This window comes from Manis javanica, chromosome 6 (assembly GCF_040802235.1).
Source record: "Manis javanica isolate MJ-LG chromosome 6, MJ_LKY, whole genome shotgun sequence".
NCBI lineage: Eukaryota > Metazoa > Chordata > Mammalia > Pholidota > Manidae > Manis > Manis javanica.
In genome coordinates, this window is record NC_133161.1 from 145,527,931 (window position 1) to 145,649,826 (window position 121,896).

General features: G+C 51.8%; 3 protein-coding genes and 1 long non-coding RNA gene across 27 annotated transcripts; 3 read left to right on the forward strand and 1 right to left on the reverse strand.

Moving 5' to 3' along the window:
* Positions 1–28,494: 28,494 nt before the first annotated feature.
* TMPRSS13 (transmembrane serine protease 13) lies at positions 28,495–63,062 on the forward strand. Of its 8 annotated transcripts, none has more exons than XR_012132716.1 (14): positions 28,495–28,651; positions 37,480–37,714; positions 38,743–38,928; positions 41,504–41,626; positions 42,982–43,111; positions 44,943–45,035; positions 45,998–46,041; positions 49,126–49,288; positions 50,119–50,291; positions 52,891–52,989; positions 54,097–54,239; positions 54,386–54,538; positions 55,144–57,152; positions 57,717–63,062. XR_012132716.1 is itself a non-coding variant. In XM_073239715.1 (13 exons), exons 1-13 carry the CDS (start codon positions 28,634–28,636, stop codon positions 55,177–55,179), a joined length of 1,596 nt encoding a protein of 531 aa, XP_073095816.1. In that variant the 5' UTR covers positions 28,495–28,633; the 3' UTR covers positions 55,180–63,062. The 8 variants fall into 8 exon arrangements, 6 of the variants coding, with proteins under 6 accessions (XP_073095816.1, XP_073095817.1, XP_036848587.2 ...); XR_012132717.1 differs by having other exon boundaries at positions 60,639–63,062; XM_073239715.1 differs by having other exon boundaries at positions 55,144–63,062.
* A 10,300-nt stretch (positions 63,063–73,362) lies between these two features.
* Positions 73,363–104,978, forward strand: FXYD6 (FXYD domain containing ion transport regulator 6). Of its 8 annotated transcripts, none has more exons than XM_073239719.1 (8): positions 73,363–73,520; positions 99,703–99,765; positions 100,378–100,416; positions 100,533–100,607; positions 100,859–100,895; positions 101,635–101,684; positions 102,224–102,274; positions 103,751–104,978. In XM_073239719.1, exons 2-7 carry the CDS (start codon positions 99,708–99,710, stop codon positions 102,250–102,252), a joined length of 288 nt encoding a protein of 95 aa, XP_073095820.1. In that variant the 5' UTR covers positions 73,363–73,520; positions 99,703–99,707; the 3' UTR covers positions 102,253–102,274; positions 103,751–104,978. The 8 variants fall into 8 exon arrangements, 6 of the variants coding, with proteins under 6 accessions (XP_073095820.1, XP_036848598.2, XP_073095821.1 ...); XM_036992703.2 differs by lacking the exon at positions 73,363–73,520 and adding an exon at positions 74,164–74,321; XR_005054282.2 differs by lacking the exon at positions 73,363–73,520 and adding an exon at positions 74,187–74,321 and having other exon boundaries at positions 102,224–102,328.
* On the reverse strand, positions 81,782–88,688 carry LOC108402777 (uncharacterized). Its single transcript, XR_001854533.3, has 3 exons — positions 86,806–88,688; positions 86,060–86,117; positions 81,782–82,028 (listed from the first exon to the last, which is right to left on the reverse strand). It is a non-coding gene; the product is annotated as an uncharacterized lncRNA (long non-coding RNA).
* Positions 104,979–109,635: 4,657 nt separating the features above from the next.
* On the forward strand, positions 109,636–120,498 carry FXYD2 (FXYD domain containing ion transport regulator 2). Of its 10 annotated transcripts, XR_012132724.1 has the most exons (11): positions 109,636–110,034; positions 110,732–110,775; positions 111,041–111,107; positions 112,106–112,170; positions 113,525–113,647; positions 118,056–118,094; positions 118,275–118,349; positions 119,187–119,348; positions 119,730–119,763; positions 119,932–119,962; positions 120,176–120,498. XR_012132724.1 is itself a non-coding variant. In XM_036992695.2 (6 exons), exons 1-5 carry the CDS (start codon positions 113,629–113,631, stop codon positions 119,954–119,956), a joined length of 192 nt encoding a protein of 63 aa, XP_036848590.2. In that variant the 5' UTR covers positions 113,227–113,628; the 3' UTR covers positions 119,957–119,962; positions 120,176–120,498. The 10 variants fall into 10 exon arrangements, 3 of the variants coding, with proteins under 3 accessions (XP_036848590.2, XP_017524947.3, XP_036848592.2); XR_012132720.1 differs by lacking the exon at positions 111,041–111,107 and having other exon boundaries at positions 112,106–113,647; XR_012132722.1 differs by lacking the exon at positions 111,041–111,107 and having other exon boundaries at positions 110,736–110,775; positions 112,106–113,647.
* The last annotated feature ends 1,398 nt before the right edge of the window (positions 120,499–121,896 follow it).

The following is a 121,896-nucleotide window of genomic DNA, read 5'->3' on the forward strand; positions in this document are numbered from 1 at the left end:
CTGGCAGCCCTCAGAGAGCTGTCTGACAGGGGGCAGAACCCTGAGGTGGGATGTTTCCTCTCCTAGGAGGCCAGCTGTAGTTCTGACGGCTATATGCCTGATCCCAATTGGTTCCCAGGGCACATGCCCGCAAGCGGTTCCTGCCCCCGTGCCCCACGCCGGGCACAGAGCTCCCGGAGATGGCAGGCGGAGTGAGGAGATGTGCGGCCTGGAAGGGTGGGCCATCTGCACTTCCTTCCGCCGCCTCCTCCCTCCTTCTGCAGAGTATTTACCAGTGTTTTCAGAGAACCGCCCTGAGGACCACTAGCCATTCCAGTCCCCCTGAGGGACGCCCGACTTGTGGAGCCCTGTTTGACCAACAGTTTCCATCTCCCCTTCACTGATCGGCCGCTGTTACCACGTGTTTCTACTTAACCTTTGCAACGGCAGTGGTAGTTTCCCCCCGACTCATCCAAGGTAGGATCGGACAACTTGCCAACTCACTGTCCTGTGTTCGGCAAATAACTTCACACATCCAGGCCTCCATTTCTACGGCCAAGTGAGGATATAAGACCTTCCTTGCCATCCTTCCAGGGCTTTTGTAAAAGTCAAACGAGATTCTGCCCTAAGTCCTGTTTCTCACCCCTTTGGGGTGCCTGTTGTGAGGCCTAGGGGTGGGGGTGAGGCGCAAATCTGGAGTGTTGCGTGGCTGAGCGCCCTAACATTGGTGAGCCTTACTGTTCAGCGGTACCCACAATCCTCCTCCAGGGGCTGTGGCGGGGGCAGGTGGGCTAACTGCCCAGAAACCGTCTTGTTTGGTTTCTTTTCCAACCATAGCGGCTTCTGAGACTTGAGCTCCCTCTCTGCTCTCTCACCTTTTAGCATCTGGGTGGGGGATTTTGTTCCAAGTGTGAAATAGGCCTTGAGATGTCTCAGGTCTTCCTAGGTGTGTGAGGGGCTGTTTTTGTCCTTTGGTGAGGAGGCTGCTTTCTGTGTTAGCAGCGCATTTGACTGTGGCCCCTCATACCCTGGGGCTGCCCTGAGGGCCAGAGTCTCTCCACCTGCGCCTGAGAGTTCACAGGAAATCGTGGACCTGGATCTGGGGTAGGCTCTGCGGCAAGCCAACCTCAGTGCCCAGACAGCACACAGCCAGGCCCAGCAGGCCAGGAGGGATAGGGAACCAGGGAGACTGTCTGAGAAATGTGTGCAGGGGAGGATGCAGAGCCAGGCTCACCTAACAGCACAAAACCTGGGTGGACAGAGAATACATGGACATTCACTCCGAGTTTTAGGCTCTGGTGTGTCCAGCACATGCAGGAATCCAGTGGGGTTCATGGACAGAGAAACTCTGTGAGTGTCCGTTTGCTTATCCATGAAATAGGTTTAGTAATACTCATTGCACAAGGTGATTGCAAGGATTAAATAAGACGCAAAAAGGTGTCTAGCATATTGCACGGTACACAGTAAGTGTCCAACAAATGTTAGATAAGGGAAGATCCAGTTCAGGTAATGGTGGAAAAACTTGTATTGGAAAAACCCTCTGGCTGATAAGAGTGATAAACTCTGAATAAAATATGAAAAATCCCAGCTGGGAAGGAGAGACACATCTCATGTAGAAAAATTCTAAATCGTTTCTGTGAATAGTCTACCCTCACTGGGAATGGTAGGGGGGCATCACTCCAGCTCCTTACATGTGAGCTGCACACAGTGACTTCCTGCTAAAGTGGACAGTGTGGAAAAGGGCAGGGGTGGGGTGTTGAGGCGGGGACTAACTTTACAGTGGAAAAAACCGACAAACCCTGACTTAGCCAGGTGGTCAAGGTCAACAGCAGGGATTAGGCACATCAGAAGTATCTACCCTCGGTGTGATGGGATGAGAATGGCACTTAATTTTGTGGTCTTCCTCCCCAAAGCCCACAATCCCAGTGGACCCCCGAGGAAGACATCAAACAAATACCAATAGAGAGGAACTCTTCAAGGCACCTGCCCAGTCCTCCTCCACACTGTCAAGGTCGAAAGAACAAGGGAAGTTGGAGAAACTGTTGTAGCCAAGAGGGGCTTAAGGGGACGTGAATGACAGCTAATGTAATCTGGCACCGTGGATGGGATCCTGGAACAGAAAAGGGACCTTAAGTAAATACTAAGGAAATATGAATGAATATTGACTTTGATTCATTAATTGTAACCAACTGTTCTCATATTAATAACAGGAGAAACCGGGTGTGGGTATATGGGGGCTCTCTGTACTATTCTCAATTTTTTGGGTAAATCTAAAACCTAAGAAATGAATGTTAAGAATATATCTATGTAAAAAATGTATATATATGTATACAGATCATCTAATCTATGAAAACAATCATGAAAATGTGTCAACAATTGAATCTGTGTGAAATATACATAGTTCTTTGTATTATTTTTGCAACACAGCTGAAAGCTTGAAATCATTTTTTTTGAAGTTATATAATCCGTAAAAAAAAAAACAAAAAACAGAAAAAACCCCCAAACCCAACCATTTTGAAGATACTAGACAGCAAGCAAAGCGGGCAGAATCTAGAGGGTCATGTTTTTCAAAAGGAGGAAGGAAAACTAGGAAAGGTCCCTAAGAGCTCGGTCCAGTTCACGGTGGCACCCAGGGCACTAGAGTTCAACATAACAGTGACTCTTGGCTGAGAACTGAGCCAGGGGTCAAGGTTTAGGCTGCCAGAGAAGCTGGAAATTGAGAAGGAAATGCATGGAGAAGAACGGAGCTGCAGACTAGGGGGCCCCCAGCTGCCTACAAACACCCCTTAAATTTTACCTGACTTCTGTGCTGTGCATGCAGAGCCCAGGGAATCCAGCAGACAGTTGGAAGCAGAGATTCACAGTTCCTTAACGGGGGGCCAGAGCACTCCAATTTTCCATTTCTTCTTCTCTTAGTTTTGCTAAATGAGGGTTTTGTGTTTGTGTGTTTTGTTTTGTTTGAGGAATTTATTAATTTCATCCCAATTGTCAAAACTGTTCAAATAAAATTGCTCAAAATATAGCTTCAATATTTATATATTGTCTATAGATTTGTGGTTAAAAAAGTAAACCTTTTTCATTCATTCCTGATATTAATAATCCATGCTTTCTTTTTTTATCAGTCTTATTTCTTCTTTTTTTATTAGTTCTAGGGGTTTATCAAATTAATCTTTTTAAAGAGCCAACTTTTGGCTTTGTAGATATATATAATTTAAATCATTTTTTATTGAGGTATAATTGATTTACAACATTATATTAGTTTCAGTCATACGACATAATGTTTCAACATATATATTGCAAATAATCCCCAATATTTAAGTCTAGTTACCATTTGTCACATAGTTATAGAAATTTTTTTTCTTGTGGTGAGAACTTTTAAGATATTTTTTATTCTGTATTTTCTATATATGAACTTCTACTCATATTTATTATATCATTTATTCTACTTCAGGTTTGATTTTCTTTAAAAAAATCATCTTGGCATGGCAGCTTAGATCATTAATATTCAGTCTTTCTTATTTAAGGTTATAAATTTCCCTTTAGGTATTGTTTTAGCCACATCCCATAAGCTCAGTATGTCTTATCATTTGGTTAAAAATATTATTTTAAAATTTCATTATGATTCTTTTGGCCCTTGGATTGCCTAGAAGTATATTATTTGCTTCCCTGGCAGTTGAAGATTTTCCAATGATCTCTTTTTTTATTGATTTGTAGCGTATACTCTGAATGACTTCAGTTTTAAAAACTGGGGTATAATTGACACAACTGTGTAAGTTTAAAGTATTCAATGAACACCAAAGAATACAAACACCAGATAATCTATATCACATCCATGATGTTCTCTGACCAAATGCAATGAACATAGTAGAAACAATCACCAAACATTTGGAAATGTAAAAACCATAAAACTAGAGGACTAGTGGTTCAAAGGGTGAATCATATGAGCGTTGATTTAGTACATTTGTATATTGCAGTATGATTGCCACCTTAGCCAACCTCCATCACTTCACATCATTATCATTTCTTTCCTGTGGTGAGAACACTTAAGACTATGTCTCAGGCAGCTTTGAAGTTTATGATACCATATTGCTGGTGATAATCACTATCCTGTGCAATAAATCTCCAGGACTCATTTATCTGCCAATTGCAACTTTGTACCCTTGAACATTCCCCCATAACTATTTCAAGTTCTGAAATTTATCGAGGGTTAATTTACAGCCCAGTCTGTGGTTAATTTTGGTGTTGGATGGTATTGCAAATGGTTTCAATAGAAAAACAGATAATTGGAAAATCTTCAATTGCCAAGGATGCGAATGAGGTACTTCTAAATAATCCAAGGGCCAAAACAAATCATAATGAAAATTAAATATAATATTTTTAACAAGTGACAGACATTGGTAAATGGTAACTTTCAATTTCTGATTATTTGTTGCTAATAAAGAAATACAATTGATTTTTGTATATGGGTTTTGCAACCTGTTACCTTGCTAAACTCACTTGTTCTAGTAGCTTTTTTTGTAAATTTCTTTAGGTTTTCTACATAGATGATAAATGTTGCCTGAGAAAACAACTTAACTTTTTCCTATCCACCCCGGATATTCTTGGTTTCTTTTTCTTCCCTGAGTGTCCTGGCTAGAACCTCCAGTAAAATGCTGGAGCAATGGTGAGAGGGGACATCCTTGTACTGTTCCTGTTCTTAGGGGACACGATCAGTCTTTTTAAGTAGGATGATAGCTGCAGGCATTTTGTGAATACTGTTTATGAGGTTGAAGTTCTCTTCCGTTTCTGGTTTTATCTGGAATGGATGTTAAATTTTGTCGAGTGCTTTTTCTGCTTCTACTGAGATGTTCATATGATTTCCTTTTTCTGTGTGTGAATGTGAATTACATGGGACGGTTTCTAGATGTTGATTCAATCCTGAAGCCCTCAGATAAACCTCACTTTGTCATGATGTATTTATTATCTTTTTAATATATTGTTGGATTCAATTTGCTAAAATTTTGTTGAAAATTTTTGTCTCTATGTTCACAGGGATTTTGGCCATTAGTTTCCTTTTTTTAAAAAAAATGTCTTTATCTGGTTTTAGTATCAGAGTAATACTGGCTCATAAAATGATTTGGGAAGTGTTCCCTTCTCTTCAATTATTTTGGAAGAATTTGTTGTATCAAATTGGTATTATTTCTTCCTTAAAGGTTTGGTAAAATTTACCAGTGAAGCCATCTGGGTCTGAGATTTCTTTGTGGGAAGGTTTTTCACTACAATTTCAAATCATTGAATAGATAAAGGGCTATTCAGATTGTTTGAGTTAGCCATGGTAATTTGTGTTTTTCAAGGAGAATTTCATCCAAGTTTCCTAATTTTTTGGCAGAGTTGTTCTTAATACTGTATTATTGTCTTTTTAATATTTGTAGAACTCACTGAATGATGTCACTTTGCTCTTTCCTGTTACTGGTAATTCGTGCTTTGTTCCTTTTTTTATCTGGATCAAACTGGCTGCAGGTTAATTAATTGTACTGCTATTCTCACGGAATGAGATTTTGGTGTCATTGATTCTATTTTTTTGTTTTGTTTTGCTTTTTTATTTCATTAATTTCCACTTTGATCCTTTTTCTGTTTACTTTGTGTGAAATTTTCTCTTTTGAGTTTCTTAAGGTGGAAGCTTAAGCAAGCTTCAGGTTGAAGATATTTACTTGACACTTCTTTCCTAGCAGAGGCATTTGGTGCTGTAAGGTTCCCCTTCCATGCTGCTTAGCCACATCCCATAAATTCTGCTAATGCTGTGTTTTCATTTTCATTCAGTTCAAAATACTTTCTAATTTCCCCCTTGAATTTATTCTTTGTCCATGGGTTATTTAGAAGTGTAAGATTCAGATTCTTGACATTGGAGAATTTTCCAGATATCTTTCTGGTATTAATTTCTCATTTAATTCCACTATGGTTGGAGAACATACTTAATATGACTTGGATTCTTTGGCTTTTATTTAGACTTGTTTTGTGGCCCAGAATATTGTCTACCGTGGTACATATTCTGTGTGCACTTGGGAAGAAGGGCTGTTCTGCTGTTGCTAGGTGGAATGTTCTATAAATGTCAACGAGATCAGGTTGATAGTGCTGTATCCTTATTGACCTTCTACCTATGTATTCTATCACTTATTGAGAGAGGGGTGTTGAAATCTCTGCCTGGAATTATCGATTTGTCTATTCTCCTTGCAGTTCAATCAGTTCTTACTTTGTGTGTTTTAAAGGTGCATAAATGTTGACAATTGTTATGTCCTCTTGATTAATTGATTCCTTTACCATGAGATGGCTTTCTCTATCTCTGATAATATTTTTTGCTTTGAAAGCTACTTTGTCAATAGTAACAGAGCAACTCCAGTTTTCTTTTCACTGGTGCTAACATGGTCTATCTTTTCCTGTCTTTTTACTTTTAACCTATATGTATCTTTATATTTACAGTGTATTTCTTGTAGGCAACCTATAGTTGGGCCTTGCTTTTTTAACCAATCTTATAATTTCTGCCTTTTAGTAGGGGGTATTTAAGAAATTTACATCTAAAGTGATTGATTATTGGTGTATTCAGGTTTGAATCTGTCATCTCGCTATTTTTCTTTTTTTTTTTTTTTTTTCTCTATTCCACTTTTCCTTTTTTTTGGTCACATTTTGGGTTGAGTATTTTAAAATCTCCTTTTTTGTTGTTCTAGGTGGGATGGTAAATATAGTCCCTGTTACTCTATCTTGGCCAGAAATGGAAGGCCTCAATTTCATTTTTGAAGAACATTTTTGCCGATTATAGAATTCTAGATGGGCAGTCACTTTCTATAGCATTTTAAAGATATCATTCCATTGTCTTTTGGTTTTTATTATTTCTGTTTAAAAGTGCATTAGTTTGCTAAGGCTGCCATAATAGAATACCAATAATAAAATAAAAGCCTGGGTAACTTAAACAACAGAAATTTATTTTTGCATAATTCTGGAGGCTGAAGTCCAAGATCAAGGTGTCATCAAGGTCAGTGTCTTCTGAGGTGTCCTTCTTTGGCTTGAGAAAGCCGTCTTCCCTCTGTGTGTTCACATAGTCTCCCTTCTGTACCTGTCTGTGTCCAAGTCTCTTCTTACAAGGACACCAGTCACCTTGGATCAGGACCCATAATGATAAAAATGATCTCATTTTAATTTAATTGCCTCTTCAATGTCCATCACTTTCTGAGGTACTGGGATTAGGACTTGAACATATGAATTTGGTGCGCAGGGCACAATTCCACCTATAACAAAAAGTCAGCTTTTAGTCTTTTTCCTTTTAAGATTGTGTGTCTTTTTTCCTGGCTTCTTTCAAGTTTATCTTCAGCAGTTTTACTATGATGTACCTAGATATGCTTTTCTTGGTATATATCCTGTTTGGGGTTTGTACTTCTTAAGAATTCTGCTCATTCTCTCAGATGCTCACCATTTATTCAGAATTGCTGAGTCCACTGTCAGCGTCATCCGCAGGCCCCATTCTCTGGATTTTGCGTGCCTGGTTCCCTGTAGCTGGCCCTTGACTCTCTCATTTTGAAGGTTCACCCCTTTCCAAGTACCCCCAGGACAGGCCTAACAGACCCTAGCATTTGGGAGTGCTCCTATCTCCCAAACAATGGGATTTTGCATTATCTTGTATTTAAAATTAAAAAATACTTTTTCTTCAATACAAAGCAGTTATATTAATTAAAGAAAACTTGGAGGCACTGAAAGTTTTACAGAGAAAAATAAATTACCCATTGTCCCATGATATAACTACTGCTGCTAATATATTAATGTATTTTTCCCTTGTTTTTTCTAAATGTTTTCTATCTTTCAGTTTTATTGAGCTATAATTGACATGCAGCACCATGTAAGTTTAAAGTATACAACACAATGATTTCACTTACATATATTGCAAAGTGTTTACCACAGTAAGTTTAGTTGACATCCATTATCACATGTAGATACAACAAAGAAAAAAGAAAAATTATTTTTCCTTGTGCTGAGAACTTTTAAGATCTACTCTCTTATCAGTTTTTAAATATACCATACAGCAGTGTTAAAACTACAGGCATTATGTTGTACTTTTTATCCCCACTAATTTATCTTACAACTAGAAGTTTGTATCTTTGACCACCTTCATCCAATTCCCCCCTCACCCCACTCCATGCCTCTTTTTTATTTGGCTTTTATATTTCATTATATATACATATGTATACATATGACACATATATGTGTGACTATATGTATATATACATCTATATATAATATCCTTGTAATATGTATATGTATATGATACATATGTGTATCAAATGTGATATGATACATATATCATATATATTTCCCCATATTATCAAATAATGGCTAGCATTTACTGAGCATTTAGTAAGTGTTGAGCATTGTATTAATGTTTTTTTTCATTAATTATCTTGCTTAATCTCACAACAATACTATGATGTAAAAGCTGTCATTATCCTCACTTATAGACAGGAAGTTAAGGCTGAGAAAGGTTAAACAACTTGTCTGTGAATTGGAGGAGTTGGTATTTCCAACCCAGGTCCATTTGAGTTCAGAATACAGGCTTTTAACCACTAATTTATGCCATATAATTTTAAAAGTTGTGATATAATTACATACTGTAGCATCCACAGATCTTAGGTGTATAATTTGGTGAGTTGACAAATGTATATACATGTAACCACAGTCATTTATAATGGCTGCATAATTCTCCTCTGAGTCTTATTTGAACTTTTCACCCACTAAGTACGAAGATAACCACCAGTGCTGCCCCCGGCCTGTCCTCCACCCCAGGCTGCCTGAACACCCGCCCCCAGCCTGTTCCCAGTCTAGCAACTAAAGGGTGCCTGGCACAGCAAGGGCTTTCAGACCTTTATTTGTACTGGTTGTTTGATATTTTGAATATTATTTCTGGAAACACCATTATCTACCTAGACAATGCCTCACTTACAGATTTCTAGAAGTGAAATTATTAGGTTAAAAGGCATGCAATTTTTTTTTTTACAGCTTTTGACATATCATTTTTGTGAGTAGTGTTCCTCTTTTTAAGATCATTTTCTTAGAGGAAATTTGAAGAACTGGGATTATTAGTGCATAAATGTACTAAAGATCCTTGATGTCCATTAAAACAGGGTTTTGGCCCCCGACCGGGTCCTCATTCCCTGTCTCACTTAGTGGGTTTAAGTTTTACTGAAGACCAGCTTTACTTGGGACACCAACTGAGCATTATGACCATGTCCTTTCTATGGCGAATCACAGGGAGGGGACAACTGGTTCTCAGTAGTACACTCCCCAGCTTTTGGATGGGTAGCAAATTATCATCTGGGGAAAAGAAGGATATTCATATTCCTGGGCAGCCAAGCTGTCTCTTGTTTTATCTTCTCTTGGGGAGCTGCTGCCTGCCTCCTGCAGCATGTGGAGTGCACCTTGCAGTCAGGCAGCGGCTCCAAACCACCCTTGTGCTTCAGAAGCGAGCGCAGAGCCTGACATGTGTTGGTTACCAATAAATAGCTGTTGAATAAGTCAAATGAACACTTACTATGCAGGAGGTGCTGCTGTAAGTTTGTTCATATACATTATCTAATTTAACGGCCATAGCAGTCCTGAGAGATTGGCTTCATTATCCCTATTTTACAGATAAGTAAATTGAGACTCAAAGAGGGAAGAAACTTGCCTGAACTCACCCAGCTATTAAGTTGCAAAGTCAAGATTTGACTCCAGACATAGTATTTCTTTCCATTACTTGTGGAATGTGATCTGTCAGTCACACCATTTTAAAAAACAGTGAATGGTGCTGTCTGTGCTTGGGTCAAAGGCAGGCACTGAGCTTCAAAGGAGAGGACTGTGGGGCAAGCACTCAGGGGCTGGGGGCTCTCTCTCCTTTCTCAGGCTCATTCTCACTGTCACTACCTCTAGCTTGGTCCATTGTGTCTGTAGAAGCCATGGCTGCAAAGAGAATTATCACCCTTACACTGCAGGATTTCTCCAAGAATGGGCTACAGCCATCAAATCAGAATCCCCCACAGCAAAGACAAAAATGCAGGTTCCCAGAATCCCCAGAGCTGTTAAGTCAGACTTTCAAAGGGTCGAACCCAGCGGGATCTACATTTTAACAGTTACACCAGGGGATTCTCTTAAGCACACTTGGAAGTTTGAGAACCACTGCCTTAGAAGGAAAGGTCCACGGCCAGAGCTGCAGGCCTTAGCAGGGGGTGTGTGACCATGGACAGGTGTTCTCTGCTCATATTTGGGTCACCGAGGTGCACTGGGACTGTCCAGCATGACTGAGAGAGGGCCCTGGGCCTATCCCATGTGGTGGTGCCACATCTCTGACGCACGTAGCTGCTCTGTGCTGTGATGTAACCAAATCAGTCATCCCATCTTAACTGACATTTAAGTGAAAGCAAGATGTCATGCTAATCACCAATAAGACTGCCACTGGGCAAGGAGCAGAGCCATGTTGCCTTGAAGCATGAGTCTATTTCTTTGCTTATCTTCAGGTTCATAGGAATGTCCTCTGACCTTCACTTTTCTTCTGGGGCCAGAGATTTCAAGGGCAGAAAAAGGCGATAGAGTGGGGAGTGAGGGGAGGATGAGAGAGGCCCTTTCTAACTTATCAAGAGAGGAACTAGGTGGGGCCCCATGTTTTATCAAGAAGATACTGAACTAAAAATGTCACCTCTGATTGTTTGGGGTGAAAAAGATCCTGGTGGTTAACTGACTAATTTTTCCTCCAATGTTTTTGTATTTTCAGATTTCCTTCAATAAACATGGAACAATAATACCTACCCTTACGTTGCCATATGGCAGACACTGTTCTGAGCACTTACCTGAAGTCCCTCATTTCATAGGTACAACCACCCTATATGGAAGTACTATTCTAATCCCCTTTTACAGGTGAGTAAACTGAGGCACAGAGATGGTAAGTAAGAGGCAGTGGTGGGGTCCAACCCAGGCAGTCTGACTTCAGAGGCTGTGTGCTCAGCCTCTATGCTGTAGTGTATAGTATGTTCCTGATGTAAAATGATGAGTGTTAAAAAAAATACTTTGACACATAATTATTCAGACTACTGCCCATGTGCTGTCCGCTTCTGGGGGTGAAGCAATAACACCAGCATTTACCATGTGCTTATTTGGGACGAACTGGTGCAATTTTTATAACATCCTGGAGCTGCACTGCGCTACTCCCCGCACGTGGCCACTGAGCACCTGAAATCTGGTTAGTCTGAATCGAGATGTGCTGTATTTATGAAACGCATGCTGGATTTCAAAGACTTCATGTTTTAAAAAAGAATATAAAATATCTCTTTAATTTTTAAAAATTGATTACAGGCTAAAATGATAATCTTTTGGACTTGGATATCTTGGGTTATATAAAAGACATTATTAAGGTCAATTTCATCTGTTCCTTTTTACTCTATAGTGTGGATACTAAGTTTTTTAAAGTTACGTATATGCAACTTGCATTTGTGGCTCGTGATATAGTTCTGTTGGACGGGGCTGGTCTAGAAGGTAGCTGTCTCCATTGCCTGCGAGGGTCATCGAGCTAGGAAGGGGAGGAGGCAAGACTGACATCTGGACCTCAGGTGGCACCTGGCCACCCTGTTTCCCCTTTTGCCCTCCTAACGTTTTTAATCCACGCCGGTCAGATCAGGTTTCATGCAGGAAACAAGTAGGGCACCAGTAGTTCCATATAGACTCTGAACCCCAAACATGCTGTCTGTGGGCACGCTGGGCGGCTGTTATGTGGGACGCGTGTGTAAGGTACCACTGCCCTTGCTAGGCGCTGTGCAAAGCGACAGCCATGGTGACAGCTGACATTTGCGGAGAACTCACCATTTGCCAGTCACTGCGCTAGGCATTTCATGCTCCTCACCTCGTTAAATCCTCACACCAACCCCATGAGATTATTGTTATTAGCCCCGATTTACAGATGAAGTAACTGAGGCTTGGCAAGGTTAAATCCACTGCCCAGGGTACCCAGTGTGTGATACAGCTGGGATTCCATCTTGACTTTGCCCAAATTTTTTGTAAGCCAGAGTTTTGCTGTTAAACCTGCCTTGCCACCCTTAGACTAGGTGGGGAGACCATGTACATACTCAGGGAACCCTGCAGGGTAGAAAGTGACAGATGATCTAGCACAAGGCCAGAGGGAAGGGGACAGGAGCCCCATGGATTAGCACCCGGCGACAGGGGACATGAGAGGCTAAACTCGCAAATCAGCACATCCCAGGTCACATAGAGACCTGCTGGCTTCAAGCTGCAGAAAGACTCAACCCCACCCTGGTCAGTGTGCCCACGTTAGCAGTGTGGAATCCAGGTAACCTGGACTGAGGAGCAGAGCTCGTGGGTTGTGTGTATTTGGTACTAGAACCTTTGCAGAAGGGGCTGGGTTGGCCAGGCCTGGGGTGAGGCAGGCTCTGTCAAAGGCTGAAGAGCCTGTCATGCTTATTCCCCTGTGGGGATTCCCTCCAAATTGAAGGGGCCGTTGGTTTTCTGAGGGGTTGCTTCTGGGAGAGAATTCATTTCTAAGCTTGACTGTGTGACACTGGGTTTCTTTATGGTATATTAGTGAATGCAGCTTTGGAGAACTCGCTGGTCTGCCCTGGTGGTGTCTGGGCTCTTCCCTTTGGCTTTGTCCTTGTGGAAGTCAGACTAGCTCAAGATCTGGATCCTTCTAGAAGCTGCTTCCAGTAGCCGTTCCCAGGGGCCCCTGCAGTAGCCCTTGGTAACTGTGGGTAACTGCTCTTCCTAGCCCACCTGCCAGAAAGGATATCAGAGACCCCAAAGCTTTGATGGATTTGTGGTTTCTGTTCCCTTTCTTCCTCTGGCTTTTCCAGGGTGTATTGCAATAGCGTCTGTGAATAACGGGGAGAGTTCTTGCTTGTTGTTTCATTTGGGGTCCATCTGCTTCAAAAATTAAAAATCTAGTTGCTTTGCTTTCTTTGTTTTTTAATGCAAATCATCTTTCCAGGATGTCACCATCTCAGAGAATTTGCAAAATCTAGGTTCTGGGTTTTACAGGCTGAGAAACAGACCCCTGACTGAAGTCAAATCATCAAAACGATGTCATGTTGGTCAGCAAGCTGCTTTCCCTGGTGACGTCTTCTACATCACTCAACTTTAGCTCTAGTGACATTTTAGTTTAGACAATTCCTTGTTGTGAGAAGGACCGTCCCATGTAATGTAGGTTGTTTAGTGGCATCCGGGCCTTTGTGCACTTGATGCCAGGAGCAGCTCCCATCCCCCACCAGCTGTGATAACCAAAGGTGCTCTAGGGGTTGAGGTTTAAACAGACCAACTGCTCTGGGGGGATTCAGGAGAGTGAGGGGCTGCTGTGTCCACATGTCCCAGAATGCTGGGTGTGCGGGCAGGAGCAGCATTGCGTTTTAAACTCATTCATATACATCATATACAGAGCGCGGTTCAGGCTCGGGGGTAGAGTCAGACCTGAACTCAGACCCTGCCTTTCCCACTTACCCGTTATGTAATCTGTGGCAACTTGCTTAACCTCTCCTAGCCTGAGTTTCCTCATCTACGATGTGGAAATAACCGGTCCCTGGTTGCAAAGAAGAAATGAGCTATTGGATGTAAGGGTCTTACAAAGTCACTCAATAGACATTGGGAATTGTATCCTAACAATGAGCCCCAGCCCCCTGCTCCTTGGGATGCAGCCGTGATGAGCCTGGTGTGGTCTGAAGCTCTGCCAAGTGGAATTTCCAGGGGGACCTGTGAGCTCACACTTGCTGTGTCTTCAGACTTCTCTGTTCGGACATGCGTTGGCTGTTCTGCTCCGTGGTTGGCAATCTCAGTTCTTCCTTTGATTTCCACCAAAACCAAAACAGATACAAAAAGTAAAAAAATCCCTTACATAGAACATTTGTGAGTGTGATGAGTTTACTGAAAACGAGGAGCCGCGCTGGGAACTGCAGCCGCACTGTCCATTGCATGTACAGTTGAACTCCACTGGTATTTCTGGCCTTCAGTGTTATCTTGGTTGCTTGAGGGTCTCTTTTGGGTACTTCTCCGCAAAGGTGAAGCCATCTCTCTGTCTCCTTCCCCCCACGTCCCTCGCTGTCCACTCTTCCCCTCCCTCTGTCTCCTCCCTGTTCGGTCCTGGCTTACACCCCACCTTCTTGGAGAAGCCACCCCTGACACCATTCTGTGCAGGCGCCTCCCTTCTTCCCCACCAGCCGTCCCCTATCGCTTCAGTTCACTCCATTTTCTTCACAACACGTATTACTGCACAAGTCATCCACTTACGAGGATCCCAGTTGTTTATCACCCGTCTCCCTCAGCTAGAGGGTCAGCTTCACAGGGACAGGGCCCTGTCTGCCTGTCCACACAGCTCTCTCATCCAGAACTAACCTGAGTTGTGAACATGGGTTCTGACACCAGCAGAACAAAGAAGCAGATCTTCAGGTAATACTTGGAAACATAAGCCCCCCCGTAATCCCTGGGGGTGTGGGGAGTGACCATAGATCCCCCCACCTTATGGGCTGGGAAGCCCAGGATAACCCCAAACTATTGAATCTTTTAGGGGCATCTAAGAAGCTAGGATACAGGTGACATTTTCCCCTAAGAGGTGCTCAGGGCCAAGGCCACACAGGAGGAGTCCAGGAGGTGGGCTTGGAAGATGGTTGGTTCTGTGTTTCGGAGAATTTGGGACCTTGGGGTCCTGGTTTCCCTCGGTTTCCAGGACCCAGGCTGGCCAGTGTGGTGAAGGAGACGGAGTGAGCAGAGAGGAGAGACCTTTCCTGGAGGCTGTCACCAGGTGGCGCCCTAAGCCATGTACTGGAAGGCTAAGTGTGCAAAGCGGAAGGTCGTTCTCTAGGCCTCTTCTCAGAAAATGACTTGACTGGGTGACCTCATCAGTTGGGTGTTCTTCATTAGGTTCAGTGGGGTGAATCCCAGGGGGGACTGTATCACATTCTGTCTCAGGTGATGGGTGCAGTTGAGGGTGGTCTTGACTCACTCAGTGATTCTACAGTTATCAACATTTTCTAATGACTGCCTCTAAGGCACAAGGCCTTGCACCCGGTCCAGTGGGACATTGCAATCACTTCCTCAGACACCCCTGTCCTGTTCCCTTTTGAGGGGGCAGAGGAGTGGAAGGTGGGAGTGAGGGCCATGGACTGGCATCTGAGCTTGGAAAAAGAGGGGTGTGGGTGATGCCGTGGAGGACCCCCAGTGCCACCCATGCTTCTATCTTATACTCTCCCTACTCTGAAATTGGGGCACCACTTATGAACTCTACCCCATCACTGGCATCTATTACAGACTGACCTATAATCTGACAAGCTTCTTCTAAGTACATATCTAATCTCTCAAACCAGCCAAATGGCAAAATGTGCTAGGACAGGAATTGGCTCTTCTTCAACATTACTATCTCCCCGACCCCCACCCAGCATTCAGCACCATGACTAGAACTTAGGGATGTTCAAGAAGGAGCTGGTGATGATGATAAATCCAAGGGTCATCTGCAGTGAGGTATAGGAACGTGATGAAGGCCCTGCCTGGCAAGCCTTGCACGTCACAGATATTAAAAAAGATGTCAAAGGCCACTGAGTCAGGGAGGTGCAGGGACTGGACATTAGGGTGATCGGCAGCTCTGCTTTCAGAAGCAGCCACGTCTCAGGAAGCAGGTAGCAGAGGGAGGCCTCCAGCACAACCCTCATTATCATTCATTTCAGAGGAATATGGATGACATTTATCAGGGCTGTGGGCCCCGCTAGGCAAGGACTTGGCACTTAGCTCTGAAAGGTTTGCAATCTCCTAGTGAACATAAGGATACAAATCGGTGTTATGCCCTGGGCACAGTAAGAGGTGCTGACAGTCATTCCGCATGCATGAGCGCTTCTATGTACCAGGTGCAGTGCTGGGCACCGAGAGGCAGGAATGAGCCGAGGCAGAGATGGTCCTGTCCTTGCCGAATTTAAAATCTTGACAGACATCAATCAAACGATTGCACACATTTAAAATTACTACTGCGATAAGTGCTACAGAGGAGAGGTACACAGTGGCATGAGAGCTTGTCCTAGGAGAATGCAGCCAGGAAAGCAGCCCCGGGTTCACCCAGCAGAGGCAGGAAGCTCCACAACACGTCTGAAGATGGCTAGATGTGGCCTCTGCTCACGCCACCTGCTTCCACACAGACTTCTGTCACCTCAGAGACTGATGGACTGACTGCTTTGTATTTGAATCTGGGGGATGTCAGCTCCTGAGGGGCAGCTAGAAATAACAGCTCTATCACATTATGGGTTTGATCAAACAGCAAGACACGCAGCTGTTGTCCAGGATCCACTGATCACCTATCCTATCATTTCAAGTGGAAAGATGGGTGATGAATATTTTAGTTAGGGTGACCAACTCATCCTGACTTACCCAGGACTTTCCCAATTTTGGCCCTAAAAGCCCCATGCACTGGGACTGTCCTGGTTTTAGAACCAAAAGTCCTGCATGCTGGGAACCCCCTGAGTCCCGGGCAAACTGGGGCAGTCGCTCAGCGGAGCTCTAGTCTCTGCCTGACTCTGCGTCTCAGCTTCCTCATCTGTCAGATGAAGCTGCGCTAGAATAGGGCTTCCTGGGGCTGGCTGCTACTTGGGGTGACCAATGCCCAGGCTTCACTTCCAAAGAATTGGCTGGGGGGAAACCCGGATATCTGCTGTGAGGCCAGGATTGAGAACTGCTGCTCCAGATAACCTGAGATCCTTTCTGTGCTCTGATTCCCATGGGTGATGAGTTAGGTATACCTGGACCCATTAATTAATTTATCCCCAAGCTTCAAGTGCTGGCCCGTGTTGCCACTTGTTCTTATTGTAACCACAGAATGTTCTCTTCTCTCTCCCTCTTGGCCACTCTCTTTTTCTACTTCTGACTTACCTGGGCTCCTGATGCTGTTTAACGGTAAGCTGACCATATGAGCCAGCAATTTGACTCCTAGATATTTCCTCAAAAGAAATTAAAACATCCATATAAAGGTGCACATGAACATTCATAGTAGATGTATTCATAATAGCCCCAAAGTTAAGGCGGCACAAATGTCGGCCCACAGGTGAAGGGGCAAAGTGAATTGTGGCATATCCAGGCGGTGTGGCACCACTGGCAGTGAAAAAGGAACAAACTTGCTGTATGCCAGTGTGGGTTCACTTCAGGGGCACGGTGCCAAGCAAGAAGAGCCACACGCCAAGGAGGACACACTCGTATTTGTGCATATGACGTGCTGAAAAGGCACAGAAGATGGATCTGTGGCTGCCAGGTGCTGGGGTGTGGACAGAGGATTACCTGAGAAAAGTCATGAGAGAAACCTCTCGGGAGATGGAAATGTGGTCTGTTTTGATTGCAGTGGTGGCTATACAACTACAGTTACTTGTCAAGCTCATCAAACTTCACGCTTTGGAAAGGTGAAGTTTATTGCATATAAATTATACTTCACTAAATCTGATTTAGAAAATAAGAACCAGGTCATGTGAATACCCTCCAGTACTCAAAGAACCCAATGGCCTTCCATTGCACTAGGAGTAAAATTCAGCCCCTGCCTGTGGTCTGCAGGGCCCAGGACGGCTCTGTCCTTGCTCATTCCAGTCCCCCAGGGCTGCTCTCTTTTCTGTTCCTCAGGCGTATTGAGCTGGTCCTTCTGCCTAGAACACCGCCACCAGTTCTTTGCCTGGCTGACTCTTCCTCAGTATCCAAGGCTTTTCCCTTGCTGGTCCACCCAAAACAACCCCCCACTCTGCTCCGTGTCATCACCTTTCTTTCCACTGCTGTGTGAAAAGATTTTGCTCACTTCCTATCTTCCTTATTCGAACTTGAGCTCTATGAGGACAGGAACCTCATCTGTTTTGTTCAGTAGAATTTGTCCTGATTTTTCCACCAGATCTGTTGAGAGTCCCCAGCACCCAGCCTAGGCCTGGTACCTAGGAAGCCCTCGAAATTATTTATGGAAATTTCCTATAAAAGTTATACATAGAGTTATCATATGACTCTGCAATTCCACTCTTGGGTATAAACCCGAGAGAATCCGAAACATACATCCACACAGAAACTTGTATATAAATTTTCTTAGCAACACTATTCATAATAGCCAAAAAGTGGAATAAACCAAAAGCTTGTCAACTGATGAACAGATAAATAAAATATGGTATAACCATACAATGGACTATTATTCCACCATGAAAAGAAAGAAGTATACATATAGACTACAGCATGAATGAACCTTGCAAGTATTGTGAGTGGAAAAAGCCAGTCACAAAAGGCCACACACCATCTGATTCCACTTACATGAAGTGTCCAGAATAGATGAATCTATCAAGACAGAAAGTTGATTGGCTTTGGCTAGGGATGGGAAACTGGGGAGAAAGGAGAGTGCGGCTAATAAACAGGGTGTTTCTTTCTGGGGTGGTGAATATGCTCTGAAACGGATGGTGGTGATGGTTGCGTAACTGTGAATATACCGAAAACCATTTAATTGTATACTTTAAGTAGCTGAGTTGTATTGGATGCGACTTCCAACTCAATAAAGCTGTTACATTTCTTTGTGCGCGGAATACAGGAATGAATCTGCTCCTTCTGATCACCTCCTGGGTCTTAGAAAAGACACAGCAGGCAAGATGCACCCCATGAGCTGGTCACTGGGCCTGTGTGTCTGGACTGGACTCCACTCTGGAAATGCATGATTGCTGCAGGCAACTCTGACCATCTGTGCACACCTCCCATCCCCCTCTGGAATCCCACCCCCAGGAAACCCCCGTGGTTGCTACGGGAGACCTCCTGAAGTGGGTGTCCTGGAGGACTGGAGAGGGTCCTGGCTAGGAGGGGCTCCAGGTGATTCTCTCTGCAGCTCTCCTCAGTTAGAGTGAAGTGCTCTGTTAGTCAGGTGGCCTCTGTCACCACGCCCAGGGTAATCACCCCTGTAGCCCCTCTGTATGTGTCATCTGCACACGTGCATAATTAACCTGGACTTGGGGATGATGACTGGGGCCCATTGCTCCACACCAGCCTTGGTCCCAGTGCAGACTGGGAGAACTGGTTCTTCCAGACACTTGGGATGAGTGGAAAGCCAGGGATCCCAGCACTGAGAGAGGAGGTGTGAGGTTCAGGAGGGCTCACTGGTCTTCCTCACTCCTCACCCCAAAACAGCAGCCCAGAGCAGGCGGGGCCATGGTGCTTCCAGCAGGGGCTGAGGCCGCCTGGCTGGGCAGCCCTGGGGCAGTCCTGGGGCTGTGTCCTTGCTACGTCAGGGCCTGGGGTTTGGGCTGCAGCCAAAGAAGCCCTGGGCTGCCTCCAGGCTCTGAGCTGCGGGCGGAGGCCTGGGAGGAAAGGCCATGGGCCAGGAGCAGGTCTTTAGAATCTGGACCTCTCAAGGTCTCTGAAGCAAGATGTCAGGGTCATCCTGGAAAAAGAATTTTAAGTGACTGACTCAGAAAAGAGGTTCTGAGGTTCCTTTCAGTTCTGACATTCTGTGAGTCTGATTCACACCCAGCAGCTCTGTGCAATGGCTCCACACACATCACCCCTGTTCGTGCTCACAGCCCTGTGAGGTGTACCCTCGTCACCGGAATTCTTCTTTGTGATGGGAGATCAGTGGCAGCAATTTACTTATTAAGCAACTCCTGAGTAACACATAGTAGGGAATCAGTAAAGACTTGTTGACTGACTGACTGACTGCTCAGATTTGCGTGAGACATTGTGTGGCGACACAAACATATCGACTGATTAGTGAGTGCTGATTGGGTGCCTATTATGCACAGAGTATCAGCCAGTCTTGGAAGGGAGACGAGACTTCCTTGGACTGTCAAGTGTTGGCAGTTAATTCAGATAAAAGTAACAAAGGCCAAATTGAATGAAATACATTGAATAATAAGAAATATACATATACATTTTTTTCTTTGCTCCTAGTTCCTGACATAGAGCTCCCGAAACCCTTGTAAGGCGGGGAGCTAGGAGCATCTTTTGTTCTAATATTTGCCATGACCCTTCTTCCTGACACATGTTCCTAAAACCCTTGGCATTTCCAGGTGACAGCATTTTATTCTAATGAGCCGACTCTGGGTGGGCTCCTGAATGGCTCTCGGATGGGGGCTGGTCACCAGGAAAACCAATCCATGATTAGATGCTTGGAACTTTCAGCCCCACCCCCAGTTCTCTAGAGAGGGAATAGGGGCTGGACGTACAGTTAGCAATCGATCATGCCTACATGAGAAAGCCTCCATAAAAACCCCAATAGTGTGCGGTTCAGGAGCTTCCAGGTCGTGAACACATCCGCAGACCGGGAGGGTGACGCACCTGAACTCTATGGGGACAGAAGCTCCTGCACTTAGAACCCTCCCGGGCCTCTCCCTGTTTGTCTCTTTATCTGGCTGTCCATCTTTGTCCTTTATCATATCCTCTAATAAACTGGTAAATATGTTTCCTTGAATTCTGTGATCTCAGCAAATAATTGAATCCAAGGGGGAAGAGGTCCTGGGACCCTGATTTGCAGCCAAGTTGGACAGAAGGCAACCTGGGGACCTACTATGTGTGAAAGGCATCTGAAGTGGGGTGGGGGCAGTCTTGTGGGACTGAGCCCTTAACCTGTGGGATCTGAAGCTGTTTCTAGGTAGACGGTGTCAGAATTGAGTTAAATTGTAGGACACTCATCTGCTGTCCCAGAGTTGCTTGGTATAGGGGAAAAAATCCATGCATCTAGTCTTGGAAGGGTGAAACTGTGTGAGAGCAGAGGAGAAACAAGGAAGGGCACTGAATTTTTCCCAACATATACATCTAAATCCAGCTAGAGAGCGGTCAGTGGACAATGTTTGTTTTATGCTTTCTAAATATGGTGAAAAGGTCCTATATCCAAGGCTATTGAAAAAATTATGATTGAGAGAAAAGTATGATGGCATGCACTATTGTTTTATTTAGTGTGATCTCATTTAATTCTTGTAACACCATGGAACAGTAATGGGATATCATAACTCATTGTCTCTCTTTCATAGATGAGGAAACAGATTCTGATAGTAAACTTGTAAGTAATGTAACCAGAATTCCCAACTAGGGTGTTGTTTTATTTTTTTGACCATAGTCTACTTTCTTAACCATTATGCTATGTTTGCCTTATAGGTCAGGAGCTAGCTTAAAACAGCAAAACAACCCTAGAGAAAATTAGAAACTTTTTTATACCAAGAATTGTCAAGTAATGAATGCTCTTCAAGAAGCTCTGGGTGGATGGGCCTTATTTAAAACTTCATGAATTCTCTGCAAGACAGACTGACCATTATTACTGTTTCTACCTCTGAATTGATGTTGATTTGGGAGACTGTAGGGCAGGACAGAGAGTAGTATTACAAGCAGTTTCAGAAGTTAAGCAGGTTTGGATTCAAACCCCATTTCCAGCACTTACTAGTTTTGTGGCCTTAGGCAAATGGCTTGTCCCTTTTACCCTTGATTGCTTCAATTAACAGAGACACTGAGCATAAAGAGCGTTCAGTACCCATCAGCTCTTTTATTGGCAATAAAGCCTTTAGGTGAGGAGGTCGAGGACAGAGGGGAGGGAGGCCCCTCACTTGAGGACAGACACGATGTTGGGCTGTCCCTGCCCTATTTTAGTGGCTTAAGTACCTGGACTCCAATAGGTGTAAGCAACTGCAGATGTATAAAAATTAAGATTTTGGGGGCTGGTGAGTGGGCTTTGGAAGGGAACACTTCTCACAAAATGATCCATGCGCTAGACTTTGGGTCCTGGACCAGAGCCTGACTCAGGAAGGGACCTGGGAGTTATTATACGTAGTCTGGGATGCAGCCTACTACTGGGTGGTCCAAAGGTGGTCACCGTCCAAAAGGCCAATGGAATCTGGGTGTTTTGAGGGATGACTTGGAAATCAACTGGAAACCTACAATCTGGAAGGCTGAACCGAGTTCTGACGTGTGACAAGTGGGTACATCTGAGAGCTCAGAAGCGTTGGGACCAATTGTAGGAAGACCTGTTTGTATGGAGTGTTAGGCATATGGTACCAAAGCCCGGTGCCCTTCCGGTACTTCAGTTTCCCAGGAGCCAGCTCAGGCCTCCCTGATCTCTGAGGGGCAGGCGGCTCAGACCTTATCTTTGCTGGATCATAGTTGGGAGAAGTGAAGTGACGGCCAAGGTGCTACTTCCGGGAAGTGCTCAAGTCATGGGTCAAGACGCACTGTCCCCAGGAACTGCTGCAGGTTGGAAATAGAGACAGGTTCTAGGGGAGTACTCATATCTTCATGAATATTGTGTTGATCCTAGGTTTTAAAGGCCTTTGAGGCAATTTGGGGTGGACCACTGGAGTTGTGAAGTGCACAGCGTTGGGGGCACTTGCCTTGGGCCCAGGCTCAGCCAAATCACTAGTCCTGGGACTCTGAAGCTGGGCTTTCCTGAGGCTGCGACCTGTCCTGCCTACCATGAAGGGTTGTCCCAAGGGCTAGATGAGATAAACAAAGAGAAAGTGCTTTGCACAAGTGATCATTCAAACTCTTAATATCCACGTGCATGGAGACAAATCATATTTGTCCTAAACTGGGAAGTCTTTTGAGGGCTGAAAAAGCAGAAAGGCTCGTGTTTTCTTTCCAAATCTGCATACCCTCTAGGAGAATGAGAATCACGTAGTTAGTTGCATGCTCACATGTCTGAGGTGTCTCATGTTAACCAGATTTAAAGTCTGGATAACTTTGTATCTTTCTTAAGAATTCACATTTGAAAAGCGAGAAATTAAAAAAGCGTAACATGTTCTTTCCACCAAGCAAACAATAGAAACATCTGTCTTTTGTTGACAGTTGGCAAAACACAACATGACTAATGTGCGGACCTGCAGTGGTTCACCTTCAGTGACTTCACACTTCTCATCTGCTTTGATAAAAACATATCTGAAGCAGCTGAAAAAATGGAGCTGGGAAAGGCCTTGCATCAAAATAAAGGATTTCTTGTGCAACACTCTGTGTTGTAAAGGACGTAGATAAAGAGTCTAACAAGAATGTACAAATTGAACATTCTAAATCTTATTATCAAGACAGCATATTGATACTCAAGAAAAAATTTCAATGCAGTGACCCACTGTGCCTCTATGACAGCTGACACTGTCACGGAACGAACACAGATGTGGAGGGAAAAAAGTGTGGATTCGAGCATTAGTTCATCCTTTATGAGCTGTTGACACTGCGAAGTTTATTTCTTTGAGTCTTTGCTTCCTTGCTACAAAATAGGAGAGTAAGAATAACCCCATGCAATTCTGCGCTGAGGACAAAGTGAAATAATATACCAGCCAATGCTCTGTAAATGTGCATTATTATTTCCCAGTGTTTTTATTTTTAACCCTGAAAAAATATATATATACAGTTTCATAATTTTTATCTTCAGCACACGGCACTCCTTTGTGCTTCCTCTCTGCTTCCAGACCATACTTCTATTCCTGTCTTTCTGAGCAACCTTTGGGGGAGCCCCAACAGAAGCCCAGTCCCCAGTCTTAGCCCAGGGCTTTCACCACCAAGCCAGCAAGCAGCTAAGCGCCCTTCTTTTAGGGTTTTGGGTTCAAAGCACATATCTTAGTGCCCTGCACACCTGCTCAAAGCACCATTTGTTGTTCAACCGAACTTGGAAATTATATCATAATGGCTACCGTTTATTGGTGGGTATTGGTCTTGCGCTAAATATTTTATACAAATGATTACATTGAGTGGACATAAATACACCTTTCGTGAGGGGCCATTTTCCTTGAAGCAGGTTCGGCAACAGTAACTTGGCCAGGGACGCACAGGCAGTGCTCGGCAGAGCTGTAATTCCAAACCTGTCTGATCTCAAAGTCCATCCTACAAACCGCTCAGCACTCAGGGCTCCGAATGCTCCTCCCAGGCCCCTCAACCGCCCGGTGACCACCCCAGACTGCCAGGCTGTCCTGCTGCCCATCTTTCTAGATCCTTATGGCATTTCACCTCCTCCAGAAAGCGTCGGATGGATCAGAGGGGAGTAAAGACGTTCCGGTCTGAACGTGGGAGTCTCATGGCCACAGAGGAAGCTTCTAGTGCATCCTTGCATGGGGAATATTTGACTCCAGCTGTACTCAGGGGGGACCCATGTTTGCTCCGCTGGGCTTAAGCCCCACCTGTCCGTCAGCATTGCTGGTCTGACCACAACTGACTTCAGTTCTGTGGGAAAACTAACAGTGGTCCGATGGCTATTTCCAGTGACAACTGCCTGGCATCATCTGGGGAAGGAGCAGTGTAAACATGGGCGTGGGGCCCCAGCCCTGTGCCCACTCTTCCGCAGGGCTTTGTGTTGGAGGAAAACCAGAGTTCGTGAAGGGACTTGGAATTGTCTCTCAGCAGGAGCGCGTGAAGGAGCAGGACGTGCTCAGGTGGGAAGTGCAGACTCGCCGGGTCTCCGAATGGTCGCACTGTGGCGTGAGGAGGGCTGTCGTGGGGAAGTGGGACTTGACTTTCGCAGTGCGTCCCCACGGAGGGGGCTGGGAACTGCGGAGAAGTGAGTGTGGGCCAACACCAGGAGGAACAGCTGTGTCAAATCCTTCTTGGAAACAGGTGGCACCGTGACAGTCAGGACTGTCCCCAGCTGGTGTTCTTTTTCCACTCCCTGGAGCCACCTGGCACTGCTGGGCGGCTAGGTAGGGTGTCACAGAGGGTCCAGTCCACCGGAGAGGACTTGGCTGCCCTGGCCTGGGAGGTCCTGGAAGGCAGAACCGGGCATCCTCACTGTCACCACCCACTGCCCACTGAGCAAGGGGTGGGGGCCGTACTGAGGGTGCCAGGAGTTCTGCCAGGCTTCCCACTATTTATCCCATCTACTCACGGATTTTTGATGATGCAGTGGAAATAGTGATGATTATAGGGAGAAGAGCTGGGCTTTGCCTCTCTCTGACCCCTGCTGGTCCTGAACAAGACAGTAAGGGTCAGGCAAGCCCCTGGCTCCTGGGTTTGGGGTTCTAGATGCTGAGACACGGACCTGCTGGGGGTCACCAGGCTGTCCTCTGGCCCGCCTTCAGGGTTTCACCCATGTGTTCTTTCTGGTTCTCTCTCCTGGATGTACCTGTCTGTCCTGCCCCTCTCATCCCCACCACCCAGCCAAGAGGCCCCATATCTGCTGGAAAAAGGGGGCCTCAGAGTTACCCCCCCCCAATAGGGTCTCTTGAAAGACTTCCTTAGTGTTGGTTGAGCGGCCAGCCGGGGACCCGGGGCTCTGTTTAGTCCCATGGGCTGTTTTCTCTTGGCTCAAAGAGAAGCATAACCCACCCCCACCTGGTCTCCCTCACAATGTCCAGACCCCCCTTGCAGAGCACCAGGGGTGGGTCCAGGGCAGCGGCCCAGCTGGTCTGGGCTCAGGAGCACCAGGCATGGGGGTGGGAGCAGGGCACGGGCTTCCGGCAGGGAAGGGGTCCTGCTCAGGGGGTCTCCCCTTGAGGGGAGGCTCGGTGTCCCCCTGCTGCCCTGCCCGGCCTCTGTGGTCTGTGTCCTGGCCCCCCTCAGGAAGCCCCTCTGACGTGCTCTGAGTGACGGAGAGCTTGGAAATAGGGCGCACGGTAGGGAAGAGGGCTTGGGTCCCCATGAGGAGTGGAGCTGCTGAAGGAGGACTTAGGAAGGAGGGGCACAAATCACAAGGGGGCAGGTCGGCTCAGAGCCCTGTTTCCTGACTGTCACTCCAGGGAGGAGCTGCCAGGGGGTGGGTAGTAGCAGCTGGAACAACGAAGAAAGTGCAGAGCTGGGAGTTGAGCCTCAAAACAGTGCTGAGATTTCTGTCACTTCTCACTCATCCGGCTGTCCTGAAAGGCCCATGCTTGTTTACATGGCTGACGTATTCTTTCTGTAAAACTCCCTCCAGCCCAGATGAAAATGACTGGGAAGTAGGAAATGAAGGGGCCTGGTAGCTGACCTGGGGCCCCCACTCAGGGGGAGGCGAAAGGTGGGGCAAGTGGGCTGCTGGGTATCTGCGCTGCTGCTAGCTGCCGAGTGGAGGGCAGAGGTGGGCACAGGAGCTGGAGGGAGGGGGGCAAAGGAAAGGGGGCCACGGATGGTGCAGACAGGTGTCTCCTTCCTTCCCAGGGGACAGCAAAGGACAGAGCCAGGCAGGGTTCAGGTGCAGAGAGCAAGGGCAGGGGCAGTCCTCCAAGGCCAGTTCTGCTGGGGGGAGAGTCCAGGGCCACCCCAATCACTTCCCCTCTAGAAATAAGAAAACTACCAGCAAAGAAGTTATGCCTCAGTGTTCCCCCGGCCCCAAGCCCCAGCGCATATGCTGCGTGATGCCAGGGTGCCAGCCTTTCAGCATCTCTGGGGCCTGGCGCTGAGCAAGCAGTCCTACTGAACTGAACTGATGGCTGGGGGTGGCAGGGGGTGCACAGGTCAGGTGGCTTGGTCAGAAAGGCCTCTGGGACAGGCCAACTGGCATCTCTGATGGAAACCAGAGGAACAGAGCAAGAAATAAACCCGACATTTATCCAGGGCCTGCCCAGCCGGGCACATTCTCTGGTCTGCTGTATCATCACCGTTTTCCAGAGGGTGAATCTGAAGGCTTCCAAGCTCACACAGCTGGCCTTTACCTTGGGAGCGGGGTTCACGCCCTTCCCCCAAGTAGCCCAGAACCCCTAGCCTGAGCTCTTCACGGAGGTCGGTGGGTTGTTCAGAGAACAAGGCAGAAGTAACCCTGGGAGGCCAGCAGTTTCTTGTGGGACGCAGGAGATCTCAGGTCTGGCCTAAGGACGCCAAGGCTCAGTGACAGCCATACTGCTCCCTGGTGGCCCAAGTGGGGGCCGAGGAGGAGCTGAGAACCCAATTTGGCACCTCCTCAACAGGACGACGGCCTGGGAGTGGTCAGGCGGCAGCTGAAGGGGCAGGAAGGGATGTGGCCTGTGGCCAAGTTCTGCTTGCTTGGAGAACCAGGAAAGTAACACTGGACAATAACCCAAGATGGGAGGTCCTTGGGGACCCTGCCTGGGCCCTCCAGAAATTCTCTCTGCTGCCCTTCTGCCTCTGGCTTAGATTTCCCTCAAGACTCCCTGAACTGGAGCTGACAGTTTCCGTTCTGAGCTAAATGGCCATTTCTCACCTGTAGATGGAAGGATCGTAGTCACTGCCTGTAAGTCTTTGCTCAAATGTCACCCCGGTGAGGCGCTCCCTGACACCATGTCCCACAGTGCCCCTCTGCCTCCTCACCCTCTAGATCCCCTCCTCCCTTGCTGTAATTTTCTCTCTGGAGAAAAATCTTTCCCCTCACTTTCTATGCACTGTGTTCCAATATACTAATGCTCTAGAACACCGCCTCTGAGGTACTGATCCATATGTATGTTGAATATACCATCTCTCCATCATCATTAGTTATCTGCTTGCTTCTGTGCGCCCCACCTCCACTCCAAACGCTAGTGCCGCAGAGCAGGGCTCTTTGCCTTTGTGTCCCCTGTGTCCCCAGCATCTAGAACAGCACCGGGCTCAGGAGGAGCCCTCAATAAATATTTGTGGGATGAATGGGGGAGGGATGGGTGAATGGGATTGTTGTCAGGAGTCAACACATTACTGTACATGAGGTATTCAGTGCGATACCCAGCCTCTTTATTAAAGAGGCGATACCTGGCCTCTTTATTATCTCCGCTGCTGGTGTTTGTTAGATTCCTCGGCCTCTCGGCCTCTCTTCCTCCATCTGTAAAATGGGAAGTTGAATCCTGCATAGTCTCTGAGTTTCCTTCAGTCTCTAACTAGACTGCGGCACTACGATCTTCAAGCCCCCACAGGCTCAGCCAGGCAAGTGCCTCCGGAAGCTCCCCTGAAGCTCCCTTTGTGCCTAGCAGCTGCAGCTCTGCAGGGCCAGGAGGTGCTAAGCCCCCCTTCAGTTGTGGCTGTTACTCTATTTCTTTTGACTCCCAGAATGAGCATGGGCTTAGCCTGGGCCTGTGAGTCAGCCCACTATTTCTCGGAATCGTTTCCATTCAAATGGTTGTTTTATTATAATTGGCTTTGATGTGTTGTTTCATAACATTTTACTGTTTTCAATAGAGGCAATTAATTATGTGTGCAATTAGAGGTCTTTTGATTTTAATTTCTTTTTTAAGAGTTTTCATAGAAATATGCAAAGCTCAGGAAACAAAATTGCCCGGCCATGTGGACTGACTGGCGATTTGGACACGTGGTGCCTGGAGATGAAGGTTCGCCCTGCCTTGCCCTGAGTGGGACTCTGGTCCCTGGCCTTGGGCATGCCCTGTGGGGGCAGGGTCATACCTCAGAGTGCTTGGGAGCACCTGGGAGCGCCTGTTTTAGGGGCTCAGGTGGGCAGGACTAAAACTGTCTTCACAGGGCCTGGGCTCTTTCTCTCAGCACCCCCCTCTGAGAGGCATTCTAGAACCCCTGGTTTCCACACACTGACTGCAGAGCCAATGTCAGGAGCAAGGTAGTTTCACACTGGAGTATTTGGTATTCGCTGAGTAACTGGGATGGCCTCGGAGGAGGGGCGAGGGACAGGTCTGGCTAGTTCTGCGTGTTGTTTATGCTGAGGATTACCTGACACGTCCCAACCCGCTTCCCCGCCCCATCTGCTGGGGGCTGGCCCTCAGCCCTCCTGCCCTCTTTTCCCTGCATGCCCGGGCAGCCGGGGGCCAACATGGATCTTTCTGTCCGCATCAGCTGAGCCTGGAAACCTTACCCTTTGGAGGCAATGGAAAGGGAGATGCGGGTGAGTGTCATTAGCCTTGTTCCAGAACCTTCCAGGCTGAGGAAGCGGGGACAGGGCTGGGAGATAGGTGGGGCACTGCTACCTCTGTGCCTCAGGTTTGGGGGAAATTGAATGTACCTTTTCTAGTTTGAAGCTACCTGGGATCGAGATGGCTTGGCTTCCTTTTATCATGGTTCCTGGGAGACACCCCTGGGGGGAGAAGCTGATTGAATTTGGGGTTCGGTCAAGAAGCATCACAGGGCTGTGTGGCTGAACCCTGGGCTCCTGCTCTGTGGTCTGTGAGCACCCCAGCCAGGACATCTATGCTGTTTGATCATCATTGTTGCTGGTTTGTGACCCACAGAACCGTAGCATTCTAACTGGGCTCCGAGGTGATCTCGGCCAACCCCACCACCAGACTCCTACACCTTCCCAGAAAATGTGACTTCCTGTGTGCATTTAAGATCTTCAGGGGGATTTTTCCATCTCCCCGGGTCACTTATGTTCAGGCTTACTGGTCTTCATGCTTGGAAAGTGCTTTCTTATGTTTAGCCATAATTCCTCCTGCCACAACTCAGGTTCCTTTCCTCTTCTTCTGTTCTTGGGGGTGATGGCAGCTAGAATATTCTCTCTGGAAAGTCAGTTATATACACATAAAGGCTTCCAAAGAGTTTATTCACCTATACCTCAGCTTTCTTCTCTTGAGGGACATTCCCCTTGGGCTCTAACTTCTCCCAAGGTCTTGTTTTCTGCTCCTCTCTACCTTCTTTTGTCCTTTACTGATACGGTAGAATCGGGGACTCCAGGAGGGATGGGCAGCACTGAGTTTGAGAAGGATCAGCTTAGCCTACGATCTGGCTTATAATTAGCTTGTGGTCCATTCTGAACCCCAGATATGTTTCTGCAACTTCTACCATCATCTCTCCTACTGTTCCTCTAGTCCCACCTTGCCTTTCTTTTCAGGATCCCCCCCTGCCCTCTGGCTGGTCCCCTTGGTGCATGTCTCCACCTCACCAAGGGCATTTGGCCCTAGGCCTCTGGAGCTTACGGGACTCTCTGGGGAGCAGTAGGGTGATGCAAAGGGCAGATCGGAGATTTGTCTGGGCCTGGGGAAGGTAACCCACAGTCACAGCCATTGGGCATGTTCCTTGGTAAATTTCTGCAAGCCTGAGCTTGATGGTCCCTAAACACAAAGGGTGAGAAGGGCTGAGCTACCTGCAGGCTGCTGGGGCCAGCCCCTGGGGCCGGGTGACAGTGGTGTTATCTGCCTAGAAGCTCCTCTCTCCAGTCAGGGACCCACATGGAAAGTCACTGGAGGGGAGTAGGGTGGAGAACAAGCTTATCATCATTCATGTAAGTGTCACATGGTGGTAGGTGCCATGTTCATTCATCTGCAGCAGAGTTCTTAAGACGGGCCAACTTGAAGAGGTGCAGACTGGGAGAAATGGGTTGCCTAAGGCCACGCCTTCAGGGCCTCGCTGCTGAGGGATGCCCTGTGCCTGCTTGTCCCCCAGCTCCGTGAAGTAAGGAGCACGGTGTTAGCCAGTGGACTTGGCTTGATGAAGCTCCTGTGTGTGTGAGCTGGTTGGATCTTCAGGGGGTCTTGGAAAGGGGGTGGAGAAGGACCATCGCTTCTCTGTATTAAAAGAGAAGCTGCATGACGTGGTGGACAGAACACTGACCGCGTTCCAGGTCAGCTATGACTCTGGGCAAATCAGTTGACCTTTTTATACCCTAGTTTCCTAATCTGTAAAATGAATAAAAATAGTACTTACTTCTAGGAGTCTTAGAATAGTGTTTTTCACATACAAGGCTCTATTAGAATAGCATCTGGCATAGACAGATAGAGATGAGAGAGGGGGAGCTCCTCATAGGGTGCTAGGATTTACTGTCACCGCAGCAGCAGCATCTAGGATTTAGTCCTGATGCCACTAAAAATTTGGACAAATACTCTCTCCTTTCAGTGCCTTGGTTTTCTGCTTTCCAAAGAAGAGGGTTGGACAGATTGCTCTTCCTGTGTCCATGGCAGGCTCTGCAATTATATTGAATGGATTGTGGGCATGCTATGCTAGATTTAAGCATTTGTTCTTGAAAAATAGTATGTATTTTGTGTTTTTTTCAAAAGGTGTCACATTCTCAATGCTTAAACAAGTGCAATGGTTATTAAAGAAAGACTTAAGTAGACCCACTGATAAAGGATCCTCTGTAGAGTGAGTGGCCTTCTTAAAGTTGAAGCAGGTTCTTAATCAGCCCAAGACCACAGATGCTGTGGACTTGAGAATGGCTGGAGGTGCCAGGGCTGGTCCCAGAGGGACTGGGCAGGTTCGCAGATGGCAGACCAGTAGGCTCAGGTCACTCTGCCATCCCCAGACCCCACAGGCAGGCATCCCCAGGACCCCTGGCACCTGCCCTTTGCCCCTGCAGGCTCTGCTGCCCTCCCCTGAGACCTTTGTGTTTCATGTTGTCATTGCTGCTGGGCAACCTTCTTGGCCCATCCTGCCCAGCCTCCCCCTGCAATGACCCTGTGACTTGGCAAATGGGAGTGTGGATGTGTGGGAGTGTGTGTACGGGGCTCCAGGCTGGGATGCTGGGCGGGAAGGCCAAATGATGTAACAATAATCACTTAGCTTAAGTGTCTTGTTTTGGCAAAGCAGCTTCCTCTTGGCGCAGCACCAGCAGAGTAGACTGTACCCGTGGAGAGGGCAGGGTGTGCGGGGAGGTGCGAGGGAAGCTGGCAGAGGGAACCCAGGGCTTTGTCGAGTGAGTGGGGTCTTGCCATTCCTACAGGGCAGTGATACCCAGGACTGTGCAGGGAGCCCCACGGTGTACCATCCTGGAACCCTGTCACCACCCCAGCATTGGCAGAAAGGGGACATGGGGAGAAACCAAGGCAGCAAGTTCCTGGCCGATCACATATTTGCTTGGCAATAGTGGGTGCTCGATATTCTTTAAACTATTTGATGAGTGAATGAATGAACACAGAGGTATTTTGATTCTGGTCTAATGGGGATCCCTGAGGCTTTTTCACAGGTATAGGAGGCACCTTAAACTAGAAAGAACTTTAGTGCTCACCCAGGCCAGTAATTTTCAAGTTCTTTGGAGGAGCAGCCCCTTTTGTTCAAGTGAAACCTCAGGTGAAGCCTACTGTACACAACTGCAGAGTGAATATCCTCTGTTTGAAGTGGGATAAAGGACTCAGCCCTCTTCCTACTAAACTGGTCCCTGAAGCATCTCCAGGGAACCTCACGTGCTCTGTGGAACCCTGCTTGAAAACAGCTGATTGTCCAACCCCTTCATTTCATAGATGAAAGTGCTGAGACCCAGAGAGGGGTGTGACTGTCCCTGAGGTCACCCTCCTGGTTAGAGCAGAAGCCAGACTCCCCTGTGCCTGGGGCAAGGGAGGCCTTGGCGGTGACATGCCCAGCCTGCCCCTGGGTGGGGGCTTTAGGAAGGGCGGGGCAGGGAGGCCCTTCAGCTTGGGCCGGCTTTGACAGGCCCCGACAGACCTGCCCTCGGGCCGTGAAAAGGGGTTGCTGGCAGGCTGAAGAGCCTCTGGCCTGCAGGAAGGTCGTGGAGAGGCTGGGGTCATTGCCCTGGAGGTGCTCCTTTGAGTTCCATTCCTGGCTCTTCTGCTCACTGGCAAAGGGTAGGAGCTGGCTGGTGGGCCTGGGCTCTGCCCCTTGTAACTTGAGACCTTGGGCAAGAAGTCCCCTCTGGTCCCTCTTCCCACCTGCTCAGGGCACGTGCTCTGAGGTGAGTTCAGGTTTCCGGGAGGGAGGCTGGATCTCGGCAGTTGCCCTCCAAGAACTGAGGAAAGGAAATGAGTTGCAGCTGTAGTGGGCTGGCCAGCGGGAGGAACCTCACAGGTGCCGTGGGCTGGACATCGGGAAGAGCCTCACAGGGGTCATGGGCTGGCCAGCGGGAGGAACCTCACAGGTGCAGTGGGCTGGACATCGGGAAGAGCCTCACAGGGGTCATGGGCTGGCCAGCGGGAGGAACCTCACAGGGGTCATGGGCTGGACATCGGGAGGAACCTCACAGGGGTCATGGGCTGGACATCGGGAGGAACCTCACAGGGGTCATGGGCTGGACATCGGGAGGAACCTCACAGGGGTCATGGGCTGGACATCGGGAGGAACCTCACAGGTGCAGTGGGCTGGACATCGGGAGGAACCTCACAGGGGTCATGGGCTGGCCAGCGGGAGGAACCTCACAGGTGCAGTGGGCTGGACATCGGGAAGAGCCTCACAGGGGTCATGGGGGCTGGAACCTCACAGGGGTCATCGGGAGGAACCTCACAGGGGTCATGGGCTGGACATCAGTGGGCTGGACATCGGGAAGAGCCTCACAGGGGTCATGGGCTGGCCAGCGGGAGGAACCTCACACCTGGACATCGGGAGGAACCTCATGGGCTGGACATCGGGAGGAACCTCACAGGGGTCATGGGCTGGACATCGGGAGGAACCTCACAGGGGTCATGGGCTGGACATCGGGAGGAACCTCACAGGTGCAGTGGGCTGGACATCGGGAGGAACCTCACAGGTGCAGTGGGCTGGACATCGGGAGGAACCTCACAGGTGCAGTGGGCTGGACATTGGGAAGAGCCTCACAGGGGTCATGGGCTGGACATCGGGAGGAACCTCACAGGTGCCGTGGGCTGGACATCGGGAGGAACCTCACAGGTGCAGTGGGCTGGACATCGGGAGGAACCTCACAGGTGCAGTGGGCTGGACATTGGGAAGAGCCTCACAGGGGTCATGGGCTGGCCAGCGGGAGGAACCTCACAGGTGCAGTGGGCTGCAGTGGGCTGGACATCGGGAAGAGCCTCACAGGGGTCATGGGCTGGCCAGCGGGAGGAACCTCACAGGTTCCTCCGGCCCTCCCTCCCAGCCTGCCGGGGCTTGCAGTTTCCCACAGGGCAGCCCTCCTTTGGGACTCAGGGTCCCAGTCTCTTCTCTTGCCATGTTCTGTGGGGCCCCAAGCTCTGCCTGCTTCCCCCTCTCACCCTCCTGAGGCCAGGGCCCCCAGGGCCTCTGGTTCTTTCTGGACATTGCCCTTTCTACCCCCTGCCCCCATCCCCTCCATCTGCACTCCCCATACTTCCCAGCCTTGGGAAGGCCTTATACTGGGCCAGGAGGCTCACAGTCAGCAATCTTAAAAGTCTGGCTAGGGACTACCCTCCTGAGAATCAAAGGAAATAATGGGTGTGGAAGTTCTTTGGCAAAACTGTAAGCCCCAGAGAAATGAAGGAAGTCCCCAGGGACGCTGGCGGTGCTGCTGGTCCAGACTGCTTGCTCTTAGGAGGCCTGCTTAGGATCCAGGCCCTGTCACTGGCCAGAGAGAGGAATTTGGGCCTGTGCATAACCTCCCTGGACCTCAGTTTCAAAAACCTATAAAAGAGGATGGGGTCCCTAATGGGCTATTGCCTTTATTGTGGTGTGACACACTTTTGCAGACTGGGATTTCCTGCTGCCTCTGTGTTCATCTGGGGGACGGAGGCAAGACGAATCCCATTTTACACGTGTGGAGACAGACTCTGAAGTGCTGACTTACTTGCCCAAGGTAACCCAGCTAGGAATGGATGCAGTCATATTTGACCACGAATTTTTCTATTTTGAGCTCAGCATCTTTACCAATTGAACACCCACCCACCATCACAGACAATGTTCACTAAGTCCTTACTTTACATACAGCATCTATCACTATGATGCTGTGAAGCAAGGTGATGGGCTCGCCTTACAGAAAAGGAAGCCAAGGAGTCAGGAGGCTACGTCCCTTGCTCAGAGTCACCAGCTGGCTGAGAGGGTCCTTGAAAGCTGTGATGCTCCAATGTACCAGGCTCTACCTGGTCCTGGCAGGCCACACAGCCTAACCATGACTCCCACAGAAAGTTCCACAAGTCTGAGATGCTGACAGGACCCCCAGGCCCCACTCCAGGGGCTCCCAGCCCTATAAGGCCTCAGGTCCCTGTTCTTAGGCCATGTCACCCAAGCAGAGCCTGTGCCCATGGCCAGAAGACTGTGCCAGGCGGTTCTTGCTGCTGTCTTGCGAAGGCAGGGGACTCAGTGCACAGAGACTTAGGGTTGAATCCTGATTATGAGATTCTGGGCAAGCTGAGCCTGAGCCTCAGTTTTCCCATCAGTATAATGAGGCTTCTAAAAATATCAACCTTTCAAGGATGGAGTGAGGATCTCACAAAGCTCTGGGCGTGGAAGTTTATTGCAAACTCTAAAGTACCACACATGGTGTGGTCTTATCATTTATTGTATCGAGTTACAGGAATTGTCTCCAAGGTTGGGGAAAACTTACAGTACGAGCCTAACAGGGAGGGAGGCCTGGCAGGCCGTGGGAGGTGCCACTGTGCCAGGGTCCCCAGCAGGTGCCAAGGCTCAGGCCACCACTAGTGGGAAACACAGGGCTCTCTCTATGCGGCCTGGGCTTGTCCCTCTCATTGAAGGTCCAGCCCCCTCCTTCCTCTCTCATCATCTTACGTCTCCAGGCTGTGAAATCTCAGAAATCTCAGCACAGTTGGCACTGTGTGTGCAGTGCACAGGGAACAGGAATGCCTGCTTCCTGCCCAGCTCCTGTGCCCTCTTTTATCTCATCAAATCCTCAGGTTATGAGTTCCTGGTCTGCAGACTGACCCAAAGAGAAAGGGAAGTTACATGGCTTGCCCAAGGGCATACTGCCAGATCCAGGATGGGACCCACAGATCTACGATAGGGACCCACACATCTAGGGTAGGGACCCACAGGTCTAGGATAGGGACCCACAGGTCTAGGATAGGGACCCACAGGACTAGGATAGGGACCCATGTCTGCCCAGCTCCCAAGCCAGGGCTGCCTCCTGACGCTGTCGCCTGAGGCTTTCTCTCTACTTCCACACATCCTCACCACCTCTCCTTGCTCCAAACCCAGTTGTGTTCCCCTTGAAGCTTCCAGGGGTGAATCTGTCCTTGTTGTAAGGAAATCTAGTCTCCAGTCGATGGGCGTGAGAGGGAAACCGGAGCTCTAGTTCACCTGTGTCAGCTGCCATTCGGGTTCCAAAACACAAGAGTGACCCTGCTTAGCTGGCTGGGCTTCAGGCCTCTGTGCATTTATCTACATCCATTAATTAGCCCCAGTAACTCCTGGGATAGTCGCTCCTGGTCCCTGCCTCTGGCAAGCTGAGTGTGGCCAGGGAGTCGAGGTTCCTCTTTGAATTCATCCCACAGCCTCCAGAAAAAGGAGGAAGTAACCAAATCAATTACCTCCGACTCTTAGACTAAGGGGTTAAAAAATAAAAATAAAAACAAACAAAAGACAAAACGCCTCCTGGTAGGGATGTTGGTGTTGACTTGGGCCAGATGTTCTAATGAGGACGACTTATTAACTGGTCTGTTTGCTAATAATGTCAAATGGCTTTAAGCACAGCAGTAGTGGGGGATGGAAAGAGAGGTGCCACAAGTCCAGGTCCTGTCTCCACACAGCCCTGCCAACCTTCCCCCCACACCCGCCTGGGGCCCTGAACGTGGGTTCCTTCCCTGACTATTCCCGCAGCTCCCCGGCTGCCCTCTGAGCAGCTGGCCAGTGCTCAGCAGAAATTAAGATGAGGGCAGGATGTGGCCCCTGGGCCAAATCAATTGCCAGCAGCCTCTGCTTCTCTGGGGATTTCTAGAGGGGCTTGAGAGGCAGAGAGGATGTGAGAGAGGGCGGAGGGAGTTCTGGAAGGGGCTGCGGGGAGGTGGGAAGAGGATGGATCTGGTGACGGGGGCTGGGGTCCTGCACACCAGAGCTCAGCAGCCAGCGGAAGCTGTGAAGCACTTCTCGCTGCCGGAGCGCCCACCAGCTCCTCCCCAGATGCAGAGCACCCCAAAGGCTTCACTCTGGACAGGAACAGAACCTTTGATCCCCCAAGGCCGGCTGTGCAACATCCTGGGCATCCCTCCTCAGAGCGGCAGCAAGGCCTCATGGCTGAGCATGGCCCCCGGGGCCCCACCTTCTGCGCCCGCATCCTGGCTCTGCTGTCTCCAGCTAGGAGGGCTTGATCAAGTTGCTTAGTCTCACTGTGCAAAATGGGGATCATAAGACTTCCTACCTCATGGGGCTGTTCTAAGCATTAAGGGAGAAAACACATGTACAGCTCTTAGAGCGTAAGTCCTCTATCACGCACTTCAAAGTACTGAATTGTGTGAATAAATCCCTCCCCTGATGCTGAGCAGGTTAAGGATCCTGCCAGAGTGGAGGGCTGTACCCAAGCCTGCACCTTCTGCATCTCGCCTCTCTGGTTGCCTTGATGTACTGGTGTGTGTGTGAGTGTGTGAGCTGCAGTTCCTGAGAACCGGGGTACACAAGGCAGGCTGGCTTCCTTTGGCAGCGTTTTTCACACTTTTTGATGACAGTGTAGAGTAAGAATGATGTTTTATCATCTAACACACATACATAAAAGAAAAAGGCAGGGATGTGGGGGCTTGGAGGCAAAGAGGGCAGAAAGGGTGGTTACTGCCCCCACAGGGAGCCCCACCTCTTTGAGCGACCCTCAGAGTGAGGGTGCAATGCAGCGGCCTCCTCAGAGGGTCCCTAGAGCTGTGCAGCCAACGCAGTGACCCCCGAGCCCCGGGCAGATGGCCTGCCTCTGCCGGTCCCTGCGATGGGGAGAAACCGTGGAGAGCTGGGGTCAGCAGCCTCCTTGCATTTTCCCTCCATCCCTGGACACTCTCTTCCCAGATGCCTCTCTGGCCAGGGGACCTGCACAGCCCCGAGCCGCTTGCCCTGGAGCACGTGTCTCCTAGCTCAGCAGGGCTGACAGCTGGGTGGGCTGGCAGGGGAGCAGCCTGAGAGATCTGAGAGATGCCCTGCACTCCGTTTCAGAATGCTTCCCCGGCAAGGACGTCACCAGCCCGGGCATCTCCAGCCCGGGCAACCCCAGGCTGGGCGTCCCCTTCCAGGTCAGCATCCGGCAGGTCACTGTCTGCCAGGTCAGCCTCCACAGCATCCTCGCCAACGAGAGTGTACCTGGTTAGAGCAACACCAGTGGGGGCCGTACCCATCCGCGCATCTCCTGCCAGGACAGTGCCAGCCACCAGGGCCACCAGGGAGACCCCAGGTAAGGGGGTGCTGCAGGGAGGTCAAGAGAAGCAGAGAAGCAGCCCATGCGCAGGCAGGAAATCTCAGAGTTGGCACACGGCAACTCTCCTACACCTTGGATGATGGCACATGGGAAGGAGGGGGCATGGGGGCGGGCAGTGTGGGGCCTGGAGAGGTGGGGGCAGAAAGGAACCATTACATGTAAACATGCAGGACATTACATGCAAGACCATGTGAAAATGGGACAAATGGGGCTGGGGGCGGGGCGGCGGGGAACCAGGAAGAACAAAGCAGGTGTAACTTCGAGGCTGCACAGTCTGGGTCAGAGTGCAGAATTTGAGGGCAAGAGCTCCCGGTTCAAGACTAGGGCTCTTCCCTTGCGTTGCCCTGTGGCTCTGCCAGGAAAGTTAGGGTCTGCACCAAAGCAGGGTCCTGACCTGGGCCTGTTGTGGATGGAGGAGAAAAGGGAGCGATCCTGACCTGGTGGGCACACCCCAGCCCCAGCTTTCCAACCTGGCTTATACGACTCAGCTCCTGGGGAGTTTGAGATGCCACGGGCCTTGGGCACTGGCTCTGCCCTTAAAGGAACAGTATTTTTGCCCACTCAGCTTTGCCCTCCTCCTGTCCTAGACTTCAGACTGTCCCCATCACCACCATACAAACAGGCCTGGAGGAACACCCCAGACGTGGGGCCGTCTCACAGCCTCGCCTCACAAGAGCTGCTGAGGTGCTTGGCTGCGGTGGCCTTTGGAATCAGACATGCTTCCTGTGAATCCCTGCTCTGCCCCTCACTAGCCAAGTAACCTTGAGCAAGTTATTTAACTTTCATGAGCCTCAGTTTCCCCATCTATAAAATGGGCATATTGATGCCTAGCTCACACAAAATAATGCCCAGGTTGCTGCGAGCATTAAATAAGACAGCATGTGCCAAAGCCTGGCTGGCCCTTGGTAGATGCTCAGTAAAGGGGAACTGCAGGTATCAAGGGGTAGGGGTGGGGTGGTTGGGGTCTGGAGTGGAGAGGTCCTAACGGGGCCCTGGGGGGCCAGCCTTGTTTCCTTCTCCCTGCTCCACGGCGCCGGACCCCTCTCCAACAGCCTCTCCCTCCCCTGCTACTGCCCCGCTCCTAGGACTCAGCTTGCCCAAGCTCACCTGGCAGGAGGGCCGGAAGCGGCTGCCACTCATCGGATGTGTGCTTCTCCTGATCGCTCTGGTGGTGTCGCTCATAATTCTCTGTGAGTTTAACAGAGGGAGCGGGGGCTCTGGGAGTTGGGGGGGCATGGGGTCTGGGGCTGAGGGACATAGTAGGGGCTGGGCAGGGGGTACACACACTCACTGGCTGCCATACCCACAGAGGGACACTCCTGCAAATGGCCTTGGACCACGGCACCCCCGGGGCCCTCTGAGGTGGCTGGGTTGAGGGTGTGGGAAGTGGGAGGGCCTGGGCTGGGCTCCCATCTGTGTCATTCACTGTGTAATTTCCTTGGGCAAGTTAGTGAACCCCTCTGAGCTCAGTGTTTGCGTCTTCAAATGGGATGAAATTCATTCATTCATTCACCTTACTACCTGCCTGAAAAGATCTCATAAAGACTTCACTGGGTTCTGAGGAATGAATAAGAGAATGGCACAATGCTTGCCACAAAATCCCACTCTAAAAATGCTAATGATCTGTTAAAAAATCTTAAAATCCCTGATTAGAAAAAGTCAGGCGTTTTCCATCAATGGGAGAAAGTGGTCAGGGATTCAGTCCCCCACAATTTCACCCCCTCTTTGGAAAAGATACTCAGGACATGTCCCAGGGTTCTCTGCTGGGGGTCCACTGTGAGCCCAGCATAGTGGGAAGCCTTAGGAGGGAATGAAAGGGGAGCCACCCCATTCCTGGGGAGAGTGGTCTCGTGGGGGACCCAGCTGGGAATAATTAAGGCTGAATGTGACGTCAGGGACAAGGTGACAGCTCTGTGGGCTCGAGTGGCAGAAAACAGCTCGGGGAGACCACGGAGCCCGATAAGGGCCTAGATGGCAGTGCATCCTGGACAGGGCATCTGAGCAGGGGGAGCAGCTCCAGGAAATGTGGGGGCAGATGGCCGAGGTCGGCCTGCGGAGGGGAGGGGCCTGCTTCACCAGAGAGGAGAATGTTCATCTGGGGCCCTGGGAGACATCTGGTTAGTAGGTCGCCAGGCTGAGGGGTAAGGCTCTGTGAAAGAGGCAGCATGGTGGGTGAAGGGAGGGGCGGACAGCTCTGGGGAAAGGCCTGGCCTGCAGGGCTGTTTGAGGGAGAGAATTGTGCAGGAGGAGGTGGCATGCTGGTGGAGGCCACAGCTTTAGTACCAGCCAGGCCTCCCATAGCCCCCAGCTCTGCCACTTACCAGCCATGTGAGCCCAGCAATTTCCTTAACTCCCCGAGCCTCAGTTTCCCCTCCTGCCCACAAGGTGACGGCATCTCTGTCATGATGCATGTAAAGGCCCCCACGCTGTGCCTGCCCCATGACTTCCATGTGAACCTCCTGCCAAGCCTCACTGCCCTGCTCTCCTTCCTGTCCCCACACAGGGCGTCAGCCCTGGGGGGCACCCTGGCGGCCCCCTGGAAGAGCAGTAAGAAGTAGCCCATGGAGGGGAGAGGTGGCATCCAGGCAGGCTCCCCAAGTGGAGTTACAGCTCCAGCGTTTCCCGGAGGCCCCTGACTCTAGACCTCCCGGGGCCAGGGAGGCAGCTGGATTTGTGTCGGTCACTGAGCAACTCCGCGGGGCCAAGGGGGTCGGGAATAGAGCCCCAGCCTCTCTGACCCGCTGTCCGGAGCTCTGTCCACTACTTGTCAGGGTGGCCCCTCGACAGGTGGCTTCTTGAGCACTCTGAGAGGGACTGCCAGGTTCCCAGGAGTGCCCAGGGCCTGGGAGGGGGAGACCAGGGCACAGACAGGAGGAGCAAGTCCAGGAGACCAGGCGGGACTGGCGTCTAGACCTGGGGAGCAGACACCCCTGGGTGACCTTCACCTTTGGTGACCGAGAGCACGGTAGGGCCAGCAGAAGAAGTGGGGGGCCAGGGCTGAGGAGGAGAGGAGGGTGGGGTTTAGAACCTGGGTTTGTTGGGCATCCACGGGGAGGTGTCTCCAGGCAGGGGGGTGACAGTCCCAGCTGGGAGAGGGATTGGCGTTCTGGGCAGCAGGAGGCACAGCGCTGGTCTTCACATCTGGTCTGTACAGCTTGTGCATTTGGGACGCAGCCATCCGGAGCTGCTCTTTGAGTGGGGACACATTTAAAGCATAAAGCCAAGAATTCGGCAAGAGCTGAGCATAGGGGACATCCCTTGTCCAGGGGAGAGGGAAGAAGAAGAAAATCCAGGAGCTGCTGAGGCTGGAAGGACAGCCTGTGAGGACAGGACGTGCAGTTCTAGCGAGTGCTTGACAGCAGAAAGAAGTTTCCCTGCTAAGGCCCACAGAGCACCGAGATGAAGGGGCACCAGCGGGGCTCTGAGAAGGGGGCCCTGGGATGCTGGAGGAGGTGCTTTCTCTGGCCACCACCTGGGCCAGCCTGGGGGCACGGGAGCCCCAAAGTAGTGCCCACTCCCACAGCATCCTCTCTCACTTTCTCCCATCTGGATGGCTGCTTGAGACTGCCTGGTGCTGCCCTGCTTGCAGGAGCTTTCTGGAGCATTCCTGAGCAGCCTTTCTTTCCCTACAGATGGGGGACAAGAGCCCCAGAGGCCAAGAGGGATTGCAGGTCGGTGGTTCAGAACCCCCAGGACCTGGGGCTTCTTAGTGTCTCAGGGCTCTGGGGCTGGCACTGACCCAGCTGTCTGTTCCATTTCTTCCAGTCTATTTCTGGAGGGGCCATACAGGGATCAAGTACAAGGAGCCGGTGGAGAGCTGCCCCAGGCACGCTGTGCGTTGTGACGGGGTGGTGGACTGTAAACTGAAGAGCGACGAGCTGGGCTGTGGTAAGGGCTGGGCAGGGGTGAGGGCTGGGCAGGGATGAGGGCTGGGCAGGGGTGAGGGCTGGGCTGTGGTGAGGGCTGGGCAGGGGTGAGGGCTGGGCTGTGGTGAGGGCTGGGCAGGGGTGAGGGTTGGGCTGTGGTAAGTGCTGGATAGGGGTGAGGGCTGCGCAGCGGTGAGGGCTGGGCAGGGGTGAGGCCTGTGCAGGGGTGAGGGTTGTGCAGGGGTGAGGGCTGTGCTGGGGTGAGGACTGGGCAGGGGTGAGGGCTGGGCAGGGGTGAGGGCTGGGCTGTGGTAAGGGCTGGGCAGGGGTGAGGGCTGCGCAGGGGTGAGGGCTGGGCAGGGGCGAGGCCTGTGCAGGGGTGAGGGTTGTGCACGGGTGAGGGCTGGGCAGTGGTGAGAGCTGGCAGGGGTGAGGGCTGGGCAGGTGTGTGCATGCACTTGTGTACTGTGACGACTGTGTGCTCTGCTGACTGCAAATCGCATAGCAGCTCAAATGGGAGGCCATGGACAGATAACTGGAGGATCAGGGTTCTAGTTGCAGCAGACCTGTGTTTGAAACCGGCCTTTGAGTGCTGTGTGACTTCGGCTAGTCACTTACCTTTTCTGGCCTTCAGTTTCATTATTTGTAAAATGAGTGGATTGGACAAGATTAGTGGCTCTCAAATAAACTCCAGTGACTCCCATCTATCAGACTGAGCCAAGCAGCGCTGCTCTGTGTGGGTGTATGTGTGGAGTCTACAGTCCTGCCCACCTGTCCCTCCTCTTTGCCCAGCAAGGGACCTTTGACTTGCCACCCCTATGGTTTCATGAGGGTCAGCTTGTAAACAGCTGATCTTGATGGGCACAAAGATCTCTTTGAAGGGTCTCTGGTCCTCAGTGGCTACGTACAGCCCTGGTGGGTGTCTGGGCACAGGTCCTATTTATTCCACGCATGGGTAACATGTGTCCTTGCCGAGGACTGTCCCTCTGTGATAGAGCCTGCCCAGTGAGCATTCCGTCAGATCGCAGCCCCGCTCCCCTTGTCAGTGGCTTGTTTGGGCAGGTCTCTGTCTTTTTGGGGGTGATGGCTCCAGGCGGTGCTCACCCCTTCTCCCAGCAATGGCCCCCTGGGTCCTGCTGCACAGAGAGCTGTATGCCCTGCCTCCGCCCCATCCCTTGGCTCTGCCCTTACAGAGCATCTTGGGCTTCTGAGCACTGGCTGGTCATTATCACCTACTGGGTCAAACTCCTGGGCATGTCCCAGGCCTCAGAGAGGAGCCTCCAGACAGAAGCATCTCGAGCCTTACCTGGTCATTCCTCAAGAACCTGGGGCTTCCTGAGAGCTGAGGACCTGCCCTAATCTCTCCTTGCCCTGCAGTGAGGTTTGACTGGGACAAGTCTCTGCTTAGCGTCTACTCTGGATCCTCCCAGCAGTGGCTTCCTGTTTGCAGCGACAGCTGGAACAGCTCCTACTCAGAGAACACCTGCCGGCAGCTGGGTTTCAAGAGGTGAGTCTGTCCCCAGAGTCCTGGCTGCAGGCAGGCCTAGGGCTCTTTGCACGGGCATCTCAGGCTCATCACGGGAGCCTCATGTTAAAAATGCTCTTGGGGACCAGGGCTGAGGTCACTGGCATAAGACACCCTTGAGTTATTCAAAGGGACAGTGGCCCTGGGAGCCCAAGTCTGGGGACAGGCTGTTGCCATGAGGCCAAAATCATTACTTGTAGATCTGCAAGAGGACCCCACTGCTGTACGGGTCTGTTCATCAAAGCACCCTGATGCCCACTGTCACATTCAAGTGGCAGCAGCCCTGTGAGTGGGAAGGCATTGGGCAGGTCCAGATTTCCGCTCACATCTGGAAACTAGAAGCTTAGGCTGTGGAGACCCTTCAGTGGGGCTCGGAGCTGCAGCGGCTGTGGTTTGGGCTGGAAAGCATCAGGCAGGAAAAGAGGTGGTTGGTGGCTGTGGCCAGACAGAGACGTAAGAATCTTTGGCTCCAAAGTTTTTGAATAAAAAGCCGCTGCTGCTGCTGCTGGGTGGAGCGGGAAGTAGGGTTTCAACAATCACCTTCCATTTGGAAGAGTGTCTGATGTGCAGTCACAGAGGCGTCTCATCCGCCCTCTTGGTCTGAGTTTTCAAACCAAGTGGTTTTGGGGTCCACCAATGTGTGTCAGATTGTGGGGAGAAGGGTCTAGGATGCCGCTGTGGGATTTCTGCACAAAACCAGGGCTTGTGGGTAGGACTTAGAACCAGTTCTCTGTCCCGTCCCCACCTTCCCCCCCTCCCCGCCATCCTGGACCTCAGCTTCGACCTGTGAAAGGGAATCTGGGTGATGTCGTTGGAAGATGACACACGCCTCTGGTCACTGAGCTATGTGACTTTATGTAAACTGAACCTCCCTTGGGCTTCCACCGTAGATGGTGGCACTTATTCAAAGAACATTCGCTTAGCTTTTAATATGCGCCAGAAACTATGTGGCACCTGGCCAAGATCCTGCCGTTGGCGAACCTCTGCCATGGTGTGGGTGAGAAAGGCTTAGATGGATAACGACAGTGCAGTGCGATGCAGAGAGGACCTGTGCGCAGCACTGCGGGCCCGCGGAGAGGCCACCGACTGCGCCTGGAGGGGAGCAGAGAACGGAGGAGCCCCATGTGGAAAGGCACGCTCACCAAGGGTGCTGCATGTTCCAGAAGTGCACGGAAGTGCCATGCAGATCGTGGTCCATGAATCGCCCGCATCAGAATCACCTGGGGTGCTTGTTACAATGCACCCCCAAATCAGACTCTCTGGGCTTAGGATTTGGGACTAACAAACATCCCGAGGTGATCCTCACGCACATGGGGTCTGAGATCTAGCAAGCGAGTAGAAGTTTCTCAGACTTTAATGTGCAGACCGGTAACATGGGGATCTTTCAAGTAGAGAGTCTGGCTCAGCAGGTCCCGGGTGATATTGCTGCTGCTGGTCCATGGATCACAGTTTGGACAGAAAAGGGATAAGTCAGTGTTTTTCAAACGAGAGAGTGCATCAGAGCCACCCGGATTCTGCTGAAACACAAAAAGGGGGCTCCTGATGCAGCAGGTCTGGGGCAGAGCCCAAGAGTTTGCATTTCTTACAGATTCCCAGGTGGTACTCATGCTCCCAGACCACTTTGGAAACTACTGGGTTGGTGCATAGGGTTGGTGGGGGGCAGGGGCGGGATATGTGGGTGGGCTCTGAGCCTCCTGCCTTAACTGCCTCTGGCCTCTGTCGGCAGGGCTGGCCGGGACTCCGATGCCGGAGGGGGCCCGGTGGGGGGGGGCCCCGCCTCCAGAGCTCACTCTTCACCTCTCCTCCCTTGCAGTGCGTACAGGACCACCGAAGTGGCCCACAGCGGTTTCGCCAGCAGTTTCTCTATCTCCAAGTACAACTCCAGCATCCAAGAAAGCCTCCACAGGTATGGCGGGGTGGCTCTATCTGTGGGCCGGGGAACGAGGGGCTGCTTGAGTCAGGGAGCCCCCCTCCTTCGGCCTCTCTGGGGCCCAGCCTCCAGGAGGCCGTCGTGAATGTCAGGAGCATCTCAGAAACAGTCCTCATTTCCCACCCATCTCCTGACTTAAAGGTTCCTCTTGAAGCTTCCTGCAGAGAATACATCGAGGTCAGGGGTACCGCCAAGAGTTTACGTGGTTGTCAGAGACAATGAATAAAGCTTGGAACCACCAGCCAGGTGTTTGGACAGAAAGCTGCCACAGAGCATAGGCTTGGGATGGGCAGGGGTGAACATCCCTGCGGCCGGGAGTGGGGAGGGGGCGCAGCAGCAGGGGGAGAGCCAGGTGCACGTGGTCAGGGCCCCGAGGCCCATCTGGGAAGCATGGCTCCTCCTAGGCCTCGCCATCTGTCATCTTTGCACTGCAGCTCTGCCTTTGTCCCAACCCCACTGAGGGGGAGCTTGGGGGTGCCCGACCAGCTAGCAGGGTTCACCTTGGGGAGAGGGGAGAAGAAGAGGTGGGGAGGGAAAGGAAGTGGATCAGCTGCATCTGGGTGCCTGCTCTGGGCTAGGTGGTTTGCGTGCTACTTTGTTGGCGGGGCGTGGGGAGCTGTCAGAGGAGTGGTAGGCCACCTGTTCAGCTGTGGAAGGATGCTGAGACAATGAAGTCATGAGTTCAAAGAATGCGGATGCAGTCAATGTGTGCAATCACAGGAAAACTGGAGGGTGGGGAGAAGGGTGGGCATGGTTTGCACTGAGCCATCACCATTCCTGGAGAAAGCACTAGAAGGGTCCATCCTACTGGGAGGGAGGGAATCTCCATCTTCTTAGGCAAAGGGGATGGGATAGGAACTCAGCAGGAGTCAATCAGGAAAGGCTTCCAGGAGGAGGTAGCTAATGTGCCCTTGTCCCATTTTCTGTGTCCTGTACAGGTCTGAATGCCCTTCCCAGCGGTATGTCTCTCTTCAGTGTTCCCGTAAGAAGATACTCTTCCTCCTGGATTGTGGCCTGTGTGGGGTGGGAATCAGGGGGCTGTGGGGTGGGACCCCTCTGGGGGAGGCAACCAGCCAGGAAGTGGGGCTTAACCAGCAGGCCTGCTTCAGGGCCAGAGTCCCTATAAGGCACTGGGAGAGTCTCAGGGTAGCATTTCCGCTTTTCCAGACTCTGCTCAGCCCAGCAGCCTTGCTCATACCCAGAAAGCTCCATTCAAGTCTCCTGGGTTCTGGACAGGGGCCAGAGCACTGGGAGAGCGAGTCTGGGCCAGCTGAAAGCCTCCACATTAATAGACGCGGAACTAAATCAGAGCCAACATTTACTGAGCACATCTACACACAAGGCACTGTGCCTATCTCTTTATAAACATGATTTAATTATCACAAGGCAGGTGTCACTATTGTCCACTTACTGAAAAGATACTGAAGTGCTTGCTTGGCTTGATGTCAGACTGCTAGTAGGTGAGGAGCTGGCCTTTGACCTCAGGTCTGACCCCAAGCCCAAGCTGTTCACAGGTCCCCGAGCACTGTGCTCTCAGTGACGACAGGCAGGGCTGCCCCTCTGGGCGGGCTGGCACAGTGCCACAGGCGAGGTGCCCACCCCTCAGACCCCACTGGCTCTCCACTCTCTCCTCCTTCTCAGGAAAAAGCACACAGGTCTGAACAAACTCCAAGGGCTGCCCTCCATGTCCGTGTTTCAGGGGGATGACTCACTCCAGAACATGGGAAGTGTTCCCTTAGGGAGCAGGGTTCCCGACAGCACTAAATGGCCCACTGGGGAGCCATGGGGCACAAACCCACACACATGTCATGGGATGTTTATGTCTCCTTTGTTTTGAAATAACAGAGATCCCCATCACATGCCTGTCAATTCAAGGTCATTTAGACTTGGTCTGCTTTCCTGAGCTCCAGGTGGCAGCTGTGGTATCACTGTCAGGACCTTGATGCCTGACCCAGTGCCCAAGGCATCAGGCACTCAGTAAGCACTTGTTGAATTAATGAAAGAATGAATGAATGGGCTCTGCCTGGGATCAAACTTCCCACTAGATGATCCCAGAAAGCTCACCCACCAGGTGGGAGCTCGGCCTTGGTAGGAACAGCTGTGTTGCATCAGACTAAGTGAGCAAAGCTGCGTCAAGGTGCGGGCAGGTGCCCTCAGGCTGGGGCTGCCTGGGCCTGCCTGTAACCCCGGGGAGCAGAATGGCAGCCCTGAAGAAGGCTGAGTTCATAGCTTGCGGGAGTCCAGCTCCAGCCTAGGGGTGGGATGCCCGAAGGTGCAGGATGGAGTCGGCGCATGGAGAGACAGGACTCGGAGTCAGATGGAGGTGATCTCTCGACAAAGTGCTGATGACAGCTTTATTTATACTATTTTGCACAAGGATATGATTATTTTTTATTATTTTGATGATTAACTAGAATACACAGTTGGTTAATAAGTATAGGCAAGCTTTTTTCTTTCTTTTACTTTCTAATCTATTTATGGTTGGTCAAGCGTTAGACAGGTGATTGTTTTTCTGTTCTTTGACTAAAACTTTTCTCATTAACATGTACTCTATTGTGTTTTACGTTTCTATGCAACACAGTTTCTAAGAAGTGCATGTGACCGTAGGAGCATGCAGTATGTAGCAGCGACTGTGGAGTCTATCAGCTCAGGGTGAAATACAGGTCACCTAGTGCCACAGTTAGCTAGGATTCTTTCCCACAAAAATTTTCTTAGAGGCTTTAATAAATTTATAATCAATCTAAAATCATAAACTCATATCTTTACTTTATACCCCTTTATAGGGCACAGTAGGCAGCAAACTAAATTTCCCTTTCTTATCTACATATCTCTCTTCTGTGTGGATACCAAAATCTCTTTGACATATGCTGCACAGCTCTCCATGGCTCCACTACTGCAGGGACTAAACAAGTTCTTACATGGTGAACAATGCAAGGGCATTCATATCAGAGAAACTGTTTCTGTTTTAACTACAAACTTTAAACTATAAACAATCATGTCAAATATAATGTATGATTATTCATTTGATTTTTATATTTTCTATGTGAATCTAATAAAATGTTAATGTAGTAGGTAAATGCAAGATATAGAAAGCATGATTTAGAACTGTAAGAAGGCAGGTGTAGATGATCAGGTTTGTGCCAACAGACTAGGTCTTAATCTAAGCTGAACAAGGGCAACAAAACATCCACAGGTGTAGAAGATTTCTCTCAAAACTGGGGGGGTGAGGTTCTGAGCCTCACCTCTGTCGGCCCCCTTTTTCTCACCTGATGGCCCCCCTGCAACTGTGCCTGTCTTAGGTTGTTCCTCCCTTGAGGAATCTTACCCGTCTCTGGCTAACCAGCCAGCTTACGGGGCCAGACAGGGAGATGTAAAGCTGGTGAGAGAGAAGTAATATTCTTTGAAAAGGTTAGTTTTTCACTTCTTTGCAGATTTATGCTCCATGGCTTCTATGCCCAGCACTTGTTTTGAGGTATCTTTACTTCCTGGAAAATCATGGTGCTTGGTAATTTCACGTATGAGGCACAAATTCTAGTAAAGGGCTGTGATTAGGAAAGAAGAAAAACAAACTATAGAAGTAGTAGAGGAAAGAAAACATGAGATGATTAAGTGTCAACAGGGTTATTCTATTCAATATTCTTTCATAACTTGATTTCTAGAAAACTATCACTAGTTTCACTAGCATAAACAAGGGGGGCATTCTCAGTGGAAATGGGGTGGTCAATGTTTGACTAACTAACAGCAGGTTTCAGTACTTTATGCTAAGATCACCATTTGGCCCCTGCATGTTCTATTCTTCAGGAGCGCTGTCCTGAAAAGCTTTTGGGAAGTTTATGTTCTCATCTTTTCTGTGCTGCTTAGCAAAAGTTAGCTTAGTCTTTGGCAACAATGCAAGTAAAAACAAAGCCAATAGTATAATGGAAAATAACAAAATCAAGGTGGGTAATAGAGGGAGCCAACTGCGAAGACCCCTGATTTGTGGGGGTCTTCTTCCAGTCCGTGTTTTGCTACACAGCTTGAGTAGCATGGCTCCCAGCAATAGCTCGTCTCTTCTGCTCCTCCCCAGACTGCGGACTGAGGGCCGCGACCGGGCGGATCGTGGGAGGGGTGCTGGCCCCAGAGAACACGTGGCCCTGGCAAGTCAGTCTGCACTACGGCACCACCCACATCTGCGGGGGCACGCTGATCGCCGCCCAGTGGGTGCTCACTGCTGCCCACTGCTTCTTTGTGTAAGTGCCTGAGGGGGCCACCCCTCCAGGGCTCACTGTGCAGGGCCGATGGCAGAGGGACATCTCTTTCCAAGGAGGAGGGCTCCGCCTGTGGGCCTGGCCTGGGCACACTGGTGTGGCCAGCGTCATGGTCTGCAGTTGGTATTTGGCCCTGGGAGAGTGAGTTGGGGGTATTTGTTCTGATGGATGCCCAGAATGAGAAAATACTGCTGATGGTGCCCCGGGAGGTTGAGGCGGCAGGAAGAAGGGTTTGGGGGTCTGCCCCTGAGGAACAGGATGGCATAAAGAGGCTTTGGGTTCTGCTGTGACTGGAACTTAGAGAAGAGGAACTGAGAAATCAGGAATGCTGTCCCAGGCATGGAGGGACAGGGGCCATGGGGAGGCAGTGCAGTCAGCTCCTGAGGGTCACCAGCCAGGCTTGTCCCTTTGAGCTGGTGGACAGAAAAGGGCTCTAGAGACGAGGCCTCAGCTTCTCCAGCAATGAGTCTTCAGTGGGTAGCCCTGTCCTGTCTGCAGCTCTGTTTCTGCTGAGGATACTACTACTGAGATGTGGCCTGCCCTCCTTATTTGATTCTTGGTGGTGTGCAGAGGAGACGGAGCAGTGAATACTCACACAGATCTCACTCGTCCCCTCGTTATTATCATAAGGTGCAGAGCGGCCATTTCAGAATGGCTTTTTGGAGGTAGAGGATTGTTTTAGAGCCCTGGGCAAAGATAGGGGGCTCCCTGCAGTGGTCATGGTGTCCATCCTCCCGCCTGCACGCTGGTGCCCCCAGCCGCAGCATCTGTGTGTGGCACACATGGCCAGGGGGCTCTCGTGGCTCTTGCAGGACCCGGGAGAAGATCTTGGAGGGCTGGAAGGTATATGCAGGCACCAACAACTTGCACCAGCTGCCGGAGGCGACCTCCATCTCCCAGATCATCATCAACGGCAACTATACTGACGACGAGGATGACTACGACATCGCCCTCATGCGGCTCTCCAAGCCCCTGGCCTTATCTGGTGAGTGAAGCAACCCCTGTCCCCCACCCAGCTCATCCTGGCGGCCCTCGCGGCTGGCCAGCCCTGCCCTTGCCAGCATCCGTCAACCCATCTTAGGGTCCTGTTGACCCACCTCAGGGTCCCCAAGCTTCAGCCTGGTGGAAATCAGACTCTTAGGGTCCATTTAATAGAACACCTCTATTTTATAATTGGGGAGATGGAGGCCCAGGGGCTGGAAATAAGTTTGCCCTGAATGATACCATCTCGCATTGCCAACTGGTGACACACCAAGGCTTGGATGCTGGTCTTAATCAATATAAATAAATGGAACTGCCTCACTGGTATGTACAGAGCGCCCAACGGGAGCCAGACACTGTGGCAGGCATTCACTTCCATGATTTCATGTACTCCTCACGACCAGTCCTGTGGAGCAGGTACTGTTATTAGCTTCATTTTACATTTGAGGAGATGGAGCTTTAGAGAGAGATAGTTACCCAGGTCATGAAGTGGTAAGTGGCAGCTCCAGGACCGGCGCCAGGTCGGCCCAGCTCCCAAGCAGTGTTCCTCCCACATGGCTCTTTGCTGGCAAACTGCTGACTCCACAGCTGAGACCCTACCGAGCACACAGCCAACTCAGGCCCGGAGGTTGCAGCCCAGGACGGAAGGAGGCACTGCTGAAGTTTTCAGGAGCAGATCAAAGAAGGCTTCATCCATTCGTTCATTCACTGACGGGTTCATTTACGGAATACTTACTGTGTGTCCGCTCTGCCGCCAGCTCTGCAGCTGTCACTGCAAACAGAACAAAACGGGGACACACACAGCCAGCCAGTAGAGACCAGCGATGCGATGTTGGGGGCAGCAGGTGGAGTCGTGGTGGCACAGACTGGGCACCTGATCAGTCTTGGCAGGCGAGGGAGGCTTCCCTGAGGGAGCAGACCCGGATTTCCGGAAGCCTTGGAGGGCGCCTTGGTGGGTCCAGCCTTTCTCGCGCCCTGAGCCTGTGAGCTCGCCTTTCCTGGCACAGTCGTTAGGGAGAAAGGTCCTGAATCAGAGCAGTTAGCTCACCTGAGTGGTGTGAGGTGGAGGAAACAGGCCGGGCTCGGTTGGGAGGGGCCGGCCCGGAGCCACGCCCACCAGCTGGAGCCACGCCCACCAGCCGGAGACACCCCCGCCCTCCCCCTCATGCACACATGAAAGGGGGCAGTCAGTTTTCAGGACAGAACAGACCTTCCCAGCTTCGTAAAACCCAGACGCCATTTGCTAGGCATCCAGATCTCACCCACCCACCCAAACCCCCCTTAATATTATTTGGAATTCCAAGTCAAATTACATAATTTGTAAAACAGATGAAAGTTATTATAATGTTGTATATGCTTTTTCAGACTATGGCAGCCCCTCTCCAGATTCTGAGAGGCCCAGTGCAGGAAGCATACCTCTAGTCTGAGAATCACAGGCTCAGATTTATGTGGTCCTGTGGTCGGATCATGTGCCCTGGTTTTTGGTTTAGAAATCAGAGCAGATCTTCTTTAACTCGTTTGTCTGGCCAAGGACTTTGAAGCCACAGTGCTATCTGTGAAAACTCAGTCATGCAGGCCCCCAAATGAGTGGAACATGTAATAGTGTTACATGTTTTAAGATTCTGGGTCTCAAAAATGAGCACAAACTATTTTAAGAAATCATGTTTTGCATTTTATGTTAATAGCTGGTGCCATCCCTTCCTTTCTTATTTTGTTTACTTTCTAGCAGACAAATACATTAGACATCAAAGCTTAATTGATAGGAGAAAAATTTAATATGCATTCTCTCTCCCTCTGTTTCTCCCTGTCTCCTTCCCTCCCTTCTTTCCTTCCTCCTTTCTCCCCCGCCTCTCTCCCCCTCCCCTCCCTCCTGTATTTGCTGAGTACCTTCTATGTGCCAGGCACTACTCCAGGTGCAGGAAGCTGCAGTCAGTGTAACAAACAATTGAGAACACTGCAAACATTCCATCAACTAATGTTTTCCTCTTGCAAATTGGACTAGGGTGGTGAATGCCCTGGTCCATCTGGGGACACCAGCCCTCAGAGAGAGCTTATGAAGTGACATACAACAGCACCTTCCAATGTTTCTGAGTATTGCCACAAGTGAGTAGGGTTTCATGGTCTGTGCCTCTAGGGACGTGCTCTTCCCACTTGGGGAGGTTGTCTCACCCTGGAGGGAGAGTCTCCAGTGGTGGCCAGACAGGAGGTGCCCTCCCCAGCCCACTGAGGCAGCAGGGCAATAGTACCTGGGATTAGCCTGCTTCTCTCCTTTCTTTGATGAAGACTGGCATGGAGGCCAGCAAGCATGGGAGAGGCCTGCAGCCACACTATCAGCTTGGCACAGGGGAGCTTCTGTGGCATATGCATCTGCTTTGGTGGCACCCTCTGAAATCTGGGGACTCTAGCAGCAACGTGAATGACGGAGGGTCCAGATAAAGTGCTTAAGTTCCTGGCCTGGTCAGTTCAAGGCCCTGAAAGATTCAGAATCACTCTGGGATCAAGGAGGGCAGACCTATGACATTGAAATTCTTGTCTCTCCTACCCACCCACCAATCGGAACCTCCAGCTTGTCCCTTCATTGATGTCTTAAAGTCTTGTTGCAGCGCACGTCCACCCTGCCTGCCTCCCCATGCACGGACAGACCTTCAACCTCAATGAGACCTGCTGGATCACAGGCTTTGGCAAGACCAACGAGGCAGACGGTGAGGGGCAGAGATGCTAGACCGTGGGTCTGCGTGTGTGGGCGGGGGGGTGCATGGAGATGAGGGTTTGGGTGTATAGATTCCTGGGCCTGGGGGTGAATGTGTGTGTAGATTCACCTGTGTAGGTGTCGAGGCAGCCTGTGTGGCAGTGCCCTCCAGCCAACACCACCTGGAAAACCCCTGCCGTTGAACAAGCTGGTGTTCACTGCACTGAGGGGTACACACACACGGAGAACTATGGAGCATCTCGATAAGAGGGTGTTAGACAGGACTTATGGGAGTTGGGTGGTCTGGGGGGCTCAGAGGTGGAGCATTTCTCCAGTTTGGATGCTTTCAGAAAGCAGGCAATCCTATGATTGGGGGTCTCCACAACCTCATCTAGGGGTTAAGAAAGGACTGAATCTAAAGCCGTTGCTGGTGAAGCAGCAGCAGTCACTCATGCTGGCCGAGCGGAGGCGACGGCTGGTGTTCCTGTGGTTTGCACAGTGCCCTACCCTGTTTTCATCCGTGCTTAAATAAGGTGCTGAAGGGGGCTCACTTGGCCTCACTTCTTCACCGTCGCAGAGCGGCCTGGCCCCATGCTGGTCTTGGAGGGTTGTTCATGTTCAGCAGGAGCGCGTGCCCCCGGCTGGCCTAGCTGCTATCAGGCCCCCTGCAGGCGTCAGCTCAGTGTGGTGGTGCGGTGGCTGGCCTGGGAGCAGCCTTGCTCTGACCTTGGCTGCATAGCCGACTAACTGTGTGACTGTGGGCAAGTCACTTCAGTTTCTCCCTCTGCGAGTGGGTTAATTACACCTCTTCAGGACAAAGTCACTGAATACAAATGAAACGATGTACTTGATGGAGCTTTGGTCACAGAGGAGCATGGTGCAACATGTCGGAGGGTCGATAGGCTGTGGTTTGTCTGTGTACATGTATGTCTCCATCACACATAGGGAGTGGTGCCTGGCACAAGGGTGTGTGTGCCCGGGAGGCCACCCACGGGAATAGTGCTCTCCACTCCCGGGAGGCTGTGAGTCTGGGTCTCGGGGCGGACAGCTGGAAGGCCACAGAGCTGGCCAGAGCCTCACTCCCTCCCTGTCCTCTCTCCTGGACTGTGCCTCTCTGAAGAGAGGACATCCCCCTTCCTCCGGGAGGTGCAGGTCAGCCTCATCGACTTCAGGAAGTGCAATGACTACTTGGTCTATGACAGTTACCTCACCCCGCGGATGATGTGTGCTGGAGATCTCCGGGGGGGCAGAGACTCCTGCCAGGTGAGCTGCTTCTCAGTGGGGGTTGGGGACCCCAGGGCAGTGGCAGAAGGCTGGGGTATTGGGATTAGAGGGAGAATCAGGTGCCACCGATTCCTGCTTAAGGGCCACCTCTCCCGCCCCACTAATGTGCCTGCTTTGGCCTGTAGGGGGACAGTGGGGGGCCCCTGGTCTGCGAGCAGAACAACCGCTGGTACCTGGCTGGGGTCACCAGCTGGGGCACGGGCTGTGGCCAGAGAAACAAGCCTGGGGTGTACACCAAAGTGGCAGAACTCCTGCCCTGGATTTACAGCAAGATGGAGGTGAGAGCCCAGTGTGGGCATGGGACCGAGCAGGCCGGGGGCACCGAGGTGGGGTGCCTGGGAGAGGGCCCAGGCCTTCCGCAGGGTCTTGGCAGAGGTCCCCTCATCCCTCAGGTTTGGGGGTGTGCAGAAGTGCAGAAGAGCGGGACAGAGCCGGGAGCAGCCATCACGCCAACCCCGGCTGCCTATTTCCTTTTCCTTCCTCAGAACAGGGCTCAGGGGGCTGGGGAAGGGTGGTCCTAGGCCAGTGCAGCCCCAGCACCAAGGCCATTCCCTGGCGATGGCCAAGGCATGGGTTCACACGGGCGTGTGTAGGCGGCCTCTCCTCCTGGGCAGGAAGTTGGTCTCCTGGCATCTGGAAATCGGGAACTGGAGACTCAGCCCCACACCTGCTGACCCAGTCAGCCCCTCCCTTCCCCGGGCCTGACGTCTTAGCCCTCAGGCAGAAACGCTGTGCCCACCCTTCCCTTCCTGTTGGGTGCAGGCAGAGCAGAGGAGAGAGCTCAGACGGGACACGGAGGGGCTGCAGAAACCCTGTCTAGTGCGTCTCCCAAAACCTGCTTCCATCTTTTTCCCTCCGCTGTCCCCTTGTCTCTGTGGGGCAGTGCCAGGTGACAGCCAGCCTGAGTGTTAAGCTCTGATGTTCCCAGCCTGCCTCACCCTGTCTGCCCTGTTCTCGTCCTCAGAGTGAGGTGCGTTTCCGGAAATCCTAAGCCGCCTCCCTGCTCCAGCTCACGGCACTGGCTGCCATACAGACTCTGACCACAGGGACTGGGCCGCTGGGACATCATCTGGGCTAACGGCCACCAGGCACCTTCGTTACTCCCACCTCTGCTGTCTGCTGCCTCTGTGAATACACACTGTGTGTGTGTGTGTCTGCATGTGTGTGTGTGTGTGTGCATGCGTGTCTGTGCACGTGTGTGTGTGCGTGAGCGTGTGTTGCTGCTCTCCCAGTGTCTTCAGAAACCAGGAGAACTGTCAACTCATCCCAAACCCCAGGCTGGACATCACCTGGAGATAACAGGCTGGGTACCGTGGAGGTTCCTACAGGCACGGCCATAATGGCTGGAGGAGGTGGAGCCCAAACAGAGCTCAGGGAAGGGCCTGGAAGGTCCCATCAAGAAGTCTTGCTCCTCTGACCTGGACTCAGAGATTAGCCCAGATGGAGCAGCCCCCAGCGACCCAGGGGACACACTGTCGCAGGACGGAGAATGGGTGCCGTGGGGTGCCTGGACTGTCTGTAGTGGGAAGATGCCCCCCTTGGCGTTGCAAGCATCCTGCCCCCTCCCGCTGGTGCCCTGGATGGCGGTGCTGGCCGAGCCATGGCTGTCCAGGCCAAACACTGGGAACAGGGCTCACTGTTCTTGACTGGCCACAGGCTGTTGGGGCAGATTTATTTTAGTTTAGTTTTATATTTAAGAGATGGCAGTGGATGTATTTCTAAAGAATCTCCAAAACTTCCGGGAGCCCTCAGAGCTAGCAGCAAGCACCCCAAGAATTCTGGGAGATTCATGGGAGTCGCCCCTCTCCAGAGGCTGGCGGAATGTTTCTGGCCTTGACGGACTGGATGAAGGGGCCCCTCTGAGATACTCAGGGATGCAAATCCTCATTTGGGCTGGTGAGCAGCTCTGACATGCACAGAGCCACACCTGCGGCGGCATCCAAGCAAGGGCTGCCACCAGGGCATGAAGAAAAGGGCAGGCCCCCCGGAGCCGGGGGAACAGGCGCCTCCCACACCCGGTGCTGTACTGGGACTTCGGAGTTTCTTCTCAGCTTCCTCTGCCTTTCGATTTTTGAGTAGTTCCAGAAGCGGCACTGACATGAAGGCTGCGTGGAGAGCAGGCTGACATTGTGCCCAGGCCCTACAAAAGCCCTCCGAAGGATCTGAGTTGCCCTACCCCTGCAAGCCTTCAGTGCACCCGGCCTTTGTGCCAACGGAAGGCCCGGGTGTTCCCCAGCCTCCCCCCTGGAGCACCTGTCTCTTGCCCATTCCCCTCCCTCTGCACGGACCCGCCTGCTGGCACTATGCCTCCCAGAGGCAGGGTCCCTGCAGATCAGCCTGGCCTGGCTCAGGCTGGCAGTGGTGTGGGGAGGCACTGGTCTGGAAGAGCAGGCTGGGGTTGCCTAGCATGGCTGGGCAGAGTCTGAGGGGCTAGTGACATGTGACCGAGGCTGAGGGCTTGGGGAGGGCAACATCCAGGTCTCCAACAGCCCCCGGCAATGGCCCTCAGCAATAAAAGTTGTGTGACCTGAAAATTTTGTCATTGGCTGTTACACTGGCACCCTAGGTAGAAAACTGAGATGGTCGCTCAGGGACCCAGACAGCCTCCGTGTGGGCCTCAGCTTTGGGCTCTGCTCGTTTAATTACGTGTTCACTTGTTTATTCATTCGCCCGCCATATCAGTGCCCACTCTGTGCCGGGTGCCTATGCCAGGCCCAAGGGCTGCAAAGCCCACAGCAGGGTCCTGAGGAGCTCGTGCCCCAGCGTGCTGGAAGCTGTGGCTGAGCGTGGACACCGGGCTTGGAGCACAGATGAAGAAGCCACCAGGTGTACCCAGGGAGGTCAGAGAAGCCTGCACGGTGGACATGGTTTGAAGTGCGTCTTTAGAAGCAGGTGAGCCTTCACAACACAGACAGGCGTGGGGAGGGACCCTTGAGCGCCTCCTTTTCCCTTTTTCCCTCCTTCTCTTTCTCCACCTCTGCCTTTACCAGCTCAGTAAGAGACCTGTTCACAAGAAACTCTCACTGCTTACCTGACTCAACTATTTCCAAAAGAATTGATGGGTGGTCTCACTGGCTTCTTCTGAAAGATCTGCACCTTCCTGCTCTGGCTGTGGGTTTCCCGCATTGACTGTACTGACCTCCACCATCCATATCCCACTGATGAAAGCCCAGCACCTCGCAGTACCCACTCTGGCCACAAGCACAGAATTCTCCAGGCCTGCCTCCATGGCCCTGGCCTTTGAGCACCTCAGGGTTGTTTGCTTTGGTCTCCGTCTCGATGCAGGGGAGTCCTTTCTCCATTTTTTTTCTTGCTCCATCTGAACGGGAAGCTGTGGGGGCAGATGCCAAGCTTACTGTGTTAGCAGTGGGGGTAACACAGCTCCTCGAATGGATCCCACAACTCCTGTAATACCAGTGGCTTAATCCATCCACATTTGTTTTTTGTCCATCTCAGTGTCCAAGGAGGATGTCGGGTCAGTGGGAAGCTTCCTTCCACATTACTTTTGAGGGACTCAGACTCTTCCTGCCTGGTGACTTTGTCATCGACTCTGGTTGGGAGAGAGAGGAAAGAAAACATGGAGAAGGCACATCCCTTCTTGAACGTTCTGGCAAGGAACCGATACATGTCATTCTCACTCATATCGTATGGGTGTCAGCGTGTCACCAGCACCGCCTGGATGAAGTGGGGCTGGGAAGTGCAGTCCTCGGTTGGGGCTTGTGCAAGAGCGAGCACGCATTCTAGACGACCTGCTACCCCTGCCCACGGGAGGAAGTGGGTCTTAGTCCGTAAGCCAGGCCTTGCAGCCCAGTTAGGTTTTAGGCCACATCTGTTGTTTTTCCTTAGAAACCAGAACTTCTTCCTGTGTCAGTCCTCCCAGGGCAGGGTGGAGGTATGTGGGTCAGGGGAGAGAGAAGGTAGAGAAAAGACAGTGTCAGGGTAGGAAAAGAAAAACACATTCCTTCGGCCTGGGACATCTATACAGTTGTGTAACAATTGTGGAAGGTGGGTGATGGCGCTTCCCAAAGTAGTGTAAAATCTCCAGGAAGCGGGTGGGTGGATGATATGTGTGTGTGTGTGTGTGTGTGTGTGTGTGCGCGCGCGCGCGCGTGTACCCGCGCGCGCTCCCGGGGCAGGGTGTTTCTGCTGACATTGTCCTGTGCTCCCTGGGTCCTAGGCATCTCCAGGTACCAGCCGAAGTCTGGCTTTGACAACTCTGTTGTCTCCTGAGTGTCCCTGGGGAAGGAGGCGGTGGCCAAGCAACTGTGTTGGAGGGCGGTGGGGACAGATGATGGCTCTTTGGAGAGGGAGCCAGCTCCAGCCTAGCTGCCCATCCAGCTGCCTCTGGGATTTGGTTAGATTCCCGGGGGCTATTGTTTCGCTGATGTCCGGATGCAATTGGGAGATGCACGCAGAGAGCTCCTCATAATGATCACAGTAATGGGACCAAGAGCCAGCATTTGCTGAATGTTGGCCACGTGCCAGATGCTGTGCTAACCATCTGACGTGTGTTAGCTCCTGTAAGTGTGCAGTAGGCATTGTTAATACCCCTGTTTTACAGATGAGGAAACAAAGGCCAAACTATACAACTACCAAGTGGCTGAGTCAGACTTTGAATCCAAGTTGTCTGATTTTAGAAGCTGCTTTTCAAAACAAGGTGGAGTCCTCTTGGCTGCAGCCTTTTAGGACCCACGCCACCTGGCTCTGTGTGTCTTTCCTTGCATTTGCCACGGGCCTCTGCTCTGGGACGGGCAGGGTGGGACGATTCCCCAGAGAAGCCTGGGTACCCACCTCAGAGGGTCACATGACCAGAGACTCCGCTTGCAGTTCCCAGAATCTGGGACAAGTGCATCATGAGTGGAGGGGGCCTCCCACACCTCCTGTACCCCCACCCCAATTGGATGGTTTCTGGGATGCCCTCCCATGCCGTGACAAGCTGCTGCCCCAGGACACCTCCATGTCTCCTCTGGGCGTAGGTGGCTCTGAGAGGCACATGCCACTCATTCCCTGCCTCCTCTGCACTGACCCAGGCTTACCGATCCTTGGAAACCTGCCACCCAGGCAGCGATCTTACCATGGGTCTACCCAGCCAAACAGGGAGAACCGTAGGCAGCCCGGGCTGTCCAAGCAGGAGGTTTCATTAGATGAGTCCTCTGAGCAGGCGAGGGCGTGGCCTGGCCATTGGTCCCCCACAGCTGTGCTCCTGCCCCTGGGACATGGGAGCTGGCTGTAACAGGATGCCCCCTCTGTCCCTGCCCTGAGTCTCAGGGGAAGTTCTCCACTTTTTACAGAAGGGAGCATGGCATTTTCTTGGAATGTTTCCTCCTAATTATACTGCGTGGTAGTGGAGAGAGCACTAAAGTTGGAGCCCAAGTACTGGCAGTGCAGATTCCAGCTGCACCACCTACTTAGCTATGTGATGTTGGGCAAGCCAGCCTCTCTGTTTCCTCATATGTGAAATGGGTGTATCTGTCCCACACGTGGCAGGATAAAGGGGAGGCCACATGGAAACAAGCAGGGCAAAGTGATTAGCTATTGTGCTCTCTCAACAAGTGTTGAATTTGCAGCAGAAGAGCCAGGTCCTTCACTTCCATACCCCTCGCCAGACAAAGGAGAAAGGAGGGGGACATCTGGGGACATCTTCAGGTCTTAGAAAATGTGCCATTTCTTTGTGTAAACCTTCCTCTAACTTACGGTCATGGGGTGACGTCCGTGAGGGGTCACCACACCTGAGGCAGATGCGCGTCCCCCTCTGTTGGTCATGGAGCTCCACCGAGGTGAGCTTACCCTGCTCTCTCTAGTCACTGATGGGACCAGGGCGGCTACCTGTCCCTGGCCCTGCTCTGGTGGCATCTGACTGCTTAGCCATGGAGCTGACAGCTCAGGGCTGTGAGGGGGCACACGTGTTCGGACCCCACACGGACTCTCCTCCATCTACAGCCGTCCAGCTCCTGCCCCACCGTGTCAGTGAACTGCGTGTTGCCAAATCTGATGTGGATGTTTTAGTCCTCACCTTCTGGAACACTCTGCAGCATTTCACTGTCAAGTGCTCACTACTTTGTGAAACTGCCACGCCTTCTGTGACCTCAAGCTCTCCTAGGTCCCCTTCTGGCCCTTTGGCCGCCCCTTTTGTCTTCCACAAGCTCCTTAATGCTGTCCCCAGGAGACCACCCTTAGCTCTCTTCTCATGGCAAATGCTCACCCAGCGCCATCTCAGCCATTCTGGGCTTCCAAGTCACATCTATGGAGCCAGCAGGCGTTTGTCCCATGTCACTCAGCTACGAGAAATGCTGCTGTTCTTTTTAAAAGTGGATTAAAATCTGACTTTGAACTGCTGCAGCTTGGCTGGAAAATGTCCCTTTTCATGTTCTCCCCTAGGATGCTACGCCCCAGGGAAGTCTGCCCGCTGCTCTCCAGGCTGGGTGCTCGGTCTGTGGCCCTCCTGGCACCGCTCAGAGGATTTTACAGGTGCAGGAGTACCACGGATTTGCTGCTGTCTGTGCCCCCGGTCTCAGGAATCCCACTCTCCCTGGGTCAGGCCCAGGTTGCTCGTTTCTCTTCAGCCCCAAAGCCCTTTTTGCAGACAGTTCAGGCCCGTCTCTCCTACAAACGTTGCACAAGAGAGGCCTAGACATTCTATTCTCCTTTGCGTCAAAGCCATCCCTTCCTGATGAGATCATAGCAGAAAACATTTCCGTAATTGTGTATTGATTTTCAACTCACCTAAGTTTTCACTCCTTTAGGGTAAATCACTATAGGTGGTACTGGTGGGTCATACAGTAATTGTATGTTTAAGTTTACAAGAAACTGCCAGGCTGTTTTCAGAGGGGCTGTACCATTTTGCATCCCCACCTTATATATAAGAGTTCCAGTTGCTCCACATTCTCACCACTAATTGGTACTGCCAGTATTTTTTATCATAGCCATTCTAATAGATGTATAATGGTAGCTCATTGTGGTTTTACTTTGCATTTCTCTAAAGATTAATGATGTTGAGCATCTTTTCATGTGCCATTTGCCGTTTGTATTTCCTCTTCAGTGAGGTGTGTCTGTTCAGGTCCTACCCCTGCTTCTTTGTTGGGTTGTTTGTTTCTTATTGTTGAATTTTGAGAATTCTTTATATATTCTAAATATTAGTCTTGGTTGGAAATGTGATCTGTAACTATTTCTTCCCCAGGCAACTTGTCTGTTCATTCTCTTAATTGGGTTCTGTAGAACAAAATTTTTTTATTTGGTGAATTTCAATTTATCATTTTTTTTTCTTTTTGAATTGTGCTAAGAACTCTGCCAAACCCAAGCTTGTAAAAATTTTCTCTTAGCAGTTTTATTGTTTTATGTTTTACATTTAGATGTGAGATCTATTTGAGCTAACTTTGGATACCGTTGAGGTCAGATTGAGGTTCCTTGTTTGTTTACAGAATGGATGTCCAGTTGTTCCAGTGCTGAAAAGACTGTACTTTCCCCATCCAATTGCCATTGCATTTTGTCAAAAACCAGTTGAGCATATTTGTGGGTTATATTTCTAGACTCTATCCTGCTCCATGGATCTATGTGTCTATCCTTTCACCAGTGCCACCCTGTCTTAATTACTGTAGCTTCACAGTATGTTTAAAAGTTGGCTAGGGTAAATCCTCCAAAAAATTTTTTTTCAAAATTACTTTGACTTTTTCATTCCTTACATTCCCATATATGTTTTAGAATCAGCTTGTCTATAGTCTAAGGAATCCTGTTGGAATTTTTATTGAGATTGCAATCAATTGATAATCCACTTGGAGAGAATTGACATATTAACTACTGAGTCTTCTAAACCGTGACCATGTTATGTCTCTCCATTTATTTAGGTTTTCTTTGATTTTTTTCACCTAAGTTTTATAGTTTTCAGCATACAGATCCTATGCCTATTTCATTACATTTATAGCTAAGTATTTAATTACATGGTAACAAATGATATTAAAATAACTGTATTTTTCAAGACAAAAATTAAGGAGAAGAGTGACATTGTTTCACAGTCTTGCAAATTTCTTTAATATCTGGCCTAAAAAATAGCTGGTTTCTCTTACTTGCTTCAGTACTCCATCTGTCGAGATATGTTGTTTTGGTTGAAATACATGAGAAAATTCAATCTCACACAGATACAGAATTGCAAAGTGGAGTATTTTAATAGCTTTTTCAGAAAATTATGGGTATTTTTCTTTGATACTATACTCAAACTTGACAAGTAGCAGTTTCTTGAGGGCTGGTTGCAATGTGGAATCTGAAATCTGTCAGTGTACTTGCTTACATTAAAATCTCTTAGTCTATGGTGCACTATTTTACCCAGGCCTAATTTTATAACATCGTGCATTGGTCATTGGAAAATACTGGTTTTGAGTTATGAGCATCTCCTGATATTGACAGACTTCATTAGATAATGTGAAAAACAATATGTATTAATATCACCACTGGTCTCATCAGAGAAGTCTGTAAGGGTTGGCAAGCTATCAAGCTCGCAGACCCGAATTTTCCAAAATTCGAATGTTCGATTGAAAGTTCAAGTTCTATCATTAGCTACAAATATTGTCAGATCTCTTCCTGGAGGTTGCCTTTTTGAGAAAATGACTCAAGTCTGAATAATCATAGTTTGTCAGTCTTCATTCATGTAACAGTGGTGTTTCATGAGAAAAGTGGCTGGTTCAGCTCATAGCTCAAAAATGCCAGCGCTTCTCCTTAAGACCATCTTAGAATGTGGGTGTGCAGCAGAAGTGCTTTATGTATATACTCCCCATTTTTTTCACACTGAATATTAAAAAGACATGTACTGAGGATTGAGGTTGAATAAAATCAGTAAGTTTTAATAATTAATAATTGCTGCTGCTCATCAGGGAGGTTCCCAAGCAAACGTGGCAAGTATGTGGTGGTGAGGGATGCAATGACAGCACGCGCACTTTGGTGCCACTGCCGTGATTCGTGTAAGGAGCCAGCAATCTTGCCCTATTGGTGCAGGTGTCAACGTGGTGGCCAAGGCAAATGGCCCGTAATATCACTGGGACAACAGTTTTGACCCTGCTGATCCCCTGAAGATGTCTCAGGCACCCCCAGGGGTCTTTAGACTGCACCTCAGACCACACTCAAGACGAAAGAGGGCAATCTGCACATACTGATTTAGGAGACTTAGTCCCTGGAAATTCTATTGAAATTTTATCCCTCACTGCCCACTCTCAGGAAAAGGTGAGCAGCCCCTCATTCGGAGAGGGCCCGGCTAGTTAGCTTTCTGTGGTTATGCTGGGTCTTGCTGAAGCAGAGAGATGTTAACCTAATTGGTGTGTAAGGATGGGCTGAGTGGGTGGGAGAGTCACTGGGAATTTGCATTTCTTTTACTTCCGGGGCCTGATGCATCCCAGGCCAGTGCTCTAACCTAGTTAGAACACTTGCCTCATTCTGCTCTGATGGGAGAGTATGGCTAATGCCCTCAAGGTCAGCAATGACGTGGGTGGGGTCTGCTTCCTGAATCAGGACTCCATCAGGTTCTCTGATAATCCCTCTGGACGAACAGGTGCTCCAAATTCAGTTGAAGTCCCCAATTGGCACAAGCACGTAGCAGTACTAAGGACTGTGTTAAGTGCTGGGAGCAGGGCTGAAGGCGGAGGTGGAGGACACATACCTGTAATTTATCATAGTGTCCTGTCCTCGGATCTTTCCACCCTGGTTTTTTTTTTTAAACATCATTGTTTTTGTAATTTTGTAATTTAGCTCTCACTATAGGAACATGTTTAAAAAATCCAAACAATTCTGAAAACTATCCAAATAATATAAAGGGAACTGTTAATTGGGGCCAAGTATCATGCTATAAACTCTCCACATGATCACATACTTCATCTCATTTACTTTCCCAACAAAATTATGAAGTAGACACTATTGCAAAGAAGAAAGCAAAAATCACTTTTAATACCACTATCCAGAAGTAAATATTAACAAGTTTATATCTCATGTTGCATGCTCAGTGGGGACCATCCTGCAGGAGACCCCGCAGCCATGCCCACACCTGAGCTTTCCTGCTTTTCTGCCTCCTTTTATGGCTCTCCCTCCTTTATTTTTCTTCCTGAGGCGGGAGGCGCATGGTTTGAAGGATGCAAAGAAGACTGGAGAGGCTGGAGCCCAAAGAGTAAGGGGAGAGCGGGGCCCGAGGCTGCCGCAAACAAAGAGGACCTTGTCTGAACGTGTACCTGCATTTGAGCACGTGTGGACATCCAGGTGCTGTTGGCGGTGCATCACGGCACTCCTGCCCAGCTCCCTGCTCTCCAGTGTGGTCCCCTGGCCAGAGGCATAAGCATCCTCCAGGGCAAGGCCCAGCCATATGTGCTTTAACCCCTGGTGACAGCGATTTGCACTTAAGTTTGAGAACCAGTTCTAGAAGTCGCGTTTGTCTGAACACGCCTGTACTGGCTCCGGCTAGGCTTTGGGATATTCGACTGCAGATTGCAGTTTCCATCTAAGCATCCTCCTGGCAGGAAGCTCACTCTCTCTTTCTTGCTGTTGTCTTCTCAGGGCACATCACAAATGATGGTGATGGGAGCCGGATATGCCTCCAGCCGAGCCCCTATTTCTTACCGGTCCCTGAGTAGAGCAGCCACAAGGCACCCTTCTTTTATCACAGACAGAGAAATCAAATCTCAACAGCACAGAACACAGGAAGTTCACAACGAGCTAGCAAGAGAAATGGCTTGTCTAGAGTGGAAAAATACCTTCTGAACTTCCCCTAAACAGAGGGTTCAGGACAAAGAGAAGTTTCCTGCCTGTCCCTGGCTAATTGCTCCAGGTGTACAGAGAGAGACAAAGAGGGCAGCAGGGCCTCTGCCCTACACAGGACAGGGGTTGGGTGCAGCTGGTGGCTGTAAGAGAGGGTTCTTGTATCACAGGATCATGCATGGGGGTGCCCTGTGGAGTATGATCTCCTCATGGGAAGAAAGGGCCAGAAATGCAGGACACTGAGAGCCATGAGCCACGGTCACACAAGCAGAACCCCAAACAAGTACTCACTTTGCACCCAGATTTGAGTCCTGGTTCTGCCACTTACCAACTGAGAGACTTTGGGAAAGGTGCTTCACTCTTTCAAGCTCAGTTTCCTTGTCTCTAAAATGGGGATAATAATAGGATCTGCATCACAGGGCTGCAGTGTGGATGAAGGAGGGGACACACGGTAACTCACTTGTGCAGTGCCAGCATACGGTAAACGACCAGTTCAGGCTGGCCGCTGCATTTGAGTTACATCCTTGACGCCTCTCCTGGCCAGAGAGAGGCTTCTCTGCATGCACCAAGACTTTTTGTCACGGTGGTCTGCTACAGGGTGGAGTTCACCCTAAGGAAGGTCACAGGAACGGGGGGCTAAGGAATACCAGCACTCACGCCTGCTGTGTTGGCAGGTATGCAACATGCCTAGTTCCGTGCCTGGCACATGGGAGGCATATACCAGGGGTCAGTTAAAGATGAAGTCCTTTACCCACGTGGCTGTCCAGGCTCATTCTGCCACCCTCTCAGTGTCTTCCAGAGGAACCTGTCCTTTAGCATGGGAACTGCAAACAGCATTACTAATGTCTGCTGAGCAAGAATTATCAGCCAAGCAAATAAAAAGCTAGCCAACCTCACAAGCCCACAGCCTCACTGATTTAATTACCGGCTGGTCTTCTCCCAGGCCTGGCCAGCTTCTTACCAGCCCTGTGGGAAGTCTGTGTTTCAGGCCCTCCCACCTGGGCACCTGCCAGCCCTGTCCTCCCTCTGCTGGTGGAGGAACCAGATAAGAAAAGCAGGCCCTAGATGGAAACCTAGAAACTGCTGTTTCTTCCCAGCAGGACTTCCCGAACCTGCCAAGTAGATGAGCCTGCCCCTCCCACACATCTCATTCCAGCTCAGCTGCAGCTCCTCTCCCACCACAATGTCCATTCTCCTCCTTCAAAGGCCAACTCTTCCAGGAAGACATTCCAGATTAATTTCACCTCGTACTCTGAAATTTCTTTTATCTTGGGTGCTTTAGTATTTTCACCTTAATTGGGACACACACAACCAGCATCACAAGTATATAGTTTAGTTAATATTTTTAAATATTTTCCATGGCCTTCAGAAAGTCTGTGTTTTCTGGATCCTCAGGACATGGAAATCTTGAGAGATACACAGGGGAAGGGAAAGAGGACAAGACCAGTTCTCAGGAAACCTCACTCGGGACCCGATGTGACTGTGGGTCAGTCGCTTCCCCTCTCCGGGCCTTGGGCTTCCAATCGGCAGAATGTTCTCTGAGGTCTCGTGCAACTCAAATATTCCGAGGCTGTTTCCCTGGACTCTCATCACTGCGTCTGGTTCAGGGTTCTGCACACACAAACCTCACATGCCCTGGTTCCTCCAAGACTCAGCTTTCCTGGGGATGGGGACATGCAGGGTGGCTTCCGACCTCTCTCCACATGGTCTCTCTCTGTCCCCAGCAGGGTAGTTGGACTTATGAGAGAGCAGGCTTCCAAGAGGCGGTATCCCACCCATCTAAGGCAGAAGTTGCAGATCTCTTAAGGCCCAGTCTAGAAAGTTCTGCCTCTTTCTATTGCTCTTAATAAGTCACACAGCCATCCCACATTGAAGGGAGAGGGAACAGACTCCACTGCTCAGTGGGAGGAGAGGCTGAGTTTCACTGCGAAGACCCCGTGGACTGGGAGATATTGCTGAGGCCTGTTTGGAAAGACAATTTACCGTAATTTCAAAAGCAGGCTCCAGATGAGTCTACCGTGAGCCCTGTCCCAGGGAGCCTGCTTTCCATCTCTCTCTTCTCCTTCCTGTCAGACAGGGCGCAGCCTCAGACAGCCTCTCTGCACAGATACGGGGCCTAACTGTTGATGTTGGCTTCTCTGTCCTTTGCATCCAGCAGATATTGATAATCCGCCAATTATCAAGTGGGATGGCAGGAGAGAGTTAAAAACAGAGACCAGACACCCTTCCTATCTTCAAGTTTCTTACCATCTAGAAGTAAACACATAGTTTCTGTGGGCTAAGTCATTGTATCCCTTCTGATTCTGAAGAAGAAATTTCTGAGTTAAACTTAAGAAGACAACTGTGGATTCTCTTTTAAACAATGTGCTGGGAAGGAGTTGTATTCCAAGGGCTACATAAATGTTTAATATTCAAGTGAATGGCCAGAATAGTAAGTGTTCTGTGCCCATTATCTCCCACCAGCCACATCTAAATTTCCGTCCAGGGCCAGAAAATTGAAAATCAATAGAGATAACGCTTTAAATGGTGGACATCAACAAGGCCACTGCTCTGAGAGGCAATTACATGAGCAGCAGCATCCAAGAGAGAACAGAATTATAGGGCGGTTGAGAGGGATGGGGCAGCCAAAGACCCAAGAGAGATGATGCCTCTGAGACCACAAGGGTCAGCTGACCAGCCCAGGGTCCCTCTAGGATGCCCATTGTCATCAGAGATGAGCCCCTTCCCAAAACAGGCCAGGCACAGCCCCAGGGTGCCGGGCGTCTGGCTGCTGCTGTGCCTGCCTTGGGAGGACCCTGGTTTGTCTACAGGCACCGAGTTTGCCCTGTAGGGAAGTTCCTCTCCCTTCACAGTCCTTAGTCTGCAGGTTCCATGACTCCTTATAAAGAAGCGTAACAATCCATCAGCCCCAAATCATTTTTATTGTTTTCCTCAACTCTAGCTTGGGCTGTGGAGTGGTGCTGGGAGCGGAAGATACAAAAGAATAAGCAGATTCAAATCAGTCTTAGTTGCCCAGCAAACACGATAGGGCTGGTGGGTTATTGCCTGGTTGCAAAGCTGGTCTATAGACTGGCTGGTTCCTTTTGGCTCTTCATGGCTCAAAAACTCAGCTACAGCCTTTATGCTGAGCCTGGATCTGGTGGGTTGAAAGTATATGATAAACAGGTGCCTCTTCCCAGAAATGCTGGCTCCAGACACTCAGGGAGGGCTGGGGAGTTTAGACGTCTGCTTATGCTAACAGGCTGTCAGCTTCCCCATGCAGAGGGAAAGCAGAAACATGAAGCTATTCTGGTCTTGTCTAGGGAGACATTATGTATTGAATTTCCAACATCAAGTCATCGTCAAAGGGCAACATTGCTCGCTTTACCCCCGTTTACATTCCTTGGAAAACAAAGGGGTGCCTATTTGCAGAGGAGAAGCGGTCATGTGTTCCACTTTGGATAACCAGCAACTCTGGAAGATGTGTGCTCATAATTAGAGATCAGCATCTTGAGGTGATGTTTCACACTGAAGACACAAGTTTAAGTTAATCAGGCAGCAACTGGTTCTCCAGACCAACGGGATTGGGTGGATTTTTCACTTAGGAAGAAATCACATCCGTGCTTTGGCGCGCCTTGTTTCCTGACATATGTTGTGGTTTTCCTATGAAAACACAGGGTGAAGTTTTATTTCAGGCTTCCCCCTCTCTGACTGCTTCTGCTTTCTTCTCTTCCCCCGAATCAAGATCCTGATAGAAAGGTAACCAAAGAAAGGGACCGGCAGGACCCACTCCAAGAAGAGAGGTGCTGGCATATGTCAGGAGCATGCTAATGGGGCTGTAAGCGGCAGGTGGAGGTGTCCTAAGGGTGCAAGGCTTGTGCTGAATTTCTGCTTTCTCATGATGAAAGGCTCTTTTCCCAGCTGTTCCACCCCTTGTGTCAGGATTGTGTTGGCTGCATGGAGCAGAAAACCAGCTATATTTATGTAATAGGAGCTGAATATTCTCATCTAACATGTGAAACTGAATAAAGGAAACCTCATTTTAAATAGAGTTGGGAGGCCAGGATGGGGATCTCTCACACCCTACCCAGTCATCATCAAATGCAGACCCCAACAGGAAGAAGAAAGGTTTTCTCCTAGCCTGGCAACAGCCCAGCCAATGAGAAACAGCCACAACTCAGCCAATGAGAAACTGTCATTATCCTGAACTCTCACCTTCCTCCATTGGAATTTCATCCAATGCAGCCTTTCCCAATTTCCTTTTTCTCTGCAAAATAAGGGTCCTCTCTGGACTTCCCTGTGCCTTTCCGTAGTTTGCTTGTCCCAAATTGTAATTCTTTGCTGTTCCAAAATAAAGTCATTTTTACTGGTAAAATAACTGGTTGCTTATTTTAAGGTCAGCAAACAAGAATGCTTGAATGAAGTCATTCAGATCTTGTTCAGGGCTCTTCCTGGCTTCCTGCCCTGCCCTCCTTAGTTGCAGACTTCTTTCTTCATGGTTGCAAGATGGCTGCTTTACCTCCAGACATCACATGCATTTTTCTGACAAAAAAAGGAGGAGGAGGAAGAAGAGGGAGAAGAGAAGGGAGAGGGAGGAGGGGGAGAAGGAAGAGAAGGAGGAAGACAGAGGAGAAGAGAGCAAAGGGACAAGTCCCACAGTGTTGCGTCTTTCTTAGAATTCTTACTCAGGATAATTCTGTTCTCATCTTCTTGGCTACCGCTGGGTCATGTGGGCATCCCTAGTGGCAAAGGAGTCTGGGGAATAAGTACTTTAAATTGAGCCCAGTGCAGGTCAGTTAGGACAAAGTTCTGATAAGGGGCAAGATGAGTGTGGGTCTGGTCTAGGGAACCAGCGGTGTCTGCCGTCCTACCTAGTGCCTGCAGCTCCACGTGTGAGGGAAGTCCTGCTTTTCAACCCCCACGTCAGTGTCACGGTTCCCTGCTCCTCCTCGGTACGCAGTCTGGTCAAGAGCCGGTGAGGCTCACTACCCATCTCTCCTCTGCCTGTGGCCTCAACAGCACCAGGCACTTCATCCTTCCATCTTGGAAAGACAGAACAAAACAATCGCATTTCACAGGGATGGCTGGGGCCCAGCATACCAGCACCCAGGGAGCCCGTTCTGAAGACCCTTTGGCTAGGCTGAGAGGTCGCTGAGAGAGCAAGGAAGGAAGTGTTCCAGATGAGTCTGCAGAGGCTGGCCAAGGCGAGATCATGCAGGGTCCTGTGGGCTGCAGCTCACTCAAATTCAGCTGGTTATAAGTGGGCCACCAGCCAAGACACTGGGGTCTATAAAGGGACTAAGAGGCCAGGCCGTCCTCAGGGAGCTCCATTCTGTTCATGCAGCACAGACTTGCAATTAGGTAGAGTAAAATTCAGACCATAGTAAGTATAATTATAGATGTAGAGATGCAGTTCTGTCCATGAGGGCCTGGACAGGATTGCTTTAACTTCAATAAGGTGATATTTGCATTTAGCTTTGCAGGGCAGATAGGATTTTCCTAAACACAGATGGAAGGGAGAGGATGTTTTCAGTAGAGAAACTCTATGAGCAAAGATTTGGGGGCGGGAAGGCAGGCAGTGGATTTAGATAATTGTGAGTGGCCCTCTTGGGCTGGGGGACAGCATTTGCAAGGACTGGGGTGACAAGGGTGATGGGATGGGGAAGGCAGGGTGGACAGTGGGTCAGGAGATGAAGCAGGAAAGGTAGGCGGGTGTTGGGTTATGAAGACTGAATGTCATGTTAGGAAGTCAGACTCTACCTCTTAGAAAATAGGGAGCCATTGAAGGTTTGAACTGCATCTGTGTGGTGGAAAATAACTAGCAAGTTAAGAGTTGGTAGCCTGGGGAGACTGAGGCAGACTCTCCAGCAGGACGCTGGTCCCACAGCGGCCTGACCTTGACCAGAGAAGTGCTGGGAGAGTGTGAGCAAGTCACGTTTTCCCATGAGAGAGTAACTGGGCTGAGCAATGCCATTTGGATTCAAGGAAGCCTTGGGAGGGGAAGCAGCTTTGTGGGGCTCCAATGATGGATTCTGCATGAGCAGTGCTGGGTCCCTGGGGATTAGTCATGTGGGTGTCTGGGGTGAGGGCCAGGTTGGGGTCATCAGCCCTTCGTGGGTGTCAGAACACAGCTGTGGGTTGGATTGCCCAGGAACTATGTAAAGTGACGGGGGCCCCCCGCACAAGCTACTTGGGGGAGGAGCTGGAGGAGCTGAGAAAGAAAGGTCAGGGAGGGAGGAAGCGGTGAGGATCAAGGGGCCGTCTGGAAGGCAGCAGTGCTCTTTCAGCTAAGGAGATAGGGAAGAGTTCTGTCCCCGGGCTTGGGGGCTTTGCATCTGGCTTGGGGCGGGATGGGGTGGGGAGAACGACACTCAAACCCGTACAGAGCCCAGTGAGTGTGAAGGGATCCAAAGTAGCACTGGTGGGCAGGATCTGCTCCGGTCCTGCAGTCTGCACCCCAGGGTGAACACATCCCAGAAGCCCCCGTGTCCACCCAGGAGGGGCAGAGGTCTCCCTCCAAGACTCCTGGGCTCGCCCCTTTCATTTCCCTGCAGGGCCTCAGCTTCCTGTGTGTGGCTGTGCCAGGTACAAAGGGATGGGGACAAGTGCATCTGGATGGGGCTTTAGCCTCACACTGTGAGAGACTCAGCTCAGCACAAGCCTTAAAGCACAGGGCAGTCCCTTCTGCTCCCAATGGTCACACTGTCCTCCCAAGCCCTACGTCTTTCCATGGGGCTAATTTGGGGGGTAGGATGGGGAAGTATCTAGAAATGGTTTCTGTCCTTTCTTGCCCTCCTCCTGCCATGGCTGGGCCCTGTGCCCCAGCTCTCTCTTTGCACCTTGAGAAGGAGAGGTCTCTTCCCTTGGGATCCAGGCCCATTTCTCACCTTCACATTGGCCGTGCTCTTCTCCATCTGGCCTCCGCCTACATCCTGAGCTAGACACTCCCCAATTCCTGATCAGTGGCTTCCCATTGTCCTGAGGACTAAAGCTGGGCTCACCCAGGAGCTACCAGGCCTACCTGGTCTGGCACCTGCATTGCCTTCCAGCCTGTTGCCTCTGCTTGAGAGCCACAGGGGCTCCTTCCACACCACGGCTCCTTCTGCCTCAGGGCCTTTGCATGTGATGCTTCGGTTCCTGTGTGATAATCGTTTCCCAGTCCTACCTGTCTCTCCAATACCTGGCTCCTTTCCCTCAGCTTCCTATACCTTCTGACCCTTCAGCTCACTTCTCAAATGCACATCCTCAGGGCTCTGAGCCATGTTTTCACTACACATGTATTTGTGTGACTATTAGACACATACCCGTCTTGCCCATTAGCTATAAAGGACCATCCCTTTCCTTTCACTGTTGTGTCCTGGAACTTGGCCCAGGGCTCAGTGCAGAGCAGCGTCTCACATCCAGAAATGTGTTGAAAGAAAGGAGCAGCTGGTGACCTTAGTTTACCCATGCACATATTTCATAGGGGTAGATGGGAGGGAGAGACAATACTCTTCTGAGGACAGGCTATGTGTGATGTCATAGCTGTCACCCCAAACTCTGGATGGATTCTGAAGAAGCTGCATTTGAGAGGCGAGCCTTGGCCCTGCCTCATATGACCGCAGCTCTTGTCATCCTTCTGTGGCCTTCTGCTGGTCAACAGTGTCAGGCAGGGGCACCTAGGACGTGATTTGGCCAAAGCTGAAGGCTTCTGGGAGGGATTCATCTACTTGCTCAAGGACACGGGCCTAGCAAGTGGTGTGGTTTCATCTCTGTCACAGAGCAAACGAAGAACAAATGTGGTCAATTTCTCATTTGTAGAGCAAAAGACAGGGACAGGAAAGTTATTCGGTCTGTGTAAAGTCACAGATTGTCAAGATTGGAGCCAGGCTTTGATGAAAGAGATTTTGCTTCCAGAGACACAAAGGGGACTTGGGGACTGGGCCAGAGCAGAGTCCATTGGCCAACATCCTGTGCTCGGGGGGTCAGAGCTGTCTTCCTGAGGGTTGCCCTGAGAGGAACTGCCCCACTTTTCCTCAGTGGCCATTTACAGCTTCAAAAATCTGTGCAAAGCCTTCTTGAATTCAGGTCCATTTCCTGTGTTGGGTTTTGAGACCTGACCATTTCTTAAAATAATAAAATCATTTAGGGTCAGAGTTGGAAGGGGCCTCCGAATAATCTAGTGGGTCTCCTTTATTTCATTAATAAGGAAGCTGAGGCCCAGGGCTGGGGTGCAGGAGGCAGGGCTGGGCCTCTTCCTGGCAGTACCCAACCTCCCAGCGTTTAAGGATTGGTAAGGAAGCCCCGCGGCCCTGCCCAGCCTCGGACAATTACAGCCTCTCAGGAACCACCCTTCACCCTGTCTGCCCCCATCTTGGCTCAGGCCGGGCATTCTCAGGGGGACAGCAGGCTTCCTGGCTGCCAGCTGAGTGGCCCTGCAGCCCCGCTCCTCATCATGACAGCCAGTTTACTGAGCACTCACCCCCGGGAGGTCCTTGTTCTCACAGCCATTTCCACGTGGGAGGAAACCGAGGCTCGAGAGCTCCCTTGAGTGATTTGCTCAAGGTCACGTCACAGGTAGGATGGCAGAGCGGGGACTTAAACCTCCAAATTCAGTTTGTCATCTTGAATTTGGACCCTGAGGAGTGGGCTTGGGAGAGGCCGTACTGTGACCGGGCAGGGCCAGTGAGGGGCCTGGCAAAGGGGGTTCTGGGCGGCAAATCTGGTCCGGGGAGGGCGCCACCCCGCGCCCCTCACCTGGCTCCAGCTGAAGACGATAACCAGGAGCGGGGCCAGCGGGCGCCCAAGGCAGCCATTCATGCTCCTGGTACTCATTCCCCTTAATTGCCGCGGCTCCCAATTAACGTGGGTTGCTGTGTCTGGTGCTGGGTTATTTTTTCTTATTTTCTCCTTCCCGTCAGTTTACTATTTCAGAGAGACACTAGCTCTGTCGTTGTGTTTGTCTCGCTCCCTTCCCACCCTCGCCCGGAAACCCAAAAAGCAACAGCTGGTGGCAAATCCCGCGGGCGCCGGCCCGCCCCCTCGGCGGGCTCCTGTTGCTCCGCGCTGCGGGCGCCGCTGGCAAGACGCGCCCCCTCCCGGGGCGCAGGGGAGAGCGGGGAGGGGGGCGCGCGCGGACACCCCCAGGAGCCGGCGGCCCGACACCCCGCGGCCGCCCCCCGCCCCGCCGCGGCCGAGCCCCGCCTCCGGCCCCCAGCGCCCGCCGCGCCTCGCCGGCCCGGCCCAGCCTCCGCGGGAGGGAGGCGGGGGAGCGGCGCGGCCTCGCCCACCGCCCTGCCCCCAGCCCCGCCACTCCCGGGCTGCTCCGGCCGCGGTGCGTCCTCCCGCGGCTGTCTCGGAGGGCCCCGCGCCGTGCAGGTGAGCGTTGGCGGGGGTGGCCCGGTCGGGCGGGGACCGAGGCCGGGGTGGGGACCGGGCGCCGGCGCCGGGGCGCTGCCGGGCTTGTTTGCTCCCGTGGGTGTGAGCGGTCCTCCTGGGCTCCCGCCGGGGCAGCGCAGACGCGGCCGGGCGGTGGAGGACCGCGGGCGTCGGAAGAGGAGAGGCGCCTCCCAGCCGAGGCAGGCCCTGGCGGCGGGGCGGCGGGCGCTTGCTGCTGCCTGGGGCTTGGGGCTAAGGCTTTTGGAGAAGGCGAAGGGCCGCCCCCACCCTGTGTGCAGAGGTTTTTCCCTTTGTTGCTTAGAAGCAGTGGCCACTGGAGTGGAGCGCGGGGATATGAAGATGGGGAGGTGACTGGGTGTGAGCGTGGACACTCACAGGCAATGCAAAATGGAACTTGCTGGTTTGGTGCCTGGGGGGCCCTGGGGATGCTGGGGCAGGCGGATGCGGGCAGTTAAGGAAGGGCTGGGTTTCTTGGGCGTGGGACGAAGGAGAACGTCTGCATCAGTTTTTTTCTGCATCTTGTTTATCCCGACCCGTTTCCTTCCAGGGGCCCCTGGGCCCCCCATCCCCTGCTTTCCTCCTGCCTAGCCCCCTTCCCCCAGCAGGGCCGCCCCTAGCAGAGCCTCCCCATTGTGCTGGGCTTCTGTGGACACCTGGGAGAGCAGCCTGGGGCTGTGGCGCTTGCTTCAGGCTCTCACAAGTGGTGGCTGGTGGAGAAAGCACCCAGGGTGGGAGCAGGGAGCATCTTGGCTGGAGGAATGGACATGGCCAGGCCCCTGCTGCGAGCCTCAGGGTGAGGGTGGAGGGCGCTGTGGCTGCTGAGGCTTCTCCCTAGAATGTGGCCCCTGGCTCCGCTTCCTTTGTTCCTGGGGTGTCCTGCTCTGGCTGGGCCCGGATCAGTGGGTTTGGAGATGAATGGGCGGGCAGCCCATGCCTACTCTGAAAGGACCCCCACCCAGGGCCCAGGGCCCAGGTGGATGTGTGTATCTGTTTTTTGCAACTTAGCCTTTTGCACGTGACCTGCCTGGTAGTTGCCATGGAAACTCCTCTTCAGTTGGCAGCCTCCCTCCTTTTCCTGTCCATTCCTCACCTCCATATCTCTGCCCTGCCCCCCAACATGGTTGCCTAGCTATTGGTTATCCCTGGCTTCTCTGGGTAGGAGACCCTGGATAGCTAGGTCCCACCCCAACCTGAGGTGGCCCCTTACCCACTCCAGTCCCCCCACCCCGACACACACTACGCATCAGAAATGCACCCCAAACACTTTAAACATGTACACATACCACACTGCAGACACACACTACACGTCCCACTCTCCACACACGCCCTAAGCACAGTTCACACACACATCATACCACACACACCACACTACCCACCACAGTATACACACACCCTACCATCACACTCACACGCGCCAATGCTCACGCCTACCAACGCCTCCCCCAGCATATACACACAGCACTCCTAAATAGGTTTCATACTGGAAGAGGGCAGTTTCCTGGGGGGAGGAGCGCGCAGGGGAGGCTCAGGAGGGCCAGAGGAAGCATCTCCCCAGGAGCCCTGCCCAGGAAGGTAGAGAAATCCACTCCAGGTGCCCTCAAACAGGAGCCCCTCTCCTGGTGCTAGACCCGAGAGGCTGGGCATGGACTGTTGGAATCTCTCCACTGCTGCTTTCTCCCAGCTGCGCCCCTGAGAAAGCCTGGGGCTCCTGACCCCCGCAGGAGTCTCACATCTGCCCCTGCGTCTGCCTGCCTACCAGGGGATCAGGCAGTTAAGGGAACAGCAGAAGGCTCTGAGCCGCCACAAAGGAGGCAGGAAAGGTGTGATGGTGCCAAGAGGCCAAAGCAGCAGGGGAGGGCAGGGAGAGACGGGCAGGGAGGAGGACAAGGGCCAAGGGGGGCGGGCGGGGGCAGGTGGGTGGGTGTCAGCCGGAAAATGGGCAGCAGAAGAGCTCCGGGCCACCCTCTGTCCTCCAGGCACATGTTCCTCCTTCCTCTCTGGCTCTGTAGGAGTGGAAGCGGGTTTGCAAAGGCTCCGGGATTGCCAGGGCTTTGCCAGTCCCTGGGGCTTCTCTGGAGGTCGGGTGGTGCACCTGCAGGAAGAATCTCCTTTCTGGCCTCTGTGTGATGTTCGCACTGACTGAGGATCCATTCCACTCACCCATTCAGTGAATTAAGTACCTACTGGGTGTTTACTGCAGGGGACATGAGGGTGAGGAGGAAGAAACAGCCCTTGGCCTCAGAATCCTAGATTTCTCAGAGCCAAACGGGGCTTTGAGGGAACATCCAATCAGAACGTCATGTGGATGGGGAAACTGAGGCTCGGACCCGGCAGTGGCTGAGACCTTTTGACTCTTCAGCTGCGATCTGTGACCCCACACCCCATGTTCCACATCTCCTGCCTTCTTTTATCTAGTGCCAGCAATCCCCTGGGGACAGGAATGTGGCTTCCACAGTGTGGGTTCCCCAGTGGGCTGGGAGCCCGCTGGCTTATACTTTCTTGGTGTGGCAAGGAGAGCGGGGAGAAGGAGCAGTTAGTTCCTTAGCCCCTAGAAATTCCCCACAGCATGAACCAGCCCACCCAGGGCTCCCATAAATCAGTACATACATCCCCTGGCCCTGGAGCCCTGTTGGGCCGCGTTGGCTGCCGTCCGGATAGGATACTGCTCCAGGCAGCCCCAGAGGAAGCCAAGCAGTCCTGACAGGCATAGCCCCTGGAGGCCGAATGCCTGTAGCACAAAGGCTGTGAGCCGGGAGGCGCAGACCCAGGTTCTGGTCCTGGCTCTGCCCAAGGGCAAGTGCGCTCATTCCACAGATTTCTTTTTGGAAGCAAACTTGGCTTCTGGTGAAAGTCAGACATGGTTTAGACAGATTTCAAGCAACTGGAAGTCTCTGAGGTTTTAGACTTCTAGTTCCACGGTCGTCGGTTGCGGGTTTAGATTCCAAAATTTCTAACATATTTCTTCCTCTAAATTTTTGGAGATTATGCAGTCTCGATAGAGATCCCTTTTCCTTCCAGGTGTCAAATTGTAGTCATCATTTCATAATAGAGGGTTGCAGCTGAGCTGGGCAGGAAAGGGGCCTGGTTATTCAGACAAAGCTTAACCTTTCACCCAGTGGGACAGCGAGTGCCCGAGAAGCAGACCGGGTTTTCTTGTCTCAGCCTGTGGGAGTGGGGCCTCCAGGGCTGCTAGTCTACCCGGTCTGTTCTGCCAGGATGAAAATGGGCTGGGTGGAGTGTTGAAAGAGGTGTCCTGTGGTGAGGACAAGCTCCAGGGCCATCATGCGGTGGGTCTATGAAGTGCCCCTCAACCCCCCAGGGGGAACCTTTAGCAGCAGGAGAGTGTGACGGGAGGTGCTGGTCAGGGTTCTCTGTCCCTGATGAGGAGTTCGAGACTAAAGCTTAGAAGCAATGCGGCAGCATCTTCCCTGCTGTGGAATGTGAGGGAGGAGGGGAGACCCTGACCTGGGGAAGGGTGAGGTCAGCTTGGGGCCCACAGAGGAGCACATTTGTTACAAGGGTGTACGGGGGAGCACGAGGCCCCAGAGGGGGCTGGAGCCCTGTGGACCAGGCTGGAGCCATGGGAACAGGGCTGCTCCGGCTCGGAGCATCTGATTTGGTTCCAAGACGGCCCGGGATGAGGGAGGGTCTGTTGGGAATGCAGGCAGCCCCCACCCAGGTGGAGGGCAAATCCAGGCCTTGGAAGAGACCACAGGCCAAGGTCTTCCATTCATTCACACATCCTTTCAACAAATGTCAATGGAGTCCCTCCAGCCTGCCAGGCCCAGAGCTGTGAAGTGATTTCTCATGCACCGCGGCCTTCCTGCTCAGGTAGATTGGTGACTTTGCCCTGTCCCTTCCTCTCTCCCCCTGCTTCCCTTCCCCCACCTCTCCCCATGAGGGTTCTGCAGCCTTCTTCAACAGGAAGCCCCCCCACACTGCCATGCGCGTGCACCTGGGCACACACTTTTCCTTTCTCACACATATATAATCTTCCATGCCTAACACACAGGCACATGCTCGCAGGTCCCCACACACCCTCTCACCTCCCCAGGCAGCGGCTGTCTGTCACCCAGCCCAGTGGGGTGGCCTCCACTTCACTCTCTCGGCCCCCAACCACTTGGCCACTGATCACGTGGATCAGGTCCAGTTACAGCGAACCTTCCGTGGCTCTCACTGCCTGTGAACAGGGACGGGTGGCTGACGCTGGCCGTGCAGGCTCTTTGAGATTCAGCTGCAGCCACCCTCCCTGCACCTTCTCCGGATGCGCATCCCGAGCCCTGTAGTTCCCGGCCTTCTGCCTCTGCTCACTCGGGCTCTATGCGGAATGAGCTTTCACTCCGGCCCTCTGGGTAGCTGGTGGGGGCCTTTGCAGATCCACAGACTTGGGCTTGAGTCTAAACTCTGACACTTCTAATTTTCATAACTTTCCCAAGTCTCAGTTTCCTTGTCCGTCAAATAAGCATGATGATTGAGGGGGTAAGCTGGCACACAGTAGGCACTGGGAGATAGTAGCTGCTCCAACAACAACACAACATATTATTATTATTATTATTATTATTATGGCATTATTACTGTTGTTACATCAGCCTTCAAGGCTCCTCTCAAGTGCTCATTCTTCCAAGTAGGTTTTCCTACCTCCCAGTAAACAGGCATGCTTGCCTCCTCCCAAGCCCTAAATGCTCTTTGAGGCCCCGGCCCACGGTGCCTGCTCTTCAGCTACTCACAGGTAAGTCTTTTCCCCTCCACTCCCACTTACCTCTTTGAAGGCGAGGTCTGTTGTCCCCCAGACAGTGCCTGGCAGAGTCAGACGCATGGAGAAAGTCCAATGAGCATGTGTGGACCAAACGCATTGGGGGTACGTCCTCCCCCGCTGGGAGGTGTTGGAAGCCCTCTTGTCCCTCACAGCTGTCTCCCTGGCTGTCATACCCAGACGCACACCGCACGTCCCTAAAGTGGACCTTCCTGGATGCCCATACCCCTTCTCAGTCTGCCCGGTTCCTTTAGCTCAGTCCAGACACTAAGAACCCAACCCCATCTGAGGTCCAGGGGATGCTTTGGGGCTGGATCAATAGACAGAAGCTGATTCATCGTAGCATTTTGGTGACGGGTTTGACAGAGCCTCGGAGAGGCGAAATGGAGAAGCACCGAGAAAGCTGTCAGATTCCTTACTAATTCCACATGGATCCCCAGGTTCTGAGCTCAGATTGGATTATGACCAAAAGGGCTAATGATGCTGAAGCATTCATTCATTTAGTCATCAACAGTTATTGAACAGCTACTATGCTATGTGCTGGAGATCCAGGGATGCCTAGAATACTAGTGATTACAGTTCACGAAAAGAGGTGTGGGTCTTGGCTCTGTGGGAATTAGGGGAAGGAGGGCATGTGGCAGGGGGGAGGGGACTGTGTGTTTCCTGAAGCAGAGACAAACAAGGTGGGGTTCGCCATACGTGCACAGGCCCCACCTCATCATCCAGAGGTAGGGCAGATTTCCAGGTGTGCAGGCCCACGGTTCAGAGCTCATCCCTATTCCACTCCCACCCTCAAGAAAGATCATTTGAATATATGCAAAGTGCTCTGCAGGTTCAAGCCTGCTGGCCAGAGCTGAGCTTTCAAGGAAGTGGGCTGTGCAGCAAAGAGAAGGGCAGGGGGCCGGCCCAGCTGCCTGGAACTGTGGTTTGGCTGCAGGCAGGGTGGCGTGGGCCTGGCCCCTGGGCCTCTGGCCCTGGCAGCTGGTCTGAGTTTCTGTTTCCGCCACTGGACAGCTTGTCTGGCCTCTTTTGAATGGGCCTTTGTCAGCAGGCATGAGGAGGAGTGACCCCCATCGCTGGCCTGACTCGCTCACGTACACCCTGCCTGCTGGGCCCTGGCCTGGGGCTTCTGTGCAACACTGCCCACCACCCAGGCTCCCTGGAGGTGTACTGAGGTCCCTTCAGGGGCAGAGGCCCAGGTGCTGCTCCTGACTCACTCTGGGTAACCCCTGTCATCTGCCTGGGCTGGAGTGGGCCACACAGTTCCGCAAGGGTGCCTGCCTCCCAGGGCTGTAGGAGAGGCCTGTGAGGAAATGGCTGGGGTGCTGCTGTGACCACAGATGGAAGCAAGGCATTGGGTGCCCGTGGTGGGCCAGCTTGGGGCCTTTCCACGGAAACGTCTGGAACCAGGCCCGTGTCTGTGATCTGTGAGTTCTGGTGTCTCCCTATTTCTTTTCACGGTCAGACCTTTTCTTCCTCTGACCAGGTTTTCGTCCCCAGAAGGAACTCCATGTTAGAGATGAAGGTGCTTCTGGGTTAAAGTAAGTCCTGTGCTACATAATAAAGGAGTTTTGTCCCCCCGCCACTTCCCCTGTGGAACTAGGCTGGGTTGGGTCTGGGCTCTAGAGAAACAGCTTGTGTCCTGGGGACCTGCGGGGCAGGCCTCTAGCCTCCCGACTCCAGGGGTGCCCTCCTCCCCGAGTGAAGGATGGAGGGGCAGACCAGAGGGAGGGCTTCTCAGGGAGACCCAGCCAGGCCTGAGGGCCAGTGATGAGAGGGACCCAGTGGGAAGGGGCTCCCCTGGGAGGTGTCACCAGTGACGATCTGGGCCAGAGGTGCCCTGCCCTGCCTGTAGGCCGTCAGCACCTTGGGGCAGTGCAGGGAATTCAGTGAATTGTCCTCAGCCACTGGGAGTCTGCAGGCCTGCTAGAATGTCACGGCCCTCTGCTCCCCCCTCAGTCCCTGGCTTTGAGGCCTCTCTGCTCATTCGACCGTCTCTGGAACTTTCTAAGGGGGTCAATCATTTCAAGTTAGGCTATTAAACAGGATAACCGATGTTTAATGTTTATTCGATGGGCATTTAAAATGTAAACCGAGGGAGCAGTTTGCGTTTTCCTCTGGAGGCCGCAGGTCTATCAGTGTCCTCTGGTTGGACCCAAAGCACTTGTTTTAAAAGGCAGCTTTGAAAGCCATTGTGGCTTTAGCTCTGTGGTTCTGCACCTAGAAGTCCTGCCCCTGTTACGGAAGCATCAGACACCAGGAGCAGGGCACAGGGCTCCTCCCGGTTTGCTGGGAAGGCTCAGCGGATGTGGGAGTGATGGGATGTTTTGTTTTTAACCGAATTTAAATTTTTTTACTATTTTTAATAGACTTAATTTTTTTTAGAGCAATTGGGCAGATAGTACTGAGTTCCAACATAATGACCCCTAGGTAGAGTTCCCCCTATTATCTTAGTGTGTTAATTTGTTACAATCGATGAGCCAAGATTGACACATCACTCCTAACTGAAGTGCCTTTATTCGGATAGCCTTAGCTTTGACCTGAAGCCCCTTTTAGTCCCAGGATCCCTCCAGGACACCACAGTACATTTTGTTGTCCCATCTCCGTAGGCTTCTCATGGCTGTGACACTTTCTTATTAGGCTCCTGTCGCTTTTGATGACCTGACAGTTGTTAGGAGGACTGGGCAGGGGCATTGTGGCTGCTCAGCTGGGACTTGCCTGGGGTTTTTCTCATGATTAGACTGGGCTCTTGGGTTTTGGGGAGGAGATCACAGAGGTAGCGTGCTATTTCCTTCACACCACATCCAGGGCATGTACTATCAGCATGATTCATCACTGTTGAGGTTGACAGGACTGGCTTTTCGGTTCCTTTTGGTGTCCCACCTCCAGCACATTTCCAGGGCCTGGTGATTGAAGCCATGCTTTCTCCACACCTCAAAAACAGACATATCAATCTGTCAACCAGCACTCACAGCACCCCAACCCGTGCAAGTTCTGGGGTAGCACAGACATTTTCAGCAAGGGGAGCCTTATTAGAGAGCATAACGCAGAATGTGCTCCGAGCCAGATCAGTGCTAATGACAGGCGACAGGCGCTCTCTGAGTCTGGGAAAGAAGTGTACACTTCAGTCCAGGGCTGGAGTAGTAGTTGGACAAGGGCAGCATGTCTCAACCTTGGCTGTACATCAGAATCAGTGGGAAGAGTCCAGAAATTACTGATCCTAGAGTTTAGAATTTAATGGGGCTTAGTTGATTCCCAGGCATTATTATTATTGTTGTTGTTATTGTTATTAGAAAGCTCTCTCTGTGGTTCCTCAGGTGGGGCAGGGTTGAGGACTGGAATAAACAGGAAAGGGAAGGGCATTCCAAGTGGAGGGAACAATACAGAGGCCTGGAGATCCATGCACACATGGCAGGAATCAGGGCTAGACCATCTTAGCTGGAAGTAATGGGAGAAGGTCCTGGAAGGGAGAAAAGGGACAGACCTAGAGGTGTTTATGTGCCAGAATAAAAAGTTTCTATTTAAAACAAACAAATGGGACACTGAAGCACCATGAATGCATTTGAGTGTGGGAGGGAAGTGACCAGAATACACGTTGGGTGGATTAATCATGCGGTGATCAATGTCCAGGACGGACTGAAGGGAGGAGGTTAAAGATGGGTGCAGCTACTACAGCGTTAGGCAAGCTACTGTAACCCCCCAGGGGGGCGATAACGTGGGTTTGAACTAGAGCAAGCATCAGAAGGGAAAGGCCGGCTTGTAGAGCTAGTGCAGGAGTAAGCAGGGCTAGGCCTTTGTCTGTCGGAGACTGGGAGGGAGGGAGCAACCCTGCGAACTCAGACTGTGAGCTCTGCAAAGGGACTGTGGCACGACCCTCAGTGGTGACCATGTTCCTAGACAGCGGTAGGCCATCAGTAAGTGGCAAGGAGAGTGGGGCCATTCTTTCCAAAGTTATGTCTTATTCCAAAATTACTCTCCTTTTCTCCACCTAAATCAGGCAGATCTCAGGGGTTTGGAAAGCAATCCGATTAAATAACTCAGGCTATGATATAAATGTTTGGATTGGAAGTATTTACCTTTGAAAAGAAGCATTTGGTGGTATTCAAACATCTCTCCTGGGGAGAGTGTTGTGGGAATGGATATATTTTTGAGTAGGGGTGGCTTTATTTAAGTTCTGTGCTAATCTAATTCTGAGCCATACCAGAAATAAGGGGGATCGGCAGTATGGCAGCCCACTCTGCAAGGCTGCCACTTCCTGGGCTATTCGTTCTCTTGGCGTCCCCTGTGAGCCAAGCTGCAAAGGACGGGGTTGCGTACAACTGGTCTGAGTTGCTGTCCGGCTGCCAGGACAGATGCACGGATGTTCTGCTGGGCGGAGGGCAGTGGGGTGCGTGGCGGCTGCTTGAGGTGGGTGGAGGCTGAGGAGGGAGACGAGACTGCCTGTACCTTCAGCCCCACTGGAAGGGATGGGGCAGGACTGTGGCTAACTAGGGTCCAGCACAGGCTGACAGACATTCCAGGCCTCCTCCCTCCTCCTCAGGGACCCCAGAGTCCCAGTCATACCCTGACATCGGTCATAGTGGGCAGAGCAGAGCTGGGCAAGAAACCGTGAAAGGAAACGGATGATGTAATGCGTGCGGAAGTTAAATAGAGGCTCTTTGTCTTTATCTGGGCTATTCTCACCCTGGTTTTTCTCTGGCCTGCGCCAGGGCACTCCCACCAGATGAGCCCTGCTTGGTCTTGAGTTAGGGGCAGCGTTTTGATTGCCCAGTATCCCCACACTGCCACGTCTGCCAGGGAGGCAGCAAGAAAGAGGGGAGAGAGCATCGCATTTGGCATCCGCGGGATTAGAAGCCAATGCCAGCTACGTGCCTCCTCGCTGTGGGACCTCGGGCAGCTAATGGAGCCCTGAGCCTCACCTTTTCTAGCCTGTACGATGGTACTGATTTCCAATCACAGGTCATTCTCATGGTCCTTTGAGCTACTGCTTGCGAAGCTGTCTGCTAAGTACAGTGTCTAATAAATGCTTGGTGTTATCAACATCGCCGCCACCACCGTTGTCACGCCCTTCAGCTGCCGTGTGGGGGGGCACAGGACATGCAAAATGCAGTTGCTCCCCCTTTCTCTTAGGACAGCCTCAGGTACACTCAAGGGTCCACAACTGGAGGACAAGAGTCAGTGTCCTGGTGTATTTTGCCCCAACTTCCTCAAAACCAGAGGCAGGAGGACAAGGGCCACCTTGGGCACAGCACTCTGGTTTGCAGACATCTTCTCGGCCCGTGTATGAAGCTCAGCGCCCGGCCCTCCTGAGACCCACCAGAGGGGCCCCTTGTCAGAGATGCTGGCTTCTCCTGGAAGGACCTTGGTTGAGGAAGAAGACTGGCAAGCTGGCCAAGGGGAGGGGTAGCTGAGGCCCACTAGGGGTAGGCCTTGGGCTCCTGGAGCCTGGGCAGCAGAGCATGAGCTGTGTCTTCCCCTGGGCAGCTGCCCTGCCGCCAGGGGGGGCACTTGAGTCATCCCCACCCCCCACCCCCCGAAACAGCAGCTTCCTGCTGGTGGTCCTCCCCACTCCACCCTGGGCACTTCCCTTCCTCTGCTATTTGGCGCACCCGTGCTGTGAGGGCATCAGGGTGCTGTGCAGGAGCCGAGGCTGCTGACCTGTAAGCCCAGCCAGGGCCCCCCACGGAGGCTTGTTTCATGTTTCTCCACAGCAGGTGTTCTTTTCTCAGCGGTCTCCCCTGGTCTGTGCTTTGCCACCTGTGGGCCCCCCTCTCCACTTCTCTCCTCATTTCCAGCCAGGAGCTCCGGCCCCCGCCAGCCTCTGTTCTGCCCCCGGCCTCTCCCTCCTGCCTCTGCAGCGTCCTGCGCTTCTCTTTGGGTACCTCCCCTATTCAGTTTCTCTTCCTCTGGGATTTCTCACCCCTTCTGCTACCTCACGTCCTCTCTTATCTCGCTTCTGTGTCTCTGGGTGCGGATCCCCTCAGTCTGGCTGGGAGGAAGTGTCCCCAGTCCCCAGCTGCCCTGGTCAGCCCCGCTTTCCCACGCCGCTGTCCGCCACCCTGCCTGAAGCAGGCTGTTCTTCTTGAGGCGGGAGAGGCTGGGGATGTGGGAGTCTTTGAGTCGCGGTGCCCCCTCCGCCCTGTCCTTCGAGTCCAAGGAGCCCACGGGGTTGGAGGGACACCGGAGGCCCCCAGAGGCTGGAGGGCAGCTGAAGGAGGCAGGAAGGGAAGTGGGAGGGTGGTGGGCAGGGCCTTTCCCTGGCTCCTGTCTCACTTTCTGTTCCTCATTTCCCAGGAGAGGTAGAACATGAAGGAGGAAGCTGAGGAGAGAGCTGGGGAGTGACAATAGTAACAGTGTTCATAGTTGAGGCTTAAAGAGCAGTTACCATTTGCCAAGCGAAGTGCTCACCCCAACATGTCTCTTTCCATTGTAAATGACAGAAACCAAATTCCGTCCCATTTAAGCAAGGCAGGGATCGTAGCCGCAGAGCCAGCCTGCAGGCCGGGCCCCGAGTCGTGGTGGCCTCTCTGCCTGTTGGCTGCTGGCTGGCCTCCCTGCAGGCCCCCCTACCCCCACATTTCACAGCCTGGCTTTGCCCCTTCCTCCCTTGGTTCCACGAGGTGACAGCTCTGGGGGACAGTGAAGTCCAAGCCCGTTCCTTTTAGCTGCGGTTGGCGGCCCCCAGGAGATGGGTAGGGGTTGGGGGGGCAAACGGAGCTGCCCGTGCACCGCAGCCCTCTCCTCTCATCCTCACAGCCCCTGAGCTGCGTGGCATCGCCCCCACCCTGCAGTTTCAGAAGCAAAGGCCATGAGAGGCAGAGTCACCCATTCAAGGCCACGGAGTCACTGCGGGGCAGAGAGGCTGGGCCGGGGAGCGGTTCCCCTCAGGGACCCTGGAGCCGGACTGAGTTTAGTCCCAGGCTCTGCTGCTTTCCAGCTCTGGGACCCGAGGCGAGTCACTTACCCTTCCTGGCTTCAGTTCTCTTGGGAACGATCGTAGTCACGGGCACTACCTTGAACTACTGTAACGATTGAATGAGTTAGTGTGTAAACCACTTAGAACGGCACTTGGCTTGACACAAATGCGGCCTAATCAGCAGCACAATTCTATAATTCGTTTAAAAACATCACCCTCCCAAGTCAGCCGCTCTCTCCAAGGAGAGAATAAAAGTTCTCCCCTGGGGCTGAGCTGGCAGGCGTTGCCCATTCTGCTCTCTCTTTCTCTTGCGAATATATGCGACGCTGGAGATGTTGGCTAGCTTTGGGGGTCAGTGTGCCCACAGAGGCTGGAGCCCCCTTGGCTGTGGGCCTCTGTGCTGAGCTCCACTCCCTCGGCAGCCTCAGCTCGTGGCACTTGGAGAGGAGCAGGAAATGGTGGCGGCTGCCTGGGGAGGTGGGCCCTCCGGGGCCCCACCGTGCAGGCAGCAGTCATGGCCCTATGCCACCGAGATTGTGTGACCCTTCCCTGGGGTGTGCGGTGGGGCTGGGCCTGGGGGCTCACAGCAGGAAGCTTAGCCTTCCTCCCCCAGCAGGGAGGTGGGGTGGGCTGGGATGAAGTCTACAATCAGCTCTCACTCACGGGGGAACCTCTCTTTCTCTGCCTTGGTTTCTTTGCCTTTAAAACGGGTTTGATCGAAGCACATACTTCATAGGCTATTATTAAGGATGAAATGAGAATAAGTATTTAAAGTAGTATGGATGGGGTCTGACCTGTGTTGTTTGTTGTGATCCTTATCATCTCTCACACCCAATCCAGGCCCCTAGACTGGGCCTCCCACGTGGGCTTCTTACTGTCTCATTTTCAGTTCCTCTCATTTCCTTCTGTGGAATCCGTAGACGGACTCCCACGCTGCAGGCGGACCTCTGTTCCCGCCCCCAAACTCCCAGCACCCTGCTTCTTCCTGCTTCCGAGCTCACTGTTCCCTGCTACCTAGAAAACTCGCCAGTCTTCCCTCCACCTTCCCTTCCTCGTTCTGGCCCAGGCTGATGCCCCGGGAAGAGCGTGTGTGGGCGGGGCCCGGGCTCTGCAGCTGCGGGGAGCACCAGCCCTGGACGTCCCCCCTCTGGAGGTTGGGTTCTGCAGCCTTGGCCCCAGAACCCCGTGCCACGTGGTGGGGCTGGGCGACAGCACGCTGGCCTGGGTGGGGCAGCATTGCAGAGGCCGCGAGAGTCAGGGAAGCTGAGTCCCTGTCCTGTAGCTCTCCTCAGGGAAAAGGAGTTTTGAGCAGCTTCCCAGGAGGGGCCAGAGATGCAGAAGATTCCACCCTGTAACTTACAAGAACAGATGATGAAATGTGGTCATGGTTCTGGCCCCTGTGGGTCGGAGTGTTTAGGGTACACAGTTGGAGGTTTGAGGTCGCAGTGTCGTGCTCACCTGTGTCCAGGCTGCTGGTCACATTGGACATGAGTTGATGGGCAGACACACCCCATCCTAAAAGCAGCTCTGATACAGAGAAGGATCTAAAAGGACCAGCCAGGAAGGACCCCAGAAAAGCCCCTCTGGGGCTCTTTGAGACACGGAGCTGCCATGTAGATGGTGACTGTACTTTTGTTCTTTGCTTCCTTTACTCTTGTACGTAAAACCCCAAGAGAATTTTAAGCCAAAAGCATTTAGCGTGGGAAGTAGAAAGGTGATGAGCAGTTCAGACAGGAAGCAGGCAGCTGTATGTGAGTGGAGGCGGTGGTCTGTTTGAGTGCCAGGATGCCTGGTTGCCCCAGCATGGATGGGGGAACAGGGAGACATTGGAGGTGGGGTGGGGGGGAAGGCTAGGAAAGATCGAGGAGCACATTCCAGCCTTCCCAGCGATGAGGCATTGTGATGCCTAGATTCTCATGAAAGTATAACACATGCCAAGCTCAAGCCCTGGGTTTGGGCCCTGGCCGCTGGTTTGTGCTGACCACGTGCCCAGGGCCTATTCACTGGCGTGTGTCATCAAGGCCTGATGGTCATCATTCATATGTGCATCGAATCTGAGGCTCGGCAGGCCTTAAGCCTGCTGGTGCTAGTCCCCAGACTCCAAAACTATCTTGACACAGATAGACCAGACTACCCTCCCCCTATTTTCCTCCCAAACAATAAGACTTACTAATGTCTTAGGAATATAAAGACTCCACCTCTGCCAGGAAATGAGAGCAGTTTGTCTGTGATAATTTTTAGGCCTGGGCCGTCTCTGTTTTCTGTCCTTAGCCCACCCTTAGACTGTTCAGATCTATGCTACGGTAATAGCCACCCACCAGACTCGCCATGCTGTGCAGCCAGGGTAATCAGAAAGGATTCTCCAGTCATCTCTGTGCTCCCCTGTTGACTGAGTGAGCAGCTGGGCCCCAAGCCTCTGACATGATTCCATCACTCGCTTCCCAGAAGCCAGTGCTGCCCCTGGCTTTGCCCTGGTCAAAGGTGGTCTTCCAGTGGAAAGCCAAGGAGCCTGCCAGGTGCTTCCCTGCTGCCCCCCCTCATTGCCTGTTCACCCTCGTTGCTGTCCGTTCCTGTCTTCTTCTTCCCTGGCTCTGGCCTAGCCACCCGAGCCTACTCAAGCATTGCCCAGCCTGCCCTGCTGCCCTCATGGCACTCATGTGCTCCAGCCCCGGCTTGCCCACCTCCCAACCCCAGCACGGACAGGAGTAGGGGACGTGGGCTCCAAGCCCAGCTCTGCCCCTGACTAGCTGGATGAATGGGCTGTCACTTCTCTGCCGGTCTTAGTCTCCTCACATAAGATATAAGAGCTTTCATCTCAGCCATTCTCACTCACTCTGGCATTCTGTGATTCTAACTGTATCTGGTAAGCCTCACACCATGGTTACATCCTATTCATGCACAGTGGAGTCTTCTCTTTAACAGGCTTCTTTGTTGTAAAGATCTGGATACATCACAGGCTAAGTCCTGTCTCCTGGCAGGCAGTCGCAGTCCAGGGGACCCTAGATTCGATGGGCTGAGCCTGGAAGGAATGAAAGTAGGTTAGGGGATGCAAGGGAAAGGGAAGCGAGGCTTTGGGGGGCAAGGGACGGGAATGAGGGTGAGATAATGAAGTTCCACTTAATTTGGAGCCTGTGCATTTGAAAGAGAGGTTTGTTTCTGAGTTATTTTCACAATAGAACTGGTATTCTGATTTACCTCACTGCCGCAGGGAATCAAAAATAATACAGCGTGTTGCTATACCATCAGCTAGCGGCTTCTTTTTCTGAGCAGCTTTTACCCAGCAATTATGTGAAATTATGTGACTCAGTATGGAGCAATAATCGCAGAGAAACTCTTCTGATTGCTTTCCCCTGCACGTGCAGAAAGCAACTGCAAAAGGCAGGAAGATCGGGGAGCAAAATTCACGTGGAAGGACTGCTGGCGTCTGAAATGTCAGCTGTTTACTAATGTAAAGAGAAGAAAAACAAGCGGAACCAAATTCTTTCTTATAAGATGCTGGAGAAGAAGCAGAATATGTACCTGGTGCCATTTTCCAGATGGGAGAGAATGGTTGAAATGACCTAGAGTTCAAGAGGTGGGGAGCAGGAGAGTGAGGAGGTCCAGGGGTCCCCCATTAATAGCGGTGGCTTCTCTGGAGCCCTGTTCCAGGGGCCAGGGCTCAGCACCCTGGGCAGGTGGCCAAGGCCCTGCCTGCATAAGGAGGCTGATGTAATGTCCCTGAACCCCTCTCCCAGCTCTACCCAGCTCTGCCTTGTATTTCCCTCTCCCAAAGATCCCTCCTTTGGGGACATATTCCATCCACTCCTTAGACCCTGTGGCCCGGAATGGCCCCCACCCCTTGCCAGCCCCAGGCAGCCCAGCCTCTTTCTGGGGGAAAGGAATGTGTGGTAACTGGGAGGGTGTGGGACACAGAGGTGGGGGGTTGTGTGGGAGGAAGTGGAGGCCAAGATAGAGTTTCTTGGTGCGGCTAACTTGAGACAAGGGCGTTTTGTGTCCCCTCAGCGTCTCTGTATGGCTATTTGGCCGCTTGACTCAGGGACACCGCCAGTGGTACCAATGACACTTTAAAACTGGGTGCAGGGGCCAGGAGGCACCCTGAAGAGGCCTGTGCTGAGGGGTGGCCAGTGTCCCTGGCCTGGGCAGCAGCTTAAAGGAGCAGAGTTGGTCACGTTCCAAATCTATAACAGTATTTCTTTCAGCACATGGTAACCTGATCAGAAATGTTTTCTTTAGAAAACAAAGGCAGGTCTTTACTCTTTAGCTGAGCACTCAACGTCCTCCACAACCCGACTCCAGCTGTCTGCACAGAGCTCTCACCCCCCGCCCGCTCATGCTTTACTCAACAGGATTAATCACTGTATTAGGTATCTTCCTCTAGCAAAGGTGGCTACACGCAGGCTGCTGTCACAGCCCTGTCCTGTGCTGTGCAGACGTTACTGATGGAGGGAGGCCTCTCTCCTACTGGACATCCTTCAGATTCCTGAGGAAGCCACTTCAGGCAGTGCTATTGAGTGAAGTGCCTTAAGGTTCAACTTGAGCTGAACTTGACCTAGAACTGATATCCCTGCTTCCTCTTTTCCCGTCTCCCTGCCTGTGCTCAGGCTCTCGCCTCTGCCAGAATGCCTGCCTTTCCGTTTTTTCTCTTAACCTTTGTCCCTCCGAATCCCATCCTACTTCCAAGGCTCAGCTGAAACATCACCTCCCCCGTGGAAACACGCCAGGTGCCACGCCAGGCGCCCCGGGGTAGAGCCTGCTTCCCCTTCCCTGGCCCTGATGGGCTCTCTTGTGTGTAGACCCTCCGTTAGGAAGCTCCCTTGGTGTTTGCTGATACAGCAGAGCCCTTTGTGTCCAAACCCTGACCATCTTGGAAGCTGAGGCTGTGTCTTGTCCACCTGTTGATCCCTTGCAGAACCCAGAATGGTGAGGCCCTTTCTAGGAACTCAGTGTGTGTTTGGAGGATTGACTTGAACCTGAGCATCTGTGGAGGTGATCTGGAGGGCGTCGAGGGGAAGGCGCAGCGGCGACAGTGTCCTAGCACCTTTGTCATGGGCCTTCAGTTCTCCCAGGATGGGCCCTGCTTGCCTAGTAACCCCTCTCCTGGCTCGAAGCGGGTCCCAGCCACTCCCCCTGTTGGAGAGAAGGGATTACACAAAGGCTTGAATTCTAGATGGTTAGAGTTCAGTAACCCAAGGGGCTCACCTTGGGGTCTGCTCACCAAAAAGGTGAAATGATAAGTCAGATAAACAAAAACTGAGTTTGTAACTAACAGATCTGCGTTAGAGAAAATTCTGGAAGTATTCTTCAGAAAGAAAATGGCTTGATGGATGACTAAGAGTCAAAAAGAATTGTAAACAAATCAGTAAATACGATGTATTAATAATTATTGCTGCATAACAAATTACCCCCAAACTTAGTAGCTTTAAACAACAGGCATTTTTTATTTCACAGTGGCCAGGGTTGGGAAGGAGGGATTGCTCAGTGGGCAGTTCTGCCTGGAGTCTGTAATGAGGTTGCAGTCAAGCTGTTAGCCAGGGTGGCAATCACACGGAGGCTGGAGGGTCTGCTTCCGAGGTCACGTATATGGTTCGTGGCAGGTCTTACTTCCTAGCAGGCTTTGGAACTGGGGCCCTCAGTTCTGTGCCACCCAGGCCCCTGCACAGGGAGGCCTGACTTTCCCTAAGACATGACAGGTGACTTTCCCCAGAGTAAGCAATCCGAGAGAGAGAGAGAGACAGAAAGACAGAGGGAGGGAGGGAGGGGACAAGAAAAGAAAGCTGTGGTGCCTCGTATAATCTAGAATCTGGAAGTGACACATGAGTGCAGCCATAATTTGTTGATCCCAGAGACTAACCCTGGTGCAGTGTAGAAAGGGGAGTGTACAAGGATGTAAATACCGGGAGGTATTTACCTGAAAGCTGGCTATTACACACATGTGTACAGCTACACAAACATTGTTTTCATTAAATATAACCACTAAAATCTATTTCATAGGATTATAAAAAGAACTGAAATTTTTTACGGTGATAGCTTATATATCAGGAAGGGGGTGATCTGTATTTTTGTATTTTTCAAGAAGGGTATTTATTATAGCTAATAACTATAATACTTTTTAACTTTAGACTTTTTTTAGTCTTTGTTAAATGGAGTACTGTCTTAGTCTGTTTGGGTTGCTTTAACAGAATACCACAGCCTGGGCAGCTTATAAATAACAGAAATTTATTTATCACAGTTCCAGAGGCTGGGAAGTCCAAGGTCAAGGTGCCGGAGGATTCAGTGTCTCGTGATGTCAGGCCTCCTGGTTCATAGATGTCCTCCTCGCTGGGTCCTACACGGCAGAAGGGGTGACAGTTCTCTGGGGTCTCTTCTCTAAGGGCACTAATCTCATTATGAGGGGGCCACCCCTCATGACATATCACCTCCCAAAGGCCCGCCTCCAGACACCAACTCACTGAGGATTAGGTTCAACGTAGGAATTTGGGGGATGCAAACATTCAGTCTATAGCAAATATATGTGGTGAAATTCCAGAGCAGCCACTGAAAGACTAGAAATAGCTTGTGTAACTTCCCAACCAGTAGAAGGAGAAGGTGAATAAGAAAAAAATAATCGGAAAAAGTCAAAAGAGAAATACAAGAAAAGCAGAGGAAAAACCGATGGTAGAAATCAGACCAAATATATCAATAGTCACAACAAAGTTAAATGGAATAAAACTTGACAGTTAATAGAGATTACCAGGTGGAATTTTTTTAAAATCTAGTTCTTTGCTGTTCATAAGATGTATATGCACCACATAAAGACACATAGAGAGAGAAAGTAAAATAGAACTTAGGACAAACAGGATTACTATGTAATTCTAAAATATCCAACTCAGGACAATATAGTAATGTTGTACTTTGTTAGGACATAAGAAACACAGGGATAAATTTATAAACCTTCCTCATAGTTGTAGATTTTAAAGCACCTCTCTCAATTTTTGATAGATCAGTCCAAAACATGAGAAAGTACATAGAAATTTAAATAACATAGTTGATAATCTTAATTTAATGGGCATATAGAACTCTCCTTCCAACAGTGAAGGAATTCACAATCTTCTAATAAATAGAATACAATTTTTTAAGTAACTAACCATGTACTATATCCTAAAGTGAGTCTCCATAAATTTCAAGGCCTCTGGATCCTGCAGCCCACGTTCTCTGGCCATAGTGCACACAAGTTTGATGTCCATAACAAAAAATAAATCACATTTCTTAATAATGCACAGTTCATGACTGTTTATAGTTCATAATGCGTGATCAAAACCAAAAGCCTCTGTGATGACTGCCCTTGTAATGTTCACCATGTAACTTATTCACTATGTAAGAATTTGTTCTCCATCTAAGAACTTGTTCGTTATGCTTCAGAAGATTGGAGACTGATGAGAATTAGGCTTGGGGTGGATTAATGATTGTGCATTGAGCACTGACCCCCCTATACAGAATTTTATTGTGGTTAACAACCATTTGATCAATAAATATGAGAGATGCCCTCACAAAAAAAAAAAAGTACACACTTCCAATTGTAAAATAAATAAGTAACCAGGATGTAATGTATAGCATAAGGAGTATAGTCAAAATATTGTAACAACTTGGTATGGTGATAGCTGGTACCTAGAATTATCATGTATATAAATATTGAATCACTGTGTTGTACACCTGAAACTGATGTAATACTGTGTGTCAACTACCCTTCAATAAAAAAAAAATAATGCACAGTTCAAATAAAAAAGTGTAATGCAAGTTAGAAGTACTAAGAACTAAATGATAATCCAGAAAACATATTCAAAGCCTGTATGTTGGAGTGAAAGTGGCTATTAGAGGGTTATAGTCTTAAATGCTTATCCAGACATACCTCTTTTTATTGCGCTTCACTTTATTGTGCTTTGCAAAGTATTTTTTTTCCCCCAAACTGAAGGTGTATGGCACCTTCTGTTGAGCAAGTCTGTTGGTGCCATTCTTCCAATGGACTTGCTCACTTCATGTCTGTGGGTGGCATTTTGGTAGTTCTCTCAATATTTCAGGCTCTTTCATTATTATTGTACTTGTTATGGTGGTCTGCGCTCAGCGATCTCTGATGTTACTTGGAGCGTGACGGTGTGCCTGGATTGCTGCATCTCATGGTAAAACTTTAATGGACGAGGAGTTGCTTCGTAGGAGTGAGCAGAGAAGTAGTGTCTTGAGATGGAATCTACTCCTGCTGAGGATTCTGTGAAGACTGTTGAAACAGCAACCAGGGATTTAGAACAGTACATGCATTTCGTGGATAAGCAGCCACAGGGTTTGCGAAGATGGACTCCAATTTTGAAAGGTCTACTGTGGACAAAATGCTATCACACAGCATCTCATGCTGCAGAGAAATCATATGCGAAAGGAAGAGCAATGTTACAAACTTCATTGTTGTCTTATTTTAAGAAACTGTCATAGGCACCCCAATCTTGAATAGCAACCACCCCCTGATAGCCAGCAGCCATCAACATGGAGGTGAGACCCTCCACCAGCAAAAAATATTTAGCTTGCTGGAAACTCAGATGGTAGCATTTAGCAATAAACTTTTAAATTAAGGTTTGTAGATTTTTTTGACATAATCCTACTGGGCTACAGTGTAGTATAAACATAACTTTTATATACCTGTGAAACCAAAACTGCATATGACTCATTTTATTGGGATATTTGATTTATTGCACTGGCCTAGAACTGAACCCATAATATCTCCAAGTATGCCTGTGTTAGAAAACAAGAAGGCTGAATGTTAATGAATTAGGTATCCAACATAAGAAGATAAATACAAAGAAAGAACAGTAGAATAAACCCAGAAAACATACAAGAGCAGAATTAAGAATAATTTAAAACACACAATAAAGAGGATCAACAAAACCAAGAGTTGGTTCTTTGGAAAAACTAATAAAAATAGTTAAACCTATGGGGAGACTGATAAAAAAAAGGGGGAGTTGTCACAAATAAACTATATTAGGAATGTAAAAAAGGACATACAGCTCCAACAGAAAGTAATGATTTCTAAAGATAATTAGAAATACTATAAACAACTCTATGGTGGTAAAATTGAAAGCAGAAAAGGGCAAATTACTGTAAAAATTATAACTCACCAAATATATTCAGGAAGAAATAGAAACCTGAAGAGTGTCATAGCCATTAATTAATTGAATAGGCAATTTAAAATCCTTCCACAAAGATAATACTAAGGTGAGTTTACAGTTTAGTTCCACCAAATGTTCGAAGAGTAGATTATCCGAATCTTCTACAAAACGGTTCCAGGGAATATCAAGAGACGAAACACTTGTTCTGTGAGGCCAGTGCTACCATGATACCAAAGAAGGCAAGGTTAGTACAGTAAAAACGGAAGCCCAACTCACTCATGCACATAAATGCAAAAATCCTAAACAAAATGTCAGCAAGCAAAGCCATCAGTTTACTAAAAAGATAATACCTTAGTTTTATCCCAGAAATGCAAAGATGACTTAACATTAGATTAACCTTATGTATAATTTATTTCATTGATAGATTAAAGGTTAACAACCATACATAGATATAGAACACTCACTGATAATATACAACAGAAACATCTGGAAAAACCAGATTACAGGGGAACTTCTAAAACATCAGAAAAAATCTATTTAAAATCAGTAATTTCCTTCTTGTTTTATAGCCGAATAATATTCCATTGTATATATACCTCATTTCCTGTACCCATTCTCACCACGTACACAAAAGATAATTATGTGACATGATAGAAGTATTAACTAACCTTATTATGGTAATTCACAATGTATACATGTACTGAATTGTCATGTTGTCACCTTAAACAATGTTATATGTCATATCACAGTAAAGCTGGGAAAAATTAAAAATAAACACTAAAATGAAAAGAAAGTCAGTAATAAGATTGTATGTATGTGAGCCTGTGTGTGAGTGTGTGTCCATGGTCACTGCTTCTATTCTAGATTTTGTTGTAGGTCCTAGCAGTACAGTAAGATAAGAAATAAACAGCGTAAGAAATGGAGAGGAAGAAACAGTATTGTATCATTTGCAGGTGATATATCTATGCAGAAAATCCAAAGGAATCTATAGGTAAATTATTAGAAATAAGAGTTAGAAGATTTACATTAAAATATTGGATTTAAGATCAATATATACAAATCAGTTGCCTTCTTTATACTAGCAAAAATCAGAAAACACACGAGAGAGCATTTAAAATAGCAATAATATCATAAAGTACCTATTAATAAATCTAATAAGATATGCAAGACCTGTATAAAAGCATTTGTAAAACTTTATTAAAAGACACTGAAAAAGACCTACAAAACTAATGAAAAGATTTATTTATAGATAGGTGACTCCAGATCCCCAAAACGTCAATTCTCCCCAAGTCCTGTATAGATCCACTGCAGTTCCAACGAAATCCCAACTCTTTTAGATGAATTCGACAGACTGATTCTAAGATTTACATATAAAGGCGAAAAACCAAGAAGAGTGAAAATATTCCTGGAGGAAGAGGCAAAAGAAGAGAAGAAAGGAGAAAAAGAGGAGGGAACCCTCTCTTCCCAGGGGCAAAGGCTACTGTACAGCCATAGAAGTTGAGACCCTGATTTGATGCGGACCGATTGACAAATAGACCCAGAGAGAAAGCCCAGAAACACCCACACCTAAGTAGAAACCAGATCTGTGATGAAAGTGACATCACACATCAGGAGGAAAGGAGTGGGCAGGGGCCTGTTGACAAATGGGGCCCCGGCAGCTGATGGCCAGCTTGGAAAGAAGTGAATGTTCCATCTCTACCTCATGCCGTAGAGAAACATCAGTTCTGGGTCGAATACAGATTTCACTGTGAAGACAAGGTTTTAAAATACTTAGAAGAAAAGTCTGACTTAGGGTGATGGAGGATCTTAAACAAGACACAAAAATCACTGCATTCAGTTAAATTAGAATGAAGGAATTCTGTTCGGTGAAAGATAATTTTTAAAAAGAGAAAAGACAAGCCAGTAATTGAGTAAGATGTTTGCAATACCAAATGACAAAGATTTAGTATCCAGAATGAATGAATAATAATAAAAATGTCAACCCATTTGAAAAATGAGCAGAAGATACAAAAAGACACATCGCTGATGAAGAAACAGGGATGGCAAATAATTAGAAAGAAGCCCAACTCCATTACTAATACTCAAATTAAGATGATATTTTATACCTCTGGATTGGTGGAAATTAAGCAGCTTGGCAGTATCAAGTACCGACAAGGATGTGGAATAATAGGAACTAGTCATAATAGGCAGCTGGTGGAATGTTAAAGTGAGGATGTCCCCTTGGGAAACAATTTGGAAGTATTTTGTGAAGTTGACAGTTTGCATATTGTACAACCTAATGAGTTCCCTCCTAGGCCTATCTCTAGTACATAATTTTCAAGCTGCAGTTTGGCCCATTAATGGGCCTTGCCATTTTTTTTTTAAAGAAAGTAGAATGGAAAATATCAGGGGACATCATTCATTTTAAAGTTAAGTATTTTATGTTTCTGGTATACCTGAATATATATATATTTGTACTGGGTTCTAATGTAAAAAGCCTCTCATAGCAGTGGTGGTCAAAAGATTTGAGAAGCGGTAAGGACATTTTGGACTCTTGCATGTGTGTGCCCTGGGCAACAAGCACAAAAATGTTCCCAACTTCATTATTTATAGCACAATACTGGGGAAAAAGGTATCCACTGGCAGGGGAATGAACCAATACATGGTAATGCACCTGCATAATGGAATATTGCACAACATTGAAAATGAATGAACTGTGGGTACGTATGGATGATTCTTAGGAACAGGTTGAACAAAAAAAGCCAGTCTGCAAAGACTGTAAACATGATATCATAATTATAAAGCTCAAAAAAGTTCCACTAAACAATTTACTTAAATATATGTGTGTGATAAATACATTTTTAAAAAGAAGAGCAAGGTGAATATCCATACAATGGAATATTATCCAGCCTTAGACAGAAATGACATACTGACTCATAAAACAACATGGATGGACCTTGAAAACACTATGCTAAGTGGAAGAATTTTGCCACAAAGGGCCACATATTAAAGCGTGTGATTTCTTTATGTGCAAGGTTCAGCATACGCAATCCATAGAGACGGGAATAGATTAGTAGTTGTCTTGCTGGGGAGGAGAGAATGGGTAGTAACTGCTAATGGGGACAGGGTTTCTTTTGTGGGTGATGAAATGTTGTGGAATTAGTCATGATGGCTGCACAATGTTGTGACTATACTAAAAGTCATTGAATTGCGCACTTTTAAATGAAGCTTATGATACGTGAATTATGTCTTCATTATAAAAAAATGTTTTAAGAAGAGGAAGGGAATGATTAAAAATATATATTCAGGATACTGTTTTTATCTCTGGGAGTGAGGCAGGGGGCCTTTCCATCAACACTTCCTGGGTCCCTTCTCCAGAGGTCTGTGCCACAGCGTGACTCTGGGTGTGGTTATTGCGGCCTCCGGTGGCTGAGCGGTGAAGGGCAGCCGGGGGCCGCTGGCTCAGGGCCTGGGAGACACAGCCACCGTCCCCCAGAGTGAGTGTGGTTCTGGCCTCTGGTCCAGAGGCGGCTAGGTCCCTGCCATCTCACCCCACTGGGAAAGAGAAGATGGTCTCTTGCTGACCTGGTCTAGTTTCTTTCCCCTTTTCCTCTCTGGCTCTTTACCGCGCTGCTTTAAGGAATGAGGTCTATGTAACTCCACGGAACTCCCTGAGGGGTACAACTGGCCACCGTCTGCCTCCCTCAAGGTGACCCACCCTGGGGCCCCTGAACCCAGAGACCAGGGGCTTGAGGAGCTCATGAGCAGAAGGCTTAGGAAATAAAAATTAAGTAAATAAATAAAATCTAAAAAAAAAAAAAAGAGGGCTCAGGCACCTTCTGGGGAGGGAGAGGTCAGGGTGCTGGTGCTCAGAGAACAAGCCTCCACACTCGCCTTGTTTGATCAAACCACCTTCCCCTGGGGGTTATGAACCAGAGCCAGTGGGAAGAGCCGCCTGGGCACTTTAGAGGTGGGGCAGGAGGGGCAAGTTCAGGGAGAGCTGTCAGCATTTCGGAGTTCACAGAGTCTAGGAAACAGCATCTTCCACCCCACCCTGCTGGCTGCACCGGGGGAGATAATTAGCTTACCTGCCCCATTTAACCTGATAGAAAGAACTTGGATATGGGGGTTGGCTCTGGGGATCCAGGCCAGGATGTCCCAGACCATCTTGATGCACTAGGGATGGCCACAGAAGGCTGGCCTGAGGAGGACTCAGCGCTCAGCCCCAAAGCCCGTAGGGTTCATGGCCTCGGCACCAGGGAGGCAGCTGAGCTGGGTTAGATCGAGGCTCTGCGCTCACTGGCATGAATACCATTTATTTTCTTTAAGCTCAAGTTCTTCAGCTGCTAAACAGGTCAGTCGTCGTGCCCGCTAATTGTGTTGATTCAATTGCAGTATTGAATTAATGCATGCAGAGTGCTGAGTCCTGCAAATGTCAGCTGCTTCCACTTGGTCGTTTGAACTTCCTCTGTGTGGAGGGGACTGAGTAGAGCTGGGAATTCTACTCGGCCTCTAGTTGGCTGGGGGTTGGCATGGGGACTCTCGTATCCAGAGAATCATTTTCCGTCCACCCTCTGTCCCCAGACGCCATGGAGGTGCTGCTGATCTTTCTGTGCAGCCTGCTGGCCCCCATGGTCCTGGCCAGTGGTAAGTACCCCTCTGGGACCTAGCCCTGACAGGTGGCACCCACAGCCCTTCCTGGTGGAAGGTCCTGGCCCGTTGGGACACCATAGCTGGGGGACCTCTGAGATTCTCCATGTCTGATTGGACACCCCTGCCCCCACCTTTAGTCCAGTGAGAATGTCCAGGGAGGTGGCAGCTGTTCATAGACCTTATCCGTCCCTCCCCACAGGGCCCGTCAGGGTCTACTTTTAAGCCCTCAAGCCCACCAGTCCCCTGTAGATGTGTAGTCTGAACCTTGGGAGCCAGACCTGCCTGTCAGTCTCTAGACTCGGGCCTTGTGCAAGTCCTGTGTCCTCTTTGGGCTCAGTTCCCCATTTATAACAGGAGGAAAACAGACACTGCGTTTTGGGGATGACATAAGAATAAAAAAGGGCAATTAACATGGATGTGCTGTTGCTGCGCTGAGCTGTGCCTGCCTTCAGCTCGGGTTGGCCCTAACAGGCAGGCCCTCCTTCTGAGCTTTTCCAGCCATCTCTGCCGAACAGGCGCAGCTTCCCAGGGTTCCTCTGTGGGGAGTGAGGCCTGGGACGTCAGGTAAGATATTTGGGAATTGACCACGCTACTTTATGTCCGCAGCAGCTGAGAAGGAGAAAGAAAAGGACCCCTTCCATTATGGTGAGCACACTGACACCCCACCCTGGGTGGGGCGGGGAGGAACAGCCCCACACAGGGGAGGGGGTGTGCTCCCCGGCCCTTCCCTGTCTTGGGCTCTCACCGCGTTCCTTTGACAGACTACCAGACCTTGAGGATCGGGGGACTGGTGTTTGCTGTGGTCCTGTTCTCCGTGGGGATCCTCCTTATCCTCAGTAAGTCTGTGCTTTTGCTCACTAAGAGCCTGTGTGGCTGGGAGCCCTCGGCATCCGCACCGCCGAGCAGGCTGTGGTGGTGTAGCCATCAGTGCTTGGATGTTGAACTTGGACCTCAGAAGAACCCTACTGCAGCCCAGGACTGCTGCACATAGCGGTGTGATTTGCCTAGTCCCACAGCCTGTATGGACTCCTGTGCAGCCCTTCTGTGGCCCAGGACCCTGACCGGCGGTGGTCTCTTTGCCTTTCAGGTCGCAGGTGCAAGTGCGGTTTCACTCCGAAGCCCCGGTAAGGATGCCGTGGCTGGGGACATCTGGGCTGACTCTAGGAGGGCTCAGGGATGGTCCCCCTGGCATGCGACCCCACATGAGTGTTCTTCTGGACTCTTAGAGACAGGCCACATGTGTTGGGGGTAGGGGTAGAAGTTCTGAGGACTGCCAGGCACACTTTGGGCAGAGGAGAGGTCAAAACAATGAACATTAAGCCCAACTCTGCTCTTCTGATGTATATAGCGGAGGAGAGGTGGGCAAGAAGATGCTGGGCCCTTGTCTGGGGGACTGAGGATGGCAGGGCTTGACAGAAGGGAAGCAGAGCGCCTCTCTCAAGAACATTCTCTTCTCTACAAGCCCTGTGACATGGTCCCGGCTCGCCCCCTCCACGAGCCATGGAGAAGCTCAGGCTCCCTGCCATTCCCTTTTCTGCCCCCACATAAGTGAAAGGGCGTACCCATTAGTCCACTGCGGGAACCAGGGGAGCTCTGGGCCTTGTCCAAAGTCAGCGGCAGGACACCATCTAAGCCCCCCAGGGCCTAGTTCTCTTGGGGGCTGATAGTGAAGAAGGCCCGTGAGTTCCCCTGACTGTGCCCCCTTCAGTCCTGCCCTCTGCCCACCCCATGCACCCCATGGTGGAGAGCGCTGGAGCCCTCAGGTGGCTCAGGGGAGACCAATCCAGGCCTGCCCCAGCAAGGGATACTCTCTGGGCTTGCCAGGCAGGCCTCTTATGGAAAGTCTATGTCTCCCTCTTGCAGGGCTCCAGGGGACGAGGAGGCCCAGGTGGAGAACCTCATCACTGCCAATGGTAACTGTCATGGCCACCTGCCCAGGTGGCATGGCGGGAATGGGTGAAGGTCCTCATATGGCATAGGAAAGATGGTTACCAGGTACCGTGGCCAATCTAGATCTGGCCAGACATGCTCCCAGTGTCAGTGCCAGGAGAGGGGTCTCCAGGCATCCTCTCTGCATTGTGCCCTCACCTCCACCAAGCAGGCTACCGCTCCTGTTGAGACAGTCGCTGTTTGCGGGGCATCTGCTTTGTGTCAGGCACAATGCAAAGTGCTTTGCAGACCCCACCTACTGCACACACAGCCCCATGGTGTAGGCATCATGGTCCACATCGTACACGGAGGCACTCAGAAAGGTCAAGGAACATTCCAGCGTCCTGTAACCAGTGCGTAGCAGGGCAAGAATCTGGTCTGTCTGACTTGAAATCCTGCTCATGTTGTGAGTTTGCTGTGGGGGTCAGGCTTTCTCAGAGTCAGGCACAGGCACGGCTGCTGCAGGGGGGTCCTGCTGGCCAGAGGGTCCATTCACTACAGCCCGTTCTGGTTTTCTTTCCAGCAGCGGAGCCCCAGAAAGCAGAGAACTGAAGTGCAGCCCTCAGGAAGGAAGGTGAGGTGCCATCTGCCTGCGTCTTCCTCCACCCACATCACTTTCTTCCTCTGGGCAAGTACTGGACCAGCCTTTGCAGAACGCACAGCTTTTATTAAGAGCCAGGCTCTGAGAAGTTTTGTGTCTGACAGGGGCAATCACAGGTGGACAGAAACATCCAAGGTGCCCCCCGCACACACACAGCAAACAGTCACAAAATAGGGCTTCTGCACAACCCAGTGGCCGAGGTGATAGGATGCCCTCCCAGCTGCCATGTGGCCATGACTTAGGAGAGCAGTTGTGAAATATTCCTAATATCAAAGCAGTATAAAGATAATGGCTTTCAGATGACTCAGAATGTACTTCAATGCCACTTTTTCTTACATGAACATTTTATTATGAAACGTTCCAACCTTTCACAAAACTAGGGAGAAGAGTGTCTGACCACCATCCACACCAGTGCTGTCAGATCTCAGCATTTAGGGGCACTGTTTTCAGCATCCATTGTTCACAGTAGAGTAACTGTTAGATGCTTTACAGCTTTTAGAATGCTGCCACCCCCATGCAGTGGCTGGAGCCTGTCAGAAGAAGTAGGGCCAGTGGACTGGAGCCCCATCTTGTAGATGAGGAAACTGAGATCAGAGAGAATAGCCATACAGGTAGGATGTGATAGACTGGAACTTGAACTTGGGTCTTTGTAGTTCAGTGCCGTTTTCACACCCCCACCCCTGCACCTGCCTGTCTCAATCTATGACGTACCCTGGGATATCCTGAGAGGAGAAAAATCCATCTCCCATCAGCTCGCTACTGCCTTTATTTGCCATACAAATGAAACATTATAGACAGGCATACAACTTTATCCTAAATTGTAAGTTAAAAGATTTCTGGATATAAAATGCCTGATTCACTAGCTTTTGCTGAGATCATAGTAACCTGGAGTACATGTGTGGCCCTTGAAAACTTTCCGATGTGCTTTTACATTCATGTAGGCCTGCGCGCAGGCAGAGCCGGGCTCCTTGCCTCTGGGTTCCGGATGGGGCCCGGGGAGGTCAGTGGTTGCCTGAGCATGAGGTGGCCCTAGAACCCGATCTAGGAGCAGGTGTCCTGGCTGGTAGCTTGGTGTCTGTTGATTCCATGGCACCTGGTGGGTCAGGATCTTGGGAGTGGTATAGGAAGCTCAAGGGAGGGGCCTGGAGTTAGCAGTTGTCTTTTGTTTTAACCAGGACTTCCTGAGAAACCCTGTTCTCCTAGGTCTCAGGACTGTGAGCACCTCTTGGGGGTGTCCGGAAATGGAAGCCCAGGGTTTAATAATTTGCTTCCATGCCTACCAGGTTGCAGCTCTCCTGAGAGAACCCCTCCCCTGAGGTCTCTGTCCCCTGCATCCTGGCGCACCTTCGTTGCTTCGCCGAGCATGGCGCTCAGAATGGGTCTCACCCTTCGTTTCCTTGGGCACAGGTGCTGAGCCGAAGATTTGTCTTAATTTCTCTCCCTCTTCAGCCTCCAGAACCTGAAGGCAGCTGCTTGAACAATTAGATGCAAATGTTGATGCTTAAGAAACCCGGCCACTTCAGAGCTCTCCCCAGGAGGAGCCGAGAACACACGCGGCCCCCTGCCCCTCCCCACCCCCTCCAACACCTGCCCTCAACTTCATGATGCAACTAACGCCCGCCTCCCCTGCTGCAGCCTGCAGTATTGTCCCCCCTGTGACGTGCTGTGTGTGCGTTTGATGACTGGTCTTCGTGGCTGTGGATGATGTGTTTTGTGAACTTGGCCTTGCTTTCCTGGGCAGGAGCTGAGCCATGTCCCCACCAGCTCCTCCCTGTCCCCATGGCCCCCATCACCTCCTGCTCCTGGGAGTCTGCTTTCTTCCTGAGAGACCTGTCCCTTCTCTTAATTTCGGGGCATGGGTGGGAGTCTCAGTTGTCTTTGGACTTGGGAAGGTTTACGTCACCTTCCCAGTCATTCTTCGCAGCCCCTCTTTGCTCCTTTTACAAGAACCTTGCTTCCACATTCTTCCCCAAATCTGTTCCGAGGGTCTCCTAGCAATTCACAGCAATTCAAACCAAGGAGCCCGGCTTTGCCTTCAGCAGACTACACCCCTTCCATCACCAGTTTCTTCTTGGGGGCTTCCCCGCCCCAACTGCCCAGCCCCACCGCAGAGTGGCCAGGGACTCCAGGCCCAGGGCTTCTATGCTGCCCCTGGGGCATGTGCCCCTTGTATATCTTCTCAGCAATAACCCCATGGGCTCTGGAGCCCTACTCCTGTCTCCTCCCTGCCCAGCTTCCCAGCCCTCCCCCTACCGCCCGCTGTCTGCACTCAGGCTCCAAGCCCTGCACTGGGTCTCTGGCAGGTGCTGGGGAGGCGATCCACCCTGTCTGGGGCTGGGGGCAGCCGGGAGGCAGGGCTCCCTTGCTGCTCTGTCCATCCCGTTGCTCAGACAGCTGCGACAGCTCCCACACCCTGTGCTCTGCCCGTTGTGGCGGCGAGTCCGGGGCCTGTGCTGCAGGTTGGAGCCCAGCCGGGGCTCCGCACAGCCCTGCTGCGGAAGGAACAGCAAGAGGCTGAAGGTCATGGGGGTGGAAGATTAAACCAGACCCCTCCCCTCCCACCCATCGTGTTCTCGTGGAAGCTAAACCGTGCCGCTGTGACCGGGACCACCGTCCTCGTGTTGTGATCCTTCCTCTCAACAGCAAAAAGGAATAAAATACCATTTGTTTCCTAGTGGCTCTGCGGTGCTTTCCTTTCTGTAAGAGAACTTGAGTATTTGTGGTGCTTGCAGGGCCAAAGGGCCTCTGTCCTTGGACAGAGGGAGGAAGTGACAGTGAAGAGGCAGCCAGGGGGTGCGGGTTCATTCCAGCAGCTTCGGCACTCAGCGCCTCTGTTTCTTCTCTCGCCTCCCCTTCCTCTCCTCGTCACCCCTTCCCCCTCCTGCCTCTCCCTGCCCACCCCCCCTTCACTCCCCAGCTCAGGGGGCGTGGACTGCATCCCCAGCAGGACCTGTGCCTCGTGCTTGTCCTGGAGAGAAAGGGGTCACGACTGCTTGACCAAGGGCACACCGGCCCGGAATGAAAGGTTCTGACCTCTCCCTTTGCTCAATTCTGGGGCCGCTTCCCAAGGACTTGACAAAGAAGGCCTGGGTTAGGTCACTTGGGCTATGATCAAAGCCCTTGAATCTTTTATCTTTCTCCAAATCCCAAGCCCCCTTCTCTGTGGGGCCCTCCTGGACTTCTTTTCTGTCACATGTGTTCCTGCCTTTACCTTCCCATTTAATACTCTGTACTTTGGGTCCAAACTTCAGAGAGCAGGTGGACAGTGTCCATCCACGAATCAGCCATAGTGGCACAGTCAATGGGACACTGGAGCCTGGGTCCTCTAGAGCGTCTTCCCAAAGACATTCCAGTTCAGGGTTAAAAAAACTGTTGGCCGAACAAATACAGCCACGGGCTGACTCCCTTGGAGGTCACTGGTGTGTGGTGCCCACCTCTGCCTGTGCCGTGTGTCTTCATTGTGAGACACAACTCCCAGAGGCAAGGACTAGGGCTTGTTCTCATGTACGAATGCCTGGTACAGCTTCGGTTCCCCCCACATCTTCAGTGTCCTTCTAGATTCCGGGAGTTGTTTGGACAGGCACGGTCGTGCGGGACACAGGGCGCCAGCCACTCCCCGACTGCCCCAGGACACGCCTGCTGCCTGTCCTACTCCCGTACCTGCTCCTGCCCTCTGTCCCCCGGGTTTCTGCAGACCGAAGCTGATAGTCAATATCAAGTTCAGCGCTGTCAACCCAGGGAGCAATGGTGATTGAAAAATCTCTGGTCACACTTCAACTTTGTAAATGACCACCATTCATGGAGCACTCCCTGTGGGTCAGGGGAGCACTTGCTGTGGGTCAGGGGAGCACAGGGTGTGGGTCAGGAGAGCACTCCCTGTGGGTCAGGAGAACACTGGCTGTGGGTCAGGGGAGCACTTGCTGTGGGTCAGGGGAGCACAGGGTGTGGGTCAGGGGAGCACTTACTGTGGGTCAGGGGAGCACTCCATGTGGGCCAGGGGAGCACTGAGTGTGGGTCAGGGGAGCACTCCATGTGGGCCAGGGGAGCATTGGCTGTGGGTCAGGGGATTGAAAGGCTTTGCAGTGATTTCCAAACACAACCAGATGAAGCTCCTCAGGGGCCCTGGGTGCACCAAAGATTGCAGGTACCTCCCCATAGTCATTATTAAAAATATTTAACTATAAAGTATAAGGAGATCCACTGGGGAGGTTCTGGTTTTTCTGTAATAATTATGTTAATAATGGAGAATGGTAATCATTGCCTCTAACGTATGTCTAAAATGGTTCTCCCTACTTGTCCAGGCTCTAAACAGCCCCTCGTTTTCCTCCTGATAACCCAGCCTTTCCTCTGAGGAAGGTAGGGTATTCACATTTGACAGACTGCTGAGTGTGTGACTGACCTAGGGTCACGCAGCTGGAGGGGAGAGGAGCTGGGAACTGAACCCCAGCCATCTGCCTCCAGGGTTCCCTTTGGCACACTGCAGGGCCTGGCTTCCTTCTCCAGGGGAAGGAGAGGATCATCTGGGCTGGTGAGAACCCATTTGGAGTGTAGCGGTCCCTTCACGGCATAGCCCAGCTAGGTGGTGCTCTGAGGAGGGTCTTTCTGGAGGTGAGTGCTCTGAAAGCAAGACACAGAAAACACAGCTAAAGAAATGGATGCTCAAAATCATAACACACAGGTAAATAAAGGCAGCTATGTGCCAACACTGGCTGACAGCCTCACAAGTATCAGCTCATTCTGGGCACCAACCCTCTAGGAAGGTAATCCTGCTTTACAGGTGAGGACACGGGGGCTTCATTGGGACTTAGGCCTGAGTCTGCTTTCCTGCTGGTAAAACTAAGCTCGAGCCCAGGCCTGGCCAGCTCCCGGCCAGTCTCACTCCGTGCCACAGAGGAAAGGACTGAGGTCCCTCAGGTGGACCCGAGGGAGAGGCAGGACTGGCCTCGTGTGAGGGTCCTTAGCTCCTCAGCCATGATGATTCCAAGCTGAGGTGAACTCAACGCTGGAAGCGTGTGAGCTGGGGGGAAGGGGCCAGTGCTGGGTTCCTCTGGGCAAGGTGGGCACGGAATCCATCTCGTGGAGGAACTCAGTGTCCGGGTTCAAATTGAAGACCCCCCGATCTTCACCTCCCCCTCACCCCCTGCCCCAAACAAGCCCCTTCTCCTTCTCTGGTTCAGCACCTTAGGGTCCAGGAAGAAGCGTCAGAATCCAGGCCTGGATTGCTGCTGAACATGCGTCTTCCTCCTGGGTCGGCACCCCACACAGGCAGCGCCGTGTCTGCCTATCCACCCGGCCTCCAGGCAGTGATTCGTCTCTGATTTGGTTGGTTACAGCAAATGTAACTTGGCTGAATTGGAAAGCTGCGGTGCCGTGCCATCTCCCAGGAGCGAATGCAGTGTCCCCTGGCCCCAGGGACCTCTGGAATCCTGGGCATTTCACCTCCCAGATACTTGCCTTGTCCCCATCCCCGTTCTGTCCCTGTGAATTCCACTCCAAAGATTTTAGAGTCTATTTGCATGGAGGTGTTTGTGTTACTTAACAGCACATAAAAATCGGTTAATCTGCCCTCTGGGCCCCAGGGCTTAATGCATCCCCGCCTCCCCAACCCCGCTCTGGTCTTTTTGCAGGTTGTGGATTGGAACTTGCCAAATTGTTCTTGGAAGAGAGTCAGAGGCAGAGAGGGTAGAGTGGGTGAGGGGGATGCCAGGCTGAAGCACACCCAAGGTCACTGGGCTCCTTTTCCCCTTCCTCTGGGGAGGAGGAGGGCTCTGCCCTCCCCAGGATCACAGGCTTGCGGGGCGGCTGCGCAGAGCTGGGGCGGGAGGGCTGTTCAGCTCTGTCTGGCACACCCCACCCCACCTTGTCCCTGGTCACTCTGTCTCATCCTGAGCCCAGTGAGCGAGAGAGACAGAGAGACAGAGAGAGAGAGACAGAGAGAGAGAGAGAGCGAGCGAGAGAGAGCGCTCAGGCGTGTTTGCCTGTGCCAGGGCAGGAGCTTTGGAAATACTTGTCTCCAGGCCACAGAAGGAAGAATGCCCACCGCTCGCCATTAGTGTGATTCACTGCTGTCACAGCTGGACTCCAGGGGGGCAGAATCAGCCAGCTCAAGCCAACCAGCTGTTGATTTTCTGGAGCCAGCCCCAGCCCCGTGCCTGCTTGCACAATAGTGGACACGTGCCAAGGGAGTGATGGTAGAGCAGGTGGTGCTGCGATCAGATGTCCTGAAGGACTTGGGGTGATAGGGGATGGGGGGTGGGGGTCCTGTACCATCCCGAGGAGTGGGTTCCTGCCTCTGGGCGGGCAGCTGGAGCAAAAGGGGGCTCAGGACGTTCCCTCGTGTGCCCCTCCCTCTAGCTGTGCAAGCTTGGGCAGACCCCAGCATCTCTGGCAGTTCCCTTCTCTGCAACATGCAGTCCTTCCTAGCTGTGGAGCAAGCAGGGCTCCTGTGTAACTCTGGGAAAACCCTGTAAGCCTCAGGCTCCTCAACAGTACAATGGGTCCATCACCTTCTTTCCTGTGCCCTCACAAGGTCAAAGTGACCTAATGGACATAAGCACACATTGACTATTCCCATGTAGGTATTATGTTATTAATATTTATATTCCCCCCCTGTCCTTATGCCTTCTTGCATTGATAGCAGAGCCACCGTTCTGACGGTTAGACCTGGGTTCAAGTTCTGACTTGTCCACACGCTACTGCAGGTTCCTCCTCTGTCAGACGAGGGTCACAGAACCTGCTCGGCTGAGTCTTTGGGGAGGAATGAAGCAGATCACGGCGGCCAGTTTCTTTGGACCTATCAGAACCATGAAGTGGACGGAACTGCTACCAAGTGAGGACAGCTGGGTATTGGGCTCAGTGGAGACACAGTCATTTAACAGACGTCATGACCTGAGTCCTCACAGAGGAAGGACAGACACGGCAACCTGAAAGAAATGACAAAGACGGTTACATGCCATTTGGGCCACGCCGGTGGAATCCAGAAGGCAGTGGGGCAAAGGCAGGAACAGGGGGAGATGGGCTTGCTCACGAGGTCTTCCTGCAAGCGGAGGCCTGGAGCTGCTGCTCAGAGAGAAGGAGGGATGTGGTCACTGCGCAGGGAAGGGCCACAGCTGGAGAGAAACAGCCTCTGTTTTAGTTTCAGCCCAGACTTGAGTTCTGAGAAGAGTCAGGAATGCGGTTCTCTCCACGGTATTCGACAGGTTTTCCCTTGCACCGGCTATGGGAGCAGAGGCGGGGGGGGTCCCCATCCCCTGCCTGCCCGGGGAGCAGAGAGGCCTCGGTGACCTTGGCTCATAGAGCACATCGCCCTCGGCGGCTCCCAGGACCTGTGTGCCCCACTGCTCAGGCCATCTTGAAGCCAACACTTAAGGAATGGACCCTCCAGGGCCCACCTCCTCCAGCCCCGCCTTATAAGACCCCAGAGAGCCTGGCGTCTGCAGCCAAGCAGGTGGCAGGAGCCAGCACTCCTCAGGGTTCAGGACGTCTGGGCAGCACAGATGGGGCCTGGGAGCTGCCACCTTCCCTGTCAAGTGGTCACAGTTGCTGTGCAACTGAGACCAACCGGAGCCGGGAATCGGGGCTTTCTAAGTACTTCTGGCTTCTTCCAGTTGCAAGCCAACATCACGAGGAGGATTAATTGGGGCGCTGGAGTCCAAGGCCGTGCGCTCTGACATGCTGCCCCTAGGCAGGCCTGGTTGGCGGAGCTGGAGACCTCCACCTCGGGAAGGCTGGCGGTGAGGCCTTTGCCACGTTGCTGGCTTTTGCGCACCCAGCGGACATAGCTCAGCTGATGTCCCAGCACACTACCCACCCTCACCCCCGATCCAGTAATGATTGCTCCAGGCTGCTGCTCCAGACTGAAGCGTCAGGGGACAAATGGAGGCCTGTTGGGGAAGACAGGGGAGACTGGGGCGTGGCAACTAAGGACACTGTCCCATTGGGTGCAACAGGGTTGGAAGAGGGGTCTGAGTGTTGCAGTCACCTCTCCATGCCCCCCAAGGATCTCCTTCATCTGGGTTCTCTGTGGGGGCAGCAGGGCATGGCTGGATGGACCTCTTTGACTCCAGCCCAGAACAGCCAGACAAAGGGAGGGGCTGGGGGGCCTTTGCCTGCCCTGTAGCCCTTCTGGAGCAGCAGACTAGCATCCCCACCCCATGTGGCCCCTTATCCCAGGAAAGACTAGAAGAACATGCAGGGGCCAGACACCAGCCGGGAACAGCAGTGCTGTGGGGGTGCCTGGGTGTGTGGTTGATCGGCAGAGACCATATTGTGGGTTGGGGAGGGGAATTGCCCTGGGAACCTGCTGCAGAGGTCATCCCGGCAGGGGACTGAGCCCAGGGAAGGGGTTACAGTGGTCGTCCTTGCCTCATGGAAGGCCACCTCAGGGTGCGGATAACGAAGCTGGCATTTATTAGCACCTTCTTTGACCAGGCAGTTTACCTACACCATCTCAATTTCTTCAACAACCCTGCAAGGTAGGTGCAAGCATCCCATTTTACAGAGGGGAAAAGCAGGCCCAGAGAGCTGACCTTCCCCAGCATCACGCAGTCCTTAGTGAACCCAGGGTGCAGAGGGAGTTGCATGTGCTGCGTCTGGCTTGCTGGGTGCCCCTGCCTGCAGAGACTAAAGGAGGGGAAGTTCTTCCGGGTTCTCCCGGGGGGCCATGGGTCATGGGGTGAAGGAGCCAAGATCTGCCTGGAGGAGAGTAGTGTGTGTCTGAAAGGGGGTTTCTGGTACCAGTGTCAGCCAGGCTGATGACCTCAGTCAGCTGGAAGGGGACAAGGAAGAATTCCGAGAGCACCCGGATGTGAGTGCGAGGGCTTCCTCCTCAATTCCACACACCCCCCCCCGGGCTTCTCCCAAAGGGACAAATGACCAATTTTATGAAAAGTGTCCCAGGATTCCAGGTGACATGCTGTGGGGAGTGAAGGTGCAGGATGGGGAAGCCCCCAAGGGGACTCTGGGTGAGCAGTGGGCGGACTGTGGGGTGCTAGCCACCTACTGTCTGTGGGGACAAACCAGTTCTTGCTACTTATCACAGGGCAGGCAGTTTCACAGGAAGACGCTGCACTAGCCAAGTCCTGGGTCTGCCTGTGTCACTGGTGAAATTATTTCACCTCTGGGATTGGATGTTTTTTTAAAAAAAACTGGGGGTCACCATGTGCCAGGCCCTGTTCTGGGCACTGGGGTTCTAGGCATGAACACAACAAACAAAAATGCTTGCTCTCCTGGACTTTAAATTTTGGTTGGAAGAGAGACAAGATGTAAGATAAAGAAAATAAATAACTTACCAGATAAATAAATGCTACAGATTAATAATGAAGTGAAGAAGGGATCTGAAATGTTGCAGAGAGTGGGTGTGGACGTTTTAGCCTGGGATGCCTGGAAGAGCCTTCTGCAGGAAGAAACCTATGAAGAAAGTCCTGAGCAGAGTTAGCCAGGAACTTCTCTGGAGGAAGAGCATGTAGGAAGCAGAGCAGTCCGTGCAAAGGGCCTGAGGCAGGAGGGTGCTTGCAGGGTTAGCCAGAGCAGAGAGAGGGGCCGGGAAGTTGAACACAAGGTCAGAGAGGTCATTGGGGCCAGATTAAGAAGGGCCATATAAGACACCAAAAGGACTTGGGCTTACACTCTGAGACCTCTGAGGGTTTGAGCGGGTTTGTAAAGAGAGGAGCTTGGGCCGGATGACCTTGGAGGCCGTTTCCAATTTGTTAGTCTATGACACAGGGTCTCCCTTTGGGATGGAGATGCCTTTCTTCCCAGCATTAGGGCCTGAGAGGAAGCATAGCATGTGTACGTGTGTGGCAGGGCAAGGCTGCAGCAGGCCCTGGCTGAGATCTCCACTTTTCTGGACCACGGATGCACTTGGACCAGGTAACCTCTCAAGTCTCATCTGGCCCTGAGATTTACGAGCCTCTGCAAGTGCCCAGCTTGGGGAATTTCCACTTGGCAGGTCTGGGCCATCTGAGTGTGCAATTTCCACCTGGTAATGTGACGAGGCCTGGCCAGGCAGGCCAGGCGCTGGGCAGGGTGCCCCTGCCTTGGGAGCAGTGCAGGAAGGAGCCTGGAGTCAGGACGGCCTGCTTGGGCCCCCAGCACAAATCTCAGCCCACCAGATGACACTGCTCCAGGCCTGCTGGGGTCCATTTCCAGGGCATTTTCTAGCCTGGAAGCAGCTCTCTTTTGGGTGGGGGGCCGGTCATTAGTCAACCCCTGAGGGCAGGAAGTGGTGCTAGTGAGGGACAGAGGTGAGCTGTCATCTGACGGGAGCAGAGGGTGAGAGGCTGGGGCCAGAACCAGCACCTCCCAGCCCCTGCTCTTCAGTGTGGGTGCTTGGAGAGGCTGGACAGGGTGGCCTGCAAGGAGCCTGAGGCAGAGGCTGTGGTCCCAGAGAGCCACACAGAGACTGCCTGACACAGCTTTGCTCTGGGCTGTTAGAGGCCCCAGCTGGCCGAGGAACAGAGACTTGGTTGAGTCAGTTCCCGGGGCTGCCCTGCCCCGCCTTCCGGCCAGTCCCCTCTGGCATGACCAGGCCCTCAGAGGCCTCGTGAGGCTGCTGGTGTCTCCCCCAGGACTGCGGAGGTGCGGCAGGCAGGTCTGACGCCATAGCCTTTAGTAAGCCACTGGGGGCTAAGCGCAGGGTCCCCCTGGGAGCAGCCCCACTCCAGCTCCCCCTCCAGCCCCTGGCGGCTCCCCATCTCTGCCCTACAACTGGAATGACACAGCAGGAATCATGCCCTGAAAAGCCTTCCCACCCCACCGAGGGCAGCTTCCAAGGGGCTGCTGCTGTCCTGTCCAGCCTCAGAGGACTCCTCGCCTCGGAGCAGGGCCTGGGCAGGCTGGCTCGGGGCAAAGGCCCCACAGACTGGCGGGAGGAGGTGCAGCTGAGTAAGGGCCCGGGGGGGAGGGTGGGGGGGTGCCCAAATGTCCCTGAATGTCAGCCACCACCGGCCCGGAGGCTCTGGTTGTGCTGGCTCTGGGTGACCTTAGCAGGCACCCTAGGCCGTCTGGGGGACCCCAGCTGTGACACCTCTCCCCTGGTGGGGGAGGGCCCGTGTGGGGCTGCTGTAGGCCTCACCTTCGCCTGCAGCTCCCCCTTCCCTGGGTGCCCGGGGGAGGTCAGAGAGTCTCGCAGGCTCTCCCGTGGGTCCCGCCCCCCGCAGGCAGGCCCAGGTGAGGGCTCCCTGGCCGGCCCCTCCTCCCTGCCTTTGTCTCTTCCTGCCCCTGGGCTTGGCCGAGGTGTGGAAGGAAGGAGCGCCACTCTCCTTCCGGGCCCTGGGCAGCAGGCACTGCACGCCGTCTCCTCCAAGGACACGCCAGCAGCTCCAGCCATGGACAGGTGGTACCTGGGTGAGTTCCTGCACCCCTGCCCTCCCTCCTTCTCGAGCTCTGACACAGGTGTGCATCCCGTCACTTCCAAGTACACCCACCAGCCGCCCAGAAGTCCAGGGGAAGCAGAAATGAGGAGAGGCAGGGTTTCTGAAGGGCATCTCCATGGAGAGCCCTAGCCAGGCCATGATGTGGGCTCTGAGCATCCAGGCCTGCAAGAGCCAGGAAGATAGCTTGTCCAGCTGCCTCCTTTTTCTGTCTGTCTGTCTATCCATCTTACCATATGCAGGAAATCTGAAGCCAGACTGGGGGGTTTAAATCCAGGTCTCCCCACTGCTCAGCTGTCTGACTTCTGGCAAGTTATTTAATGTCTCTGTGCCTCAGTTTCTTCATCTAAAAATAGGGACGATCACAGTGCCTTCCTTTCCTCAGAGTTGTTGTGATAATGTATGAGTTAATTTCGTAATGTGCTTGGAACAGTGCCTTGCACATGGAGTTTAAAGATGCAGCTATTCATTTGTTTTTTCTTATTTCTTTTTTTGTCTTCTGTCATCTTTCCACATATTTTTATATCTCTTATTATTCCAGAAAGAAAGAGTCCATAGTGGCTTACAAAGATAGACAAACTTTGCAAGGGAATGTGTAACAAGGGCTCTGCAGTGTCTTGTGTGGAGGGCAGCAGTAGCACTGGGGGCCCAGCCCTGGGGTCATGGGACAGGGGGTCCTGGCCTCCATCTTCCTGGGCTGCCCAGTGGGGCTCATGGTGCTGCCCTGGCCACCTCCAGGGGTCGTTGCAGGGAGCAAATGACCATCCTCAGTTTCTTTATCTGTAGCATGGAATAAACACAGATTCCATGCTACACTGCACGCAAACAGCCTGACATGGGCTCAACCCCTACGAAGGTTTGCAACAATATGCACCACTCGGCTCTGCAAGCCGAGGAGAGCTGAATGGGCACCGGCTCCTGGTCTGCAGGGCCACGGCATTCCCTCTTGCTCATTTTCACTGGAGGGCAGCTGGCTTTCCTGCGTCCAGCAGCCAACATTCACCCAAAGGTTGGTGCCACTTGTTCCTCCAGCCAACACAAAGCTAAGAGCCACATTCCTACCCCCTCCATGCATCATCTCTCCTGCTCCTCACAACAGCTCCACGAGGCGGGGATCAGTCCCACATTATAGATGTGGAGATGGAGGCACAGAGGGGCTAAGCAGCCTGGCCGGGTCATATATGAGCAAGTGGAGGGGCCGGGAGGATGATGCGGACCTTGATTGCCAGTGCTTGAGGAGTAGGAATAGATGGAGTTGCTCCCTTTGGAAAAACCAACTTGTCCTTGGCCGTGGAAGTCCTTGGCCTGTTGGCTACCAGTGGGCACTAGCCTCTTCTGGGGGCCAATTCTGTTGACTACAACTCAGCCAGGAATATGAGCACCCATGGAGGACTGAGCACCAGTGTCCCCGAGGTGAGGGGGCCACTGCAGGGCAGGGAAGTGGCCTTGGAGGTGAAGGGAAGCCCCTGACTCCTGAAGCCAAAGGCCTTGCTGCCAGTGTCCACCTTACTCCTCACTGGCTATGTGACCTGGGGTCAAGGTCCTACCCTTTCTATGCCCCAGACGCCGCACCTGTAAAATGGGGAAGTAGCACAAAGCATAAGGAAATAATAGGGAAGTGCTTTGTAAATCACAGAAGAAAGGCAGTCCCTGCGGCAAGGCTCGGCACCTTCCTGAAGGAGGCGGCCGTGAGTGGGAAACGGCATGGAGACCAGAGGAGAGCTGGGCTTCACGGTCGTGGCCAGAAAGTGCCAGGGGTGGCAGGGAGAGAGGGCCCAGTCAGGCACCGCTGGAGCTTTCTGACTCAGGTGTGAGCTGCTCCACGTGGCCTCGATGGACGAGGAAGATGGCAGGAAAAGGGTATTATTCCAGGGCAGCAAAGGCGTGGAGGTGCGTTGTGCAGGGTGGGCCCAGGGTGGTCCACGGTGGGGGCAGGCAGGCACCTCGGGATGCCTAGGGGAAGCTTCGAGTGCCAGGTAACTAACGTCGGCGGGAAATGCAATCTCTACAGTGCTTGGTCAGGTGGGCACCTGCTGGGGCTGGGGCCGCTGTGGGACGCCTGACATTGCCCTTCACACTGCAGGTACGCTGAATGCATTTTGAAATGTCTGCTTCCCCACTGCCACAGCCCAGCTGTGCTCCTGCCGCTGGTGGAAGAACACCAAGGCTGACCGGCCGTAGCCCTTCTCTAGAAATTTCCTCTAAGACAGTTTGGAAACGCGGACAGCTCCTCCTGCCCCTGTCTGCCCATGCACCCACCTCCTTATGCCTCAGCGGGAGCCCCTCCATCCACACCAGGGCTTTTCTTGTGACCAGGGTAAATATTACCCGGCACTGTTAATGTTTAATGCCCCCACCTCACCCTGGCTGCCCCACAGCCAGGCACTCTCCCCAAGGCGTAGGCTGCAGGGTGGTGGGGAGAGCCCAGTCTGCTGGGAAATGTCAGGGCTGTCGACGGACACTGGTGAGTGTGTGTGTATGTGTGTCAAGGAGGAGGAGGCCTCTGCCTGGACCACCTTTCGGTGGGTGAGCTGGACCCCACTCTTCCACTCTGGGCCCCCTGCCTTCCGAGCACCCGACACCCTCACGCACCCTGTGCCAGACTCCTCCCAAGAGGATTTTTAAAAACTGCTTTTAAAAGAGGATCTTGCCTTAACTCTAAAGAAATATAGCTTGAATGGCAGAACCTCGGGTGCCAGGTAGGAACTGGTGGGGTGGGGTGAGCATCCGTCTTGACTTCTGGGCACACAGCTCACCGGGTCCGGTGTATTTCTCTGGACTAGCTAAGGTCAGAGCAGGAGCCGAGGGAGGTTAGGCGGGGGAAGGAGCAGGCCCCCGGGTCAAGCCTCTCAGGCTGGCTTTGGGGTGAAAGCCCCCAGCTCAGGATGCACCCTGAGAAGGGGCCTGTGGTGGTGACTTGGGCCTGGAGGCCACAGGGACCTCTGCTTGCTGCGGTGGGCCGTGAGCCAGATCTAGAAGAGCTGGGGCCTTTGGGTGGGGTGGGTTCATCAAACAGCTCAAGACAGCTGGTCAGGGTGGAGACGGTTTCCTGGGTGGTGAGGGGCGCCGGGAGCCTAGCTCTGGCTCTGCTTCTGCCCCCTGACGTGAGCGGGAGCAGGACCCCGAAATGGATCTGGAGAGATCTGAAGGCCTTCTGCCTGGGGATGGGGACTGGGCCCCCACAGCCTCTCTGGACCTCTGGCCCTTCAGGCCCAGCACTGACCCCTAGCCCGTTCCCTCCTGGCCTGGGGAGTCTCCCAGGGACTCACCCTCCCCGTGCCTCCCCCTGCCTGGACGCAGTTCAACAAAGCTGGGGGGCAGAGATGCGCACTCCTCTGACCTCAGCCTCCGCTTCCCTCTCGCCAAGAAGGGCTCCAGCAGGGCAGGAAAGAGGGGCTGTCAACAGCCCAGGCAGAACAGCTATGGCCAGGCTGCTCTCCAGCTGCCCAAGGGCAAATGAGCTCAGTTTAAGCAGCTGGAGGGCAGAATGGTGACACCTGCTGGCGGCTGAGCAGCTCCACAACAGGGTGGGGAAACCCCGCAGGAGGCAGGGGACGTATCAGCCCACTTGGCCTTGAAATGCCTCCTTCCTCCCCAGCTTCTGGAGGCAGCACAGCAAAGGGCTTAAGCACCTAAATTCTAAGCAACCTATGGCCTGGGTTCAAATCCCAGCTCTACCCTTGGAGCTGTGTAAGTGTGAGTGAGTTCCTTAACCCCTGGGTGCCTCCTTCTTCTCAGGGATTACATGGGAACAGTGTTAATGCTTCTAGGGTTGTTCTAATGGCTAAATGAGCTGCTGTTTTGTTAGCCTTAGTCTGCCATGTGATAAACACTATATATTAATGTTTCTTAAAGAAATCTGCTTCCCTTGAGGATAGCAACATAGGAGAGAAAAATCTAGAAATCTGGGTTCAACCCCAGTTCTACCTCCAACTTCCATTGGCAGTTTGGACAAGTCTCTGCTCCAGGCCCGTTTGCTCCTCTGTAATGCAAGGTCCCACTTACTCCTTCATTCATGGCACGTTTGCTAAGCGCCTTGCAGTCCATTAGCTGTACGGAGGTGCTGCTGGCGAGTCTAGCGGGAGGTGCCCTTCATGGCCGTTCTTACCATCATGTGAAGCTGGCACAGGAAAGAGCCACCCTCAGAGCTGCCAGAGGCCCCACAGACAGCGTGGGCGCTGCTCTGGATGCCCCGTATTCAGTCCCGAGTTCCTGTGTCTGAAGCAGCCTAGGGCAGCAGCCCCACAGGCAGTGGTGTTAGCGACCCACCAGCACCCCCCTTGCCCACTTGGGCCCTTGGGGGTGTGGGACAGGAAGGAGGGGGTTCCACTGTTTCTGGGGCCGGCCGTCTGACCCTCACCAGCCTCTGGGTCTCTCCTCAGGGGGCAGCGCCAAGGGGAATGTGGACCCATTCCACTACGGTAAGCCCCGTAAGCCCGGCGGCCCTTTCCCCGCCCCTCGGGAGCCTGTCCCTGGCTCCTGGCCTCTCCCAGGCCTGGGTGGCGGCCCCATCTCCCCTCTCGGTGGGGCTGCTGTGGGGCGGGCTGCGAGGGGGGCTGGCACGATCTCTCCCGCCTCCCTGCCTCCCTCTGCTTCCTCAGACTACGACACTGTCCGCAACGGGGGCCTGATCTTCGCTGCCCTGGCCTTCATAGTGGGGCTCATCATCATCCTCAGTAAGTGGTGCCCCTCCTGTTGGAGGGGTGCTGGATGGGGGCACAGCGCTTCTCAAGGACCCTGAGCACGCCGGCTTCCCGGTCCCGGGAGGGAAGAGTGGGCGTGTCTGCGGTCCGCACCCCCCTCCCCCGCAGGATGGGGGTACTAACGGACACCGATGGAGAGAGGTGCCTTGGGATGCCCCCACTCTGTCCCTGGACCACGCAGAGGGTCCCTCGCCCTCAAGTGCGCCCCTAGCGGGCCCTGGAGGAGCTGCCGAGACGGGAGGGGGGCTCCCTCCAGCCCCGGGAAGCTCCCTGGTAAACGGGGGATCAGGCGAAGGGAGGGAGCCCGCGTGTACCGGACGCCACCCCCCGCCGGATCTGGGCACTCTTCTGGCTTAGCCCCGCCTCGGCGCATTGAATCCTTTCAGCAGCACTGAGGAGGCCAGTTCCGTCACCATAACAGATGGAAATCGGACCCACTTGCAGCCACCTGCCCCAGGGTCAGAAGCCGGTTCAACTCAGCCCAGGGTGTCCCCTCTCCCACCCCACCCCCCACAGGCGGAAAGCAAGCGAGGCCGGAGGCGAAGGCCTTAGGCCCCACTGCTGGTTTACCATGGATCCCCACTCCCGGGTCCCAGTTTGCGCATCTGTTAAATAGGGATGGTCCCATTTGCCTCAAGGTTGGGGCCAACATCCAGAGACATGCAGCCTGGAGAGCTGTCGGGTCTGACGTAGGCGTGGAGTGTTCTGGGGAGGGGAGTGTCCCTGTATGTGCCCTAGACCTGGCCCCTGCCCAGCAGGCACATGGCAGAAGCTTAATAAACACTTACTGACTTGTTCTGGTTCAACCAGAAGAAAAATACCCAGAGACACAAACATCTCCCTGTCCTGGGATCGTAACACATCCATGCTGGTGCTGCTTCATCTGAAGGCTTCAGACTGCAGACACGGCTGGTCTCCCCGACGCCCTGCAAGCTCCTTGAGGACAGTCCCGTGTAGTGGTTGAGCATGCAGGTACGGGAGGCAGCCAGGCCCAAGCAGGGAAGGGCTCTGGACTTACTGTCACCCTTCCCCAAGAGCTTACTGAGCACCTACTGCAGAGAGCTGGGGGCCATCAAAATGGCCCAGCTCAGCTGCTGCTCTCTGTGTACACTCAGACTACCATGAGGCCACTGCAGCAAACGTTTGTTGACTGATCAATTGACTGACTTGGACTCCCCATGCTGATGGTCCAGTCCTATTATAAAGAGAGAAACCGCCTCTGAGGAGCCCCATTCCAGGACACCACATGGCGCTGGTGGGAGGGAAAGAGACTGCAAAACTGAATCCTCCACGGCAGGGCGGGTGTCCTCAGAAGTTAGGGGTCTGTGTAAACTAACTTCCTTTCTCTCTAAGGTAAAAGACTCCGCTGTGGAGCCAAGAAACCCCGGTGAGTGCCTGCTGAGGGCCCTGGGGTGCAGTGGGCGGGACTGGGGGAGGGAGGGGTGGGCAGCAGCTGTTGGTCTCTGAGTCCTGTGAGGAGGGGTCCCCAGCCTCAGGGACCCCTCGGCTCACCACCTCCCCCTCTGACGTCTCACCTTTTTCCTTGCTGTTCCAGGCAAGTCCTTGATGATGAGCTGTAATGATGGGTATGTTTGGGAGGGGCGGGCAGGGGGGTGGTCAGTTTCAGGGTCTTCTATCTATCAGCCAGGCAGTCTGTCCCCCAACATGTGTTTTAAATGATGGCCAAATGTCTGGCACGGCACATGTGGCCAAGGGGGTGCACAGAGAGGCCCCCAAGGGAGGCAAGAAGAATTAAGAATGGAGAGAAAGTCCTGCCTCTCCTGGCTTCGTCTTTCCAGAGTCAGCTGTGCCCACCACGGGCCCCAGGCCGTTGGGAAGCCTTCCCTGAGCTGTGGACCTTTGCACCCAGCACTGCCCTTGGGCAGCAGGAAGCGCCGGGCTCCATGTGGCTCTGGGTGGGCATCCCGTCCTGCCACCCCAGCCCCCTCATGCTAATAATAAAGCCTGCCTCACAGCTCCCTCCCAGCCTGCCTCCCTCTCTCCTCTGTCTTACCCCGGCCACAACCCGCTCTTCCACGTCGGAGGGCGACGCGGCCTCTCTTGGTTTCGGATGGTCGCTCAGGCACCCGTGCTAATTAAAGCAAGAACTTCATCATCACCATCTACAGGCCTCTCCTTGTTCCCAAAATGGCCAAGAGCTCCAGGACTCAGCCTGCCTTCCAAATGCCAGCACAGAGGAAGCTGGAAGGTCCAAAGGGCACACGTTCGAAGCCTTTGGGTCTGGAGGGTGCTGCCTGGGCCTGTGCCCCAGGCCCTGGGTGCCACCGTCCGAACATCTGCTGGAGTCACTGTGGGTGTGCCCTGGCCTGCCAGCACTGTAGTGGTCTGTGGCCACATCATGTGCCCAGCCATTTACCCCACATGCACCAGCGTGCTGGGATGGGAGGGTCTGGGGGGCCTGATGCGGGCCTCAGCCCAGGCTCTCTCCCTAGCCCCCCTCCTGACACTGGTGCTCACGTCCGGCCACCTCCTCTCCAGTCTTGGGGCCAGGGGTCCTCGGCGGGACCTGCTCTCATCCACCTATTTGGGTACTGGCTTGGCTAACCCCAGGGCCAGGGAGTGGACAGTGAGAGGATGGGTCTTGCCCTTTCCTCAGGGCTTTGTCCCTTCTGGCATTTGCCTGACTGTGCAGCGCAGCCTCAGGCCGAGGTGCCCCCCCCTCACTTTCTGCACTGAGCTGGGCCCTCTTCCTTCTCACTGGCTTCCCTGAGGGGACGCCACCCCCAGGCTGGATGCAGGGCGGGATCGTGGCGCCACCTAGTGCCTGGTTCCCCCCCTGGGTTTGCAGGCATCTGAGGAGGGTGAGGCCAGAGCCGACAGGAAAGCCCAGGACAGAAGCTAGTTAGTGGAATTTAAAATGGACAGGCTGTGTTTGGGGGCCGCTATTCCTCTTGAGAATTAAGCTCTTGGTCATACTCCGCTCTCCCCAGGCCCTGAAGGCCACCAGCCCTCACAGAATCACCAAAGGCTTGAGCACAGAAGTTCCTTAGAGAGCAGGATGGATAATGCTCGCCTCCCAGAAGGGGAAATCGAGGCCTTGGGAAAGGCAGGGTCTTGCCTGGGGAGGCAACCAGCCTGTACCGGCGTCAGACGGAGCCCAGGTCTGTGGCTCCCTCTCCGGTTCCTCCCGTTGACTCCAGGACAGGGGTGTTGGCGGGAGCAGATTCCCCCCAGACCCACTTTAGTCTCAGAGAGTGAAGGGAAAAGAGAGAAGGATCGGCCAGAGGAGACAGTCCGGGGAGACCTGGACAGGCCGACTGCTTACAGCTTTGGGCCAAGATCTTTATGACGTCCTGCTGCAAATGCGGGCTCACCAGTGACAAATAAAACTTGACAGGCCAAACACCTAAAGAGAACTCAGCATTTCCGTACACCAGGTGGGCACACCCTTGAGCTGTCCGTGATGCTGGGGGAAAGGAACAGGAATGGGGAAGGTCCAGCCTGGGGGGCTTTCGGGAGGAGGGGGCTTCTGAAGCTTCTTGGATGTGGCAGCAAGGCA

Excerpts from the sequence above, each read along its gene's own strand:
- FXYD2 (XM_036992697.2), top strand. Across the intron at positions 119,764-119,931 it reads TGTGGAGCCAAGAAACCCCG|GCAAGTCCTTGATGATGAGC; the intron begins GTGAGTGCCTGC and ends TTGCTGTTCCAG. Across the intron at positions 119,963-120,175 it reads ATGATGAGCTGTAATGATGG|AGTCAGCTGTGCCCACCACG; the intron begins GTATGTTTGGGA and ends TCGTCTTTCCAG.
- FXYD6 (XM_073239719.1), top strand. The coding sequence starts at position 99,708 with ATGGAGGTGCTGCTGATCTTTCTGTGCAGCCTGCTGGCCCCCATGGTC. Across the intron at positions 99,766-100,377 it reads CCCCATGGTCCTGGCCAGTG|CAGCTGAGAAGGAGAAAGAA; the intron begins GTAAGTACCCCT and ends TTATGTCCGCAG. Across the intron at positions 100,417-100,532 it reads AAAGGACCCCTTCCATTATG|ACTACCAGACCTTGAGGATC; the intron begins GTGAGCACACTG and ends TTCCTTTGACAG.
- TMPRSS13 (XM_073239715.1), top strand. Across the intron at positions 37,715-38,742 it reads GGCCACCAGGGAGACCCCAG|CCTTGTTTCCTTCTCCCTGC; the intron begins GTAAGGGGGTGC and ends CTGGGGGGCCAG. Across the intron at positions 54,240-54,385 it reads GGGGCAGAGACTCCTGCCAG|GGGGACAGTGGGGGGCCCCT; the intron begins GTGAGCTGCTTC and ends TTTGGCCTGTAG.